Here is a 121,896-nt window from a genome sequence, read left to right as displayed (position 1 = left end):
GAAACTGTGTACCAAAATTAGTTGTGATCAGTCATCAGTCGTGTTCATAAAAATGGGCAAGTGTAATTATGCGCAAATACATCTTCGATACCTTTCCACAAAGACCCCTCTGCATCAGTTATTTTCATGTTAATACTCATTTGGTTTAGTATAGCTATATATACATGTATATATACATTAAATAGCGCCAATCCGGCTTGAAGTGGGGGGTTCAGCCTGAATTGTCAAAAAGTGGCTGAAATTTGCCAAAAGGTGGGGACAATCATGTCCCTCTGTCCCACCCTCTTGGGATTGACGCCCATAGCTATGTACAGTACTAAGGTTTTATTCTGTGATTATACATCTTCTCATAAAGCGGCATACTGGCGTCAGCCATATGGCTAACATCTTCCTCAATGTTGCCCTAGAGGCGTCTCTCTAGGAGGACCGAAGCAGGTGCTCTGTAATGCAACATCATAGAACCCTCCTTCATTGCCAAGTTTATTTCCTTGAATCAAGCCATCTGGTGCCATCCATGTATGAAGAATATCATCCCCACTAGGCCATTGGAGTAAATCTTCTGTAAACGGTATGCCAACGACAGCACAATACTTGCGCATTATGGACTCTGGGTGGCGCTGTAGATCGTCTGCATCGATGACGATCGGATTCATTCCTTGGTTCATGAGGTACTGGTACAACTCATAATGTTCTTCCAAGCCATACTTTGGTTGACAGACTGGTTCTGGTAACTCATGGAAATTGAATGGCTCTTGTAGTTGAAGAAATCGCTGTACTAATATTCTCCACGATTTGTATAACTTGTGAAAGGAAAGTGAGAAGAGAGAGGAAATAAATAGGAAATAAATAATGATCAACAACGATGCAAGTGTTCTTGTTTTTGCAGGAATTCTTGCTTTCTTGAAGTCCATCCCACACTTTTCTTTATTTTCAGCCCATTTTGGAGGCTTTTGGCCGAGATTCCCACACAAAACAAAACTGGGAAGAAGAGCAAAAAAATAGGGAAGGGGAAAAGGGAAGAAGGAGAGAAAAAGAAGGAAGAAAAAACTAGGGAAGGGAGAAGAGAAAAAAGGGAAAGAAAGAGGGAAGAAGAGAAAGGGAACGGGAGAAGAAAAAAGGAAAGGAAAGGGGAAGGAAGGATGCAGCTTCAAACAAATCTATACTACTTTCATTGTGAAATTTGCACTCTGAAACAGGCTGATTGTTTAGCTTAAATATGCCAAAAACCAGGAGCTTCTGGGGGCTCCGCCCCCTTCACCCCACCAAGGCCCCTGGACCCCACCCGTTTAACGCTTTACTACAACATTCATAACCGTTACTATCATCTCTTCACATTACCCTTTTATACCCTTATTATGTACCTTTATATAACCTGACATGTAAAAGTTTTTGTAAATGTTTTGTGTTTGCTGGACATGTACTTTGGTGTAAAGCGCTCCCGGGAAAGCGCTGTGTGCCCGGGTATAAATAAGCATTTGTTTGTTGTCGGTGTTGTCCCTACCACCCCTGCCCCCTGGGTGTTTTAATGCTCTTTATAAAGCCTACCTTATATGGATGCCTGATAATGAAGGTATGTTGGTATCCCTGTGGAAGCCTATCATATTGGCCATCCAATGTATAAGAAGCATCTTTACAGAATACTATCTTCTTGCCTGGATAGTCTGCCTCTAAGGTTTGTTTCACCCAGTCATAGGTGCAGGTGTCTGGTACGAAACCTGAAAAGACATTGTTTATTTTATAAGGGTCACTGACAACACTATTAATTAAAGGCCCATTCAGTGATTTGCGCATCCAGACAATCATAAAAATCATCAAAATTCAGATTTTTGTACCTTTGTCATTGTTAAAGATGTGCTAACATAGCCTGCTAGTGGTTCAGCCGAAAGCTGTGTGTTTAAGACAAAAATAAGGAATTTACACAAAGCTGTAATTTATATAGGCCTACTCACAGTATATAAGTTAGCTACTTGTATTTGAATGAGGCTTCAATTTCGTCAATACTGTTGTTTTCTTTGTTTTTTGCCAAAGTTTTCATTTCAAAAATACAAAATAACAATTTGAATGACTTATCCTTCACTTTTAAGCAATTTATAAACAATTTTAATTTTTTTACATTTCGCTAGGATCACTGAATGGGTCTTTAAGGATCACTGGCTCCTGGGACTAGCACGAATCCCGGCTCAAATATGATACCTTCTCCTTTTGTTTTAATAAGAGCTTTCCTCATCTCTCCTCCTCATCTCATCTCACATCCCCTCATCTCATCTTTTCTCATCTCATCTCATCCAGGTATGGCAACTTTTTGGAATTAAAGGGGCATTTCGTGATCCACAGCCTCATCCCCCCACTTTTCCCCAAAAAAGTTGAGATTTTTACACCACTGGATACCTCTGGCTACATAATGTTTATGTACCAATGGTGCACCAGAACGAAATTACATTATTACAACACATTGTCTATGGAGCAGTGTAATACACATAATCATGCATAACTCATAAGCGCAAAATCGGAATCAACTGAAATTTTGGAAATAAGCTTTTTCATGGATATCTACTGAAAAATGTCATAAAAAGAGGATGCTAGGATCACGAAATCCTCCTTTAAGACTGGAAGTATTATTTGCAGACTAATATTTCTGTTGATTTTTTTTAGCCCGGGTTCTCAAGATTCTAAAAAGTGACAGGGGTTATCGGATTTTGATGGTATGTGTGACTACCATGGGAACGGTTGATGATGTATGAGATACTCATGATGCGGCATATTACCTGTGTTTGATATTACTACCTTGGAGTTGGCAAACCCTGCTCCAGTTTCCTCTCCACTCCTCCCCTCATCTCTTGTGTTTTGCTATATCCAATTTCAAGCCCGTCGAATGAGGTGCTGCTGAAAGTGGGTGTCTGGGGTGGGGTTTGAAGGGGCAGGCTCCTCATGGGGTTTAAGGGGGCAAAGCCCCTTTAAAGCAAGTGTACTTAGTAAAATTAATGTACAATTTTTGTAAATTTCTTTATTTTGTTTATTGTCATTTTTATTTTTCAAGGCTGAAACGTGGTGCGACCATGTCCGCACGTACCTGTCACAGTGGTTCTAACAATTAGCCACTCCAATTTAACTGCTACATTATTATTACTTTATCAGGAATGATTACGGTTGGTCAGCATTAGGCGCGTGAAAGTCGATACCGAGCTTATCGTCCCCCGCCCGCGTCACTTTTTGGAGACCAAAAATACCCGCGTCCAATTTTCAGGAATGCCAAAATAATTCATTATTTTCAAAGTATCAGTGTTTTTAGCAGTTATAGCAATTGGAAACATATATTTTTGTTTGTAAAACATATAAATTCATAACTTGGAAGCAAACCCAGGCTCTTTTCTATTTTTTCTAGTCCCTACCTTTCGTGAAAATTTCTTTGTCGCATTTATTTCCATTTTGCTTTAAATCAACACGCATTTTAGGTCAATAATGAAATCTGATAAAAAAATAAAAAATGAAAAATGAAAAAGTCACCTCACCAACCTGGAAAAAAAAGTGACGATAAACTCGGAATTGACTTTCATTGGCCTTATGAGATATATATTTACACTGCAGCTAGCTTTAAACATGTGAGCCAAGAACATTTGACATTATTATGTTCTCAGAATCTTCCTTCCTATACTTTGTACAGAGTTGAAGAGTCCAATATAACCTAATATAATCAACACTTGGACTCAAAACTTGGACTGTGTTGGATAGGCTCATTTTCCCCAAAAAAATTTAGTTTTCTACAATTTTTGACCAAAACTCATTTTTGATTTGCACATTTTTGACCAAAAATTACATATTTTACCAAAAGTCATGTTTTTGACCAAGAAAAGATTCTGAAAACATAATAATGATAAAATTGGATGGTTTTTTCACCCAATACAAAATTTATTGGTCTCACTATGAGTTTAAAAATATTGGACTTCGTCTCGTCCAATATTTTAAAACTCATAGCTCGACCAATAAATTTGTGTATTGGGTTCAAACCATCCAATTTTATATCAAAAATCAACCCATATCCCCCTATAGACACTCTATTTGATTCTAACCTTTAGCAAGATCCACTTTGTCGGTACCTACATCATTGGTTTTCTCCAAGAAGTTATCATATATTTTACTCATTCTAGCATCTGTTGTCTTCTTGCCTTCTGGACCAAAATAATATGCATATACATATGGCTCAAATATGATCTGAATACCATCCACAAAGCTGAGGCATTTGGTAACGGCTGTGGACAAAGTTCGCGGGATGTACCATAGCATGACACGGACTTGATCCTGAGATGATTGGCTTCCTTCCTGGCTTTCTAGTGCTTTCGCTTCCATTGTGAACTATCCTGCAAATAGACGAGGCAAATAGAGAACACAAAACATAATTGCTTTAGTCAAGGAATATGGTATAGGTCCCTGGCCCTAGGCCCCAATGGGCCCTAGGCTATAGACTTTAGGGTTAATGCTTGGCCAGGGGGTACGGTGGCTGTAAATGTGTATACTCACATGTGTGCACTTTTGAAGATAAGGCCTTAATAGATCGACAAGCGATTTTACAACAGCACTATACCATGCATGCAGAATCAAGTTACAAGTTCAGGCCCAAGTTCAAGATCACATAACATCCTGGCTCAGTGCCTTCCTAACATGCATGCCTCATCTAGTGTCTCTATTTGAGCACAAACACATTGAATTATCACCAGGCAATCAAGACAATTGAGGTTGGCAATTTATAACAGCTAGCAGCCTCAGACCCGTTCCCTAGTACTGTTGGCCAGTAGCGTAGCCAGCGGGGGGGCAGGTGGGGCAGAGTGCCCCCCCCTGACAAAAAATGAAAGAAAAGTGCCCCTCTGACAAAAAAAAAAAAAATGATAGAGAAAATCAGGAGGGCAAAGGAAAAAAAAAAGGGCAAGGAGCCCCCCTTTCTAGCAAAATTCAGGGCCAAAATAGTGTAAAATACAAAAATTTTCCAGCGCTACGCGCATGCAAATTTATAACAATAAAGCCCTTTTTAGCGGATAATGGGCGAAAATAGTGTAAAATACCATTTTTTTTCAAGGCGCACGCTAGCACATCATCCCAATAAGGCCCTTTTCGGGAAGCTCAAGACATACAGTCTCTATGTATTGTATGATGCAACTGCAATTTTTTAGTCTGTGCCCCCAAAATTTTATTTTGCCCCCCCTGACCAAGAAAGCTGGCTACGCCCCTGCTGTTGGCCCGTTTTTTTGAGGGGGGTGCCGGGGGGTGGATCTTGAAATTAATAGTCAAAGGTGCCAGCCGAGTTAACAATTAACCATAAGAGTCACATCTTTTTTATTTACCCGGCTGGCATTTCTGAAAAATGGCGTGAACTGAGATATTTGGGTTGAAAAATGCAGTTTTTGTGATTTTTTCCCATTTTTCACCAAAAATGCCAACAAATAACTTTGAAAGAAATATAATATGAACTTCATATTTGCTGTGGAGAATACATGTTACATGTGTATTCAATATTTGTTAACAAAAAAATTCCATCTTCATATCTTGATGCTATTATTTTGGGTGAAATGCATTATTTTGATGATTTTGTTCAATTTTGACCCAAAAAGGTTAATTTTACATGGTAAAATGGAATTTTTTTCAAATTTAAAAATTTTGAATTAAAAAGTATACCAATGCATTAATATGAATGTGCACATCAAAAGAGTCTATCACGACAACTTCCTGAAACCAAAAGGTTTTGACCTATGACCTCTTGAAAATCGAAGGTCAACATAAAATTATCATTTTTTGCAGTTTTCCTATCAAAATGGACTGAAAATGTCGGGAAATGGGGTTGCTATGCACTATGGTAAATGACCAACCTGGTACTCTTGCAACTATCCCGAAATTGTGGTACTAGTTCATATAAATAATTTTAGTTGCAATAAAAACTTTTAGTAAACAATAAAAATTGCATTTTTAGCTCAAAATTGCAGCATTTTATACTGTTTGATTTTCAAGAGGTCATAGGTCATCGAAGCTGCCATCGATTCACTTTTTTAATGTACACATTCATATCAATAGGCCTACGTTAAATTTTTTCCCATGCTTTATGTGCATGTACAATTCACATTTTTTGGTCAAAATTGAACAAAATCACCGAAATAATGCATTTTTTGGTCAAAATAGATGCAATTTTTTTAGTTAACAAAATTGAATATACATGTGACATGTATTCTCCACAGCAAGTATGAAATTCATTCTAATATGCAGTTTCAAGCTGTTTCAAAGTAATAGCTGTTTTAATAATTGACCTGTAAAAAATCATAAAAACTGCATTTTCAACCCAAATATCTTATCCCACGTCACTTTAACACCATAAGAAAAATTCAAAACAAACAAAAAAGCTACCTGGTACTAGTTTAGTAGAGCTTACTATTTTCCACAGCAGAACACAGAACCATTGACCATTGTTGACTTAGTTGTAGCAATGACCAAGGTCCAACCTCAGGTCTCACTAGTTCTCAAGTCAAGTGTGAAGTCCAATAGCTTTGAACCTTTGAAACCTGATTTTCAGACTATTTGTAACTTTTGTTAAGGGTTAGAATGGGGGGGGGGGCAGTCATGAATATAGGCCTAAATATAGGCCTACTGGGGCCAAATTTTTATACCAAAATAGGGGGGGGGGGTCATATTTTTTACACCAACATTTGAAATATCCTTTGCGTATAGCCTTTATACTAGGCCTATTGATCAAAATTGTTGCATAATTCAATTTTTACAGAAGGCCTACAATCAAAATTGTTTGTGCACTGTGTGCGAGCGAATTTGTTACAATAAAAATCGCACTCCACAAATATTTCTTGACCTTTTCAGGAAAATTTGTTTTGGGTTTCCAAGGTGTGGAATTTAGTGGTCTGGCATTTTCTTTGGAGGGGGTCCCAAATATACTTGGGGGGTCATACATTTTTGGAAAGAAAAATGGGGGGGGGGGTCATAAAATTTTTGATGACCAAAATGTAGGGAGTCACAAGATGACCACAGACACTGTATTGTAGACAAAAATATGAATCAAATACTGGACTCACCAACGATTTTTTCAGTAACGTTGCGACCTGTTCACCGGGTCTTCATCAGACTGCGCAGAGACTTGACTGATGGTTTGGTCACGTGATGGTAATCGGCGAGGAAGTAGTTTCACGGTGGGGTCCCAGGCGTGTGATAGCAGGAAATGGAGGCCCCCTTCTTGTTGAGTGCTGGCTGCTCAGCTCTTTCCCGGATGGATTCTTTCACTCCTCTCTCAAACCACCTCTCCTCCTTGTCGAAGATTATGATGTCGTCGGCATTGAATTGGTGGCCAGAGAGTTTTGAATGGGTGAAGACTGCGGAGTCCTGGTTTTCGTTGGAACTTCCTCTCCGGTGTTGATTGAAGCGAGCTTTAATAGACTGTTTTGTCTCTCCTACATAAGACTGGGCACAGCTAGTTTCAGAGCATGTGAGTCCATAAACTAGGTTAGACTGTTTATCTTTTGGAATTTTGTCTTTTACGTGCACCAGTTTGCTCCGTAAATTATTAGAGGGCTTGTAGGAGGTAGCAATGCCGAATGCCTTGAAAGTGTTTTGATTCTCTCTGAAAGGCCTGTGGAGTAAGGTATAGTAACTCTGGCTTTGCTAGCAATGACATCTCCCGTGTTATTTTGTTGTGGGGTGTCTTTGGTTGTGGCGGCTTTCTCGAAAGCCCAGTCTGGGTAGCCACACTGTTGAAGGGCACTGCGGACGTGATCTTTTTCTTTCCTCCGTTTCCTGCTATCACACGCCTGGGACCCCACCGTGAAACTACTTCCTCGCCGATTACCATCACGTGACCAAACCATCAGTCAAGTCTCTGCGCAGTCTGATGAAGACCCGGTGAACGGGTCGCAACGTTACTGAAAAAATCGTTGGTGAGTCCAGTATTTGATTCATATTTTTGTCTATTTTATACTACTGGATGACTCAAAACATTCATAATCTTGACACTGTATTGTGTTTATCTTATACAAAAAGACTGATTTCAATACAATTTTAGCCTGGTTAGGGGTAAGGTGTCTGGTGTATCGGTGGTGGTGGGGGGTCATAAAATTTTGTTGCTGAAATAGGGGGTCGCAATTTTATTGACATTGACTTTTGTAAATCCCCCAGCCCCATTTAAGCCCCATTAGGTCAGAATAAAAAGTCAGCCTGCAATAGGCGGGTCATAAAAAAATGACTTTGGTCACTGACACCGACTGGTCTACTGCCCTCTGTAAATACCACCACTCCAAACAACCGGAAGCATTCACATTGAAACTAGTCAAAAACTAATCTTGACACCAGGAAATCTGAGAGTGAAAGTGGTGCAATTTGCTGCCAGAAATGTTGCCGAATTCGATAGTTTTACCGAGTTGATATTGATTTGTTAGCCATCAACATGTCGAATGATAATGTCCAAGTGCATAAGATTGTTGTGGTTGGAGGAGGAGGTGTGGGCAAAAGCGCTATAACCATTCAATTTATACAGGTCAGTGCAATGTAAACATGGTTACTTTGGTAAGCTTACTCTAAGCTTCCTGAATGATATCAGTTTGTATTTAAAACACATGAACATATATGCATTCATGTAGCTTCTAATACTGCAACTGCAGTTCATGAAGTGATCTTGATGGCTTGATCACTGAAACTTAGTGAATGAGCAGATTATTTCTAATTTTCTTATAAATCAAAGTTCTACAAAAAGTATTGATTTTAACAAATTAAATACACCACATGAAAATTGAAATTTTTTAATTATTGATTTTAATTTAGTAAATTATCTGCCCAGCCCCCAACCAAGGATTATTAAATCAGGATGTGACACTTCGTAATTTGCATGTGTCCAATTCATATGTTAATAGCATATTGTTATTAAAATGATGGTCTGACCTGGACAGAGGGCGTTCATATAAGGCTAAGTAAAAAATAAAACATGTTTCACGTCCGGGTTTTCAAAAAAAGGAGGAAGAGGGGCTTTTTATTTTCTATTTTTTATCGCAAAATTGGTGTAAATACCCATACTTAGAGCTGGTTTTAGCGTACAATCTGTACATACAATAATGCCTGGAAAAAGGAGGAGGCCCTTTTTTATTTGTTGTTCTGAGAGTTAGACCGCCTCTAATGATCACAAAACCTTCCTAAAATGTTTCTTGTATCTTAACAAGGCTATAGAAAGCATCCCAACTTCTTAGACATATTTTTTGAAAAGTTATAACTGAATTTCAAAAAAAAAAAATTAATTTGAGAAAACCTCAAAAAAGGAAGCGGGAGGGGACGTGAAACATGTTTATTTTTTTATTTGGCCTAATAGACGTTTGATCAAGGGACAGAGTAGTTTCCGTTTGTATCGGCTACCGAACGAAACATAATTATTAATTATGCACATTCCGACAAGACTAGCTTTGTCAGGCAGCGTGAGGCCATGACGCGTGAGGCCTATGTGCGAACGTACATTTTAACAAAAACAATATTATTTGAAGTTTTAATTTAAAAAATTACCCTATTTTACTAAATTACCATGTAAATTAACCGTAATTTACCGACTCACAACACTGACATGAATACAAGTTTTAGTATTATTTAATAATATTATTTCCTCTATCGTTTGATGTACAATGGTAAAGGTTGGGGGGGGGGGCAAAATAGTTTTGTACTTTTAAATATTAAATTAGAGGGGGGGCCATAACAGTTTTAGGTCCATTAACTTGTGAGACCGGGGGTCAACAAAGTTTTTGGTTCACGAAGAGGGGATGGGGGGTTAAAAAATTTGTAACACGAAAAAATATATTGTCACCTAACCAAAGTATTTCTGAACACTCCCTAAACTTAGTTGATTCTTCAGCAAATGTTATTTTTCAGTGAATTTTGCTTTTATTCTGTGTTAAATTATGGCAAACGGAAACAATCAAAATATGATGTAGCTAGGAAACAAATACTATAATCGCTCCTGGGTGTCACCACCCATGCATACTTTTAATGTAGGCCTACCGGTATAGGGGCTTATTGCCAATCACAAAGTTTGAAATTGTTTAATGTAGGCTACTCCCTTACAGAATACGTTTATAGGCATGCTGGCGAAGTGACGTACTTAAATCGGATTAACTATACCATAACAATAGATGAATACAATTTTGACTATATCGCCCGCACTCACGTTCATGCAGTAGGACCTACCGATGCATTGAACCATAGATGTCAAAGAAATGCTAATCACTTGCACCTGTAAGATTAGTAACTAAAGAACGGCATTGTATTCAATCTATTATATGATTGAAGACAGGTGCACAGACGGCTTGACGTGAGCCTATGATTTTTTTTCTGGGGTCTTGTGGTGTACGCTGGTTATCATCGATGTTGAAGTGCCTATAATAGTTCAATGTAAGAAAATGAGCCAATAGCGTGATGAATAAAGATCGGATTTTTGGATTATTAGTGGCGGTATACAATTAAATGTCAAAATTACGGTGCTATTCTACTTTTCAACAACAATTCATACTGGCAGGCTGCACCAATAAGTGTATTAGTGCAGATTGATATTTTTCGGGATACTTTTCCACAGGGAGGAAGCACATGGCAAATACTATTGCCGCGGGTGCCATTTTGGAAGGTCACGTGAAGTGTTAATGATTTTTTTAATTCAAATACTCACTGTATTTCATATCTTATGCTTGTCGTATATTTCCTTTCTATTATCGATAGTTAGTTTCAATTTCGACATTACTATATCAACAAGACATTCCCTTATCAAATTAAAAGACTTTCTTGCAGAAACAAATCACTGTGGCCTGATGGGATCATAGTAGTTGACCCACTTCCGCCCGGTCTAACCTTGCTTGGGGGCTTTTTACTATCTTCAACAGGTTCGATTCCCTCAACTTACGACACCTTTATGTGGTGACCTCAATCACATGGGCTGAGTAAGAGTTGATGTGAATTATTCATAACCGATCGATACCTTGCCTCACTTTGTTGAGAGCAAGCCAACAAAATTTGCCATAGGTTTGCGTGGCTAAACAAAAGCCGTGAATTTAGTGTCACCCCCCTGCCCCAACTCAACACAAAAGTTGGTAACCATGTGGGTTACCAAATAGCGCCGAAGAGGTAATTTTTTGGTAATTCAATTACAACACTCGGCGAGGACCGTGGAATTGGCAAAATAGGGGCCCTATTTTGTTACAAATTGGCCATTCATTTCTGTGTAAAATTGCAATTGCAAAGGCTTTTTTTGTTTTTGTCAACGTTATCATAGTTTTCTGTTCTCCCGAAGCCATACCCCTACATTAGGCACGTGAAAGTCGATTCCGAGTTTATCGTCCCCCGTCCACGTCACTTTTTGGACACCAAAAACACCCGCGTCAAATTGTCAAAAATGCCAAAATAATTCATTATTTTCAAAGTATCAGGGTTTTCACCAGTGTTAGCAATTGGAAACATATATTTTTGTTTGTAAAACATATAAATTTATAACTTGGAACCAAAACCAGGCTCTTTTCTAACTTTTCTAGTCCCTACCCATATAAAAACATGTTTATAAATAACATGTATATGACTATGAGTGTGGCTTTAAATCAACACGCACTTTAGGTCAATAATGAAATCTGATGAAATAATGAAAAATGAAAAAGTCACCTCACCAACCTGGGAAAAAAAGGGACGATAAACTCGGAATTGACTTTCATGGGCCTTATACATCGAACAACCGAATACAAGCCCAACGTACGGACCAATATATTTTTGTAAACATTTTAGGCCTATAACAAAATGTATAATTTGTACAAATTGTACAACTAAAGTTTCTACCCTATGACCTATAAAAGTTACCTGTTATCAAAGTGTCCGCAAAAAACTGGTCATCGCAAGTATCTTTGATGCTGAAAACTATTCACGCAGGGACAGGCCAAAAACCTTACCTCGATCGTAAAATCCAGCCGATGCATGTCATAAATAATTCATTATTCCATTGTTGATTGTGTCCATGTATTGTTATTGCACCTGCGATCTCGCGCGAGAGCAGTTGTCAAGCTGAATTTATACTCGATCGCTGGATCACCATGTGAATTCGCCTCTCAAAAACCTCTACGAGGTTGTTGCATCGAGCACGCTGACTGGCTTAGCAATTATCAAAGTAGTTTTGTAAACCAATCAGGTTAGACGTACTTTACTGGCGAGTCACATTAATTAATACCGTAAAAGGCCGTCACGTTCATTGGTTGGCTTACGATTTCAAAGAATGGCTTTTGCAACCAATCTGTACGGGTTATATGCGCCCGTCGGAAATTTTGCATAAGTCCACGATGACGTCATGCCCCAGCGCCACGAGGCTGGCTTTTCTGCGAGTGGTATAAAGTCAATTTCACACAGGTCTGTGATTTAATGGAGCACATCCACAGCGCATTTGACAGATAAAAATGAAATGGGCAATTCTGAGCAACGGGATTCCATGAAATGGACGATTTATGTTTACAAGTTATTCTACAGGATCGGTAATAATTAATTAACAGCTGGTCTGCTGTATTTGAAGTGCATATTGAAGTTTGTAAGTTTGTGACTTCGTATGTTATGTGTAATTGATATTATAGGAAGCTTAAATTGGCAGGCTCTCATGCAATGTATCCGTCTCTTCCGAACATATATGGGCGTTCAGGGCAAGTCATACTGAAGTATGACTTGCCCACACAGGGTATACCCCTACATATATGTAGCTTGAAGAAAGTGTTTGCAATTTGTAAATGATAACCTATACCAAGAACTTCTGTACCGTATCATGTTTTTGCTTCACAACAATTTCAATTTTCATAACAATTAAAGTAAGGTGAGCTGGGATAAGAAAAATATATTATAACTTCTTAATAAAAATATTTGAAAATTTCCAAAAATTAGTAAAGGTGGGACGATATACATACATTTGCCTTAGAAAGTATTGAGAGCTCGGAAGTACAAGCAAATAGAAGCAGACTTGGGGTCCATTTCACAAAACATTACGAAGCTTCGTACTCGAAATCGTTCGTAACGTACCACGAGTCGTAAGTTTCATTTCACTAAACTTACTTATGAACAGTGCCCTTCGTAAAATGGAGTTACTACAGGGATCCTTCGTAAAGTTACGTCTAGTATTGGGTATTCATATCTGTACGAACAGTTAACTTTAAAACAAAGGGTTAAAAGTTTATTGAAATACACACCTGTTTTATGTTTGAGATTCAGCTGAGCATGTCTTTTTTTGTATTATTGTTTTATTATCAAAATGCATTATATTTGAATGCATTTTATGCATACTTTTAACATAATAATAATATTGTGTGCAGATAATGTGAGGTGTGTCACCATTGGTGGGCAAACAGAAGTGAACACTCCTAATTAGTTTATAGACAGTGTTCGAAATAAGCACTTATCCTCTTGTCCTCTTGTCCAAAAATCACTGGGGACAACCATATTGAGCTATGTACTTATCCCCTGGACAACCACTATTTGGATTCTTTGCACTGATATATATTTTGGGGACAACCAAAATGTTTTGAGGACAAGCAGAATTCATGCTTTAGTTGTCCTCGGGACAACCTCCATATTTTCCTTATTTCGGACACTGTTTATATAGAAATTATGGAGTTTAAAATCAGCCTGACTGGTTGCTATTTTTGTTGGATATGAAAGGTACACGTAACACGTCTAACTAGATCCTCAGATCAGTAATACCGATTACATATTTTTAGATTCCAAAATTGGCCCGATCAGATTCCGATTTTTTTTTTCAAATTTTTTAAAAAGCTAACTAGTGCCCTTGTGGAATTCGCCTATTTACATGTAGATGGTCACAAAGTTTTATTTTATTTTGTATAAAAAAGCTAACTGTAACATGCATGTCAGATATTAAGCAGCAGGCCTTGATAAAATGTCAAAACATGCTTGAAGTGCATTGTATAAGCCGCACACAGTAAAGGGTGACAAATTTGAACCTTAAAATGACATGGATCCATTACCTGTGAATATGAGAACTCATCCATTGAATTGGACATCTCCTGAACCTAATTATTATTGAATAATATTTTCATTCTTGATTTTGGAGATTTATTTTCAATTACAAAGTAACCATTTGGCAATGACCGATCAAATTGATAAACAAAGCGACAATGACATGTGATGTGAGATTAAGGGGAAACCCTGTGATGACATTCGATTGACGGGCCTACAATGTATGAGGAGAGATTTTAAGAAACCCCACCCCCCCCCCCACTTCAGGAATGTATGATGTTAACTACATGTATATGTACATTGTACTGTATGCACAACTTGAAGAAGAAAAAAAACAATCATGCTGTAGACTCTACAGTGTAGACTTTACAGTGTAGAGCAAAAGCAATTAATACTGGGCAGCCAGTCCAAGCTTCTGTGCAGTACAAATGTATGCACTGACACAATGTCAAGCATGTACATTGTACACCTGTGTCAGATAATTAAATAGCAACATAACAGGAATTGTGTTAATTAGAATACTGAGGTCATGAAAAACAAGTTGGCTAAACTCATAAGCTTCCTGTACATGTAAGGGGCTGTGCAATAATTACGAGCCCCTGGGGGTAAAATTTGTGAACAGCTCGCCAAAAATCGCTTGCTCGCCAAAAATCGCTTGCCCCCCTCTCGACCCAACAAAAAATCGCCCCTCCCCTCGGCCCGCCAAAAATGTTTGCCCCCCCCCCTTGTGCATGCCAAATTTTTGGAATCCCAATTTACAAACCTTAAAAGGGCATTTCGTGATCCACAGCCTCATCCCCCACTTTTCTCAAAAAAAGTTGAGATTTTTATACCACTGGAAACATCTGGCCACATAATGTGTATGTACCAAAACTTGCAGATTAATTCGTTTAGCAAAAATATCGTCAAATTTGAATTTTGTTGTGGTATAACAGAAAGAAATTACAATAGTGGCCTATGGAACAGTGTAATACACATAATCATGCATAACTCGCAAACGCAAAATCGGAATCAACTGAAATTTTGGGAATAAGCTTTTTTCGTGGATGGGTTCGTGGATATCTACTGAAAAATGTCATAAAAAGAGGATGCTAGGATCACGAAATCCTCCTTTAAATGGTCTAGATACAATGTACACGCAGCGAGCAGGAAAATTTGAATATTTAAGCGTTTCCGTACTGTTTTGCTAAGCCTTTTTAGAGCGTTTTATTTAAAAGGTGCCCCATGAATGTGTGCCAAAAATCGCTTGCCCCCCTCTCGGCTTGACAAAAATTGCTTGCCCCCCCTTTCGGCTCGCCCAAAATTTCTTGCTCCCCCCCCCCCACAATTTTACCCTCCCCAGGGCTCATAATTATTGCACAGCCCTAAGTACTAGGTGACCTGAAAAAAGCATTATACGCATTTGTTGCAAGTCTTAGCATGTGTCTGGATTCTGGAAGTGTTTGCCTAGAATAAAGTGGCAAGTTCTCTGTGTCACGGAAAAACAGAAAAATCCACAGAATTTAAGAAAAAACGGAAAACACAGACATTTGTGAAAAACATGTTTTTCCTTGAGAAAAATTAAAAATAATGAGAATGTGAGGTAAAAATAATGAAAATGAAGTCTTCAAAGATATCAACCTTAGTATTTTCTTCTTTTACCATTTCACTAACCTTTACGAAGTTTCGTTAGTCTCAAAATCGTTCGGAACTTACGCCTCGCCATAAGTTCCATTTCACTAAGCTTACTTACGAACGGTACCCTTCGTAAGTAATAATAATTTACTACAGGGACCCTTCGTAAAGTTAGGTCTAGTTAGTATTGGGTATTTGTAACTTTACAAACGATTACCAGTACTAGAGTTACATGTTTGTACAAAGGATTAAAAGTTGAGTGAAATGGACCCCAGATCCAACAACTGTCACAAAACTTTGCTATTTTGTCTTGAATATGTTTTTGCAACTTCCATTTCATATTTGGTATTAAATTAAGAATGTATAAATGCCAGGACATCCTTTGTCAAAATAACCTTGGACATTCTGAAAAATGCTGTCATCCACCCCCACAAAATTCATGTGAAATGTCATCAAAGTGTTAAAAATCAGAGGTTCAGGAAGATTTTTAATAGGGGGAATATCGATATGAGGCTTTCTCTGAGGTGCAGACTGCTGAGGGGGGTTGGTGTGGAAGGAATCATGTCCCTCTCCCACATAGAAGCTTTTGAAATTAATGCATGCATGTATGAATTGTTATCAAATTTACCTTTGAATCTAAAATTATGAATTTTACCCTAAAATTATTTTACCCACTAAAATGCCCGGTTCCGGAGCCACTGATTATGGCATCATGAAATTGTTTTGAATTGTCATCATACAACCAGAGTGAACCAGTACATATTTGCCATTTGAGGGGGTTTTAATGCTACCTATTTCGAAACTGGACATAGATATGAATCATGTGACATGTTTTGCAGGCGTGGGAATTTTCAGGCTTTTTTTTTTCAGCCTGTTTTGGACCTTTTAAGGCCGAATTCACACGCTTTCTCAGATCTTATGTCTGGTTTTGTGACATTGTTTGATTCATTTTGAAAATTGGTGATCCCAGCAAAAGTGTCATTGTAAAAAAAAATATTGTAAGAATCGCTTCTGACTGAAGGATAAGCAAATTGTCGTTATGTATGTAATTTATTTTATTTATGAAAAAAAAATGGCAAAATGGAAGTTATTTTCTGATAATGAAGTAGCAAAGTTTTGGTGATAATTTTAAGTTCAGTTTTCTAATTTATTTATCTGACTGTCAGGACATCATAATACATAAACTAGTCTTTTTAATTCGGTCTTCAATTATAACTTTACCTGTCGAAAGGTAGAAAAACCAACTCAGTCATAATGATTTTAAAATGTATGCTTTGGACCATAAAACTTTGACCATTTTTGACAGGCAAGGCTTGAAGTGGACAGTAGTCTAGGGGTAATCATCTCAAATCCCGGAGGGGCACTCGACTTTGGAAGTGATGGGAATGTGCGGATCAGCAGTCTATCTATGTTCTAAACAAGGGATCTTTTGGTGAGAGCCTAGACACCAAAAAAAGGGGGTCTTTCTGTGAGAAGGTCCCCCAAAAGGTGGTCTTTGCATGTATGAATTGTTATCAAATTTACCTTTGAATCTAAAATTATGAATTTTACCCTAAAATTATTTTACCCACTAAAATGCCCGGTTCGGAGCCACTGATTATGGCATCATGAAATTGTTTTGAATTGTCATCATACAACCAGAGTGAACCAGTACATATTTGCCATTTGAGGGGGTTTTAATGCTACCTATTTCGAAACTGGACATAGATATGAATCATGTGACATGTTTTGCAGGCGTGGGAATTTTCAGGCTTTTTTTTTCAGCCTGTTTTGGACCTTTAAGGCCGAATTCACACGCTTTCTCAGATCTTATGTCTGGTTTTGTGACATTGTTTGATTCATTTTGAAAATTGGTGATCCCAGCAAAAGTGTCATTGTAAAAAAAATATTGTAAGAATCGCTTCTGACTGAAGGATAAGCAAATTGTCGTTATGTATGTAATTTATTTTATTTATGAAAAAAAATGGCAAAATGGAAGTTATTTTCTGATAATGAAGTAGCAAAGTTTTGGTGATAATTTTAAGTTCAGTTTTCTAATTTATTTATCTGACTGTCAGGACATCATAATACATAAACTAGTCTTTTTAATTCGGTCTTCAATTATAACTTTACCTGTCGAAAGGTAGAAAAACCAACTCAGTCATAATGATTTTAAAATGTATGCTTTGGACCATAAAAATTTGACCATTTTTGACAGGCAAGGCTTGAAGTGGACAGTAGTCTAGGGGTAATCATCTCAAGTCCCGGAGGGCACTCGACTTTGGAAGTGATGGGAATGTGCGGATCAGCAGTCTATCTATGTTCTAAACAAGGGATCTTTTGGTGAGAGCCTAGACACCAAAAAAAGGGGGGCTTTCTGTGAGAAGGTCCCCCAAAAGGTGGTCTTTCTGTGAGATTGGGGGAAATCTGATCAAAAAAGGGTGTCATTTAGTGAGACTGGGAAAAATTTTAGGTCAAGATATAAAAGTTGATACATAATTTTCAAATATTTAAATCAAATTTTAAAAAAGAAAGAAAAACAATGAAAAAATGGAGTCAGTTAGTGAGAGATTATCAGAAATTTTCCCAAAATTTGTGAAAAAAGGGGGTCTTTTGTTGACAGGAAAACAAAAACGGGGGTCATTGGGTGAGAGGGAGTTCAGTAAAACAAAAAAGGTGGTCATTGGGTGAGAGGTACTAGTTGAAAAAATAGGGGTCAATGTGGCGCACATCCCCGTCACCAGGGTTCAATTCGTTTAAAATTTTGCCTAGCAGTTTTTGGCTAATTCATCATAATCAGGATGCAAAATCATACAAATGCAAAATTGGGTAGCAGTTACTTAAAAATGTGGAGCAAACTGCTATGCGATACAGCTGAATTCGAACCCTGCCCCATACATGTACATGGAAACCTTTTTAGTGAAAAGGGCCCTATCAAAATTGGCCTGAACGCACAGGTCACGCATTGTGAACACAGATCGATACTGTCAACGAAGCACTGAAACCTATGATACTATCGGTCGAATTATTTTATTTTGACATACGACTCGTTTATCGCTATTTTAACCACTTTATCATTGTGTTTTATTGCAATCAAATACACACCTTTATTCTGTATTACTTATTTTACAATACTGTGGTTACACTTACAGAATAATAAAAAAATTCAAAATTTAATTACAATTTGGCCACAAATACGATAGAATATACACGAACTTTGCGAAGAAGCTTGTCCACGTTATGCACAATAGCTCACTTAACCTCTTCAGCGGGTTGTTTGTTTACTTTCTGATCGACTGGCTTTGCGCATTCAGTGTGTCGAAATGTTTATGTCTGTGCAAAAGACTAGGATATGATGGCCTGATGACTAGATTTCAGTCAGACTTCGAATTCACAATGTTTTCTTTCTTGAACACACACAAGTCTTAATCTGAAGCCACCAAAATGAATGTTACATCAATGGAAAGCGGTCACTTTGAAGAAATTTTACTCAAGAGATCCAAGTGATTAGATGGCACTGTTTATTTTTCTGGTGAATAGAAGCTGACTAGAAGCTCCCGGTTTTTCAAGAAATTTTTGACTAGAAAAATAAAAAGTTTACCCCTATACGCGAGTCTAAACAAGTTTTGTGCATGTTTATTTTTGAAAAAATCAAACGATCACAGTATAGCTCCATGTAACTAGCAGATCCAGGTTATATCACTACAAATTATGATTCGGTGGCAAGAGATGTCAAAAAAGACCAGATTTTAGCCCGTGTTTCTATAGGAGTTCAAGCGTGGAATAGCTCGGAAAATCTTAGTTCCCTAAAGGTTTCGATATGGTCACCCATTTTAGTGAGTGCCCCCCCCCCCGGGTCTCAAGTAACTGTGAAAGAAGGCATTTTTACATGATTTAAGATTCATTTTCATGCAACAATTAAAATAAAAACTATTGTTAATTATTTCCTGATTTGGGTACCAGTACGCAGTGTCCGAAATAAGAAAAATATGGAGGTTGTCCCGAGGACAACTAAATTATGAATTCTGCTTGTCCTCAAAACATTTTGGTTGTCCCCAAAATATATATCATGTTTTTGAGTGCAAAGAATCCAAATAGTGGTTGTCCAGGGGATAGCTCAATATGATTGTCCCCAGTGATTTTTGGACAAGAGGATAAGTGCTTATTTTGAACACTGCTAGTATGGTAATTTCAAATTTATGCAAAGGATTTAGACCTACACAGTACATATTTACATGTAAAACACATTTTGCCCAAACTTAAGAGGAATGTGAATTATGTGAAAACAAATGTACCATGAAAACAATCCCCTCTTACAGAATTAAAATTTCAATTCAATCAGGTGGTGTTATTATTAAGCTAGTTGATTTGTTGTGATTTTCAGTCATTTCTCTTGAGTGCAAACCAAGTCTATAGGAAAATAATTGCACAATTATGTTTGTCTTTTAATGCCTCCATTTTCGTACCCACATGAAACTTTTTTTACCCACATGAACTAAATTTCTTCTAATTTGAGTACGGCCATGTTTTGTACCATATTAAAACTGTCATGAAAAAACTCATGATTTTGAATTTTGTCAAATGCACTTCAATGTTAATTTCTTGATAATCTTCTGTCAAATTGTCACGGTTGATTGATAACATGCAGAACTGTATTCATTTTTAAGCAAAGGTGAACACTGATGGCGCTATTTATCATTCAAGATTTAAAAATCTTGTTTGCATCTTTAGAAGGGTAAGACTCTTCTATAATTGCATTAAATATCAAGTGAGTAACATATACAGTGCAGGGAATTTTCAAACTACTTTTTTTCATGAAATAAAAAGAATAACTCATATTATTTGGGCTAATTAAATTTAAAATATATGTAAATAATGCCCTCAATTTGCACACAATACAGTCTCTAAAATAAAAATCACAAAAAGGGGAAAAGATGAAAAATTTGATAAAGAAAGTTTTAAAATAGCAAAAAATATTATGTGTGTATTAAAATTGAATTGAATTTAAAATATACCGTATATATCCGTCACTTCAAAAGTTGAGTCCCCCGCCCTGCCCCCGCTACATGTATTAATTTTGTATACATCCATGCACTGTATTTTGATCAAAGTATTACTTTGTTTTGATGAATGCCTAAAATGGGCCAACCTGATTAGTTGTAGAGTTCATTGGGACTCCATGAACTAATTAGTATTGACATTGACAGATAAATTGCATCAATATATCACCAGCCTGCCTGATCTATTCATGACAAATTGTTATATTTACACTACGTGGATTGCCATGGTGATAGAGTACAGAGTTCTAGAATGGCATTTTTCGCCAGCCCATCGGGCTGGTACCTATTTCTGGGATGGGGTCAGTTTGCTCAAGAGATTATTTTTATTGGTATTGGAATGACTTTTGTTTAAAACTTTTTGTGGTTGAATTTTTTAAAAATATTTTAATTGATTTGTAAGGAAAAGTAAGTATGTTTTGCCGTTTCAACTAACGAAAACGAGTGAGTATTACCAAAGTTATGTTTGAACTAATTATGACTTTAAAAGTTCTAGGTATAGGCCTAAATGTAACAATAATAGTTAATATATGGTCATTTTCACGGTAAAGGGTGTAACTTTTGATTTTTAGGGTCAAAATTTCAAACCACTTAAATATGTTTCTGTTTACTGAAATCATGCATAGAAGCAACTTAAATTCAAGTAAAATAATGTTTCAAGGCTTAAACCTTTTGATTTCTAATAAAAATTTGACATTTGCATAACATTTTGGTTAAAATCTAAGAAAAATGTATTTTACATAACCTCAGAAAATTTTGACATGAAAGCTGGAATACATGTGAAATTCCATTCCAAAGTAAGTCAACAGATATAAGTTAAATTTTATACCATGTTTTGCTATGTTTGTAATTGCAGTTTTGAAAATTTTTAACATCAAGTGTCATTTACAATGGAAATTTCCAAACCTTAAACATATTTTTAAGTTTTAATTGGGTTCCTAAAATAATTTGAATGTCTAACTTCATGTACAAATACTACTTGATGAAAGGAACCTCCCAGCCAAGTTTCACAGAAATTGGAGTTATTTTTTAGAATTGGCAATTCAAGCGATTTGTGTTTCGGAGGCTTCAGTTAACAACACAGGTGATCATAAAAGTAAAATATTTAGCTAACTACTACAAGTTGACATAAAAATAGGTAAAAATATCACAATTACCAATTTTCATGCTTTGCTTCTAAGTATTGAATTTCAGTTGTGACAAAAATTAAATTATCACAGCAAGTCATTTTTTTTGTTTCGAGGCTTCATGTTAACAATTGTTAAACATTGCAGAAGTAGTTTTTTGAAAACAACAGTGTTGGGATCATCTAAGCTGTTATTTTCTTGTGTGTATTGAATCAATGATTCTATGCGGCAGATATTGTAGATTTATCACACATTAATTTTTTCACCCATTTGTTAAGTATGGTGTTTTTTGCATGTGAAGCCTCCGAAACAGGCTTTTTAAGGTATCAGTATATTTTTCAAACATTAACCATAATGTCAATTTTTTTTAAATTTATGACATTCTGCACATATCAAGTAATAATTACAATGCAGATATCAGTATGAAACACACCAATTTAGATATGCATAGATGATAATTAAGTTTACTGTTGTTTCGGAGGCTTCATTTGTTTCGGAGGCTTCAATTGTTAACGGAAAGTTTGTATTGGGTCCCATTTTCAAACGGTGATATATATCTCCACGATTTAAAAACATGTGACTTGAGGATCTACTTTGCTACATTTTGATAAATAGATTGGATGAGCTCTTTTATTTATATTTGCACAAGCTTGCTGAACAGTTTGTTTCGGAGGCTTCAAAAAGTTAACGGAAAAACGGCTATTTGAAGTCAAGATTTTATAAAAATTTTAAAAGCTTGCAAATCGGCTAATTTTTGTTACCCATTTCAAGTTAAGATAACAACTCAGGGACGGATTTAAGCAGTGGCCCGGTGGCCCGGGGCCAGTTGATTTTGCCTCGGGCCAGTAAACTTCCAACAATACTGGTTCTGGGCGGGCTACTAGATTTTGATCCTGATAATTCATATGAGGCAAGATATAATCAGCGATGGACACAATTGGACACAGTTTCTGCTCCACTTGTCACCTGTTTGTAATTTATATTTTTATTTAATGATTTTTTGTCCATTTATTCTTATCCTTGCATTGTAAGCAAATTGGAAATATACGGCCGCTTTTATGGTGATGTAGGCCTACATACTATTTCCAAGCTCTTTCATGCTCTATCTGATGATGATAGCGATATCGCAAATACCACATACTTGAACCTTTTCTTCTGTGAACTTTTGAAACTATTAATTAAGGAAGGACTACTGACTGAATTTGTGTTGTTAGTGACTAGTCTCTCTATATTGCGTACGCTCAGTACAAAACAATTTAAAATGTTCAGGTTTGCTTGAATTAAAGTGGCACCATACATATTGATCCAAAAAAAGATTTTTAGGGTCCATTGCATGGTGGCACAGAATAAAATAATGTTAACACACAAGTAATATGTGTCAAGATTGGTAACTGGTACAAAAATGTAGTCTCTAACTTTAAAAGTCGCATTGGAACGTGCAGGTCCGTAACCAGGATTTTTAAAAAGTGGACTTTTGTTAAAAATTTGGACCTTTTTTGACCGACAAGGACTGAAAACCTCTATTTTTTCACTTGCTACGCATGTGAATGGGACTTTTGGGTCAAAATAGGGACTTTTTTTGGCATTTGGCGAGGGGTGTTCACCACCTGCCCCTGGTTACTGGGCATGGGAATGCTTCTTTATTGCACTTTTTGCAGTAGAACATATTGAAAAAGTTGGGCCAGTAAATTTATTGCAGGGCCAGTAGATTTGCCGTTTCACTGGCCCGGAGGGCCAGTAGAAAACTGAAACCTAAGTCTGTCCCTGTAACAACTGTTATAAATCAAGAAGAAGTGAAGAAATAACCAAGAATTATGAACCAAAGGTACACCCACAAAGTTTGTTAACAATTGTTAACGGAAAATGAAGCCTCCGAAACGACAAATATCGAAGTCCGGTTCTCAAAAATACAGGGCCGTTCACAATTAAATCTAATGTGGCAGTGTTTACTGAACATATGACTGTACTTACAGGATAAGAAAAATTATCCATGAACTAACTGAAGAAAACACAGGGTTTTACAAAAATGTTACTGTTTTTTATAGTTTTTCCAAATGGCAATATTAAGTACATTTAAGCCTGCTAAAACTGAACGCAGTAACTCCCAAAGCTGATTATGCTACCCAAGGTAGCTGCTAACTAGATGACTTATGTGGCCAAAATTATGGAATTCTGTGGCTTTATTAGAACACTACGGATTAAAATGTTAAAATCCAAAGTTACACCTTTATCGTGAAAATGACCATATAGCATCATATGGTCAGCAGAAGAAAATCTGACATCACCTATGATGTCATATCAGTGTCCTTGACCGGGGTCCTTAAGCGCTTCAGACTCCGAGTATTTGTACGTACAATATTGTATGTACAATATTATAACGTGACTGGGCAGCGGTGGTGAATACTGAGAATCCGGAACCTGGAACGACTGGACAAAAAGACAAACTGTACGAAATGCCATCTAAAATGGTGAACTACTGTTATTGCTAATTTCACTGGTTCTTAAAAATATTACTCATGGCGGGAGCTTTCGACTGATGCCAGCTTGTCTATCAGTTTGGCAATTGAGCAATTTAGGCCAATCAGAAGTCAAATTTCTTTGTGATATAAAAATCAATAAATAAATTCAGAAAATAATAGGCTTCAGCCTATTTAATTACTTTTGAAGTCACTGGCAGATTTTCCACGTACTTTCCTTGATTCTGAAGTATAGAACTGCACAATTAATAGAATAAACAGGAAGTTCCTTTTTTAATTCATAACCACGAGTGTGCCTTTAATTCATAACACCTAAATTCAGAGCCACCATCTGCATGGCATGCATGCACATCATAAAGCAAGGCTAAGCTTAGCCTTTCTTGAAGACTAGGAACTTCCCCTTTTATATTCTATCGTAATTAAAAATGATTAAAATGAAGCTTTATCAGTCACGTTGAACCATGATATCCAAGAGCCTAGGTAAGCTTAAACTTTCCAGGCCACCTACAGGCGCTAAAAGTCGCAAGGCAGCAGCCTAGGCCACCTAAGCTTACCGATTTATGACGATTTGTGACTGTAAAGATGCTGAAAATGGTGCAGTTCTATAGGCCTATCTTCGAGGGAGACAATTAAGCATTCATGGGAACCAAAACTTATTAAACTACGAAGCGGAGAAAGCTAGGCTAGCCTTGAAAAAGGCTCGATGATGACAACCCACTTTACACTGCTGACATGGCTGCATGTCGTCTGCTACATTTTGACCATCATTTTTGGCTGAAAGTTCCCATAAATTGCATTAAATGTCTTCCACATCGAAGCTGAAGTTTACTGAACCAATGTCAAGGAAAGGGAGGCTACGGCAGTGAGTGGCAATCACTTCCAATGCCCGATGAGTCTCATTTCAAATCTGCTGTGATAGAGCTGACCAGGGGCGTGACTGCCCCTGGCAGCGTCAAACCAAAAAGTGAGCAATTTTGGCAAGCAGCCGCTTTTATAGTGAGCAATTTATCGCGAAAACACGCACAAAACGAGAGTTGAGTGAGCAGAAAAATCACTTTCCTTGCTCGCGAGCAATTCATCGTCTTTTCTCGTGAGCAATAAACAGCACACTCTGCTCACGAGAACTCACTCACCGAAAAGGTTTCTGATTGACTGAAAAACATGAAAAACGAACGCGGCACAAACCCAGACAAGCGAGAATCCGACCATAGACATCCCCAGATGGGGTCGATCTCCAGAATGAAAAGCGAGTTGCCAGGGCCGCAAATTTGACAGAATCTTTACTAGATTCAGAGAATTAAGCCCAAAATTGACAAAGAACTGGCAACATGTAAACAAATCAAAACTTTCCCAGATCGAAAATATGCACGAAACACATCATTTTAAATCAATTAATTTGAGCTGAAATTCATTTCAGATTTCAATAAAAGTAATTTTGATAGTATTTCCACCTGTGCTTTTTTACAATAAACTTTTATTAATTTGCACAATAAAATAATTTGGATCATAAAAATTTGGCGACAAAATCAGTGACTGGTGAGTAATACAATACTCTTCATTCAGTAAGCTTATAAAAATGCATGACCAGAACATCGAAATCGAGGACTCATCAAAATTGATCAAATTTGGTTATAAAAATCATGATAACTAGTCCAAGAGAGATAGGTACGTGTAACAATACAAAAATAAGACCATAAGCCTCACACGAGCTCAAATAACCAATTTTTAGAGAATGAACGAAAATCCATTTTCGTTACACTACCCCCACCTCTGAAAAGAATTTCGTCCTCGAAATTTAATTTAATTTCTGAATTAAGTGAACAATCTAAATTGTGAACTATTATCAAATTCGAAACATTCAAAAGAGAATCAAATTTGCAAAAATTTGAATAAAAGCCAAAATTTCATTAAAAAATTGCACAGGATTTAAACTGGTTAGATCGACCAATGCCATACCTAAGTCATTTTAGTGCACTCATATCATTGCCAAAAATTATTAGTCTGGTGACACGTGAACATTTCCACCAGGTCTCTACCATTTTGCTTTAAGAAGCATTTTAAAGAAAACTTGACACCATGCAGGAAGACCTTTCAAGACAATCTCTGCCAACATTGAGTACACAATACATTACATATTATAAAATCTTACTCTACAATTTGGTTTAATTTGGTTTTGATTTTTTAAGAAAATTTTATTATTATTAATTAAATTTTGCAAATTTATTTCAAATTTAACTGAAGTTGAGTATAAAAAGTTATTCCAGAAATATAATCAAAAGTTTTCAAAACATATCAAATTCCCAACTATTTTCAAAAATCTAAATTTATTTCAAAATCATCAAAATGTAAACAAAGGTTATTTTTATCTTCCAAAATTTCAAGTTACAAAATTTTAATCAATTTTCAAATTTCCAATTATCCAAAATAAAATAAAATCTTGGCATGTTTCCATTCATCACACAATTTTGATATCAGAAATAATAGTATTTCACTTTCTGAGCTTTTCAAAATAACCAAAATCATATAAATTTCATTTTCCAAAAATCCAATTTTCAAAATTCAAAGATAAATTATTTATCAATTCAAATTTGGGTTCAAAATTATTGCAAGATTTTTGATGTGTGAATTACTGAATTTACAAATTTTACATGCTGAATTAATTGAATCTTCATATAGTCTTCCTCTGCAGGTTATCACAGATGATCATCAGCTTGTACACCATCACACAGGTAGCCTGTCATCTGACATCATGCTGAACCAGGTTCCAGATGGCAGTGAGAGTCACCTTGTCAAGACTCAAGTTGGGAAATGTTGCTTTGAAAAGATATAACACTGGTATTGTTGGAAGAACCATCAAAGTTTCACCATACACACTCGGTAGCGCAGTCATCCCATCACACCATGTAGCTAGCACAGGGCTCTCATCAGAACAGGTTCAGACCATCACTCACATGACATCCCACATAGAGCCCAAGGTAGAGAATAAATAATACCAGTGTCAAACTTCTCATTGCAACATGTCCCAGGTGCGTGCCATCTCCAGGTTGAATACCAGAACCATCGAAGACTGAAGAACCACCGTCACCACATGCTGACTGATGAACCATTGCTGAAAAGATACAACTAGTAAAGATGGTTGTTTACACAAACAAAGCAATGGTACATTCTGTAATTCACATCAACACAGTCAAGTTGATAGTACATGTATCATACGTGTATTGTACATATACAATGTGTAGTACCAAATCATCAGAATTAATAAAGTTGGTTGAACAATAAAATATCATAAAACATGACATTCTTGCAGTTATTTTGTAAAGTTGAAGGTATATGTTAGACTTTTCTTCTCCATCAAATAAAGTTGATCAACAAGGTAGACCAGGTTGATTGTAGCCAAATCATCTCTCTCTGAAAGGTAGGTGGAAGAAATATTGGTAAGGAATTTTGCAGTGTGATCAGTACCACAAAAATCAATGTCAACATTGTATCATTGTAGAACTTTCTGATGCTGTGATCAGCAACACCAGGAAGGCATACAGATGAAAGATTGGTATGTATGTTTCAACATCACCCCAGGTGAGATCTATTTGAAGAAATCAATAAAGATGCCAAATCTAATAAAATTGGTGAAAACAGTTGTTGGTTGGTAGCCACTCAATTCTTAATTTCCAGTCAGCAGCACTGTACAATTAGTACAGCACAGCTGATACAGCCACATCTTACCTCTCTCGGTTTATGTAAATAAAGTATTCAAACTTAACTCTCCTCACTGTCTCCCTGTAATCATCCTAAGGTTCCACCCATTTTGTAGTAGTCGTCTCAAGGCGTAGTACCAGATCAAGCAATGGCGCTTACTCAACCATTGTGATCAAAAACCTCCACTGGCTGCTGAGCTTACCCTGCTCGTCCTAGCTACAGTGAAGTAAAAGCGGACCGGTCCTTTCCAACAATTTCACATGTCTAAATAAATACATCTTCCAGGCATGGCGCTATATCTCCCTCTTCCTCACTCCTTTAATCGAGCACCTTCTCTGGGAACGACGGGTGGTTACTACGTGACTACTACCAGTTCAATACTACTGTATCCATATCCTTGCAGCCCCTGCTACTGCACCTGCAGCCCTTGCTACAGCGCCTGGAGCCCTGCTGCTGCGCCTGCAGCCCTTGCTACAGCGCTTGGATCACATGCTACTGCGCCTGCAGCCCCTGCTACAGCGCCTGCCTCACCTGCATCTACACAGGATTTTCTATTTAATTTGTAGTTGGGTTGTCTACCAGCCTTAGGATTGCTATACCACCAGATAATGTAAGATGAGGCTGTGACTGTAGGCCATCTGGCAACACTAAAAGTATAAAAACTTTGATAAAAGTTAACATATGAAGAACATTTAGTTGTAAACTTGCAATTACATTGTTGCATATATAATTAAAAGATGATAGACTGGTCATTTGGTACTGCTCAATTCTGAAGCTGCATTTGTAGGCCATAATTACATCAAGGAATACGGGCACTCACATGCTCAAAAGGTTTTGAAGCATTTCAGACTCAGGTTCTGACATCACAAACACACAAACATCACCATAGCATTGGTAGCGTAGACTTGGCATGGGTAGCGTAGAACCGTAGCGGCGAAGAAACAGTATACACACAACACCATAGGCTAAATAGAGCTGCGAAGCCACAGGTAAGCTTACCATCCATGGAATGTTGAAATTCATGTCCAGGCTGTTCCGGACGTTCTCAGTACTCAGGACTATCATCGATGAAGAAGGTCAACTCTCCTAAGAAGCAAAGTTCATCCCACCGCTGCCACCAAAAATTTGTAACGCGGCTGGGCGCGTGGTGAATACTGAGAACCGGAACCTGGAACGACTGGACAAAAAGACAAACTGTATGAAATGCCATCTAAAATGGTGAACTACTGTTATTGCTAATTTCACTGGTTCTTAAAAATATTACTCATGGCGGAGCTTTCGACTGATGCCAGCTTGTCTATCAGTTTGGCAATTGAGCAATTTAGGCCAATCAGAAGTCAAATTTCTTTGTGATATAAAAATCAATAAATAAATTCAGAAAATAATAGGCTTCAGCCTATTTAATTACTTTTGAAGTCACTGGCAGATTTTCCACGCACTTTCCTTGATTCTGAAGTATAGAACTGCACAATTAATAGAATAAACAGGAAGTTCCTTTTTTTAATTTTTAAACGACGAGTGTGCCTTTAATTCATAACACCTAAATTCAGAGCCACCATCTGCATGGCATGCATGCACATCATAAAGCAAGGCTAAGCTTAGCCTTTCTTGAAGACTAGGAACTTCCCCTTTTATATTCTATCGTAATTAAAAATGATTAAAATGAAGCTTTATCAGTCACGTTGAACCATGATATCCAAGAGCCTAGGTAAGCTTAAACTTTCCAGGCCACCTACAGGCGCTAAAAGTCGCAAAGGCAGCAGCCTAGGCCACCTAAGCTACCGATTTATGACGATTTGTGACTGTAAAGATGCTGAAAATGGTGCAGTTCTATAGGCCTATCTTGAGGGAGACAATTAAGCATTCATGGGAACCAAAACTTATTAAACTACTAAGCGGAGAAAGCTAGGCTAGCCTTGAAAAAGGCTCGATGATGACAACCCACTTTACACTGCTGACATGGCTGCATGTCGCCTGCTACATTTTGACCATCATTTTTGGCTGAAAGTTCCCATAAATTGCATTAAATGTCTTCCACATCGAAGCTGAAGTTTACTGAACCAATGTCAAGGAAAGGGAGGCTACGGCAGTGAGTGGCAATCACTTCCAATGCCCGATGAGTCTCATTTCAAATCTGCTGTGACAGAGCTGACCAGGGCGTGACTGCCCCTGGCAGCGTCAAACCAAAAGTGAGCAATTTTGGCAAGCAGCCGCTTTTATAGTGAGCAATTTATCGCGAAAACACGCACAAAACGAGAGTTGAGTGAGCAGAAAAATCACTTTCCTTGCTCGCGAGCAATTTATCGTCTTTTCTCGTGAGCAATAAACAGCACACTCTGCTCACGAGAACTCACTCACCGAAAAGGTTTCTGATTGACTGAAAAACATGAAAAACGAACGCGGCACAAACCCAGACAAGCGAGAATCCGACCATAGACATCCCCAGATGGGGTCGATCTCCAGAATGAAACGCGAGTTGCCAGGGCCGCAACTTTGACAGAATCTTTACTAGATTCAGAGAATTAAGCCCAAAATTGACAAAGAACTAGCAACATGTAAACAAATCAAAACTTTCCCAGATCGAAAATATGCACGAAACACATCATTTTAAATCAATTAATTTGAGCTGAAATTCATTTCAGATTTCAATAAAAGTAATTTTGATAGTATTTCCACCTGTGCTTTACAATAAACTTTTATTAATTTGCACAATAAAATAATTTGGATCATAAAAATTTGGCGACAAAATCAGTGACTGGTGAGTAATACAATACTCTTCATTCAGTAAGCTTATAAAAATGCATGACCAGAACATCGAAATCGAGGACTCATCAAAATTGATCAAATTTGGTTATAAAAATCATGATAACTAGTCCAAGAGAGATAGGTACGTGTAACAATAAAAAAATAAGACTATAAGTCTCCCACGAGCTCAAATAACCAATTTTAGAGAATGAACGAAAATCCATTTTCGTTTATATATATCGTTATTTAATCTATTGCCATTCTATTTCAGTAATGTTTAAGTTCTAACGAATGTTTGATGACGAAAAATCGATAATATGTTACATACAATATCTAGCAGAAATATATTATCGATTTTACATCATCAAACATTCGTTTAAGAACTTAAACATTACTGGAAATAGAATGGCAATATATTAAATAACGTACATATTGTACATACAATATTGTATGTACAATAAAAAGTCTGTATACTGCTTTACTCCTTGACCACTGAACAGCGTGATATCATGTTGATAACAGATCTATAGAATCAAAATCTTCATCATATCCTCGGATCATATCACAGATTCTCAACAATCTGTGATCATATGGACCATATTGATGTGAAAGTAGTTATCTATCATATCCTGTGTCGCTTTATGGATAAAAATGACTCAAAATGTTATTGATGAAATGGTTGCTATCATAAACATCAGTTTTGTCTTTTCAACGGGAAAAATCCGATGCAAAATAAAGTTTTTAGGGCCTAGCTATAATATGGGCATAATTTATGCATGTAGGCCTATAGTATTGAACAATGTACCCCATTTGACATGCACTTATAGATAAATAAATTGTCTTACTTTATTAATTTAATAACTTCTTTATTATAAATAAAATGACACATAACTATTTGATTCATAAAATTACATTCAACAAAATGATTGAAGAGAAAACACACAAGGCACTAGGCAGACTGTTATAGAATGGAGTATGTAAGATGCCATGTCCATAGCTTCAGAGGAGTTTCCGACTAGCAATCAACATGATCAGCACATTCAGAAAAACACAGTTTAAGAGTGAAGATTGTAGTGAGTAACCAGTCCTTTATAAATGTGCTGGCCACTATCTATTATAATATAGTAGGCTTAAACTATACATTGCGAATTAATTAAGTTATTTTAAAATAAAATGTACATGTATGTAAGTTAACTCAAACCGCAGTGTAGGCCTATATATCGAAAAGCAGTGAAATCGGACATTCCTAAGCGAAGATATTGAGTTCGTAAGTTCTGGTATTACAAAATTGGAAATTGACATATCGTGGGTAAAAAGCTGAAAAGACAAAAAAAACCAACAACAACAACAACAACAAAACAAACAGACCAGAACAATTTGGAGTACATGTAATGAATTAAAAGAGTTGACATGAGATTAGGAATTAATGTTTTCTGCTGTTTCAGTGTGCATGTTCTCATCGTTGATGGCTTGGTGGACTGTCATGTAGATGTAAGCGTGATCCTAAAAATGCCTTTCACATTGACCAAAACTAATTACAAGGACTCTTCTACATTGAGGCTGGCTTTCCCTTTTAAAGGGAATTTTTATTTATGCTTTGAACATTGAATTGATTTCTGGTTTGCATGCGTCCATTGCAAGGCTGAGAATACTTTTTTGATTGCAAGCAGTGGCGGCGCCATGGGGGGCATGAGGGGGAAAATGCCCCCCAGTCAGAACTCTTTTCCCCCTGCTGCTCCCCCAGTAAAAACCCTAAATTACAAAAATTTCTATATTTTTGCAGCAATTTTGCGCAAATGTTGATTCCCCCCCCCTGAAATTCACTTTGCCCCTCAATGCCCCCCCTTCTGAAAAGAATTCCTGGCGCCGGCACTGATTGCAAGGTTTAGGCTCTGGTATGAACGTTTCAACAATATTTTTGTGGGACATGAGCGCACAAAATATATTTTGCCAGCAACAGAATCAGATTAATTATTAACTACGGTAACATACAAATTTAACCACTACAGTGCGTTTTGGATTAAGAAAAGTGAAAATTTGAATTCAATTTTAAATTTTGAACAGAATCAATGATATTCATGGTATCAAAAGTTTTCTTGAATTTAAACTATTGACTCGGTCCAACATCCGGGCTATCTCTAGTCTCGGGCCCAAACTGCATGTGGCTCATGGTTTGTTATGAACAACAGAAACCGGCTGTGAAGGAGGCTACCATAGCGATGTTGTTGGAGTGACATTCAATTTCGGAAAAAACGACACTCGACCATGGAATTTAATTTTAAGTTTGTCAGTATATAAACGGTAAATCAAGTAAGTTTCTTCCACTCAGAAGACTTAGAAACGGTTGTTTGATTCCACTGACTATTTGCGATCGAAATTTACATAACACCAATGACAGAAATCATCAACAAAAATCGAATGTTTTCACTCGACCGTGAGTCGCATCATCAACCGGAAGTGACGTGGCACGGACCGACAGAATAGGCCTATTGGAATTTAATAAAAATCTCACTTTTGTCCAGTTGTGACAAGTGCTGCTCAGGGTCACAGTTTAGGAATCCCAACTAGTTGACACCAGTTATAATACACAAGACAGCATCTATTTTTGTCCAACATTATAGAATTTGTACCCATAAGGTATATGCTGGAATCCCACGTGAGTAAATTAAACTGCCTCTTGTCCTGAGAGAAATTCTGGACTCCCATGAGATACTGTCTCACAATTAAAGCCATAATGTGTGATTTGATCCATAGCAACACCCTCAATTTTCCTTGAATTCCTACTTTTGGCATGATTGTAATGCCCTGTGGTGTACTAAAATACCATGTGAAAGACTAAGCCTGAGTGCTTTTATTACATTAAAATTTAAGTTTTTAAATTAAATCCGGACATCTCTGGTTTTATTACGAGTTCATGCATTGAGTGATGGCGAAACATATCGCGTGCATTTTCATGCAAAGAGTATCATTGACTTGTTGAATCAGTGATAGATTGTGTGGTGTGGATATCGCTGTTTGTCTTACGTCTTGACGTATAAACTGTCACGCATATCGCTATTTGTCTTACGTTTTGTTTGTACATCCCAGCTGCGTGAAGCTCCGCCAATCATCATGACAATATGGTGGGTGGCGTTTAATAGAAGGAGTAAACTTTTCGAGGATATACATGTATGGTATACCATTTTGTGTACAAATGTGTGTGCGCTAAACTGCCAACCCTATTGACTGTCACTTATAAATGAACCCTATTAAAACTAAATGCATGTACTTTTGCCAATTGTATGGCATTTTGGGTACATAGTGGTGTGCTCAACTGTGAACCCATTGACTATCACCCCTAATTGGGCAAGGAGTACTTACAGGGATTATACCAGTGATCTGCTGAACCAGAACCGTACCCCAAGATTCAATGTTTTGTATTTTTGGAACAAGCATATAGCTGTGTTACTGAAGCGGACAGTGTCTGAAAACAATCCGATGAAAACAAAATCTGAAAAGAGTATTCATAGTTTTTTTTATGTGCGCTATTTGCGGTCAGGCTGATTTCCAGTCATTTGCCCTCTGCAAAGATACCATATAAAAAAATAAAAATTGATGACATAAATGAATGACAAATTTACAACATGTTACTGGTTGTACATTTTAATCCAAGGAGTAAATTTGCAATCTCTCAATTTGACATACAGTGATTAAACATCAGAATGCAATGGTTGTGTTTATATGGAGACCATTGATGCATGAATTTGTAGGTCAGAATTAATCAGATTACTATATGTAGCTGTAATAATACCATTCATTTTATGTGTAAATTTTTTTTCACTTCTGTGTATTGCCATTTTAAAGGCTGTTTAGGCGACCAAAAAATCCTGTTCTAAGGGCCCCAACCGACTCGGATTTTGCCTTTTGGGGATTTTTTTGTTTAGCTGTATGAAATAAAGCAGACGTTTTTAGCCAGAAGTGGATTGATTTTACTGAAATTTTTAATTAATTCAAAATTATTTCAATTTAAAAATATGGTTTCCAACAATTCTTAGATTTGTTAAGCTTTTGATGATTGTTAACCCGCCAGGGGCTTTTTGGCGATGGGAAGGAAAAGAAGGAAGGAATAAAGAGAGAAAACAAAGAAAGAAGTTGTTTGCTCCGGGTGGGATTGGAACCCGAGACCCCTCGCATGCCAACCACTGGCTCGACGACACTTTGCCACGGGTCTTGGGCTGCGCTGGCCAGCGAAACCTTGCCTATATATCACTTAGGGCGATTGTATCATCACACCACGTGGGATGCACGCACGAACAGCGCGTATCAAGTAGTTTTTTGTAGTACTCGGGCGTGTTAAGGGGCATTTAGATAAATACAGCACTAATTTTTGGGGATTAAAAAAATATGATCAAGTTCTGCAAAATAAAACATAGCTAAATCCTAATCCTTTAGTTAGTCCTAACTGGCAATAAAAGTTAAATTTTAATATTAGGCCAATTTCTTGAAAAAAGAGCCAAAAACATGCATTTTTGTCATGTTTTCTGACAATCGAGTCACAAAAATCAAAGACTTGGAACAAGTATTCAAAATCTTGAGTAGATGCCGCAATTTTGCTCTAATTCCCACTTTTTTGTGTTACTATAATTAAATAATTAATTAAATAATGGGTTATAAAAATGAAATATGTCTTTTCCAATAACGAGAATGCATAAACCGAAATTAGTCTTAGTACAAGTCTTTGAGCTTGATTGTCACAGCGTACGAAAAACGCATGTTTTTGGCCCTTATTTCCAAAAATTGGCCAAATATTAAAATTTTACTTTTATTGCCAGTTAGGACATTAACTAAAGGATTAGGATTTAGCTATGTTTCATTTGGCAAAACAGGATAATATTTTTTTATCCCAAAACATTAGTGCTGTATTTTTCTGGAATAGGGAGTAGAACTTGTTTTTTGTCCCCTTACTATATACCTCGAGTTTGGAAAATAACAGGCGTGAGTTTGGAAAATAACAGGTGTGCTACAAATTGCACTGGGCTGTCAGGTGTGCTATTATTGCACTGGGTAATAAGTTTAGGAATTGAGGTAATCACACTCGGACAGGCGAGGATGGTGTGCAATCGCACTCCCGCACCTTAAAACGCTACCTGATACTACATGTATTTTCAAAAAATCAGTGAATTTTTTTGTCTTTTATGCAGAGTTCCAGGCAAAGATAAACTTGATCAATTGATAAACTTCATAAAAATGAAGCTCTGCAAAAATATATCTAAACCATGCACTGTTTGACAGATTAGTGTTGACAGTCAAATCTGATTAGGTGTGTTTTGTACACTGATTAGACTAGAACTTGAAATTGAATCTGAAACATACTCATCTACCAGGGCATGGTTAACTTGAAGTCTTTAACCAGAGGCATAGCCAGCTTTTTTGGTCAGGGGTGGCAAAATAAAAAAAATTGGGGGCACTGACGAAAAAAAATACCCGGAATTGCATTAATTTGACCTGGTATTATCAGGCAGTGGAAACTGTAGTGTAAAATCTTTGGGTTTCCGAAAAAGGCTTTATTGGGACAATGTGCGCGCGTAGCGCGCCAACATTTTACACAATTTTGGCCCGTGATCGGGGTGAAAATGGTTGTTTTTGTGACAATGTGTGCGCGTAACGCGCAAAATTTTTTACACTATTGGCTATTGCCCCTTCTCTTTTCCTTTGCCTTCCCGATTTTCTCTTTCATTTTTCGTCAGAGGGGCACATCGGGGGCACTCTGCCCCACACCACTCACTTGACCAAGTAGCTCAAATTTAAGGCAAGAAGTTGTGACAGGAATTTGGAACAATGGCAAGCATGTTCTCTCATTCTTGGCGTAATTCTTAAGTCACGAACATCACAGCTAGAGACTGTTGTGCTGCAGTTGGATTGGGAGGACAACTTAGAAATTACTGGTACTTTGTAAATTGGAAATTACCAGTGTAGAAAATCCAATCAATAACACAGAATCATGGCAAGGCCAAGGTTAGCAGGAAAGAGTGTTGCCATTGAAGACAAAACCAGTACAAATTGTACAATTGGGCTCACTTATAAACCATGCTGTAAACAGGAGGTTCCTACAGATTCAGTGAGAAGGCAATCCGGGGTACTCAAGTTTGGTTTTGGTAGGGACGTGCCGCTGAGAATTTGAAAGTGGACCCATAAATATACCAATTTTTCAAGAAATTTGGACCCATTGATATACCAAAAGTCCAAATATTCGGCCGAATTTAACCCAAATTGTCTTAGTTTTTACAAATTTTAGACAATTTTGGCTAGATTATGGAAAAATTGGGCTATTTTCCAAAACGATTGAGAAAATTTTGAAAAAAGGACCCATTCATATACCAAAATAGGCTTTGAAAAAGGGGTCATTGATATACCAAAAGGCTGAAAATGCTACCCATATTTGCGGCACGTCCCCGTATGGTCATTTGTACTGAGTACCCCCCCCCCTCGGGAAGGCAATCTACTGTCTATCTGTCTATTCTGAGACCTGTTGGTGCTATGTGCCTCTTTTCGACTTGGTACTGTGCATCTTGGTATCGGTGCTATGCGGTGCACAGTGCACACTAATGTGCTTGCTGTTTGGACACCGGGGGCACTCACATGTTAAGGCTCTCCGGCAGTTCCTTAAGCCCCACATTTGGATCTGCTCCAGTTCTTTGAGCCTCAAACTCTGACAATTGTAGCTCTTTAAGCTCAAATCTGGAAATAATTTAGACATTTTTAGCTCAACAGCCTATAATTTGGCCCTAATTTCAGTTCTTCAAGCCCCTATTTTGCCCGAAAATCAGTTCTTAGTTCCCAAAGTTTGGCGCTCCGCGCCGCACACCCTTACCAAAATTTAAGTTGAGTGCCCCCCCCCCCGGGTTTGGACATCGCGATCGAAGGGGACTGAATCAACTGATGATCACGTTCTAGCAGCACTCCCAGTGCTAATATTTGGGCTAAAAATATGCAGCAACTCAAGCAGGAAATCATCAATGGCTGGGCAATTGTTGATATTAGGCGCTCAGTCTCATGACCTATATCATGTGCTTTTTCAGTCTGTGGTAGACTTAGACTGAAGGGGCCAGCTCCGCCAGCCTGGTCGGCAGGCTGGCAGAGCTCAAGACTGGCACTGGCGGGGCTCCATTCCAGGACAGACACCAGTGACTTAAGTTCTGAGTTGTATGATTTGGTTGAAGCAATCTTAACTCATCTGAATCCTGACCCATTTCCTTATCTGAACACCAAACGTGTGTAACCAGTGGCATGCGCAGCACTTTGAAAGTGGGGGGGGGCCAGGTTGTTCAGTTCCCCAGAATGTAGTTTGATTAGGAGTGTAAGGTGCGGGCGTATGATTGATTTCCCGAATGACCAACAAGCGTGGGGGCTATGCCCCTGCCCCCCCTTTGTGCACGCCCACTGTGTATAATCCTCGGAACCCTCATCTTAACCCTGTGATTCTAATCCAGAATTGTAACCCTATGAAGGCATTGGATTGGTGACCTTCTATTCAGTCTCATTCTGAAAGGCCTTGTTGAACTTGGCAGCTTCATTTTAATTATTGTAGCCAGTACCTCAGGTTCAGAATGATGGTGCAAAATATGCACAATTTCTCTTCGTTTCCTTTCATTTTTCTTTCTTGATTTACTCCTCAAAAATTGATAAGGCAACTAAAATGCCTTGATTACAGCAGTTTACTATCACTTGTTTGCAGGGCCGTAGCATGGTTGAAAAATGTGGGGCAATCATCACAAAGGTGGGGTGGCCAAAATACAAATATATGCCCAAATAAAAGATAAATAAAGATATAAAGAAAAACATAACAAATTTCTTTTTCTGCAGCCCTGCTCAGTGACGTGCGCAGCACATTGAAAGTGGGGGGCCAGGTTGTTCAGTTCCCCCGAATGGAGTCTGATTAGGAGCAAATTTTGATCTTTTTAACGTTTTTCCCCCAAATCCCCCGAATGACCAACAAAAGTGGGGGGCCATGGCCGCCCTGCCCCCCCCCCCCCTTTGCGCACGCAACTGGCCCTGCTTGTTTGTGGATGTTTGTATGCAGCTGAATTGTGATGTGAACTTGATGAGCATCAACTTGAGAAAATAATGCACTTGAGAAATTTGTGCAAGAAACACATGTTGTGGGCCACCACCCAGTTGCACCTTTATATGTGACCATCCTCCACAACTGAGCCCAGATGTCGCCAGTGCCACTATTGAGATATGCTCCATCAAACTTAACAATAAACAATAGGAAACAAAGGATTTATTGACTGTTTTATTGATTTTTCACTACTTAAATGTCAAGTTCTATAGACATGATATGCATCATTTTAAAGCTAATTTCAAGCAGAATATTTTGGTTGAATATCTCAAAAATGATGATTGGCGACTTCAGGGCTCAGTTGTGCTGAGGGGTCACATATATTTCAACTGAAAATGTTGTGCTGCATCAAAAAGGCTTGAAAAGTTTCCTCTAAATTTAAAATATATAGGAAGTGGACCTTAACCAAAGCGTGCACCATTGCTCACTAGCTCGGATCATAGATTTTTAGTGAACCAGAAAACAGTGGAAATAGCAAATACCCTACAGTGAAAATAATTCCCTGTCCATCATGTTGTGTACTTGACCTCTATGGTCAGGTCACAGCTAGTTCATCACACTGTCATCCTCTATGGACATGGTTTGTAACACCTGTCTGCTCTAGGGGCTTTGTGATGGGTGCTCAACTCAAAATGCCATCCCCAATGTTTAAGGTGGTTTTAAATGCAAATTAAAGATCTATGGATCGTTTTCATCTTTGGCACAGAAGAAGATAATAATTTTAAACATTTTCGGCAGTGTTTTCAGCACCCTACCTCCTCTGATTATTGCTCTCCAGGGACCGAGAAATTTCAGACCTTGAAATTGCACATGTCCAAATAAATAAAAAGAAAGTTACAAACAAATATTGAACATCACGAATGACCTCTGCTGATTTTCCCGTAAGTTTGTAAGTAATATATGGAATCTGTGGCCAAAAAACGAAAATTCCCCCCGAAATTCCACTGGGATTTTTTTTACGGGAAATCAGTGGAGGTGCGCAGGAACATGACTCAACATGTGACTACTTTTATTGGGACAAATGAAGTGATTTGCGAAAAAAACAATTTTCAATGTGATTGGTCAGAAGCCAATAGAGACTGCTTGGTTACCATGGCAATGGTTTTTTTACCTTCGTAACATGGCCAACATATCCCTACATAAGTACAAACTCACTTGAGATTGTATCATGAAAGGTTTTGGAGATATTTGCAAAAATGTTGGAATTCATGATTTCCCTAAACCTTGCCTTTAACACCACCTTAACAGGATACCATGCCATTATATAATTTGGTAAAACCATGCATGTAGGTAGGTCTATAAACCTACAAGACTGCAGCATGCAGAGAAACTATGTTGCTCTGGATGAGCGATGATCATGGTGATTGGTTTATTAAGAGTGGAATACATGTAGGAAGATATTTCTGGAAATTAGAAAATGTTCTGAGCATATTTTAAGGGCTTGGATAGCGATGTTTGCACAGTATGTTTTGTGGTACATGAGCTAGAGCACATCAGACACACCAAATTGCATTCTGAATATGTGACCCTTCGCCACAACTGAGCCCGGATGTCGCTAAACTTGATTTTTGCGCTACAGTGAAAATTGGTTTGAAAGGTCATTCCGATGAAAAATTAGATTTTAAAGATTTGAAATGATTAATATGTTTTCTTACACTAGTCCAAGTTTCATTGCAAAATATAGAGTCGAAACAAGTAAAAAACCTTATTTTCTGAAGCTTGTCGTTCTAAAAATATTCCTAAAATTGAGTAAAAAGTGTCCACTGCTACGAAAAAATTCTCTCGTTCGAAAGTGCCGCCATGTTTGGTATTGCGGAAAGCTGGGGATTTCAGATTCATTTTCTAACAAAACTAATGCAATGTGTGCACTTATTGAAATAGGTGCATACTTTTCTATGGATCATAACTGCCATCCTCTCAAAACTTTTTGCATCTGTAAAGATGCACTACTATTTTCACATTGACAAACCAATGTGTGCTGCACTTGTTGTGCTAGTTGGCGCTATGTGCTACATAGTTGGTGCTATTTTACTGACATTTTCATACCAGAATGCCATTTTTTATTTGTCCCATTCTAGCACAGAAGTTACATACTAAAAATGTTTAAATTATGGTAACTTGCTGTTAACATTACAAAAAGCATTATACCCAGCCTAGTGCTTTTTTCAGAGCGGGCAGTTCAATAAGTGCTGTCGAGGGTCATCATGCTAATGACACAGTTATTTGTGGTGATAATTAAGTGTTCCAATTGATACTATAATCCTGTCTTTCATGTATTTGATGATTGTAGAATTCACAGAAAAAATAAAACACTTAAAAATCGCAATGCAAAAATGGTACAAACTCGAAATGGCATCTAAATTCATAAGTTTAGTTATTTGTTCTGTTGCTATGGTGATGGTGTAAGATGTTAATTAGTATTAATTAGTGTTTATCTTTTTTAATTGTTTTAAGTGTTTCTTATTTGCTTTTATTGTATAAATTGTCTAAAAGCTTTCGTTAACACAGCTGATATCAACATTATTGGACATGGTAATGTGTGTGAATTTTTATCCGTTTATTTTTAACGATATCCGACACTGATTAATGAGTATCTAATTAATAACTCATTAAATATGCAAAAATAAGATGAAGTGTGGTTTCTTTCTCTTTTAATAATTAGGATAGGATATAATAAGTGTCTGTGCAAAGTTTGGTGGTAATAGCATGTATGAAAGGTAATGGTTGCTATGGTCAAAAGTTGTAAATCATTTAAAAATTGGCAAATTTTGAAACCCCTGACTTTAAACTGTGTTATGTCACATATGAGGATTATTCTTCTGATATCAAATAATTTAGATTTTTTTAAATTCGCTTTCAACTTTTATGACAAATTATTAAAAAATTATATTTTTGACATTTAACACTCCTTATAAATCTAGTAATGATATGTATTTAAAGTGTATGTAGCTGGGAGGAAAAGCCATTTTGACCTTTCTTATTGAAGATATAGGCCTACATTTTATCCCCAAAAGACCTAAATTTGTTATGTTCCAGCTTGTTCCCTTATTTATTTTCTAAAAATATGTGATGCGATCAAGCAAAAGGAGATTGATGTCGATCAAACCCATTAGTTTTCAATGCTTGATCACAGTGAAGAGCTTTATCTAGTGTGAAGGGCCTTATGATGGAACATTTTGAGCAAGATTCAGAGGGAGGAGGCAAGCATTTTTTGACAGATCAGATGGGGCCAAGCAATTTTTAGCACAAATATTTGGGCACTCGATATGCCTAAATGTTACAGTATACTAATAATTTTGTGTATTTCAATTTGATTTCCTTGCAGTCCTATTTTGTATCAGATTACGACCCTACCATAGAAGATTCCTACCAGAAGCAATGTGTTATAGATGATGTAGTAGCTAAACTGGACAGTAAGTATACACGCCTGGGGGACACTTAACACAAATAATAATAATAATAATAGCGACAAGGCACATATCCACTCAATTCAGAGCGCCAAGGCACTATAACAAAAACAAAAACTGAACAATAGTCAAAGAAAACACAAATGACCATATGAGTATGTACCCCCGGAAAGACCCCTTTTTGGATTTCGCAGCTCTAAATTTGACCAAAATAAAGCTCCAAAACACCTTTGATTTTCATAATTCAGCTCTAAAAGACCCCTAAATTGGTCATTCCTCACCTTTCTGGGTTTTTTTCCCCAGGCAATTTTCAACCATAATGCAGTTATTGTCCTCTTCCCGATACGTAATACACAGAGCCCACACAATACATCGTGACCTCCCAATTTACACTGCGTAGATCCATGTGTTATAGGTATGGGGGTGTTACTAGTTAGCGTCGTCAGAGGAAAACGGTATGCTCAAATTTACTGGAATTCTCACATAATCTAGGAAATATACTTTTTAAAGACACCTGTAATTTTCATAAAAAAATATTATTCAGAAGAATAGCGAAGGGTTACATGTATGAGACGATGTCAGAGCAATCTTTCTCAGAAAAGCGATCAAATTACATGTCAAATTCGTCTCAAAGTACCGCTATATTCATCAGGTCGTAGAAGCAAAACGCCTTGACCAAAAACTCTGGAATTTTTTTTCAGGCACGCCCACTATATCCTTATATGGTGTGTGAAAAAGAAATATGATTGGATGGTGGGAATATATGCGAAGGACGTCATATGTAAATGACTTTCCAGGCCGAATTACCTGAGTTATAATTAGCGGATGTCATCACCATTCATTGTACACACATAGCGTGCGTGATTATCGATCGATTTTCTCCTCACTTTTTTCGCCGTTGTCTAAATTAATGGATACAAATGCAAGAATCTGCTTCCTTTTACATTGAAAGCATATGTTATCTTCTATTTCTTGTTTTTTATTTGTTTCCTACAATCTTAAAAGGATGATACAAATTTTCTGTAATATCCCGGGTTTTTTTATTCACATTTTCCATATCAGAATATAGAAACACAAATTGATCATGCGACCTGTGTAGGCTCTGTGCTGTGACGTAGAGATGAATGGGTGTTGTTATGCAAATATATATGTTTGTTTACGGCAGGGTTTATGGTTTTAGAGCACGGCTTATGATAACGCTAATCCGGGTTAGAGAGGTAGGGGTTGTGACGAATTTTCAATGGAGGTAACTTCATTATGCCAAAAAGCCAAGAAAGACCCTTGAGTTTGACTGTCTGCAGCTCCAGAAGACCCCCCTTTTTATTTGTTTGCAGCTCCAAAAGACCCCATTTTACCAGTATGCTGTCAGCCCCAAAGACCCATCACCGCAAAATACAGGGGGAACATATACCCACCAAATATTTATGATGTGCCGCCTCCCCTGGAACCAAACTAGCTACTACTGCAGAAACACCCTGTACATAATGACACCAGAAATAAACTTTCAGGATGTATCAGTGAGCAAGCTTTTGATTTATGATCATTGTGTGTAATTAATTAAAGCTCCTATCTATTTCCTGAACAGATGAGTGGCAATCAGTCCCTCATTGTAGGTTGTAAATTATCATTTTGTTTGTACAGGCATCATGACAATAAATCAAATGGTATAGGGCTCCCAAAATACCCAAGTCTGACTTTGTTCAGCTTTTAGCAAATCACAGATTAACCCTGTCCCATATTAAATGCAGTATTCAGGCCAGGGGGGACTCAAGTTTGGTTTTGGTACATGTAGAGGTATGCCACTGAGAATTTGAAAGTGGACCCATCAATTATATCAATTTTTCAAGAAATTTGGACCCATCAATATACCAGAAGTTAAAATTTTGCCCAAATTTAACCCAAATTGTCTTTGTTTTAACAAAATTTCAAAAATTTTGGCTAGATTGAGGCAAAATTGGCTCTTTTCCAAAAAAAAAAAATTGAGGAAATTTTGAAAAAAGACCTATATACCAAAATTGGCGTAGACAAAGGGGTCATTGATATACCAAAAGGCAGTAAATGCTACCTATGTTTGCGGCACATCCCTGTATGGTCATTTGTACTGAGTACCCTCCCTGGGTATTCAGGTCTTCATTCAAAAAAAAAAAAAAAGGTAGGCCTACATGTGTATGTGATCACGCATTTGGTCAAATAGAATCCAAGTATAGATCATAATCAACTAGATTATTTGTCTCTCTGCTGAATTCATAATGATATGTACAGCTTTTTCTGCGCTTTTATAGCATTATTCAGATTTATTAATTTAGCTTTAAAAATTCTAAATGATAAATGTATATGGAGAAAGAAATGTGCTGCAAATGTGTTATAGGAATAGGATCGTAAGGAAATGTGGAAAATTTACCCTGAGCAGATATCACACTACCTGATGTAAGCTAAACTATGAGTATTGTGTGCATGTTTACATTCAAGTACAACACAAATACTATTAGGAAGTCTCGCCACTATACAAATAACGTATACAAATACAATACTTTGTCCATAATATTATCTGCTTGTATTGGGTACAAGTCCGAGTATACAATGTAAATACCTGTAGGCCTACTTTTCCTAGGGATGTGGTGTCGTCCTACAATTCAATATAATGTGAACCAATATGAGTGAGTGATCATGGTGAGAGTGTGAATGAGTTTAAAATTTGTATGTGAGTGAGTATAGATTGGCGGCGTACTGTTTTAGTCGGAATGATTTTTGGGGTGGGGTGTGTGTGTATGCTTGATGGCTCTTGTAAACATGGGCAAATGTGGTATTGGAAATCTGTGTGTAAATTTGTTTGCCCAGGAACTGCGGAAGTCCACGGTTCCCGAATGATGTTAACGGGATAGGATCAGTCCACACTTGGCTGGCGTAAACACAAAAACTATGTCCATGATGGTACATGTGTAAGGTGAAACCAATAAATTCAAATGTGTCATCTGCAAATTAAAAAAAAAGGTGGGTCGCCATCTGTGGTTGCCATTATGTGTAAATGTTAGGGTTGGTGTGTGTGTGTGTGGGGGGGGGGTGATTTTGTGTATGATATGGGTTGATTGTGTACGGGAACAGACCATTAGACAGCGGTCAGACATGCATGTTTTTACCAAGTAAAGATTGTTGTACCATTGTACGGGTAAAGTGTGACCATACGCGACCATGGTCAGACTATAGTCATACAATCTCCCCCCCCCCTGAGTTACTATGGTCGGACTATAGTTAGTACAAGCAATAGCAATCAATGACCACAGTGCATCATCCGACCATACATTTCGGCAACGCATCGACCCGTGAATGGTACCGATAGCATAATTAGCATACATGTTTATATGACTGCACTTAACCATTATCCGACTATAGCACACTGCCGTGTGACCGTTCGTTGTTTAGTTAACTATTATAGTTGGACCATGGTAAAGAAAATGATGGTCGGATGACGTATTTATGTACATCTGACCAGGGTTTTAGTCTGAAGGGTCATTAGTCCAAAAAGGGTTAAAGTTACAGCTTAGGGCATTAGTAGTGCCGTGGTCGGCACCGTTTTTTAGTGTCGACATGTCGATATAATTTGTATACCGACTTCGCCAGTGTGTAAACAAAAAAAATACTGCTACTCAAAAAAAAAAAAAAAACAAAAAAATGCCAATTTTTTTACAAGTTGGATACATTTGTATATTTTAATTACTTTTGCTTCTATTGAACAGCTAGCAATGCATACTACCGTACTGACGTTGAGTATAGTCCCACCCGCTTTTGGGTGAACATTTTTCAAAATTGGGGGTGGGACTATACTCGAATTTCAAAAAAAATTCATGGTTGACCTAAAAAAAAAAAAAAAATTTCAAGATATTTTGTATTTTTAATATGAAAATTGATCATTTGTATTCATGTCATAGTCTATTAATGATTTCAAAATGCATTGAATTTGAATGCATTTTGAAATCATTAATAGATTATGACATGAATACCAAGTATCAATTTTCATATTAAAAATACAAAATATCTTGAATTTTTTTGTTTTTTTTTTGTTAGGTCAACCATGAATGATCCTAGCATTTAGGTCTAGGTCCTGGGACACTCCAAAGCCGAAAAAATTCGAAAATCGAAAATTTGGGGGTGGGACTTTACTCGAAGGTGGGACTATACTCGCGTCAGTACGGTAATTCTATGTGTCCCTGACTGTTCAATAGAAGCAAAGGTAATCAAAATAAACAAATGTATCCAACTTTGTAAAAAAATTGGCTTTTTTTTTTTTAAGTAGCAGTATTTCTCTGGTTTCCAACCTTGAATAACAAGTAATTTTGGGCCTATAACTTGCTTTTCTGATGTCGACATGTCGGGATACGTGCCGACGTCGACATTATGTCGACATAAGGCATGTCGACCACGGCACTAGGCATTAGGTTAGGATTTGGTTTGGGATACGGTCAGGGTTAGGGTTAGCATTAGGATCAGTGTTAGGGTAAATGTTAGAATTAGAGTTTGATTTTGGGTTAGAGGTGGGTAGGGTTTAGGATTAAGGCTTAGCTTATTGGGTTTTCGGACTAATGACCCTTAGGACATTCAACCTGTACATGTATATAACCAGGGCCATATAACCATGTGTATGATGGGGGTGAGTAGGTGAGTGTGAATAGAAGAATAAAGGAGGGATGGAGGGGTGAGTGAGTAGGTGTGTGAGTGAGTAGGTTAATGGATGAATATAGGTAGATGAGTCGTTAGATGAGAGAGTGAGTGAGTCTTACTAATAAATGAGTAAGTCAGTGACAGATGATGGTGGGAGATACATTAAATTACCCAGGCGAGTTAAGATTGATTGACAGATACATTCATTGCCTCATTTCTATTTCAGTTTTAGATACAGCAGGTCAAGATGAATTCAGTGCAATGAGGGAACAGTACATGAGGACAGGAGATGGTTTCTTACTCGTCTTTGCTCTCACAAATAGAACAAGGTATATATGTAATTGTTTCCCCCTAGTAAAAACCCAAAATAACGAAAATTTTCACATTTTGCTGTAATTTTGCGCAAAATTTGTTAAAATTCCACCCCTGAAATTCACTATGCCCTCCGAAAAAAATTCCTGCCGCCGCCACTGACGATGGCTGTCATCACCATGTATATAGAACTGCTGCACAATGGACTTTCTACCGCACTCAGAGCATAAGTCACAGTTCCTTGGCTGCATGTCCAAATGGATCCTGCCAAGTATCAACATAAGTAGACTGGTGTGAGGCAAGTGAAATAGGACTGTTGTACAGATTGGCACTACGGCAACATGTTTATGCCTATTTTTTAAACAAAATGTAAGCATGGATTAAAAACAGTAGCGTAGCCAGGGGGCAGGCTGCCCCCCTGACAAAAAAAAAAAAAAAAAGTGCCCCTCTGACCAAAGGGCAAAGGATAAGAAAAGGGCAAGGAGCGCCTTTTCCATCAAAATTCACCTCGATCATGGGCCAAAATAGTGTAAAATACAAAATGTTTTATGCGCTGACCAAGAAAGCTGGCTGCACCCCTGATTAAAAACTTTGAACAAAATATTATGGTAAAACCAACTTGTGTTACAACTGTTGCAAAATTTGTTTTAGAATTATGCCAGTTTTAGTTTCAGTTTTATTTTAAAATATATTGCCAGCATATATATTTCTTTTCTAATCTAGGATGATGAAATATCCAACATTATATTAACTCTGATATCACATGACATGATTTCATGATTTCCTGGAATTAGGATGTTATGGAAATCTGTTATGAGATATCACCATAATTATTATAAACATCACACACCGCAGATAGAAGTCAATTTTGTTGTCTGTCTATCAGAGTTTGTAAAAATATCCGGACATGTGTATGGTATACATAAAGCCATCATTTGTCCATTTTCTAATTTTTTTCTGATTTAATAGATTCTGTTTCCTCAATTTGCCATTTTCGTTTGTTTGTTTTTTTCCAATTTTCTCCAAAAAAAAGCATTAACAAATCTTTAATAATCACAGTAAAAAAGGGGGGAGTAGGGGAAAGCATCAAACCCCAAACCCTAAATTATCTTTGTGGTGATTTTCCAAGCTACAGTTTTGAAAAATAATGTTTGCTTATTATTCCTGGTTTGGTAAGTTTGGTTTTCATTTGTCTTGCTAATCAACATGACACGTGAGTCTGTTTGGATGATGCCATGTTGTATCTGGGTATATATTGCATCAAGTCAATTGTTTTGGTATTCTTCCGATCTCACATTCACATGATTTCCTGGAATTAGGATGTTATTGAAATCCATAATGAGATATCACAAGCATATAATTACAAACTTCACACCCACAGATATATAGATTTCAGTTTTGTGTGCTGTCGACCAGGGTTGCTCAAACTATCTAGATCAAGGTGTGGCAGACAACACATCAGAATTGCAGCTTATGGGCTTTGAGTAGACAAATTTTCAATCATATTATTACATTTTCAGAATCTTATTCCACACTTTCTCATAACCAATCAGGGTAGGCTTAAAATAAAATGTTTAGTTTCCGGAATTTGCGAAATACAACTTCCAGTTTGAGATTCAACACGTCAGCACCCATACTGGGACATATTATCAAAAAATACTACAAAATTAGATCTATAATGTGCATTTTTATGCAAGAATGTGATTGATTTAGTAAAAATATATGAACATTCTACTTTCATGTATGTTATGCAAGTTAGAACTTAAAAGAGGGTTTGTCCATGCAATTTTGCCATTATGACATGCCAATATTTTAAGCTTACAAAAAGTGTACTTACGATGCTTACATGCTATGGCATAGAAATTTCTACATTTCGTAACTTTTTCTTAGAAAAAGATGGGGTGTTTAATGGAAGGAGGCGTTTAATGGACATGGGGCTTTTTATGGACTAGGGGGTGTCTAATAGAGTAAATATGGTAGCCTTGTAGCCAGTCAGCCTGTATAATCACTGGGTTAACTGTCATCAGAGGTATTGTAGTTGTGTGGAGGAAGTAGGTTTTGCTAAACCCTGTAGTTTATTCAGCACAAGTAATGCCTACATATTTACACAACTAATGGAGAGCAATTCTGGTTATTACATCCTGTTATTTCAATATGCACCCCCTGAGCACTACCTGCCGATTTAACATTGCCTCTGATTGGTCAATTACATGATATCTTCACTTTAATCACCAATTAGAATGGAGCTTTGAAAATAATTCACCCCAATTTTTTGTGTGGTGAAATTATTCTAACAATGTTGCTGATTGGGCCAATTGATAATGAAAACTTCTTTTTTTTTAATCGTCAGGTAGTTCTCATGGGGTTAAATAGCTCGCTCATGATGTCAAACCAGAGCGGTTATCGCACCATAGCTGAACCATGCAGCTTTCCACTGTCACACTTTTTCTTTCATGTGACAGCACCCAAAAGGGTCACAATTTTTGTTTTGTAGAAAAGACCCAAAATATGAATATTGACCCGGAGTCCCGGATCTTATGAGGAGTGGAGAAAATATTTTTTATTATATTTGTTACACTTTTCTCTTTCATTTGACACCACTCTGGGAGTCATACCTTATTGGAGATATGAAAAGGAACCAAAATACATGAAATATGAATATATAGGTCTTATAATGAATGTCTCCCCCAATATAGGCGCTAGAATGAATTTGCGATTTTCTTTGCTTTACCTCAGTTGTTCGGCTCAAAATTAAAAGGGGGCATATCTGACTGCAATAGAGTGTATGCAATAAACCAACCGGAACGGTATAACAATTCAAATGACAGCCATGATGGAGGACAGTTCTAAGATAGCTTAAGATGACAGAGAGACAGGTCTCTAGATCTATTCCATAACCATCCATACCTAACCTGTTTTATTGTATTTTCATGCGAATTGCCCCATGTTACCTTATGGAGGACAGAAATTTATTTGAATGAGGATGACTCTGTCATGAGCAGTGTTGTAGTCGAGTCCTCGTCATCCGAGTCCGAGTCCGAGTCCTTGGTGTCCGAGTCCAAGTCCGAGTCCGAGTCCCTGCCAATTTTTGATGTCCGAGTCCGAGTCCTCAATGTTCGAGTCCGAGTCCGAGTCCGAGTCCTTATGTATCAAATTTAACCCCCGGGGTTTTCACCAATACTTTATCAACGTAGGCCTATACTTAACCAGAATTTTAGTTCTATATTATTTTCTTGTAAGTACATAATTTGCTAGTCACACCTAGCGTGCCTAGTATTGGTTTGGGGCTGTGCAATAATTATGCGGAGCCCGGGAGGTGAAATTGCAAAAAAAACGCTTATCCTCTCGGCCTGCCAAAAACCGCTTGACCCCCCCTTCACGGCCTGCCAAAAATCTTTGCACCCCTTTTGCACATGCCATTTTTTTGGGATCCCAATTTACAAACTTTAAATGGTTCAGCTATATAATAATAATAATAATGGAGCGTATTTATAACGCGCAAAAATCATCAAAAAGATCTCAGGGCGCGAAAACAAAAAAGAACCAAAGGACACACAGTGAAACACAAAAAACCTTAGGAACCAGGGAAAGCATGTTGGAAAAAAATGAGTTTTTAGACTACATTTTAATTGAGCAAGAGAAGTGATATTATGCGGATGTTGTTGGGAAGGGAATTCCAAGCTACAGGGGCAGCATAACGAAAAGGAACGCATACGGCAGATGATAAATTAACACGCGGGGTCCTGAGTAGCTTTGCAGATGATGAACGGAGGGGGCGTTGAGGAACATAAGTACAGAGAACCGCGGAGAGGTAAGACGGAAGGGTACCCTCAAAGTGCCGGTATGCAAACACACATAATTTAAACTGAATCCGGAATTTTATGGGTAGCCAATGAAGCTCATAAAGTATGGGGGTGATGTGATCATATTTACGTTTTTTAACAATGAGCCGGGCGGCAGAGTTTTGGATCCTCTGGAGGCGGAGAATTTGATCAGAAGTGATACCAGCCAAAGTGGAATTACAGAAATCAAGGCGAGACGTGATAAGAGAGTTAACAAGACACGACGTCGCTTTCTCAGACAAATATGGACGGATTGTGCTAAGTTGTCTTAAAGATAAATAAAGAGAGCGACATATATCACTTATATGGTCAGACATGGACAGCGTTTGGTCCAGCCGAACACCGAGGTATTTAACAGATTGTTGGAAAGATATGTCAGAATTCAAAATCTGGATGGTATCATCTTCTTCTCTGTCAACTTGTTTTATGCGAGAGGACGTACCAACAGTTAAGATCTCAGTCTTGTCGGTATTTAACAAAAGTTTGTTGCTATTCATCCAACTCAAGATGGAACTGATACAGTTTTGAATGGACGATATGGTGAGCTCAAAGTTGATTGGGGTGTCAGATTGCGAGACTTCCGTGTCGTCGGCGTACTTGTGGAAATTACATTTGTGCATTATAATGATGTCGGATAAAGGTTGAGAATAAAGAGTGAATAAACCGCCCAAGTACGGAACCTTGAGGGACTCCGTACTGTAATGGAAATGGGTCCGAAACCACTCCATTAATATTAACAGATTGAAACCTCTCAGTCACGTATGAAGTGAACCACTCAAGTACAACTCCTTGGACACCGAAAGTGGTCGCCAGCCGCTCAATGAGAATAGAATGGTCAAGCGATCGAACGCGGGCGCTGAGGTCAAGGAGAGCCACAAGAGAAACTTTTTTCACATCGGTGTTGTTAAGAGGTCTCTACGCTATGGCCTTTTCTATACGCGGATTGGTGAACTTCAATAAGATCATTGTCAAAGAGGTGTTTTTGGAGCTGTTTAAGGACGACCTTTTCAAGAACTTTAGAAATAAAAGGTAAGTTAGAAACTGGCCGAAAGTTCTTAAGACAGTTATTATCAAGACCGGACTTTTTAAGGATGGGTACAACAATAGCACGCTTAAACTGAATAGGAACAATACCACTCATAAGGGACTTATTGATAGTATAAGTAATCAAAGGAACAAGATCAACAAAGCACTGTTTCACAAGATACGCTGGAAGTGGGTCTAATAAGCAACCCTTTGTTGGCATACTATGGACCAGCTCAGAAATCTCATCTTCAGTGACAGGATCAAAGTGATCGAAAACAGGACCCTCAAAAGCAGTAAAAGATGGTGGCAAACACTGACAAGAATCAAGTTTATCCCTTAGATGCGGATTTTGTCTGCAAAGAATTTGCAGAAGACTATGGGAGATCACTAGGAGCAACATTATTTGGAAGCACTGAGGTTTGAGATTTTCTGAGAAGGTCATTTGCAATTGTGAATAGCTGCTTTGTGGAAGATGCAGCTGAGTCAATTTTGTCCGCAAAGTATTGCCTCTTAGCATTAGTAACACACTTATTAGCATTATTCCTCGAACTTATGTACAATTCTTTATGAACAGTCAATTCAGTTTTCCTCCAGAGCCGTTCAGCACGCCTTTTCTCACGTCTTGCATCCCTCACTTCAGTCGTCAACCAAGGAGCCGATGCACGATCCCTCACCTGCCGAGTAGTCAGGGGTGCGTGTTGGTCAAGAACTAGTTGCAGACCAGTATTGTAGGCGTCAACAAGACCACATACATCCAAGTTGGGTGATCTGGAAAGAACACTGGCAGTCAGTCCAGCAACATCAGGCTTTAGATTGTCAAAGTTAACTGCTCGCAAATTACGCGAGGTCACCGAAAGCGCCTACTAGGCGTATGTCTAGAAACATCAAAGTGACCAAAAACAGCAAAATGATCGGACAAACCAGGAAACTTCAACACGCCATCGCATTTGGTAACGCATCTGTCATTCCGCACAACCACCCAGTCCAGGATACCATTGAGCTTATGAGTAGGCTTGTCGACATATTGAGAGTAGCCAAAATCAGTTAAAATCGAAATTGTGCGTCTGACTTCAGAATCAGTTGGAACTTCATAATGGAGATTGAAGTCCCCAGTAAAGGATACATCGACCTTCAAACTAGCGTAAGATGATAGAAGGTCAGTAAATTCAGACAAGAAAGTTGGAAAGTTAACTCTAGTATGTTTAACAAGATGTTCACCAGGGTGCAGTCTATACAAGCACACACATATGATGGAAACTTGGTGAATGGACAGTTTTAGTTCCACGCTTTCAAAGGAGGTGTAATCAAGGTGAGTGAGAGTGATCATATTAGATAAAGATTCTCTCACAATGATGGCAATACCACCTCCCGGCTCCACGAGGGAAAGAATGACAGTTAAATCCGTGAGGGTCATAAACTCATATATGGCTCATCGCCTTTCTCATACAGCCAAGTTTCTGTTAACATTACAAGATCCAGATTATTATCAGTTATGATTTCAGCAATGTCCGTGGCTATCTGGACGACATGACTGAGCATTAAAGCACATCCACTTTATGTGACGGGTGTTTGAAACCGGAGAAGCAGCAGGAGGGGAAACCAATGATATATCATTGCGCGTACCCCCTCTCCTACCTCTGTGGGTGCGGCGACGTCTTAAGTGAAGTGATTGAATATGGTGGAGAAGCGGGTAGAAATAGTATATGGAGGGCAGCATAGGTTTATGAGTTCGTCACGCTGGTATTTTATTGTACGATTAGTATCCAGTTCAATAGAATCAGTTTCAGGACAACTTTCAGGACCTGGGTTTGGATTTACGTCCCCAGCCACTAAAATATCTGGCTGAAAAGTTGCCGATGTATTACTGTAGTAACAAGCATGTGATCCTGAGAACTTCAAACGATGATATAATTTAGCATTGTCCTCATAATGAACAGAGCAAGGTAGGCCTATACTCTCATGCACATTAATCAGCAGCAAGGACAACAAGATAATGTATCCCATAGCTGAGTAGTTCCAGTCAATGCAAACAATTGATGAACAATTGATGAATCAAGTACTCACAGATGATGCAAACAGGAGATTATATTGATTTGATGAAAAGGTCCAATCCAATAGTGGAGTACAGTATCCTATATGCTGTGATAGGTAATGGTTAAGCTTACAGAAGTGAGTTGAGTAATGAGGTAGAATATATATGTTGCGAGCGCAGCGAGCAGGGAAATTTGCATTAAGTAAGCATTTCCGTACTGTTTTCTAAGCCTTGTTACTGTTAGAGCGTTTTATTTGAAAGGTGCCCCAAATGTGCCAAAAATTGCTTGTTCCCCCCTCTCGGCTTGCCAAAAACGAAGAGGTGTTGGGGGGGGTCACTCACATGTAAAGGTGGTACGGGTATGTGCGGTGGTCAAGGGTCCCTTTTTCAGACTCTCCGGCAGTTCTTTAACACATTTGCATCATGTTCCAGTTCATTGAGCCTAACACTCTGAAAATTGTAGCTCTTTAGCTCAAATTTGGAAACATTTTGAATTTGTTAGCTCCAAAGCCTATCATTTGGCCCAATTTTAGTTCACAGACCTCCACAAAAATGTTGAAATTTCAGTTCATCAAGCCTCTATTTTGCCCCCAAATCAGTTCTTATAGTTCCTAAAGTTCGGCGCCGCACACCCTTACCAAAATTTAACTTGAGTGCCCCAGAATATTATTATTATTCATGTACATTCTAGACTTACGTCTAACAAAACAGCCATGTCAAAACAAACGAATATGATTAAAATCCATTTAACCAATTAAAGATATAACTGAAAGCAATCTTGCTTTTTGGTTGTACTTTTATTTACTTGTAAACTGAATTTATTTGCATGCAAAATTATTTAAATTAATCATGTGATATGTGATCATTGATCAAGCATAAGAAGAAGTTTACAATGAACGAAAATAAAAGACCTAAAAAGACCCTATTTTGCGGACTCGAGGAGGACTCAAGCCGAGTCCCCGAGTCCTTGGGGTCCGAGTCCGAGTCCTTAGCTTCCGAGTCCAAGTCCGAGTCCGAGTCCTTGAAAAAAGGACTCGAGTCCGGACTCGAGTCCGAGTCCGAGTCCCGAGTCCTCCAACACTGGTCATGAGTGACGTATTATTGAATACACTCTATTGTAAAAACTAACATTTTATGGAAAAGAATTACATTTGTACAAATCTATTTTTATTGAAATGTTACAATATGGCTTTAAGTTTAGTAGTACTGGTTGAATATAAAATTACCTTTGTCATGATTGTCTGAGCTAGTGTATCGGTACTGTAAGCCTACTGAATACAAGTAGTATCTTAGATAAAATAGAAAAAAAATAACTTTTGTTTAATATTTCGAATATTTTATCATAAAAAAAGCAAATTTGAAACCATTTAGGCTAACCACAGACACAGATAACATACATTTAGCTAATAATCAATGTCATGTGAGCCTGTCTAGAATGATAGCGTACATTTATATCGCATAAAGTCACATCACGTGCATGGTATTAAAATTGGTATTAATACAAATGTATGTAATACAATCAACTTACATTACTCATTTCTTGGATGAAATCCAATTTGAGTTTTTCATTTAAATTTTGTCATTGTATCATGTTTATACTCAATGGACTTTGTAATAACCAGAAGTGATTACGACACAATGATCGGCAATTATGACAAGATTATGCTACAAACTGATCATTAGCGAATGATGACCGTGACAATTGTAGTATGCCTACGACATTGAGCGGACACACAATACTAATTTTGATAAATACAAATTATACAATTGTAACACAATCATATTGACAGGAAAGAGCACCTTGTGTAGACCTGAGACGAATTCGTCTCAGTGTAGACCAAGTTTAAAATTTTGGACAAATTACTTGCATATTTGCATTGATACTAATTTCTAATGACCTTTTGATAAATTATCAATATTTTGAAAAGTATACATTTACAAACTTAAGGGCTCGGTCACCCACGTACCTTTGCACAGTATATAGGACTGAAATGTCAATATTGTCAATTTATAATAATTTGCCATGAAATTATTTGATACCTAGAAGGACATTCCTTGTATTTAGGATGCAATTTAGTGTGTCCGATGTGCTCTCAAGTCTCCGCAAAAAATACTTTGCAAAGGTGGGTGACCAAGCCCATAAGCCTATTTTCTAACTTTACAGAAACATTCAAATCTCAAGAAAAAAGTAATGTTCCTGTATTTGTGAGAAAAGATAGGCAACAATTTATAATCTGGAAATTACGACATAATGATGAAAATATGCTAGTGTTGACTTGGTTTTCGACAGCACTGGTGAATTGATGGGATAAGCGAAAGTCTAACACAAATAATTGATTGAATAATCTTCTTTTTCATCAAGTGCTTTGGATATTTGTGATATGATCTAGGGGAATGAGTCACATGTCAGCAATTTTCAATTAGAAGTTTTTTACATCATTTTCTGGCAGTTTATAAATCAAAATCGGACATTTATGAGCAATTTATCAATGGCAGAAAACAATATAAAACAAAAGAATTTGAACACTATTTTAGCCAATATCTCAAAAAAAATACTAGCGACATCTGATTCATTCCTCTTGATCATGTCACATTTGGTTACTACATGTATCCCAAAACACTGAAAACTAAATTTCAGAAATATGATGAATATATTTTAAGAGCTTGCCAACATTTTCTGGCTCTTGTTGGAGCTGTTCTCATATCTAAACCCAAAGCTTTAAATTACAATTTACATTGCAAACTGTTACACATATACATAGTTTAATTTGTTCACTTCAGCTAATCATTGGCATAAGATGCACCAATTTAGCCACATATACCCCTCAGCCATTTGCAATTATGTTTCTAAAAATATGCATCAAATTTGATGGAGCGCCAATCTAGATGGCTGCAGGAATGGAGGTAATCTTGTTATCATTGGTGCGTAGACCAGGGCACGGAATATGTCATACTGAATTAGGCTTGCAACATAATCATGAAATTAATATTAGCCTCAGTCATACTAAATATATAGGTCTCGTCAGTCAGTGATATTACTATGTAGGTATAATTGAAAGTATTATTATGTCCATATTATAGCAGCCATGTTCAGGAGTACATGCTCTGGACTTGGGCCCCAGGATATGCAGTGCACTGATTATGTGTACCAGGGGTGGGGAAAATATTTTTATTTTAATAGGGGAAAAAATATTAATTCAACTAAATTATGACATGTATGTTGTGGTAATATTATATTTAAACATTAAAAACTTGGCAAGTAAAAATAATCCTTTATTTTAATATTGTTTATTTAGACAATTTGCTTTAGCCATGGGGAAATATTTATTGCATGGCCTAAAAGCACAGTACAACATCTAATGAGCAAAAGTAAAAATTAATTAAGAAATAGATATTAAAGGCAGTTTTTTCTTGTCCCCCCCCCCCCCCTCCACTTTCAAGGCATAAAACCCAAAATTACACAAATTTACCCGTTTTGCGGCAATTTTGGGCAACATTTGTTGATTTTGTCCCCTCCCCCCCAAAAAAAAAATTCACTTTGCCCCCTCAATGCAAGTACTTCTTTGATTCGAGGCACATTGTATGCCCGGGATTGTATGTTTCTGATTCCAACATTTACGACTAAAATTCTACATGTACTTGTGCAGGTACATTTGAAAAGTTACCTGCACAGAATCAAAGTCACCTGCATATGTGCAGGCATGCAGGTGGTAAATCGAACACTGAATAACACCAAACTACCATGTTGTTAATATTGGTGATATCGGCAGTAGCGTGGCAGTGGCGGTGCAACACAGGGGGCATAGTGTTGCCTCCCTAGTAAATCCCAAAATTATGAAAATTTGAACTTTTTACAGCAGTTTTGCGCAAAATTTGTTGATTTCACCTCCTTGAAATTTACTCTTCCACCAATGCCCCCCCCCCAAAAAAAATTCCCGGCGCTGCTACTGGATAACGGAATTGGCCTATTGTGCTTTACATTCACCCACTTTCAATTTAGTGTTTTCAAAATACATCCTAGACCTTTATTATAAAATGCAATGTTGCAAATGACTTATTTAAATATGCTTGATATGGTAATATCAGAACGGAGCTTGCCCACTCACAATTTAGTGTTGTCAAAATACATCGTAGACTGTAGTATAAATAGTAAATGCAATATTGCAGATAAGTGAATTAAAATATGCTTGATATGGTCATATTTGACTGCACAGATTAAATCAAGATGCACCATGGGCCATAATGATCTCATTCTCTGGGGCCCAATGACCCCAATTAAACAAGCAAAGCTCAAATTTGGACCTCAAGTTGAGGAATATGAGTTACTAGTACCCAACATACTCAGAGGTCATTCTGTCAATGTACAACATATTGGGGTTATAGAACGGTGTCCTTACAGATGAGCTTGATACAGATCCTCATGATGATACAGTAGTGAGTTTGGATAGCTGTACTTATATAGTTATTGAATTGGATTAATTAAATCATTATTTTACCCTCACTGCTCTTGGTTTGAATTAAATCTTCTGCTGCTACATGTTATCTGTTAAAGGCAGTTGAGCTTGCATGATGTTTTGATTAGCTTCACAGTGACGCCCGCAATTTTTCTTGCATTTCCACTTTTTACATGACTGTAATGCCCAATGCCTAAAATAGCATACATGTGAAAGACTATAAGCCTGAAGTGCTTTAATTAGAGTAAAATTGATTTATTATTAAACCGGGGATCCACGGTTTTATTCGCCAAATCCCCAGAGCTCCATGTTTCAGCAGCTAAGTGGTTTTCTTTTGAATTTTACCTCATTTATTCCAGCTTAAAATGTTCAGAAACCTTCTTGACAGTTGTAGGACATGTTATGTAATGATTTTTGGCAAAGCGTTAAGGTGCCATATACATACATAAGATTTTTTCACATATATAAGGGTAATGATGAAGTTAAATTATTTTCAAAATCATAGCATCATCTTTGGTCAGGGATTTCTGAAGCAAATGTGTGCTAAAATAGCTGTTATAGATATATCATTTAACATATGACATCATATTTTACAGCAAATTTGGTGAAGAAATTTTATTCAACATTTTGTAAGAAGCTCCATCTTTGTCTGGGTGGGAGCAAAATTATTAATCCACTCTGCACCCTGCAGGCAATGACCGATTAACTTCATTATTATGTTTTCAAAATCTTGCATACTGTACCTTTGTCACTCGGACAGTAGCTATATACACGTGTGTAGATAAGGGCACGAAACAGCAGCCTTGATGCATTGAAATCACTCACTTCAGTAGGCAAAAAACACTATATAACAGATATTTATGATCCAGGCAAAAGCTTACATTATTGTCTCTCACTGTTTAACTTTTTGCCTCTTTTGTAGTTTTGACGAGACATATAAATTCCATCGCCAGATATTGCGGGTGAAAGATAGGGATGAGTTTCCAATGGTACTAGTAGGCAACAAAGCAGATCTTGACCATGAGAGAGTGGTAAGTAACTATGGCAACCATAAAACATGTTACCTTTACTATGGATTGGTTGGAGGTACACTGTAGATGTGTTGCCTGCCACATGCATTACCCATAAAGGGGAGGCATCCAGTATTTTGTAGTATGTTATATAGAGGAGACTGGTTTTGTGCCTGTTTTGTGGGTTTGGCAAGAGGCAAAAAGAGATGGTACAAGCGGGTGGTACACACGTGGCAGGCATGTTGAGAGCCGGCTATGAGGCACTTATTTGGCCTAGGTGGCATGGGTGGGTGTTACCAAGCCCACCCCACATGCTGTAGTATCCTGTACTATGCAGTAACATTATGGTCACACACAATGATGGAGGAGTCCAAGCTTTTTGTAGTCCAACCTCTTTGGAAAGGTTCCATCATGCTGTATTAGTGATGACACTCCCTCCTCTGATAATTGTTCTCATATCGTCGTTGGTAAGGAAAAACCTATGTGTCATTGGCCCCTGAACATGTTTAAAGCAAAGCCTCCTATGTAACCCTTTTAGCAGTTTTGTTTTAGATATGTTCAAGGGCCACACGTACATAGGAGGTTTTTCCTGCCCAACAACAATAAACTATTTCTCCCTTCAGATATAGCAGTCCAGTTAGCTCAATCATGAGGTACATGATGTGTGAAGGTACACGTTCAAGCCCCACAGTGTCATACTTCTGATCTCATGGTAAAATGGAGTTTGCAGGAACTTTCCCTAGGAACTTACTGCAAATAACAGACTGTCCCAGTATACCCATATTAAACTTGGGAAGCTGATTAAGGCTGTGATGGGTATTCTATATGTAGGCTGATTAGGGTTCTGAATGATGCTTAATTGTTTATCTTGGGTCAAGGTGGTCAGTGACTTTCTGTAGAGTGCAATGATTTTACTTGTGCTACCTGCCGATCTAACATTGCCTCTGATTGGTCAATTACATGATATCTTCATTTTAATCACCAATCAGAATGGATCTTTGCAAATAATTCACCCATTTTTTTTTGTGTGGTGAAATTATTCTAACAATGTTGCTGATTGGTCCAATTGATAATGAAAACTTCTTTTTGGCCAATTGGCAGGTAGTTCTCATGGGGTTAACTTTCTATTTTTTAGATATCAGCAGAGGAAGCGCAGCAGTTAGCTAGAGAACTCAAGATTGAGTATTTGGAAGCCAGTGCCAAAACTAGAATGAATGTAGACCAGTCTTTCATGCAGCTTGTCAAAATTATAAGGTTTGTATGATACATGAACAGAGTGGATGTAATCTGCTTGTTGTCATGTGCAGAATGCACTAGTTGTACACAGGGATGTCAGTTTTCAGGCAATTGCCTGATTTCAGGCCTTTTGCTACTCCAAATTTCCGCACTTTTATTTATTTTCAGCCCGTTTTTAGGCTTTTTAGCCCAAATTTACGCGCTTTTTCAGGCTTCTTCTGCCAAGTCACTTCAGGCCACTTTCATCCCTGTGTACAGGCTGAATGAATGTGACAATCAGTGATGCCAACACTGTGATTAAGGTACTGATTTGCTACGACTCAGAAAATTATGCAGTGACTTGCCTAACATTGGGGGAAGGGGAGCATCCCTCCCCAAATATTTGATCAGTGCTGCACAACATGTGTATTCTTATATGCGTAGTCATCATACGTATCATAGGCATATCTATTGCGAGATATAACATGGCTTAGATACAAGGATATGCCCATCAGACTTATAGCTGTTTAAGAGTACATTATAAAGGACGTCATATAGTTATTTGTGGTTTGTCAATTTGCATGAATCTTAATATTTTTGAAACAAAATCATTGTATGTGATAAACTAAACTAATAACCACAGCAATTGCAATACATTTTTAAATTGCAGGAAATTTCAAGCTGAGGAGAACCCGCCAATACTGCCAACCAAACCATCAGAGAATCATAGGAGGTGTAAATGTTGTGTTATGCTCTGAAGAAGATATTTATTTCTTGCCAGAAAATACTGAACTTTAATCTAGAAACACTCGGTTACCATGGCAAAGTGCTAAGCTAGATTAAGACAAGGTGATGTTATACTCTTGTCTCACTCTTAAGGATGGACCGTATCACTATCACCATGGTAACTCCTTTGCAAAGCTGAGACAAAATCAGAGAAAGATTGAAAGTGTTTGAAGAGATTGGACTTCATCCTAGAAACACTCAATCGCCAAAGCAACACATTGAGAAGTTGAAAAGTGCATGGACATGGATGATGTAGCGCTCTTTTACTACTTAGTAGGATGGGGCAAGTACAATGTATCTACCGGTACTAATTGCAGCATTGGAGAATGTTTTGTCATATAAGACAGAAAAAAAGCATTTTAGATTTCGTAATGTAACTTGTAAGCATTATTTTCTTAATTACTCAAGTTCTGTGTATTGCAATTTTTGACTTGGGTGGATGAAGGTACATGTATTTATCGTTATCTATCATGCACCTTTCAGGGAGTTGCCGTAATTATCTTAAGTATGCGTTGGAATGTCTGCCTCACTGTTGCACAGCCATCACATTTTCAAAATTTGCAAGGGACGATTGTAGAATTAACTTTGACCAACTCAAAACTAGAATTTTATTCCAGGAAAGTTGCTTGAACCTTATAACAGTAACCATGATGTAAATAAGATGTGTAAAGTGAGAGAATCCACTTATTCTTATTGTGTCAGTGAAGAGTGTCATGACAATAATTAAGCAGTTACGGCCTTTGCATATCAACTAACAAGTTGAAAACTTGAACTAGACTGTTTTTTGCCAAGTGCTGTCAGTGACGTCAGAATGAATTTCATTGTATCCAGCTTGGCAATGTCTTGGCATGGTTAGAGGTGGTGTACTACTCCGGAAATCATGTACTGTTCTACGGGCCACTATGATGCACAGTTTTGCTACTAGACTCCAAACTGCTAGAGCAATGGGCTATTCCAGTTGAAATCCATACACCCCCTATGGAAGATGTGACCTTAATCTTCCACACAGGGGGCAATTTCAAATGGGGTTACCTGAATGGGTGACTCCATTTGAAATCAACACCCCTGTGTGGGAGATTAAGGGCATATCTTCCATAGGAGGTCTATGGATTTCAAGTGAAATAGTCCTATTTAACTCAAAACTGAGAATAAGAATGTTTGCGTGATGGGCCTCCATGCATGTGAGGTAGAAAACATTAATTGTATGCAATCGGACCACCTGCCTGTAAAGATGCTGTATAGGTGCATGCCAGTTACAGCTTTCACAAAGAGTTGAAGTCACTGACAGCAGTAGGCAAGAGGCAGTTTAGTTTAGAGTATCATTAAATCATGTTAATTTCTATGTATGTTATCACAAGTGTCCTTCCTTTGTATATGTGTATATAATCAACTATTTTATTTACCAAAAGTAGACCAATAGTGCAACTGTCAAACAGTTTTAAAGTAACTCTTCCTTATTATAGAAAACCAAAAAAATTCAGTAACTCTTCCTTGTAGTAAACCAAAGACATGGTACTTCTGGTGCATTCACAATGATTACACTAGGTGGATGGCAGAGAAGAACAGCACTCTCTTACCTGTGGTGCATGTACAATGTGTAAACACAGAAGTGGGGACTAGATTGGCTTATTCAATCATCCCACAGTCATAACATACAGGGTATATCTGATTGGCCAGGTACACACTGAAGTGAGGACCGGATTGGCTAATTCAATCATCCCACAGTCATAACATACAGGTTATCTGATTGGCCAGTTGCACACTGAAGTGAGGACCGGATTGGCTAATTCAATCATCCCACAGTCATAACAAACAGGTTATCTGATTGGCCAGGTACACACTGAAGTGGGGACTGGATTGGCTAATTCAAATGCCCAACAATCATGACAACAGACAGGTTATCTGATTGGCCAGTTACACAAAGCAAGTCATATCGATCTTCATTCGGCACTCATGAAGGGTCACAAAAGGGAACACAAAACCCCGCCTATGCCCTCATTGACCAGGCATGTGCAAGAGTGTGCTGTTCTTGTCTACCAGCTACTGTAATTGAGGTGGATGGTAAAGTGGATGGCAGAGAAGGACAGTGCACTCTTGCTCATGTACATGATTGGCTACATGTAATTCAATCATCCCACAGTCATATCAGACAGGGTATCTGATTGGCCAGGTACACACTTAAGTGGGGACTGGATTGGCTAATTCAAACGCCCAACAATCATGACAACAGACAGGTTATCTGATTGGCCAGTTACACAAAGCAAGTCATATCGATCTTCATTCGGCACTCATGAAGGGTCACAAAAGGGAACACAAAGCCCCGCCTATGCCCTAATTGACCAGGCATGTGCAAGAGTGTGCTGTTCTTGTCTACCAGCTACTGTAATTGACTATTTTGTAGAAAAGTCTGGTTTGCAACTCAAAATATGGTTCTTGATATTTTTTTTCAACTTTGATATTACTCTTTTGCTTTTATATATTGTAGTAAACCAAAGACATGGTACGTCTGGTGCATTCACAAATTATCCGTTGACTATTTTCTTGAAAAGTCTGATTTGCAACTCAAAATATAGTTCTTGATATTTTTTCCAATTTCAAAATTTGTTATTACTAAGTTTGCTTATAATTACTGTATGATGAAATGGGCAACTCTAGTTGAAAATCCACACACCTTCAGTCCTGTGGAAGACATGAGCTTAATCTCCCACACAGGGAATGTAAATTTAAAATGGAGCCACCCATTTAAGTGACCCCATTTTAAATTTGCATGTCCTGTGTGGTAGATAAAGGTCATGTCTTCCATAGGGGGTGTATGGACTTCAACTGGAATATCCCAATATGTCACATGTATATTAATCTTCAAATGAATGGCAAAGGTACAATAATTCAGAATTGAATGTATAAAAGGTGTCAAATATCATATTGACATATTGATCTGTGAAGTAATCCAAATTCAGAATCAGTTCAAGAATAGTAAAAATTTTCTTTGCTGTGTTCAAGAAATTTGCACAGTACCAAAGTATCTTGAGCCTGGTTGCAAAACTCCAATGAATTACTAGAGTAAATTTCTTATTTGTTCAGAGTTTGTGTAGTGTGGATGCAGAAGTGATAAACAAATCATGACAAGACGGTTGGCCCAGTGGTTATCGAGCGCATACAAGAGGCAAATAATTTGCCTCTTCTACACGCTCGATGATCTTTATCATGTACCCGGTACCCGTAACTCTGAATAATTAGACAATTTAATTTATAGTTTAATATGTACAAGTCAATATTTTTAATTAATCATAGTAATTAACAGTAAACAGTAACAATTAACAGTAATATTTAAATATATATATATGGCAACAGTACTTATTCATAAGGAATGTATGTGCACTAAAAGAAGTACGTGCAATAGATTGTACAAGCTGTATCAAAATGATTGGTACCCATCCAGGTCTTGGCGAGAATTTGACAAGTGTCTGTCATTTTCACCAAAACCAGACCTCTGCACCTGCTGACGATTCAGTCAGTTCAAATAGCTATTTTTATAGCCTTTATTTATTAATCATTTATTACTTATTTTAAGTTCACAGATTTATTATTTTTAAAATTTTGCATCTGCCACAAGCATTAATCTTGACTGTCCCAGGAGCAAACTGCCTGTCCAAAATACAGGGGGACAGGTGGCTGGCTAGGACACTAGCTGTACCCATCGATATGATGTTTATTGAAAAGACAGCTTCTTCCAAATGCAGCAATTTTAGTGGTATGACCATTTACGACATACATTATTCAACATATTGGTGGATATGTTGCATTTTGATGTGGCTGTCTTTAATCACTGGAAAGCGGATGGGTACCAATCATTTTGATGCAGCCTACCGTATTTAGTCAAATAAACGCCCTGGGCGTTGCATTTTCAAATGGGGGCGTTTATTCAAGGTCAATTTTAGAACGATAATTCCCGTTAAAATCATTAAGTAAACTTAAAACTCACGCTAAAATGACGAACTATGAACTAGAAACACTAACTTCTGGTTCACTTCCGGCTTTTCAATCCAGATTTTCGGCAAAAAGTGACGCTATTATCGACCATGTGTGCAACTTGGTAAGCTTACTACACAAGATAGCATGGAAATATCGGCATTTTTGAAACATCTTGGTTGAAAAAAGTGGTGGGGGCGTTTATTTGAGGGGGGCGCCTATTTGACGAAATACAGTATTATTGGAGCCAAACTTCATGGTGCCAACCAATAATTTCTCTCTGATTGACCATTTGGGTGATACTATTTTGTAAACTGAATTGACATAAACCAGATGTTCAAGACATTGACTATATTCTTCATGTTATAAGTCTGTAGTTTTCTGACAGTTTAATATTTAAAAATATGTGTAAAATTTGTAAATGTCATATTTTTATGAACAATTCCTCTTGTACTCACATTTTTTAACTTGTTTTTGTTTAAATTTGTAAGTCAGTGAGTGTGATGTACAATGTTAAAGTATTTTGACATTGGGCTGTTGCATTTGAAATCATACCTGCTATGGAAGACATGACTTAAATCTTCCACACAGTGAGTGTGAAATTCAAATGGGGTTATCAACTCCATTTGAAATTCACACTCCCTGTGTAGGAGATTAAAGTCATACCTTCCAAAGGGGTATATGGATTTCAACTGGAATAGCCCATTGTTATTTGTTGGGCCAAAATTATACCTTGCTTTGTTTATAGGAATGATATACTCAATAACTGTTTTCTCTCTAAGTCTATTTTCTTTTATGAAATTTAAATTAACTTAAAAAGTATGTGGCTGTATGCACAGATAATTCAACTACACTGAAATATTATTTTGTAACAGTTTGTTGTCAGTAAACTATTTTGCTGGCAGTAACATAGGATCATTGTGATAAGCTATGTAAACTGCTCAAATAAAGAAAGTCCGCAGTCATGTAACCCATCCTACACCGAAACCTGATCTTGTTATGACAATTTGATTGATACGGTCGTGTGCATAATCTGGTTAGCTCCAATTTGATACCAAATTTGCTACCAAACACTTAAAAGTGACAAAGATTGATACCAGTTTATGGCATTTGGTGCATTTCAAAAGTTGCAAATCAAAACGCTAACGCGCTCGAAATTGCTTAGCGTGGCCACGTCGTCAAGCTTGCTTGCCCACGATGGGCCTATGTCGACTATCCCAAGTGCGCGCTTTATTCAATTGTAAATTTAAAACGCATGGATTGCTACAGTGCTTTACTGATGAATACTAGGGCATGGTGCGATCGATATGACTTAGCGGTTATTTCGGGCTATGTCAATGGTCGTGCTCTGCCATTCACCTCTACAGTTCCGCGTGGTCCGTTTTTAATTTGCAACTTTTGAAAATGCACCAAATTTCATATACCGGTATCAATCTCTGTGAATTTAGAGTTTTGGGTAGCAAATTTGGTATCAAATTGCAGCTAACACGATTCTACACACGACCTTTTCAATCAAATTGTCATAACAAGATCAGGTTTTGGTATAGGACGGGTTATAGGACTGCAGACTTTCTTTATTTGAGGTGTTTAGTTAACACCATGGGCACATCTGCCTCTACAAAACCCCTGATTGATTAATTACATGATATATTAATCTGAGTAACCAATCAGAATAGAGCTTTTAAATCTCTTAGCAATTTTAACTATCCCCTTCAGCTCTACTGACTATTCTTACCATATCTCTGATTGGCTCAATACATGATATAGCCCTCTTTGTAACCAATGAAAATAGTTCTTAGAGGCTTGTAATTCGTTCAGGAGTGCCCATGCGGTTAATGTACATGAGGGAATATGCAAATTTGTACTCGCAGAATAATGCTTTGGTATAAATATAAATAACAAAAAGCTTAAGGTAGTGCAGTATCATTTGCAGTGAAAACATTCCATGTATGTCATGCAGTGCCTGGGCAGGTATTTCTGAAATGTTTAACCCCGACAGCAAATTAAAGTTGCCTGCTCACACAAAATGAATTTTCCAATTGACATTAAACTCTCTTGTCAATTTATTAATTATAAGGGACAAAATATGCTGAAAATTTCATAGAATTTGGGAGTTCCTGTTTCTGTGATATAAAGAACTTGACCATTTCCTGGGACCAATACTCTAAATATGCTACTGATACGGTTTTATACCGGACACAACACAGCTGTGTAAATACTGTACAACAGGTTTATTTTCACAGGGTTAATTTTTCGTGATTTTGACTGTTCTGAAAAATTCTGTGGTTTTCGCATAATTCTAGTTTATATTTATGGTTTGAAATAGCTAAATATTGAAGTTAATGGGTTACAAATATTTTCACAGAGTTTTAAATTCACAGTTGCCTGTGTAACCACAAAATGCACAAAAATTAAACCCCAGCAAAAGTTCCTGTTATACAGTACTTATGATAACAAAGCCTTATTCAGTTGATAAATGATGAATGCAAGTATTTAATTGTATAATTATAATAGTTATAGTGTGCTGACTGCTTTGAAATTATTATTACGCATAATATTATTTGCTGCGCAGGTATTTATATTTCTGTACATGTAGAATATAATATTTTAGTATATATTGTTCATTATATCTCGTGTAGAACTCCATATAGGGAGTATTATTTTAAAAGGGGAGTACAAAGTTGTATGAGAGAACTGTATCACAAAAGGTTTATTTTCCTGCATGTGCAACTGGTATCAAAATGATTGGTGCTCTTAAGTTTCCAGTCATTGTTGGGCAGGAAAAACTTCCTTGTGTTTAAGCCCCTGAACAGGTTTTAAAAAACGACCAACTATAGGAGGGTTTCCTGCCCAATGATGCAGTGCAAAGAGAAAAAAAGAGACTCAAAATGCATCAATGATCCACTTTGGAAGGTCTTTTTTGTTTGTTTTATGTCAAACATATCTAGAGTGATAATGCTACAAAACTTCAACCAGGCAAGTGACCTGGTGAATAGGTGTTGCTGTAGATAGCGGGTCAGCACATTTTACAGGACGGGCAAGTGTAGCCGACAATTAGACATTACCCTAATTGTAACAGACTGTAACAAGGTTTTTATCATGGTCGTCTGTACTGCCTTTTCCAGATGAGCCATGGGAGAGCAGATTTTTTTAATATTGACCATGGGCAGGAAAAACCTCATATGTGTCTTTGGCCCTTGAACATGTTTAAAACAAAACTGCAAATAGGTTACATAGGAGGTTGTTTTGCTTTAAACATGTTCAGGGGCCAAAGACACATAGGAGGTTTTTCCTGCCCATGGACATAGCTGAGATTTTGAACTGGGGACCTCTCACACCACAGACAAAGACCTTATCAAGTGTGCCACACTGCTCCCTTGTTTAACCTTGAAACCAACAATGCAATTTGAAACTGTGAACAGCGAAATATGCACCAACGTGACTACCGAACTTGAGGTGAAACTGTATACAGACGTTTCTATTGCAGGGGTTTCCAGCGAAATATGCACCAACGTGACTACCAAACTTGAGGTGAAACTGTATACAGACGTTTCTATTGCAGGGTTTCCAGCGAAATATGCACCAACGTGACTACCAAACTTGAGGTGAAACTGTATACAGACGTTTCTATTGCAGGGGTTTCCAGCGAAATATGCACCAATGTGACTACCGAACTTGAGGTGAAACTGTATACAGACGTTTCTATTGCAGGGGTTTCCAGCGAAATATGCACCAACGTGACTACCAAACTTGAGGTGAAACTGTATACAGACGTTTCTATTGCAGGGGTTTCCAGCGAAATATGCACCAACGTGACTACCAAACTTGAGGTGAAACTGTATACAGACGTTTCTATTGCAGGGGTTTCCAGACGCTCTTCCTGTGATAGCCTCATGTTTGTGTTTAACAAACTGTTTGATTTCATGTTAAACATTTAATGTACAAAAGTATATTGCCTTTGGGAATGACCCCCTGAATCTATTGTGGAATATGAAGAAAAATGTTCAGAATAATGACTTCTCATTACAAAAGATTAACCCTAACACCCAACCCTGCTTTTTGCTATCTGAAGATAAAGAAGAGAAAATGAACAAAGAAATCACTTGGCACCCCTGGGATTCGAACCTTAGACCCCCCCGCATGCCAAGCACACGATCACAGACCGGTAGCTACACAGGTTACACTGCCCCGGGCAGCGATTCCGTGAGCATATAACACTTAGGGTGATTGCGTCATCGCAGACTGTGGAATTCACGCATGCGCAGTGGTTTTCATTGTGGTATTTTATGGTATTTATGTGTGTTAGGTTTAAAACATAGGTTTCAATCTGGAAAAATACATGTTACCTAAACCTAACACCCAACCCTGCTTTTTGCTATCGGAAGTTAAAGAAGAAATGAAAATGGAGAGAAGAAGAACAAAGAAGTCACTTGACACCCCCGAACCTTAGACCCCCCTGCAAGCCAAGCACACGATCCCGGACTGGTACATGTAGTTACACGGGTTATGCTGCCCCGAGCAGTGATTCTGTGAGCTTAGGGTGATCGCGTCATCGCAGACCCTGGGATTCACGCATGCACAGTGGTTTTCATCATGGTATTTTGTGGTATTTATGGTTGTTGGGGTTAAAGTGTTTCACTTTGAGTCAAATAGGCCCTAACATAGTAAACTGTTGGTACCAATCATTCTGCTGCAAGTTGAAAATATGAAATGTTGATAAGTACATGCAAAGTACATGCAATATCATTATCATAATTTATTAATTTTGCTTATTATGTATCTCAAAAATGTGAAACTGCTATAATAACACTCAATAATGTGCACAAAATGCTATACATAGCATACTATATATTCCATATGCTTTAACCGTTCATTACATGTGATTAGTATATTTTTGTCTTGCCTGAACATGTTCAGAAAAGAGACTGCAGCTATTGCTGTCTATATGTATGATTTGTGTATTTGCTCAATTTTAAGGTCAAAGGTTACCCAGGGTGATATACACAATTTTTATGAAACTTATCAGAAAATGACTTGATTGGGCAAATACATGCTGGAAATAAATGGAGGTGTCAGAGATACATGTTAAAAAGCAACCAGAGGTCATCCAATGGCAAGAGGTCAAATTGTAAATTATTCCAATTTGACTGAAACTTCATTGAAATTTGAAGTTGTCATGATTATTTTTAGGCTTCCATAAATGTTGCAAGAAAGGGACCAACCAAGCCAAAAGGGCTCTAACAAAGTTTGAAGTGAACCAGACTGCATAAATTTTTCACTTGTGAATGCTGAATTCTGGCAAGGCTTTTGCACCATCGGTGCTCAAATTTCCAATATACATTGGACCAAGAATGCAGGGTTGCCAAGTTGTCTGCATTTTTGCATGCACCAAAAGTCCCAATTAAGGGGTTAAAAAATTGTTTGTTTGCTGTAACCGGACTGACCTTGTAAAAAAACACCTACCAACCACTCCTTTATTACAAATGCAGAAGAACTTCCTTGATAATTGTCAAATATTCATCTTTTGTGTAATTTTGACAATGTTCTTTATTGAATTAATAGCACCAACTTTTAATTTAGAGAAGAAGGTTTTAAAAAAACCCAGAAATTCTGACAAACGGACCCTCTGTAGTCTGTTACAGCAAATTAAACTTTTAATATATTTTATGCTTAAATATTCCAATATTATTGTCACATTATTTGATAGAATTCCAGTGTTGCTTGTAATTTATTCTTTTTACCATGAGTTTGGTAGTGACGTGAGTGGTTTTACACAGTCATACTAGCAGCAGGCTAACAAACTGCTCTTGTATGCATGTATATTCTGCGGTATTAAGTTAGCACATGTTCAATATTGCGACCAGTGAAATACATCTACTGCACTACTGAATTCACTCCAGGTGAAATGAAGCTTTATGCTATTATTTTGTAAATAAGTTGAAACATAATATTTTAGGATATAATCTATCCAATTATAACATGATAATAATAATGATCAAAATCAGTCATTGTCAAGCATTATAGGAAATCTCAAGAATTGTGAACTATATCATCTGAATGACTACTTTTACCAAGTTGTTCCCACTGAGTTATATAGTGAAATAGCAAGTAACTTGGGATTTCATGAAAATCTATTGCTTGGATGGAACTTGCTCTGATCTTACTGAAATTTAAACTTTCAACACAATAGTAATATGTACCCAAGTAAATTTCTCTGAACTTTCCAAGTCAATCTGAAAAAAATGTGTTTTTTATTCCATGCTAATGTGCATGGATCATGTTTTGTTGACGACCTGTGCTTTTAATCAGATCAGATATGGGGCAATAATGCTATTGAGCAATGCAGTGACTGTGAATTGGCCGCATGCGGTTCCCCCAAGCATTATTAATAGACCAGATGCCTGTCTTTGTTTATAAATGTTACTGTCACGGTATGGCATATAATATGCAACATTTGATGCAAAGTATTTGATTGCAAAGTTGTGTTGTAATAGATACCAAAAGTCCTAATATTTTCCTTCTATATGTACAATGTACCCTGTTCCAGAGTATGTTTGCAGAAGCCACTTGCAAATCTATATAGGTCTATTCTATATATGTAGTATGAGTCAAACAATTGTCCGAAGACATTATGCAGTAAGAATACAATGTAGTTTGTAGGACTTGTGCATGATTTAGTATACATAAAATCCCACCTCTGAATTCTACCAATTCTCTTAACTTGTTCTTGCAATATGGGCTTGTCCACTTGAAATCCATACACCCCTTATGGAAGACATAACCTTAATCTTCCACACAGATAGTGTGAATTTCAAATGGGGTCACCAGAATGGGTGACTCCCTGTGTGGGGGATTAAGGCAATGTCTTCCATAGGAGGTGTATGGATTTTAGGAATAGCACAATATGACACTTTCTGGAGAGCTGCAAATCAGCTTGGAAAGTTTAACCCCATGAGAACTACCTGCCGATTGGTCAAAAAGAAGTTTTCATTATCAACCAGAATCATTGTTTGAATAATTTCACCACACAAAAATTGGGGTGAATTATTTGCAAAGCTCCATTCTGATTGGTGATTAAAATGAAGATATCATGTAATTGACCAATCAGAGCCAATGTTAGATCAGCAGGTAGTGCTCAGGGGGTTAAGGCAATCATTGTTCATGTATGTAGGACCAGTTGTGCATGATTTAGAATACACACAATCCCACCTCAGAATTCTATCAATTCTCTTGTAGTTGCAATAGCATTGTGTGCCTTACAATGTAACAGTCTTCTATTTTTCTTCATAAATTGTCGTCTGCAGCACATATGTGACGTGTCATGTCAAAAGGAGACACTTTTGGGCAGGTTATGAATTTTGAGGTTTTTACATATCTTAAATATAGGGATATTTTATGGCATTATAAAATTGGAAATTGAGATATCGGCCTTTAAAAATATTATTGACAATGTTAAGAGTAGGAATTAACTTGAAAAATGTCTCAAAAAATACAAGATATCAGTTACATTTTGGTCTGAAACTATCGGACAATATTTTTAACATTACTAGCATCACAAATTTGCAACAAACCCAAATTGTGAAAAAATCACACACAGGCAGATTTTTGGCTATATCTCCATTTACGATCCTGCCCAAAAGTGTCTCCTTTTGACATGACACGTCACATATATACTATCGTATCTCAAAAGGCTACCCAGTTTGATTTTTTGATGTACACTATAAAATCATCTTTATATGTTAACTTTATGAATTATCACAATATTACAATCTAATGTCCATTCATAAAAGAGAGAAGCATGCTGAAATGTGACACGATCAAGGGAAATGAGTCGGATGTCGCTAATATTGATTTTGAGATATTGGCAAAGAAAGTGTTAAAATTCTTTTGTTTTATATTGTTTTCAGTGATTGATAAATTGACATAACTTCGCAAAGAAAAGCCGTATCAACATGGGGTTTTCAGTTTCTGAAAGCTCTAAATGTCCCCTTTAGAAACAAACGTAAAACTCATTTTCGACCAGGGTCGACATGCGACTCATTCCTCTTGATCATGTCACAAATATGAAATGACAATATGAAATACAACAATGATGATAAAATTCACACAAGGTAGCCTTTTCAGATATGACAGTATGTGATGCAGATGACGAAATGTTATTTATAACCACATCAAGCGTACATTTTCTTTTATATTTAGTTTCAACTTTTTGAAAGTAAATTAGAAATACCTTGAATGAAATGGTAATACATTCATGCTTTTTTTAGGAAACAAACCAAATGACTTAATTATTACCATTTTTCAAAATAAAAAAACAGCATTAACATATTATTTGGACAAAAACATGAGTGTTAAAGTTTTCAAGTTTTCTTTGATGTCTACTACCAACACGCACATATAAATCCACACTCTCAAGCATTGACATAAGAGTGTTATGTCATTCTGTAATGTTCAGGCGACAGAATATTTGCACTGAACTTCCAGTGTTTACTCTCTATTGGGTCACCAAATGAAGCATTTTTCCAAATTTGAGATCACCTTGGGCCTATAATTTTAACCATGCCCCTCATAGCAGTCAATATTTGTATACTATCCCCTCCCTCTCTACATGTATCTGTAAAGGAAAAGCTGGGCAATAAACATTTGTATAAATTGTTTTCAACAGTATACAAAACTGCAATCAACAGTAACCCTTCCTCCCTAACAAAACCAGTTGGTGGGAGGCCAAACAGCTGAGCTTGAATATTTTTGGCCAGCTTGTACAAGAAGTTAAATATTCAATGTTCAATGTCTGTTGCATGGTACTGTTCTATATTTTCAAAGTATGGAGAAGAATTTGAAATGGCCATTAATATTTGTGTAAATGAACGTGCACAAGAAAATGATTTATTATTAGAATTTACTACGCAATGAAATAATATACTCCCTAATAATTATATGGTAATCTGTGCTGTGGACTGTGGTTTAAAATTCACATTGATATTTTTTATCAGCAAACAGCATTGTATTGTTTTGCAGAAAAAATATTCTATTTTGATTTATTTTGGCTGTATCTTTGAATACGGTCAATTTCACCAGGTTTAGGTATATTTGCTCTGATCCAAAATGGTCAAATGAATAAATACATTGTGATACCGATTGTGCATAGTGATCAACATTAAACATAGCCTTTCAGGGGGTGAATATACCAAACTTTTGCTAAATTTCAACATTGTTCATTTTTAACCAATCAAGTGATTCTCATGCAGTGCTGAGAATTTGAGAGCACACTTAAATCATGAGAAGAATGTTTTCAGCAAAACCAAAATACTGTTTTATTGACATAATTTGTTTCATGGTATTGACCCTACTGATAACATGACTCACTATGTTTGCAAATAATGGGCATATGATGCAAGGTGAAATGTTAAGAAGATTTGTAATTTAAGTATTTTTTTAACTAATAGGTAGTGCTTCCAAAGAAATTTTTCATGCCCATTTATTTCTTTTAATTATGACCTTTGACCCTATAAAACCAATGCCTAGTTTGGATTTGGACAGAAACTTGTGACAAGATGTATTATGTGACAGATTTGTTCCTCAAGGCATGCTCCAGTTGAAATGCATGTCCCCTATAGAAAACATGACCTTAATTTCCCACACTGGTGTAGATTTCAAATGGAATCACCCATTCAAGAAATTGAAGATTAAAGCCATATTATAACATTTGCTGAGGAGGACGTCCTCACTGAATTTTTTTAATTCATTTTTTTACACAATTAAATTGTACTTTATTAAACCAGTATAGCCTGCAAAAATCAAGACTCTAGGTGCTGTAGTTTTGTCAAAATCCGAGATTTTGAATAAAACATGGAACCGGCGTTTTATTATTACGATGGAATTATTAGTCTAACGCATACACGATGTTCATAACACACAGTACGTACACGGCGTATGGGACGGTGATATACACAACAAAGGGTCGTACCACAACATGACCGAAGGAGTGGTATACGTATTGGCAACATTTGCTTTGCCGTAGTTGTTCGGCTCAAAAATAAAAGGGGATATATCTGACAGTAAAAGCTAACAGTTTATGGCAAAGAAATGCTAATCTATTTTGTTTGAAAATGTTATAATATGGCTTTAAGGTCATGTGTTCCATAGGGGATATATGTCAAATTTTGAAGAAATTTGAATTGTCAATTTATCAAAATAAAATAATATATGAATGAATTTTATAACTTATGATTATAATAATTTGGATGTTATAAAATTCTCTGGCCAGAACTTCATGTGGAGCAAATTAAATATCTTTTTATTTGGTATATAAATTGTTTATGACTCAACTCCTGTATATTGATATAATAAATGCTATGAAATACTGAAGAATTTGTGCTGTGTAGTATCTATCTATGATCAAGGCAAAGCTGTCTCAACTTGGGAGTGCTTATGGAGTTTTAACATTGCCCCACCCCCTGCAATTCCCCTAACCCTAATAAGTACTGCAGTCACTCTCAATAAAGAAAGATTATTATTATTATTATTATAAAGTAACGCTCTATCACATACGAGAAGGCATGCAACACTGGTGTGATTGTTAGAACATGTACGATCGAACGATCAGCCTCTATGAATATGCAAGAATTCACAGCATACAAAGCACAGGAACTTTGACTCTTGAAACAAATTCATCAGGATCGTTCATAGTTCATTAAAGTAAAAAGGTTCTTTTTCAGATCCAAATAAACTGGTACTCACTCAGAAATATTTTAATTTCTATCAGGAATCTAGAAAACATCTAGAAACACCACAACAGAGTGATCAAGATTCCTGATAGGAATTGAAATATTTCTGAGTGAGTACCAGATTATTTGGATCTGAAAAAGAACTTTTCCTACTTTAAGGAACTTTGGCTGTTTCCAAATATACAACAGGGCAAGAAACAGGACCCTAAAATTAGCCCCATACAGTTAAAAAGAGACCACCAGAAATATGTTCAAAAAACAAAAATGGGATATGTGTACAAGATTTTTGGTGTGTTTTTTTTAAAACACTAGTTTGATGATCCCATAGGTATATTTAAACAGAGAAGTGACATGGGACCGTTGGTTGCCTGCTCATGCAAATCGCCATAGTAGTGTGATGTCAAAATTGATCTTACTGTGTTTGGATCAAAAATGATCACAATGGGTTGCTGACAGGTGTGCAAACCAAGTGTGAAGCACTAAGATGTGACATACATGTATTCACTACAACAAAGAATGACTGGCAACCCTGCCCTGGCCCAAAGTGCGTCTCAATGGCCCCTTCAACACGGTTGTTGTGTGCCCGTACGTCCTCTCTTTTTGCTCCTTGCCATGCCCATGACGCATGCGCACCAACCACCCCCCCTCTCCAGCTTGTGCTCAACATCAGGTGTTACAAAATGCTATGGCCTGGGCGCCTTCCCTTCAGGAGGGTGCTTATACACCTTTTCCGTAATTGCCCACCTTTCACCTTAGATGGGGTAAACATCAATGTCACATGACAAAAAATATCGAAGGCGAGGGCAAATTCCATGTTTACCCCATCCACTGCGAAAGGTGGGCAATTACGGAAAAGGTCTATACCTACCAACATTGAAAACCTAGAAAACACGAGTCCAATTCGCTACTTGCATGGTTCCGCCACTATGCACTGTGGGGGGAGAGCCTCAAATTGTTGGCAGCATACATTGAACCAGTCATATAATATTCTGTGTAAGGTTACGTAATTCTTCCTTTCATGTATGCTGCCAGTTCAAGGCTCTCTCGCACATAGTGCATAATGACAGAACCATGCAAGTAGCGAATAATATGGACTGATCAATAGCAGGGGTTTTAAGCCATTAAAGTCATAATGTACGATCTTATAATATAAATTTGGTTAATTTTTTTCAAACCTGATTTTTTCGCATATTTGTAATGTTTACACATGTCACAACTTGCACCTAAATGGAATCAGCCAAATTTGCTGTGATTGTAGGTAAAACAGAGCTATAGAACTGCGTGTTAAACGGCCAAAATAACAAGCAGTGTTTACCTCGTTATTTCAGCTGAAAATGGACAGAAACCATTCCTGATTATTATTACTAGTGTTATTTCAGCATTTTGAGTATATAATGACAAATTTAAAATTTGAAGGAAATCGTACATTAAAGGCCCTTTCAGTGATTTCACAGGAACATTAAAAAAATGGAAATTTGTCAGAGTTGCTTAGAAATAAAGAATAAGTCTACAGAATTTCATTAAACCACTTTTCCCTGAATACATCGACAAATTAGTCAAAAACAGAAGTTTTAGAAAGGTTTTCTACTTCAACTCAGATCGACTCGAGAAAATCGAGATTTTTAGTACAGTCGCCACCAATCGACTGGAAAAACTTCCAGTGTTTCTAACACGGGGGAAGTAGAGTCTAAATTGATTTAAAACAGTCGTTTAATTTTTGTAGTAGAAAACAAAATAAGCAATTAAAGGTCAGTTAGGTCACCGATGCAAACTAACGGTCAATTCAAATATGAAAAACAGTTAAAATTGTGTATTTTGTTTAAAATAGTAGGTACAGATGAAATAACTAGTAGAAACAAAACGCAACGCGTGTAGGTAAGTGGAGAGTGAGCTTCTTTCGATCTCGAGTCGGACTTTTTGTACTGTCAGTATCAAAAGTCCAGAATCATGCAAATGCTTTATTTTGTCTAAAATACACGGCTTTCGACCGAACCACTAGCAGGCTATGTTAGCACATCTATGCCAATTACAAAGGTACCAAAATCTGAATTTTGATGATTTTTACGATCGTCCGGATGAGCAAATCACTGAATGGGCCTTTAAGCCTTTAAAGGAAGTGTCCGGTAATCACAACATTAAGCCTTATATGTTAGAAAAATAATTATCAAGCACGAATCACATGGTTTTATTTCAAACAAACTCATATTAATCATAAAAGCGAATAAAACAGCCATCTCTCAACACGCGATATTCAAAATTCGCCGAAATTGTCTCGAGCAGTGGCGTCCACATAGTTCAATGAAGCCTGTCGACAAATGAGCACAAATAACCACGGCGTCACTGCTCTAGAACATTTCGGGCGCTGAATTTTGAATATCGCGTGTTGAGAGACGGCTGTTTTATTAGTTTTATGGTTAATATGAGTTTGATTGAAATAAAACCATGCGATTCGTGCTTGATAATTATTTTTCTAACATATAAGACCTAATGTTGTGATTGCCGGACACTTCCTTTAAGTGCCCAAAACAAGCTATTTTGATAGGGTTTTTCCAATGTACCAAAATAAAATACAAAACTTACAAAAAAAAATTGTTTTTAATATGCAAAGTGATCATTTGCGTTCATGTCGTACTGTACCAATGATTTCAAAATGGATACAAATTCAATGCATTTTGAAATCATTAATAGAGTATGACATGAACACAAATGATCACTTTGCATATTAAAAACAATTTTTTTTGTTAAGTCAACCATGAATAATCCTGGGCAGGGACACTCCAAAACCTAAAAAATATATATTTTGGGGTTTAAAACCACCTTTAAAACCACCCTTAGGCCATTGGGTTTACCTTTGACACTTTATGCACTAGACTGACCGTGCCTGGAAAAATTAGGGTCTTCACTACACTTCAGGGTTGGCGATGTTTTTGATTTTTTTTTTAAATCAAAAAAATCGATTTATTTGATTTAAATCAGATTTTTTTGATTTAAATCGATTTTTTTAATTCCAAGAACTGCTATACCCCATGATAAAGTCAAAAGAGACCAGTGGAATGCTAGACATTTGCACAATCCTATCATGTATTACAAAAAGTCAAAACACATTTTCAGATGTGAAAATTTCACAGAAAAAATTTGGTAAAATCATGGGAAAAAACCCATTCTGCACCTTGAAAATGATTTTTTTAGCAATAGATAAAATGACATCATATGTATTTAATTGTACCCACAAGGTGTAGAAGCATTACAAATGAAGTAAAACAGTCAATTCAAGGAAGAAATTAACTTAAATTTATCAAAAATGGTAAAAATTGAACAAGTTGATTTAAATCAGTGATTTTTTCAAAAAAATCATTTGATTTAAATCGCGCGCCAACTCTGCTACACTTATTACAAATCACACTGACAAGGCAAATTTGATATCGTATTAGCCATGATTTATTAGGGACTTTTCTAAAGCATACATCAATTATGAGTAACTTAAGAACCCAGCAAACATAACATTTTCAAAAGGGCACAAAGGTTCCTAGAATGGGCTATAAATTCAAATTGAGTCACCCATTCAGGTAAACCCATTTGAAATTTGCACTGTGAGGAAGATTAAAGTGTGTCTCCCATTGGAGTGTATGGATTTCAACTGTAATAGCCCAATCATACATAGCAAGTATGTATGAATCTCTGATTCCATTCACACATAGTAACCAAAAGAGTGTACCTCCTACATTTATCGGCAAGCCCAAAATCAAACAATAATTTGCGTCTTGGGTGCTACAAAGGTTTGCATGTGTAACATTTAGCTTGCATTATTGGCACGAACAAATTAATTACATTAATTAATTACATTAATTAATTAATTAATTAATTCAATTACTTTAATTGAAGTATACCATGCGCAATTGCGCATGGTAAAATGATCCGCAGACTCACTATTTTTGCCCTCCATGAGTGACACACAAATGACAGAGTGTTGGCTATCTTTGTACAAAACAGGCAAGAACCCAGATAACCATGCCCTGTTTGAGTTTGATCACGAGGGTGTATTGTAATATTGATTTTCATAAGGAAAGTGGCAAAATAACAGGCCACAAGCAAAGCTGACCCTTAAGCTGCATTCTAATGTATATTATACTTAAGATTTATTTTATTGGTCAACACCCTACAATACAAGACATATAGCATACTATGATTTATAATTGTTCAGTACAACAAGCTATATTGAAGAAGAGTTGTCTTCAGCAGGGGTGTGATTCAAAGCTTGTGAAATATCCTGAAAGTAGTAGAAAATGCTGAAAAACAGTGTGACATTGGGCTAAAATGCCCCCCAAACAGGCTGAAAATCAATAAAATGATGTTCAATTTGGCCAAACAAATTCCAGTAAATCAGGAACAATGCTGAAGAATCACACCCCTGCTTCAGTAATACATTTTTAACTATTCTTTGCTTTGGCTACATTGTCCTGGCTCATTAATATTCCAGCATAAGTATTATGTCTCTGGGGTAAACAGTCACCACAATAGTAATAACAATTCACTGCAGAATAGTTAATATTTTACCTTTCTATTTCACTGTTTTTCTTTTCTCTATTATTACAATATGAGAATGAGAAACTAGAAGCAAGAGTCTTTTATAGTATCATCCCTTTGCTAACCTATATCAAATTTAAAGGTACCAGATACCTTTCACGCTTCCCATTATTCAAATTCCCCTTTTTCCTTACATGCCACAATGTCGTAAGGATCCCCTTCTGCAAGAGAAATGTTGTGATTTACGACAAGTCGGGATCCATCGCCAGTATAGCCCTAGTTCCCGTTCAAACACCTGTTGTACTGATGTTGAGACGGTGCGTTTCAAATCTGTGATCATGGATGACAATTATGCAATGGGTTGTGTTATAGTATGGCATTGTGTTCTATATAGTGTGCAGTGGACCTTTATATTTGGAGTCACTTTGATCGTATTTATAATAAATTTGCTGAATTCTCAGCACATCATTTATGACATATATATATATATATATTACCACAATGGTTACTGTTTTTAGTGAACCAAAATTACCGCCAATAACATTCCCTGAAATGTCAAATGACCTTGGCCATATACTGCAAAGCAGTGTTGTATATATACCCAATTACAGGATATTATACGGTTTTGTGTTTATAGTGCATTCCTCTTAAGAATAAAAAAATCAAGAATAGCAACAAAATTCATGCGCCAGAGGTCGTGTTGTTCTTAAGTTTAAGCTAAGGTCAAAAATATACTTTTATTACTTGGAAACCACACAACCAATACAGTAAAATAATACTTTTCACCCTGCTAAGCTGTGATTAAGGGCTGGGGTATGAGCGTTTGGACAGTATTTATTTTGGGACATTAGAGCACATCAGACATATCGAATTGCATTCTGAATACGAAGAATGTCATTCTGATATCAAATAATTTTGATTTTTGAAATTCGCAATTTAATACACATTTTATGGCAAATCATTAAAATTGATATTTTGATATTTAACAGTACTTGAAGTAAACTTTATAAATCTGATGATTTATACTTAAAGTGTATTTAAGGGGGATGAAAAGCCGACGATCAATTGAAAATTTTGACCTTTGGTATTGAAGATATGGATTTTTTCCCAAAACACCAACAAAAATTAGGTCTTTTGGGAAAAAATCCATATCTTCAATATGAAAGGTCAAAATTTTCAATTGACCGTCGACTTTTCCTCCCTGCTACATACACTTTAAGAATATATCATTAGATTTATATAATTTACCGAGGACTGTATTATATCAAAAATTTGAAAATATCAAATTTTTATAATTTGTCATAAAATTTGTATTATATTGTGATTTTCAAAAATGAAAATTATTTGATATCAGAAAGACATGCTTCAGTATTCAGAATGCAATTCGACAGGTCTGGGGTGCTCTCAGGTCCCACAAAAAATACTGTCGAAACGCCATAAACGCTCATTTTAGATCCCTTAAATAAAATGTAAACTTTTAAAACCTAATATCTCCCTCGTGGTCACCATGTTGTAGGTTTTTACGAATCAACCACTAAGTATATTTTTCATTTAATTTCTTTTGATAATTTAGCAATATTTATACTACTTAGTATATTCTTTCTAATAATTCTATGTGGATATATTGGCGGTCTTAGATGTAATTCAGTGTTTACTTTGGACCAGAAGTGTCCTTCTTCTGACTAACGTTGATCTTATCTCCAAGACTCAGTGCCATACCCTGTAAAATGAAAATAAAACAAATAAATACATTTTAGTAGAAGACAACACACTTTAGTAAGATAATTATGTCAGTGATTGAGTTTCAAGGCGCGTGAGTGCAATCACACACCATCGCATACCTTAAATCGCCTGTCTTATTTAGTTCAATTTATAGCACACCTGTCCGAGTGCAATTTAATAGCACACCTGACAAGCCCGCCTTGTCATTTTCAAGTGTGATTTTTGTAGCACGCCTGTTAGCTTCAAAACTCATCCCTATGTGGCAAGTCTCTTATCTAAACTGATTATTCACTCTGTGTTGGAGAATTTAGTATTCTTCTTCCGATTAGCACTGATCTTGCACACCCATATCAATCTTCTGTTATCATTTTGTTAGCACACATATTGACACCCACATGTGAGTCAACAAAATTTTCTGAGAGATGATGGAAAGACATGTGGTTGTCAAGTTTTCCATTTTCTAAAGCGGCAAATTCTGTATTCTTTTGTGATGAAAATGGTCAACTTTCTATTTTCTTTCAAGGCCATGAAACAGATGAAAAACTGTTACGTTTGTACACTACATCAGTCATATGAATCAACAACTTGTCTCCATCATGTTGAGAATCTTCCCGAAATTTTTCTTTTAAAACTTTTTTCATAATTTTTCAGTTGTATTTTTTTCAATAGCAAAAAGGCTGTTTCTATTCTTTTTCCGTTAATTTTTTCCATTTTCTGTGATACGGAAAACTTGCCACTCTAACATATGGGGTACCCCATGGTTCTATCCTAGGTCCCACTTACTCACCTGACTCTTGGCTCTTATACGTATGTGTCCTGTCACAGGTGCATCAGGGGCTGCACTCGCTGGCTTCTCAACGCTCACATTGGCCAATGCGTCTTCACCAAAGATGGATCTGGCATACAGATTGGCTGCCATGAACCCACACTCACCAGACAAAGCCTGCAAAATTGAACAAGAAATTCATTTAAAAGTCAAGTGTCTGGTATAGATAGATGGCTGAATGAAATTCTGTATATTTTTTGGACTTAAACCTGAAGAGGTGCGTCAAAAAGGCAAATAAAAATGCACATTGAAGTTTGCAGTAATACTCCATTATCCACTGATATAGGAGAATATACTGGATGTATGTGTAATCTGACATGTCAACTGGATCATGCCTTCATGAGTCCTTAACCACATTCAAAATGATCGCAATAAATGGGATATCAAAATGATTGGTACCCCTTAATTTTGATGTTTATTGAAAAGCCTGCATCTTTCAAATACAACACTGGATACTCTTGAAATGTCCAGAATGTATAGTTTATGACTTGTTTTACAATTAATCTACAAATTATTTTCATCTTATGGTGAATTTCGATGTGTCAGGCTCATCAATTATCAATGAAAACTGATGGGTATCAATCATTTTGATACAGCTTGTACAAAGTCTATGGCATACAATATCATTCACAAAGGTGCCAGTTGCCAGCCAGAGCATAGGTTAAACACAATACACCATAGAGCTTTGTAATTCAGATGATGCATTGTGGCTTATACCGGTGCTCGCACAAATTTGAAGTACATTGTTCAGAGTTGTGAACATAAGATAAATAATGATGCTTTCAAAATCACTACTCTTAACATTTACATTTTGTAACTTAAAATAAAATAATACTAATAGCATACCACTCACCTTTTCTGGGGTAAGACATCTCATATTAGTGGCTTGCAAGATATGCTTCAGGTAGGCATGTAACTCATGGATATTGGTATTAACAGTCACCTACAAAGAAGTAAATATAATGAGATATTGAACATATTAATTATGTGTGCTTCACTTTTCATTACCAGCACATTTTAAAAATCTATTCTCAAATTAACGTGGCTGTGTACTCTAGACATCGTTTCTTTTGCGAAATTGAGCTTTTTTGAAATGTATTTACTTTGTTATGTTTTTTATAAATACAAGGAAAGAAAATCCAGATTTGTTAACTCCAACTGCTCTATTTTATGGATTTTATTTCACTATTTCACTCGTTTCCGCAATTCAAAAGGAAAGAAAATCTTTGTTGTACCATCGGGGTACACGCGCGCAACAACGCATTGCGTTTTGTAGTCGCGCAATTTGTTAACGCACAGATACGCTACGCACACGCATAGCGCTTATCTGCATGCGTGGCGCATCTTATGGAAGCACCACGGAAGCACTGATTTCATAAAAACCTAGCGGTCAAATGGCTCCGTTTTAGCTGATAAAATGTGAATTTTTTCAAGTTCTTTCCCCCGATTTAAACACCAAGATATGAATAGATTTCGCCCAAACTTCTCAAGGGGCTGTGGATTTACCAGATGTTCACGTAATGTAAGGTAGAAAAATGAGAACTGCCGCATTCTCCTGTGAGCTTCGATCAAAGTGCAAAATGTGACCACTTTAAACTTCAACGGCCTTTATTTAAATGTTCATTTTCTCTGTAAAATGACGATTTAGGTACACGATAACTCAATAAATACAGCATCTATAGGTAAGCAATTATGCTCATCATAAAAAGCATGATCGGCTTAAGAAACGGTTTTCTCATTTTTTTATATTTTGGTTTATTTCCGATTTTAGGCATCATTTTGTGCAAATAGGCGTTTTTGAATTCTAAAAAGTTCATTTTGATGCTTTATATGGTCAATATCTCATAAAATAAGGCTAATATCAAAAAACTATAAAAAAATGTTTTTGGCATGGTGCCTCAAGATTAAGAAAAAAAAGATTCATTGATGTCTTGCCTTTATAAAACTGTATACTTTTATATGTCTTACGTGAATAATTACAAAATTATGGCACTTTTACTACATGCATGTCTGAGAGTACACAGCTACCTTAAAGGGTGGCACAAGTAGTCTGAGCATGGATTCTAGGTTCTAGCTCCCTAATTACATCTGGGTAGGGTGAGGCAAGTGATACAAAGCATCTTGGCCCAGTTAACATCAAGTAAAAACTGCACCACCATGTCATATCATAGCTTAATGGAAGCATGCATACCTGTTGCGTGTGAGCGCAAATATTTGTCATCCCTGGAACTTGTGTGCGTATACATATTTACATGTTAAATTTATTATTTTGGAGGAAGCGGCTATTGCCGTTTTATTAGAGAAATCATGTATCTTCTAATAATGTTGAGTGGCCAAGACTAACTAACATTCCTCATGAAATAATCATGTGAATTAGACTATCTTTAGCTTGTTTTCATTGTTGAAGGGGATTCAATCATGTTTCACAGTTGTTCATCACCGTTTAACAATTCACGCCCCCGGCACGTCACACGCACACGACGTGACTGAATCGCTAAATGACCCATGTATCCCTATAATCTTACCTTATTTTCCCATTCAAACTCTGCCCACATGGATCTAAACTCTGCATCAGTACAGCTAGCTGGGATGATGTAATCCATAATGTCAATATGGATGTCATTTAGGACTACTACACTGCGATCATTGGCTGCACCAGACACATCATACACTGTCAACAGAAATACACACAAGTATAATGTCAATATGGATGTCATTTAAGACTACTACACTGCGATCATTGGCTGCACCAGACACATCATACACTGTCAACAGAAATACACACAAGTATAATGTCAATATGGATGTCATTTAGGACTACTACACTACGATCATTGGCTGCACCAGACACATCATACACTGTCAACAGAAATACACACAAGTATAATATCAATATGGATGTCATTTAAGACTACTACACTGCGATCATTGGCTGCACCAGACACATCATACACTGTCAACAGAAATACACACAAGTATAATATCAATATGGATGTCATTTAAGACTACTACACTGCGATCATTGGCTGCACCAGACACATCATACACTGTCAACAGAAATACACACAAGTATAATGTCAATATGGATGTCATTTAAGACTACTACACCGCGATCATTGGCTGCACCAGACACATCATACACTGTCAACAGAAATACACACAAGTATAATATCAATATGGATGTCATTTAAGACTACTACACTGCGATCATTGGCTGCACCGGATACATCATACACTGTCAACAGAAATACACACAATTAAGTATGTTAAAGTTTCCGGCGTACAGCCAAAATGGTTCACTGAAGGTTCGCCTTTGCTAGAGCCTTCAATATTAAGTGTGTTAGTGTAAAGTGGTGTAATAAATAGGTGTCAAGGGGTGGTCAATTCAGGCATGGTTGTAAAATAGATTAAATCAATTTTTGGTGTCAAAGCAGTGTGTATAAGCTACAGACTTTTATGGGTCTTAACTGAGAAAGATGCATGAAATGAGAGAAACAAGCAAAATCTTACCTATATTTCCAAAGATGATTCCATTCTCAGTAGATGCTACTTTGACATTGGCCTTGATGTTACAGAAGTCATGTGGAGCAAGTGTCATTGGTTGGGGCTTCTCAACAAGTTTCAAGTCACCTAGAAAAGGGAGAAATAATTAGTATTTTACAAATATGGTCGGTAAAAAACAATGAAATAAACAAGCTTGGGGTTACAACAGTGGATATTCATTAATAATAATAATAAACTGATTGAAGAGTTAAAACTCTTTTGCATAATAGAGTAGATAAGGGCATGGATAATTTTAACCTTTCACTTGCATCTTAAAACATACGCTGTTACCGTAACCACCCGGGTATAAGCCCACCTTCAGGTATAAGCCCACCCCCTATTTTTCAAAACATTCTGGGAACAAGGGTGCACTCGGCTATAAGCCCAGTACTAAATTGTGGCTAAGTTCTTAAATCCAATCAATGCTTTTCTCTCAGTTATATCAGTTGATAATAAACATTCCCCACTTAGAATTTTAAGAAATTGACATAGATGATAGAAATTACTGGTACATTGGGCATACTAGCCCCTCCCCGGTTATAAGCCCACCCCCATTTTTGAAGTGAAATCTGCCATCTAGGGGGGTGGGCTTATACCCGAGTGGTTACGGTATTTTCATGATTTTGAGGTTTTGGGAAAGTATAATGTAATTTCATTTAAATAAATGTTTTTGCATGTTGATATTTCTGTGTCTACACATCCATTCACAAAATTCATGGAAAAAAAATCCTTCATGTAATTAAGTGTAATTGCCATTGCATTCAGTTAAAGTTACCACAGAGAAGATTATCTTACAGTTCCCACAATGCATTTCTTCCATTTCAATTTTCTGTACTGATTTGCTATCCAGTGCAACATGGGTGACAAAAAGTATCTAAATGAACAGAGCACATTCAGATCTTGCAAAAATTTGTTTATTTTTGACCATCAACCCATGTTTAGCCAATCTATTCTCAACATGAAAACAAAGGTAACCTGTACAAAGCAGGGACATACTTAGGTTTCAGTTTTCTACTGGCCCTCCGGGCCAGTGAAACAGCAAATCTACTGGCCCTGCAATAAATTTACTGGCCCAACTTTTTCAATATGTTCTACGCCAAAAAGTGCAAATAAAGATATATAATATGTTCCCATGCCCGTAAACAGAGGGCAGGTGGTGAACACCTCCTCGACAAATGCAAAAAAAAAGCCCCCTATTTTGACCCAAAAGTCCCATTCACGAGTGTAGAAAACAAAAAAATAGAGATTTTCAGTCCTTGTCGGTCAAAAAAGGTCCTAATTTTGAACAAAAGTCCACTTTTAAAAATCCTGGTTACGGACCTGCACGTTCGAATGCGACTTTTAAAGTTAGAGACTACCAGTTACCAAACTTGATACATGTTACTTGTGTGTTAACATTATTTTATTCTGTGCCACCATGGACCCTAAAAATCTTTTTCCAGGATCTATGGTGCCACTTTAATTCAAGCAAACCTGAACATTTTTAATTGTTTTGTACCCGGTACTGAACGTATTCAATATAGAGAGACTATAGTCACTAACACAAGTTCAGTCAGTAGTCCTTCCTTAATTAATAAATCTATAGTTCCAAAAGTTCACAAAAGAAAAGGTTCAAGTATGCGGTATTTGCAATATCGCTATCATCATCAGATAGAGCATGAAAGAGCTTGGAAATGGTATGTAGGCCTACATCACCGTAAAAAGCGGCCGAATATTTCCAACTTGCTTGCAACACAAGGATAAGAATAAATGGACAAAAAATCATTAAATAAAAATATAAATTACACACAGGTGACATGTGGAGCAGAAACTGTGTCCAATTATGTCCATCGCTGATTATATCTTGCCTCATATGAGTTATCAGGATCAAAAATCTAGTGGCCCACTGGGCCAGTATTGTTGGAAGTTTACTGGCCCGAGGCAAAATCAACTGGCCCCGGGCCACCGGGCCACTGCTTAAATCCGTCCCTGGTACAAAGTAATAGGAGTGACATTTGATATGAGGTGATGTATCATGTTGCAAAGGATTCTGGGAAGGGCAAGATATCTTCTCTGTGGCTACCCTATCAACTAAGCTTTTCAGTAAAACCCACAATACCTTGCGGTTAGACCCAAGATGTAGTCATTTGACGTCACGCCAGCTTGTAATGCGCCCAGTAACAATGTTCGTTAAACGATGTGCGCATCAGCGTGCCGTCAATTGACGACATCTTGGGTCTAACCGCAAGTGATTATGGGATTTACCGAAAAGGTCAATTGGCAATGTTCTAAGATCTGTCATACTGTTAGCCTGTACAAGTATATTAGTTATCAGGAGTATCCAATGTTTGCTCATATACTAACCTAAAGTAGCCAGTTCAAGAGAACAGTTCTGCAGCGTATCCGATGTCTGATTGACAATGAGTACATCTAGCACTATGTCATACTGGTTGATGTTGATGTAAGCTTCTGCGTACACTGGGTCAGAAAAGCCTGTCAACTGGGTTACCTAAAAATGGAAGGAAATATAACAGGCAAATGTGAGTGGGAATCTCAACAGGTGTGCTCTATCCATCTCTTCATCTATGTCTGGAACTATCTTCATGAGGAAATTAGGGTTTTTCATGTTGCGATATTGCAGCAAAATTGATTGCGATATCGATCATATCCCTATAAATTTTAAGACTTGGAATTGATTTGCAAGTATTCATCATAAGTGTAGTGCATTTTGCGATGCGCTCGAACGCTGTGCATGTTCGGGAATTCGGTACATCACAAGTGCTTCATTATATTTTGAAAGGTAAAATCTCACTACAAATTGCTGACTTCATTCGGCTTTCATTTGGGAGTTGATGAGTCTATAGTTTATTGTGAGGTCATTGATGAAGCAGTGAGAATTATCACATCGCGATAATTAATATTAACTCACAATATTTTCGCCTAGCGCGATATCGCACACCCAAAGGTAGACTGGCCCCAGTCTCGGTTCAGTTCCATCTCTGGATAATGTAACAATAAATATTTACATAATGCCCTATTCCTGTAACCCCCCCCCTTAGTTTTCTCAATGCCAAAAAACCCATTCCTCTTCATCCACAAATCGACGCCACTGATTACACACATAGTCAGTGCAGCAATATAGAAACATACTCGTATTATTAGTCATGTTAGTGAACGCGAAAGTACATTGAGCGCTGAATCCTCGACTGGTCCAATCTGTTTCAGATCTCACTTCCAAATATTCGTTCAACGAAGCCCGGTGATTCTGATGTCAATTACGAAAGCCCCGCCCCAGTTTCAATTCAAATATGGTAGCACAAAGCTATGACGCGGGATGTGACGCAAGATCGGATGGGACACTTGTCAACAACTGAGAGGTATTGAGCTCAAGTGGCACGCGTCTGATAGACCCATGGTACGCGCAATAATAAAAGGCAACCACTCGACTCGGACTTAGGCCGATTGTCCATATTGCGTATATTATCGCGTGCGGTTTGCAAATGTTTGCACATTATTTAGCTAGGAAGCCTTTTCAAATATCCCGCGCTGCCAAGCTGCGTTGATTGGTCGGATACAATATCGTTATTTTAGTCGCTACACAAACGTTAATGTGGTGAAAACATGGACGTGGTATATAGAAAGATTGCGTGACTCCAAATCCGAAAAGTGAACTCCCAGCATTTTGTGGGAACTGGAAGTGAAATTGCTTACAGACTGGGAGGGTCCATGTATTGGGTTGATTTTTAATGCTATGTAATCTACATTACCAGTCGTTCTCCATGGACCCGAGGGAGGGTCTAACCCAAAGGCAGAAGCAATACTGTGGCTTCCTTCAGAGGAGGCTTAAAGGCATTCCTACAATGCACTATGATTGGGAAGTTTGATCAATATAACCTAATTTTAAAGGCAAAGTCCCCATTGCCACACACACAAAATGGTAATTTTAAAACTTCAGCCAACGAGTTAATAGTTGAGACTTATAACTTATATTTGACTTTCTTACAGGAAACATTCATATTGTCCCACTGCATTAATTTTATTCATAAGTCTCAATGTTTGGAATGTTAAATAAAAGGATGAAAACACCAGATATTTGCACACAATCCCAATGCAGGGTATGGTCAACCATAGTCAACTGGGCCACATGTGTACAAAAGCCAGACATACAAGGTCAGAAACCCCATTGGGTTATGGGAATGCCTTTAAACATCCTCTGGGCTTCCTTCAAATCATATGCCAGTGATCTCCTGTAGTCTACTGCATATTGGTCCACTCATTTTGTCTTGATCACTATTTGTTAGATTTTTCATTTGTATATCAGCCTTTTAGGCAATGTTTTAGCTTCTCCGGAGACCGCAAAATCTCACGAGAATATCTCAGTAGAATACCACTTTACAGTAAGTGTTAATTCAACAACACCTTGCTAAAGGGAACTGCTTTCAGTCTGTCTGTCACACACAATTTAGCAAAGGTTAAGTCCCTGCAATTACTCCATGCATATGGCACTTTTATTTCCCCCAAACTATTACATTTCTAAGTCTCTAAATTCAACAGCATGTGACCTACCTTGCTAAGCTTGGAGGAACTGATGTCAGTGTGTTCTTTCTTGGTAGCAGTCCCCATAGTGGCTAAGGTTAAACTCAAAGTCAGTTGATCCTGAAAATGTAAAGAAAATGATTTGATGAATGCTTCAAATTGTAATTACATACAAATTTAATGTCCAAATCAGTAAATGTAACATGAATGGGGAGAATAATCCAGCAGAAAACATTGCGTATTTGTGTAATCACTGTGGACCACAATGGCCTCATCCCAATGGCATAGTTCAATAACCTCAATTAAACAATCATATTGCAAAATTTGACCTCAAGTTTCTGAGTATTAGTTTTTGTACCCAAATTTTCAAAGGTCATTCAATGAATGTGCAAATGTATTGGGGTTAAAGAACTATACCTTTATAGATGAGCATGTTGTGGATCATAGTGAATGTTCCAATTGAGCTATGAAAAGATTACATTATGAAGTCTTTTACTGCCACGGACACATTATTTGGGTGTAAAGGATAATGCATTACCCTTTATTTCTTAAATAGAGGAACAGTTGGGCCTAATAATATGTACAGAAAATCTCATCTGTCAAAGAGCTTTTTAACTTGGGCTATTCCAGTTGAAATCCATGCACCCTCTGTGGAAGACATGACCTTCACCTTCCAAACAGGGAGTGCTAATTTCAAATGGGGTTACCTGATGAATGGGTGTCTCCATTTGAAGTCTACAACCCCGTGTGGGAGATTCAGGTCATGTCTTCCATAGCGGGTGAGTGGAATGCAAATAGAATATCCCATTAGCACTTACCTCAGTGCTGCCACTGTCAGCCGTAGCCAAGAGCTGCATGAAATTAATGGGATCGTCTGCTTGTACTGAGATCACTTTCTTCTCAAACAAATCCTGCAAAAAAGTAAAAGATGCTCAGTCAAATATTATCATAGATTCATATAATCTTAGATAGCAAGATCAGAGCAAACGTTAGAAAAATATGTCAGGAGTGTAAATAATTGTGTATAATGCACAGGAGCACACTCTGCAGTGTGTAGTGCTTTCAGACGTATTCAGGTTGATGCATTTATAATTATATGCTCACATTTCCAACATTTTTAAGCTTTTAATAAATGCGTTATTACATGTTGCTCGAGAATTTGTACAAAATAATACACTTGTACTGAGATGCTGATGTGTCTATAGTATCCAAACAAAAAATAAACATATCTTTGTACACTCAGAAGGAAAGGCAAGCATTCACTGGAAGGAAATATGGTATATAATATACCATAATATACAAACATACCTTGTGAACTTCTTTTTCCTCAGCTTGTTTAGCCAACAGCATGGCATGCAGAGAACTACGGCATCCATTGCTGAAGATCTCTGACATGATGGAATGTCGCTCTGCTAACACTTTGACACAGGTCGCTATACGGTCAACATCATCATCGGTAATATTCTGTGGTAAGATACAACATGATATTGTACATTAAAACCATTGCAACCAGGATGAGCTAGCTCCCCATGTTTGGTAGGTAGACCATTATAATTAACAGTAAGTGCCTTGTCCAGGGGAATTACAAGCCAACTCAATTTTTCAAAGATAACAGAAATGACACTGCAGGAGTCAAACTCATACAGTCAAGCACTCCTGCACCCGAGTCTATTCTTTGGTTCACCTCAAGTTCAATAGTGACATTAATGCTTTTCCCCGGTTGCGCTGCAAGCGTGCCTACAAACCACCCTTGTATGCGTCAGTGCACACTCTCCACGATTAATGTTACACGCATGATTCAATATTGAGACCAGCAAAATAAACACCTATGTCACTATCAAACTTGAAGCGAACCAATGTATAGCGCCTTACTGATCGAGCTAACTGGGCTGCATTTTTCCAGACATGCTGATCGTACACAGAGTAATTTTGCCTTGTGCCCGGCATCATTCAATATAAAGTTTGCGTTTGTTTGTAAACATTCAAGCTGAAATACTCAAATTATCTTTCAATGTCAAGCTTTTACTGATAAATCATCTGCCATTTGCTCCAATAAATATCCTACCTTAGTAGCAAGTCCAGACTTGCCCAGATGCAAGATAGTAGCCATAATAAGCATAGCCTCAGCAAGGAATGCATTGCGCTTCTTCTGGTCCTCTGTGATCTCTACATATCGCAGGGCCAACTTGGTGAGCACCGTCGCCAGGCAGGCACCGGAGAAGAAATCACCTTCCATCAGGAACCCACGTAATGGAGGCCTGAATAAACAAAATATATAAGAAATAAATATAGATAAATAAATACTGATAAATGAATATAGATAAATAAATATAGATAAATGAATATAGATAAATAAATATAGATAAATAAATATAGATAAATAAATATAGATAAATAAATATAGATAAATAAATATAGATAAATAAATATATAAAAAAAATTTAAAAAGTAAGCGATTTAAAACTTCCCTCACTAAAAAGATAAATAAGTAATAATAAAATTTCAGATAATTTGAGACTTTCCTTGCTTCAATGCATTTAGAACACTCACATATTCCACATGACCACATTTCTATACATATTTTATATTGAATGATTTATGGAATGTCTCCTTTATCAATTAATTCCAAAAATTGAGATGCAGGAGGAATCTTACTAAAAATAAAATAAAAACAAAAACACAATTTTTGGGAGTTTCATTTTGGCATTTGTAACCCCATGATACTACTTGCTGAATTATCAGCCTAGGAAACTATATTGATTGGTTACAAAGAGGGCTATATCATGTATTGAGCCAATCAGAGATGTTGTATGATAGTCAGTAGGGCTGAAGGGGATTAAAACTTAAAATTGCTAAGAGTTCTAAAAGTTCTATTTTGATTGGTTACAGAGATGATTATAGCTTGTCATCAACCAACCGGAACACTGTAAGAAAGGTGGCAGTGCACACATGGTTAAGTTAATAGACAACACTTAAACAAGATTTAAGATCTAGATCATCTAGTCAGCCCCATATCAAAATTACTTTTGATAAATTGATTCATAGTTCTCACCTGTTTTCTTCACTTTTCTTTGGCTTGGCTGAACTGAGGGCGCTCTGCGTTGCGTAAGTACCCATTTCAGTTACTAGTCGCTGACTGCTTGGGCCCTGCATGGTATCATCTGAAAATATTAAGTATTATGTTGAAAAGAAGGCATTAAAAACATGACCCAGTTTGGGTTGGGGTTAGGGTAAAGTGTCAAATTTGGAAGTAGTGGCATATGACAAACATGTGACACAATCTGATCCAATCAGACAACAATGAAAATGAGATAAAGTAGGCAAAAAAACAATAAAAAAACATAGTAAGAAAATGGACATATAAAAACTTTGCAACCAAGTATGCGAAGTGACTCATTTTTTTCATTTTACAGGACATGTCAGTATGTTTTACCAAACTACACAAAACAGATTTTTGCTAAACTTGAAGATGCAGTGACATAGACAACTCCATTCTTACCTTCAGTGACCTCTCCTTTAGCTTTACGAGTCTCATCATCAACGATAGGTATCTCACCCAGGGAGGAGCGCACCTCATTCATCAAGCTCTGTATGTTGTCGATAGTAGTGCAGTACTCTCCCAGAATCCACAGGGCTGCACGGTGTATCCTATTAAATGTTATAAAATAAATTTGCAGAAATCAATTGATTTGATCACAAACTTCCTCATGGATAGAATTTGAACTGAACAATTAAAAGAACCAACAGCCAAATCTATTTAACCCCATGAGCACTACCGGCTGAATAATTGGCCTCTAAGAACTATTTTGATTGGTTGGAAAGATGACTATATCATGTATTTAGCCAATCAAAGATATGATAATATTAGTCAGTAGAACTGAAGTAGATTTTGCTTAAAATTGCTGAGAGATCTAATAGCTCTATTTTGATTGGTTAATCAGATGATTATATCAGGTAATTAACCAATCAAGGGATGGGTTTAAAAACTTACTTGACTGCCTTGATGGTAGGGAATACTTCCAGGAGCTTTTCAATGATGATGGGTTTCAGTTGCTCAAATCTCTGGATGGCTTCACGCACAAACACCAGTACATCCATGGCAGCCAACTCGTTGGTATCACTCAGGAATTCCATCAGCTGAATTCAAGAAGAAAAAAATATTCATGAAGCAACTTGTAAGAAACTTGGCCATCTAGCATTACAGGGATTCTTAAAATACTAGATCCGGGCCACGGACCAATTATAGGCTAATAAATTCATATCACTTGTTGGGAGTGAAATTATACAAAATACTGAGATGTTGATGCATCTAATGCACAAGACCCGCAGCGGGGTTGCATCAGACGCATCAATATCTCGGTACTCATTCATTATTTTGTACAATTTCTCGAGTAACAATCGAGTGAACATACCGTGTCACATGTCATAAAACACACCAAATGATGCACCTCTACTGTACTAACACTTACCAGAGGAATAACCTGCGCTGCCATATCAGGGAACTTGACACTGCAAGCGTGCAGAGTACGCACTAGAAGTTGACGGTATTTGCCGGTGTCTTCATGCTCCCCTGCATTCTCGGTCTTGGTCACTTCTTTCTTCAACACTAGAACCATCTATTGAATGAAATATTGTCAATGTAGGGATTACAATGGCTAACTGAGAAAGATGAAATAACATACATATCAAATGATGAAATCAGGAGAGCACTGATGAACATGAAGAAAGGGAAGGTACCAAGTGAAGATGAAATACCATATTTTGTATACACCCCTCCCTTTTCTTTTTCATCAATTTTAAGCGTTTATTACGACAATATTTCTTCTTTGATTATTTTTTTCCTGCTACATTAATTGCAGTTTCTGTGATGACATTCACAATTTAGCCAGGCTGATGTGTCCAGTTTTATAAAATAAGTTTGGTTACCATTTCCTTAGCTACCGCCTGTAGCCAAAACCCCTTGCTCAGAACAAAACAAGTTGGCGATAGACAATTTTTTCAGTTTCCTGACCAACCCCTGTTAGAACCTCCTTTCTGCCTTTAATCTCTCTAGACCTCTGAACTATTACGAATATACTATAACGTACAATTTATTTCATGTCAAGGTTTTTTTTTAAATGGTGTCAATTTTGGATCAATCTTATGGTATTGTTTCCATTTTGAAACCAAATTTTTGATTGCAATCTATTTAAAGACCACACTCCCCCTGTGGAATAGTTTTAAAATATCTTCCACAGGGAGAGTATGAATTCAAATGGAATTAGCCCATTAAGCAACTCTCATTTGAAACTCGCCGTCCCTCAGTGGACTATCCAGGTTGAATCTTTCTCAAAGGGTGTATGCAGGGATGTAAGTAACCCTGAAGAAAAAATACGGAAAATTGGGGGAAAGCTCGTAAATTTGGCCTAAAAAACCCCAAAATGGGCTGAAAATAAAAGAAATTGCGTAAATCTGGACTACAAAATAACTGAATTCTGTAAAAATACAAAAAACTTACATCCTTGGGTGTATGAAATTAAAATGGAGAGTGTCCATCCCATTTGAAATCCATACTCCCCCTGTGAAAGATATTTCCAAAATCTTCCACAGGGGAGGGTGGACTTCAAATGGAATATTCTGTAACACATGCGATGTATGTGTGCATGCAAGTTTTGTGAATTGTGAAATTTTCATGCTCATATTTCTTTTTCCCATAGGCTTCTAAGAAAATGTATCAATTTGCTTTACAGTACCGTATACTGACTTGGCACAACAACAATGCCAGGCAGGATGCATACTCAATGTTTCCCATACATGGTATTCTCGGTATGATAATATCCCACACTAAAGCCATCTTCCTTACCTCTCCTACGTTTCTGGATGTAACCAAATCCATAGCCAAATCCAGTGTCTTGCGTCTCACTTCCAAGTCAGAGGCGGACAGGACACGTAGGATGTCCATGACAAGATCCTGTAGGACCTTCTCATGGGTGGGGTCCTCTTTGAGGCCAATGAGTCGATCCAGCACAATAAGTTTGACATTGTTGTCACTTTCCTTGATGATTAGTTCTATATAGCAGGATGCTGCAGCCTGTGGAATATGAACAAAAATCAAGATATATTACCAGCTTTTACTTTTGAAAATACAAACACTATGTGCCAAGACAGTCTCATTTTCAATGGCATAGCCATTCACCAATCACAGCTGAAAAGTTGACCTCAAAGTTGTGGAGTATGAGTTTTATTATACCCAATACAATCAAAGGTGCTTCTATGAGTGCATAAGCACATTGGGATTAAAGACACATGAGATCCTACACCCCTCTCCTGTGGAAAGTAGGAGAGCTATCACATAATTAGGGGAATTATTTAAAATGAACAAACAAAAAAAACACCTGCCAGAGCTACACATCACTCTCCTGAGGAAGTTAAGGAGAGCTTTTAGAATTTAAGTGAGTGATTGAACTTGGTTGCCTGAGCCAGAGCCAATATTTAGTTACTGGGTACATGTATCGGTAAGGACTGTAAGATTTTATTTTCCCATGTCCAAAATACCATACAAGCCCCTCTATACTTGAAATTGTGCATGTGTGTATTTTAAGGGTCAATGGCATTGTAATTATTTTGCTCTGACAAATTACCCAAAACAATCACCATTCACCAGTAAGTGGTACTAGATCATTCATGTCTACTTAAAAGCTATATACGCATTGTGCATGTTGAAGTATTGCCTACAACCGTATGCCACTTAAGTCCAAAGGTACAATTGCCTGAATTCACAAAAGGGTTTGCCACTCACACTTGGTGTACAAACAGGTACTGCACCCAACTCACTGAATGCTCATGCCCATATATATTGCATCATTAGCATTAAATGTGCTACAGTTCATAACAGGAATTATGAACTAGTTTCTTGGAGCTTACAACGTTTGCCAGGAATTTTCCTATGTAGCTTTAAATAGATAACAATATGCTAGATTCAACTGCTTGCTTTCTTACCTTGATAGCCGTTGGGGCACTAGATAGTGTGACCAGTGTGCCAGCAGCCTCATACCTCACAGCAGGACTGGATGATTGCAGAAGATTGTATATGCAACGGATGAACCGTGCCCTCTCAGATGGGTTGACATGACATACCTGAGGGTTTACGAAATGATACACAAATGACAAAGATATAAAAGACTTGCTATTTAGATACTCACAGGTTTGTCTATAAGGCAAAAAAAAATTGTTGTGTTGCCCTCAACCGCCCAACCCTAAATCATGAAAAATCAGGGTCGGCATTTTTTTTTTTTTTTTTGGATGATTTTTACAGATTTGTTTACAAAATCAATGTTTATCACTTAAAATTAATATTTTATTGAAAGACTAGTCTTTAATTGATGTCTAACAGGTATCCAGAAGTCAAAATTGACAAATGTCCCCTAATTGAAGAAGCATTATTTAATATTTGAGGGATTTTTAAAAAATGAAGGTTTGAAAAAGAAAAAAAAAAGAAATCCGACCGTCCAACCCACCTTTCCCATTTTCCCACTTGAGGGCAACACAGCAATATTTATTTTTTTGGCCTAATTATCCTTTCTCCATACAAAGTTTTATACTTCAATATAACCATAAAAAATTTACAAAAGGTAATTTTCAAAATGGGGCAAACGGAAGGATCGCAACAGTGTTTTAGGGGGCCTATAACATCACCTCCGTAGCTGGAGCCAGACCTCAACCAAGGCAATGGACAACACTGCCTGCCCAGTCTACAAATCCATCATTAATTCACATAACTCTGGTTCATCCTGTGAGCCACTTGACTAACTTTACTTGTTCAAGTCCAATGGATGTGGTGACAAAATATCAATGAAGTCAATATTTTGTCAAGAAGGCCGTCTTAAAATTCCTTTCACACATTTACACACACTTCAAGATCAGCCCGTTCAATTAGGCTGATGTTGTAATATTTAAACTCTACATTAAGGTCAACATATTATCTTTCCATACAGCTACTGCTGATTCTCACATCTTGCTCAAATTGACTTACTATCTAGCAACATACTATACACTGAAGGGGAAAACTGATGCATTTCACTAACACTTTGACGTATTGCAAGTCCTTTAAACTCCAATGCCATCATAATTCTAACATGTTACGTAAATGCTACGGAAGTGTTCCAATGGACTTGGGAGTTACAATGTATTTAGGGCTTATGATGCATCATAAGTGTAGGTGAAAGGCACCTCTGGTTTCACATCACTTTGCCTGTCATGTGACCCTACCTTGTAGACGAGCTCTACGATGACCAGCTGTAGAATATCACCAAAAGTGTTGATCTGATCTATGCAGGTACTCAAGTACTCCAATGCTCGCTCCTGAAATATATATTATAATATGCATATTAGCATTGAAACAAGATACTTTGTTAGGTCACCAAATATTAATCTGGGCTTCTAGTGGTTACAAATATGGGGCTGTGAGACTACCTTGGAACAAGGTTTTACATCTGACATGGGGTCACAGGTAGTTAGACTTTCAAAAAATGTGGTCGCGTTCCAAAAATGGTTAGGAACCCAATACATGATAACAAACCCTGACACACCTGCTGTTCTCCTCTTCCTGGCCCATGATTATATTCTTCCTGGCATATGATTATATATATTACTGTAATCATCCATCATCCATGTGTCAAATTGTTTGGGTTTACTTACACGTCGTACATGTATATGTGATGCGATCTGCTCCATGAGGGTCACAGGAGGCATTTTTGAAAATTGAATGACTATAATTATTACCTTATACGTACAAGATTCTATCATATACTGAAAAAGTCGTGCATATACTTGGTTCTAAAGTTCCTAAGTTTTGTGATGTGCATTTTCTTACATATTTTATTGTTTATTTACTGTTCCCTGAATCTTTATCGCATGACCAAATGGAATAAATCACAATTTTTTGGGGACCTGGGCAAGATCCATGTTATTGCCATGTCCCTGCTTCAGACCTACCTGATCTACATGTATGAGCATCATGAAGGCATTACGCTTGCAAGACGCATCTTGCTCACCCTCTAAGAAAGTATGGATGAGCTCAGGTGCATCTGGAATCAACTGGTCAAAATTCCTGGGGGTAAAGAGAAGCAAAAATTGTGGTCTGAGTTAGCAAGTGATGCATTTTAGGTCGCATTAAGACAAAACAAATGTTATTTACTCAAACAGATCTTCTTATATAACCCATAAAACATTCCTGCCATTTGATTGTTGGATACTATATCACATGGCACAAAATATTCCTACTAATTCTCTGACATTTCATGGCAGGGAAAAACAGTTGCTATATTAAGAGACTACGTACTGCCCTGTGGTGGCGTCAACCCAGAGCAATTGTCACTTTTCATAGCAACTTTTTTGCTTGCATCAGCACACTGTCAATTCAGTAACCTCAGTCATGCCGGGCGGTCACATTGCTTGCATTGGCAGATTAGTCTCTGCTTGCAGTTTGTTAGCATAAATCTACTTACTTGAAGATGGTGAAGATAGCCATGACAGCATTTCGTCTGACGTAACTATGCCGGTGTTCCAAGCATGCCCTTATAGCTGGCATAAGAGGCTCTAGGAGCTCAGGTTCCTTCAGCTTACACAAGAATCTAAGAGTGGATCCACGGATGAACTCATTGGGATGCTGCAAGTCCTGTTCATAATCAAAAGTGGCAAATATGTATCAAAAACATCAAACACAGAGGCTTGACTGTTCAAAACAGTGAAACTGTTGAAACATTACTTCTGATAAATAATTTTTTTATTGTCTGCCATGCCCCAAACATGCATGTACTTCCAATTGGGTTGAGCAACTGCTTTTATATTCAATTTTCCATTACCTAAATCATTAAGCTCCTGTGGCTAAGTGGTTGAGGCACAGGTCTTGCAAACCTGAGGTCCTGGGTTAAAATCCCAGACAGAATCACTTTTACTGTTCCCTCCTTTATGTCACAAGGTGAAACATTTTAAAATCTTATCAAATGAGTCAATTTCCATCGTTAAGGTTAGCAACTATTTTAAACTGTTGCGATTTGGTAGTTCACAGCATCTTGCGAATGCTAGTGAGCTTTGGCAAAAATTGCATTGATCATTTCTTAGCGAGTGTGTAGAAGAATTCAAATATCACAGATATACCCTTGTAGGTCCTGTGGTTCTTGAGTTATGTTGTAATGAGGACTGAAACAACAACACTTTTGTAAAACGTACATAACTTATTCCCAACAATAAATTAAGCAAGTTTTCAAAGTATATGATTTATAGAATGAACTTTTGCAAAACATCAAAGTATTATTTGTCACTAATATATTGATTTTTGTTAATGAAAATCGATTTTTCGGCTGCTTCGACCAACAATAGATCGTGTAGCCTTAAAGCCTCCAATTTATTTTCTGTCACGTAAAACAGATTTTAATGCAGTTCAAAGACACTACTTACAATGAACAGTTGGGAAATGTCATTTCCTTCCCGAAAAATCATAATTTTTTCACAGTCTGATTGTACTCTTACCATCAACTCTTACACACACATAATTCAATAGTAGGAATAGCATGTAAGCTAATGCTAGACATGTCCATATGCCACGCCAAAAAGCAAACCTTTGTAAGTACTGTGACCTACCTTTCTGTATGCATCGCACACAAGAATCATCTCTTGCAGGAGCTTGCCATCTGGGTGAGTCTTGGGCACTATTTCCCAGAAAATAAGCAGCAGTTTCTTCACTGTGTGATCCTGCACAACACAAAAACAAAAGAGCAATAGGCAATTCCATTTAAAATCGACACACCCCTGTGGAAGATTACACTGTCATCTCAATTCCAATTACACCTTTTATACAATCCGACTAGAAATTTGTGCCAATTTTATGTTTAAATTCTTCTAGTTGAATATTGTTGGCGTTATTTTAAAATTTAGTTGAAATTGACATACTTTGGTTATTTGGTCTCAAATGAGAAACATTCTTTGCAGAATTATTTGGAATTCCGAAGTCTTCCTCAATGGGGATTTCAATGTACTAGCCCTCATAATTAATGACCCTATCCTGTATTTATCTTTGATCAAATTTTTCATAAAGATCATCATCGTACTATCATCATGAATGCATGGCTTTTTAGAAAGCCTAATACATGTATGCCTGCCAAAAGTTAAACGATCAAATATGATTGTGTACATGCACATTGCGCCTGTCCCTATTTGAATATCCCTTGCTTTAATTTAGCTCCCTTTGTAGTATACCCTAATTACCTGCATAGGAAGAAGGAAACGGATAACCGGCATAAGCAGGCTAGGCATCTTCTCTCCATTTAAGATCATGTAGATCAGATTCTTGAGTGCTGTAGTCTTTGTCTTTGCATCGCCATTTTCTATGAGATAATGGAAGTAAAAAACAATGACATTATACTTCGCACTATATTTCTGGACATTAGCGAGTGGGATGGCAGGGTCATGGTTTTAGCCACTTAACTTAAAAACTGCAGTGTATTTCTTTCAAAAGATTGATTTTATAGGAAAATGAGCCAAGGAAGTCAATTTAATTACATTTATATTCCATAGGTCTTGCGGTTAAAGGTCTTGCGGTTAAAGGTCTTGCGGTTTAAGGTCTTGCAGTTAAGGCCAATAATATCGGAAATGACACCCCTTGAGATCTCATTTATAGAACCCATACCATTACTTTTGGGTGTCAGTTTTTGTTTTTTTTTGTCTCAATATTTGAGTGCAAATACCGCTAGGTAATGCTCCTTTTCCAACTGCTTAAATCTACACTTTTTGGTTGAACTCAAGTTCGTGATGTAGATGTGTGCATGTATTTCGCTGGTTGCAGTATTGAATCGCACATGTAAATAAATCAAGCAGACCATATACATGCAAGTACGATTTGTCAGCACGCTTGCAGCGCAATTCAGCGAAAAGCCACCTTGAGATGAACCAAAATATAAGGGGTGGTTTATTTTGGTCCCTCTTGGTTTTCCATACAGTTCTTAAACCCGACTGAACTTCTGGCTTGGAATTTAAGTGGAAATTTGGAAACCTCATTCCCGGAAAAATTGGTGTTTGGAAACAAATTGAAGGGAAATCCTGTCTTCGTGGGTGGAAATTTTAGCTTTTGTTCCCATATATTCTCATATTTTTGTTCAATTTGAATGACAACCTCCATTCAGCACTGCTTTTACTACTTATTTTTAAAAGAACAGAACAATTTGGAACAAGCTGTTCAGTTCTAGGCTTCTGTCAACTACTGATCTGCACCCAATTTTCACCTGATGACTCTGTAAGGCCTAAAAAAAATTGTTTGATTGACATAACCCGACCGACCCTAAAAATAGGCCTGACCCTAGATTTTTTTAAAACTTACATGGTATCCCTGTTCATAAAATAAACAAAGATACTCACCAATATCATTTTTAAGTTGCATTTCATTTGGTGGCTCAGAGTCCATAGACATATTGATGAGGGTATAACATGGCTGCTCCGATGCTGTCGTCATGGTGATACGTTGTTTTATTCAATAGCAAACTTCTGCAAATCTGTTGAAATATAATGTGCGGTAAGAAACTTTGATACTCACAGTCATTTGAACTCAAAGGAAGAAAGAAACACATAGTACATGTGTATACATTTAAGTTCGTCTGAAAGTAAGGGTGTCTACGTTTACACGTTTCACATTTAACCGACCGTAAAATGCACTAGTATCCGTTTAGGAAAATTACTAACCGTTTAAACGTAAAAAAAACCCCAAAAAACATTTTTCGAAATGTTTTTTTTTTCGACTGGACCTACCGTATTGTGTGTAATAAATGCCCCAGAGGCATTGTATTTTTCCAAAAGGGTTCGCTTTTATTGGAAATGAATTGAAAAAAGTGAAAAAAACTTTAAAATCGGGTTAAATTTCCTGATGGTGCTCCTGTAGAAAGGAGGGATTTATACAAGTACCTAAATAACGGCGGCGCCCACAGAATAGCGTGTTAATGATATTTTCGTGGTAAATGCAACAAATTTACTCCTGTAAGTACATCATTACACGGTTAACCGACCGGATTGTGGTCCGTTTAAACGGTTAGACAAATAACCGTTAATTTACACCCCTATCTGAAAGTCCCTGTGCGTGTTAGTAAAATCGCCCACTTTTTGAGCATTATTCAGTTTTTTCCACTGTTTTATTTTTTTTCTAAATCCACCACACAAAAATCAAAATAGCCTAAATTGTAATAGGCCTATGTCAATAAAATTCTTCATCTTGACCACAGTGTAACCTCCTTGAGAGATGAAAAGGTGGTCTATTCTTATCAAAAAGCTAGTTCCACAGATAAAAAAATTCAAGTAAAAAAAAACCTCTAAAAAACGCATTTTGTAATTGCGTTTTTAACTTGGGAAGGACTTCTGAGATGAACTATTAAATTAAGATGGCCTAACTTCTAGGCCTTTGGCCTACATGTAAATTGGCCTATCAACATTGGTACCGGGGTACCACAGTAACAGGCTGATTTGGTATGTTTAAGTTGCATCAGTCCAGAGAATCTTCTGTATCAGTCCTAACATTCCTACACACCTATTCCATAAAAAATTCTCTCAGGTTATCAAAAGACTTGATCTGCCCGTAAAATTGAATTTCGGGTACGGATTCCATTGTTTCACTGCTGTTCATCACCGTCATCACCGTTTAACAATGGTCTGTGTCACCTGCATGGCTTATTTCGCGAGGGCAGCTTTATCTGCCTGAGCGAAGTAAACCATACAGACGCACCATATCGTACACAAGTCATTAAATGGTGATGAACAATGGTGAAACATGATTGAATCCCTTTCAAAGCTGTTAATTGTGTCCGCTAGTTTTGGATTTTGGCACACATCTGTGATTGCTAAGCTTATTCTATGCATCAGCTTTTGTCCAAAGAAATATTTAAAATGACGATTCTTGAGCGAAAAGTCCACTCCACGACTATGTACATGTGAATGGTGATGAATGCACGCTAAAATCGCGGCAGCACATACACATAGCTCCTTGGAAGTTCCAATTATTGGAACTAACCTAGACTGCGGAACTCAGTCTTCAATGATAGTCAGTAATTTATCTTTTGGTCGTTACATGACTATCATTTGAAGACTGAGTTCTTATGATACATCTTCCGAGGAGCAGTTTCAGACAATAGCTCGGGATTATTGGGGCAGAGGTTATCTTTTGAATTCTTTCATGACCACTGAAGCATAGTCACGCCTGTCAAGGACACTCGGCATGAATTGAAAGACCATGTCACTCGCCACAAAAGAATGTCAAAGGCCATAAAACACCAATTTGGTGTCTTTCTGCTCCTCGGAATATGATGCCTAAGGCCTATGGCTAGAACTTACCATCCTTCTGATATACCGGTACCGGTACTTGAGTGTTTGGACTTGACCATTATTCGAGAACTCTAGCTTCGAATTTGCACACGATAGTTACGCATTCGAAGCTACAATGCTTTGTTGTGGTTTTTCGGTCTGACAGCGGTGCAATTTTTTGCACAATGAGTGCACAAGACAACCGGAACAGTTTTGACAGGACCCTGTGACAGGTTGGACTTGTTTCACTAGCCCTGTCAGTCTGCCGTTTTTCACCCCGTCCTTGTCTGTTGTCTGTAGGCGTCTTTTGTTTTTTGCACCGAGGGCAATCATGTCTTCTGAGCTCTTTATGATTGTCCTACCATCCTTTTCTTGAATATTTTGTTATTGTATATTATAGGCCGTATAAAATTAATGTTTTGGTTCTCGTCCAGAGGATTTTCATGAATTGATGAGGGAGGTGTTTTTTGTTGTTTTTTTTCAATGTAAAATTAGCATTGTCAGTAGTTTTCTCAATTTCTGGGATTTGCTCGAGGAAACGATGAGGCCCTTTTCTTTTTTTTAGACTTTGGAATGATTTATGAAATCTTCATACATATAAATAAGTTTATTAGAGAACAAGCATCACTTCCAAGTCTTTTTGTGGTAGTCTAGGGGGTTTATCCCTCACAATCTCACATTTGAAAAAAAAAAAAAGGGCCTCATCGCTTCCTCGAGCACTGTTGGAGAAGACCGAAAACTACTGACAATGCTAATTTTACATTGAAAAAAAAAAAAAAAAACCTCCCTCCCTCATCAATTCATGAAAATCCTCTGACGAGAACCAAAACATTAATTTTATACTGGCCTAATGTGTGGACAGAAGATAGAGATTGCTGGTATAACACGGTCAGTCATCGTAGCGTCTTCAGTTTTAAAACGCAGCAAAACAATTTTTTAGAGTGTCCAGTTTGGCTTCAATTTAGCTTGGCTAACATTTATTTATCTTTGCATGATAGTTTGCTTACTTTTAACCGGAAACACAGGTGCCGAAGTACAAATTATGATGATTTAAAAAACGATATAGGTCCTATAATTCTGCGATCTTGCTTGCTCATCAAAGTTGTTTTGACAACTAACTGGTTCGCCGGTCCCCCAGGACTTTTTTCTCACACGCTTCATGGAGCCTCAAGCTTGCAAGGTACCATACGTCACATGTTAATTAATTGAATGGCTGGAATAGCTTATAAGTCTCTCGGCCCCTATCTCGAAAAAATTATCATGGTGGAACAAAATGATCGTGCTTAGTAGAATTGCAGGACTTGATTAAGCCTGGGTTTTTTTAACGAAAAAAAAACTTATAATAAAATAATTTTTTGTAATTTTATGCAAAGAAAGGGAAAATACCAATGCTATTTTATTTTAATCACATTATTCGTAATATTTATAATCAATTACCTCAGAAAACTTGCAAAAGATAGTGAAAAATAATAGATAACACAATTTGGCTGCGCGTCATCAATTTGGCAGTGTTGCAAGTATGTATTTAATTACAATATGGCGGCTGCCATATGTTGTTGATGTCTGGCGATCACTCCAGAAAAATTTACACAAAATGACGATTTTAGTAAGTACAATAATGACGAACTGATGCAGGAGTATCCGAGTATAGCACAGTGTGTCAGAACAATATCCTCATATTTTTGAGACAATAAGAAACAATAAGAAACGGCATTTCCATCGCAGCCGAACTGACGCTTTCCATAATTCCCTCTTTGTCGCATTTCCCAGGTTATGGTCTTCCTTACCAAATGATGTCTCCAGTGAAATTGTTTTTAGTTTGTTTTCATTTTCGCGCAAAACGCGTAGTTGTATGTACCTTTATCAGTAAGGCCGTGTAAAATTAATATTTTGGTTCTCGTCCCCTCCCTCCTCAATTTCTGGGATTTGTCCGATTTTTTTTTTTTTTTTTTTTTTAGATTTTTCAATTTTTTAGACTTTGGAATGATTTATGAAATCTTCATGTACATATAAATAAGTTTATTAGAGAACAAGCATCACTTCCAAGTCTTTTTGTGGTACTCTAGGGGTTTATCCTCAGAATCTCACATTTGAAAAAAAAAAAAAAGGGCCTCATCATTTCCTCGAGCACTGTTGGAGAAGACCGAAAACTACTGACAATGCTAATTTTACATTGAAAAAAAAAAAAAAAAAAAAAAAAAAAACCTCCCTCCCTCATCAATTCATGAAAATCCTCTGGACGAGAACCAAAACATTAATTTTATACGGCCTAATGTGTTGTGTGTGCGGTTTTTTTTAATCGCTTTTTTTATATATATTATCTTTCGTCAACGGGGGTTATCGGAGACCCACTTCAAAGTGATTTAGTTCGCTATTAGGGAATCCGCCAGGGACCCCGTTGACTATTGTATTTGTGTTTATTGTTTTAAGGCCTTTTTTCTGCTATTGTATGTATGTTTACCTGGATTATCAATAAATCAAATCAAATCAAATCAAATCAAATCAGGAAGAAGTTTTTATTCATATGCAATATGCATGATATTGGGACCTGTATGCCAACCGTGTACATGTACCAAACAAGGTACATTACATGAGCGCAAATCCTTCCATGTTCTAACTTCGTATCACAAGCTATCGGTTGTTCATACAAAAGTTAGACATTTTCGAACAATAGTCCAGTTGTCTAGCATGCTAGTTCATGAGTTCTAGCGCCCTAGCTTAGCCTTAGCCTTAGGTTGGTGCTTTTTGTTTTAAATTGTAACACTAACACATGACACACGCATAAAGACAACTGCTTCAAAATGGTATATATAATGTACACAGTCATGACAGTGCATGAGTGATAGCATGATAGTCATACAAGCATGCTGCCTATTAAAGCTAAGACAGTAAAAAAGTATAAAGTCTTATTCAGATTCCCCAATTAAGCGTACTGCTAGCCATCCAGCGCGTAATATTTGCACAAGGTCCAATGCACACGCTTGACGTCGCGCGCGTATACGCGATGGTTAAGCTGTCAAATGAAATCTGAATAAGACTTTATCATGAATATACAAAATGTATAGTACCACCATGATACAGTGTCATGACTGTGTGATACACCTTTTTTGAAAAGGGGTATAATCCTTCTTGTCTTCCATGAGCAACCGCGTCACATCGGGTATAATCTTCCTTCCAGGAGCAACCACTGTGCATGATTGACGGGCTATTCCATTGCTCGTAATAGGGTAGTGTATTTTAGCGGGACAATGCTGGATGGTGCACGCACACGCGTGCACGATGTGCAAGGACAAGGTAGACTTTCGCCAAGACTTGGCATGTGGTTGTTGGTGTAGGGGTGTGGGGGTGTGTGTATTGGGGGAGGGGGGGCGTGTTGTCCGAGATGTTAGGAATTATTTAATAATAGTTATTAATATTGGAAGAACGTTTTAAACTTTAATTTAAGGCATCATATACGATTTTATACTATTTTAGATTTTCAATTAAAAATAACAAAATAATAAAATAGCATTTAAAAATTATATTAATAGGCCTATTTATTATCGCATACGCCATGGTAACAATTTAAAAAAATGGCACACTTTCCGATATAAAATTTGGGAAACAAATTAATTTTAAAAAAAATAAATAAAAAAAATCATTCTTAAACCAAATTTTCATGAAATAAACCAAAATGCACCCCGAATCTGTCGCACATCGCCGTAGTAGGCCTACCCTCCTTTCCACCCCCGTTGCCCTAAACTAGACGTGTAATATAACCGCCACGAGTATTTTTTTACCTGTGTAGGCAAGCTCACCCCTACAGTCGCAATAGTTCTAGCCCAGATAGCTTTTAACTCACGCCTACTAATAACGTACTTTCATCAAGTGATGGCGCTATAAGGTTTACCACGGAAGCTGTTTGGTTTACCCAGGAATAATAGACAAAGGGATAGGCATCCTAGTCTGCTGCCCTCATTCGAAATATGTATCCTAGGTCTAGACAATAGGCGGATTAGCGGCCATTTTGTCTTCGACATGATTTATTTATTTATTTATACTTTAGTACACAAATATATAAGTTAACAGGTTTACAATATTAAAATTATATTCTAAATATACATTCTGTAGTAAATCGATCAAATGACGGTGATTGTTCAGGTATTATATGCTTGATAAAATTAAACTGTCTGACCAGCTAGTATTCTCCTCCGCCGTCAGTGTGATTCCGAATTCCAGACACTCCACGTACCGTGTTGCGAAGGTGGAGGAGACTAAAGCTGTATTGACAAACACGCATGCGTTAAAAAATATGTAGCCTAGGTCGAACAATAGCGTGACGTAGTTTCCGGCATTGTTCCTATGCACTTTCACCCTCCTGGTTTACCGTGGAAGAAGATTATACCCTATCCCTATGCCTTTTTTACACGTCACATATTGATGATATTCAACATTCATTTCTACCTCAAATGTAGATACAGACTTTAAGGTACATATTTCGAGGTGCATAACAGACACAAAATTTGTGTCATAACAAACACCAAATTGGTGTCGATGACCTGACATGCATGCATTCTTTTGTGATGGTCTTTCAATTTGTGCCGAGTGTCCTTGGGAGACTTGACTATGCTTCAGTGGTCATGAAAGGATTCAATAGATAACCTCTGCCCCACTAATCCCCAGCTATTGTCTGAAATTGCACCTCGGAAGATATATTATAACAACTCAGTCCCTCAAATGATAGTCATATAACGACCAAAAGATAAATGACTGACTATCATTGAGGACTGAGTTCCGCAGTCTAATTCATTTCATTGGTATGATATTGCCATGAAATCATGCTTAAATGTTATATGATCACGACAGATGACCACGAGAACATTGATTGAAATGTAAACCACAAACCTAGAGATGTTATCAGTCTATTCCTGACAATACAACATGCTTTTATATGCTGAAAATTCGAAGTTCCTTACCTAAAATATCAAGCCACATTCATCAGCAGTCACATAAATTTTGATCGATCAGTCTGAATCGCCGACTCCGATTTAGGATTTTTTCTTCTTTCACTTGGAATCCAATACTGACTGCGTGTGTTTGTGTTTGCTGCAGAGACTATAGTTCCTCCAACGTGGATTTTATTCCCGACAGGCTTGTATTACACATTATTTGAACGCCGAAGTGGCTATTACAATTTTAAAACCAGCCAAATTCTGCTGTGCATGGCCAATTGCAGACTGGACCCGCTCAATTTGTGTCCTCCAATCAAAGCTAATCAAGGCACCATCATGTAGGCTGAGACTAGTCTCAGTAAAACCTGATTTTTGGCATATTTGTATTTAAATGTTTTAAAGATTTCCCACCTCATTGGATTCGTTATGTTTAATAGTAGGCCTACAACTGCTACAACAAAGCCACGTTCCCCGTAACTCAAATAGGCCCTACTAGCAGCCTATGAAGCAAGTGAATTTAAGTAAACGATATAATGAAAATTCAATTCGGGGAAAAATAGGCCTTTTATATTGATATGCCAGTCGTCGTCGTCGTCGTGGTCCCATGGGTCATGACTCAGGGAGGTAAATAACATGTTAACTATTAATTAAACAGTTAATTATTTTACCCACCCAGTTGAACATGAATTCGACTTGCCCATTGCCCAAAAGTCCGGGCCAAAAGTGCCCACCCAGTAAATTATTTTGCCCACAAAAAATTGGCACATTATAATAATTATCATAAAACTAGTACCATCATGGTGCATCTCTTAAAATCAATTAACTTAATGAAAGTGATGTTGAATAATGAAAGTGATGGATCTTTTCTTGACATCTGCCAATTTATTCATTTGCCATGCATGTTTACAACTTCGGAGTAGGAACACATATTACACAGTACACAATGGGTTCCCACAATGGTATAGGAAACTAAAAAAAATAAAAATTGATATTATTTTGAGCAATTTTCCCCATAAACCTGAAAGAATTCAATGAGCCCATAAATTTTGGTTCTTGAATTTATTTGAATCTTAATCCATACATTGCTCATTCAAGTCTTTGAGCTTGCACAAATAGGTAGGCTATAGTATCATATACCGGGGTAATTAGGAAAACAAATTCATGCAATAAACTTTTTAAAGTTTAGATTGAGAAATTATTAAAAATGTTGAAAGAATGCGTGTTATTTTTTGTTCATTAATACTTTTTACACCTTTCGATTGTGATTCTAATTGGGACTTTATTCTTTTGTACATTGGGCCTATGTTATTTACTTTAATAAGAATTGGCAAAATAAACATTTTAATATTATAGTTGTGAAATAGGTCAATACCCAATTCTAGTAAATTCATTTACCGGCTTGGGTGAAAAAGACAGGGAATAACATCATATACCGCAGATGCCACTTAGGGACACTAAAAAAATCCCTAAAACTTTGTGAAAAAAAAAACCGCTTGAAATAATGTGTAAATTTGAATAAAAAGTCTAAAAATGGGCTGAAGATAATTAAAAGTGCAGATATTTTGACTTTATAAAAGAAGAAATTCAGGCAAAAGAAGGAAATGTGGCATCTCTGATACCAGAAATACTAGGTCAAATAGGCCAACTTTGCAGATTTTCATAATTTCTTATCAAACAATTTCAACACATTTTAGAAAATACCTCTCATCTAAAACAGGTATAATTAAATGTATATTTCTTTAATTTTGTGAGTAATGTGTGTCTGTGACAAAGAGGATACACAGTAAAAGTCAACAAATTATTTCACTATAATACCAAATAAAAATATTATACTTAACTCCCATCTAATTTTACTGCCTTTTCTACCAATAGGAGTAATGGTGAGTGTAAATTAATTTGCATAAGATTTTAAATATCCAAAGTGAAATATAATATTGTATATATTTCTTCTTGAAAGTTGCTAATATGCTAATATTGGCATAAGATGCATGGGGGGGTGGTTACTTTTTCCTTTTTACATCAAAGCCAATTTTTACGCAAAAACAGGTCTGAACGCCATTAATTACCGCTGTCCACCCAGTAAATTATTTTTCTTAATTTGAGGGCAAAAATAAATTAAATTGCCCATTATCATTATTTATAGGCCCTACAAGGAACTTACGATGTCCTCATTATATCTTTTCGAATGGCAAGCGGTCCGAATTTTGAGCCATACAAGTTTACGTGGTGAACTACGGTATAAGAGATGGTGCAATAATTATGTGTACCCCCGGGGTGGCGAATTCTCAACTTGATGGTCTGCCAAAATCGCTTGACCACCACCCCCTTTGGTATGATGACAAAAAAATCTTTTGCCCCCCTTTCGACGTGCCAAAAACCTTTGCCCCCCCTTTTGACGTGCCAAAAATATCTTTACCCCCCCCCTTACACATGTAAGATTTTGGGGAACACGAACATGATGCAGTCATGTCTACAGTAGAATTCATCTCGACCTTTGCAGGACTTAAACCCCATTAAAAGCTTTTAAACCAAGATAACACTCATTGAAACAGCTCAACTGATTAAATCGGATCTTCTCTGGTTGTGCACATGTGTCTGTTTTACATGTGCGATATCGCAATAAAGCTGGTATTATAGCTTCAGTTGGGTAACCGATTATAAAGGAAACGGAAGGAAACAATGGTATGTGGACCTTTGTTCACAAAATGAATGTTTTTATCTATGTTATGACACAAATGGCCTGCCATACTTTATTATGACGCAAATGGCTTGCCATACTTTGTATTATGACCCAAATGGCCTGCCATACCTTGTTATGATTAAATGCATTACATCATTTTACATAAAGTTTCACAATTAACATTACAAAGAATACTTCTTATTTGAGTTTCATCAAAGCATCTTACACAAGTAAATACATAAACAAAGGTCACGTACTGCACTATTAACTTCATGCACAAACTATTTCAAATGCCAAACTTCACAACCATTGATTTTTACCTTACTCCTATACCCAATATGGCTTCTACTACAACTGTACTTCTCGTTTCCCAATGTTCTTGCCCGAAACCCTTGTTTCGAAACTTCATCGCCTTCTTTCCTTTAATAATTTTACCCGCAACACCTCGGCCTAAACTATTTTAATCATAGTGGTCTCACCCGGAAGTTGGCAAAAATGCGTGGGTCGAACCATGTTTAATGTCACACCTGAAAGTTAATTAAAACACGTAGGTTAAATCATTTTAATGGTCACATGACCCGAAAGTTTGCCGAACACATGAATCAAACCATTTTTCACTATTAAATCCGTACCCGCGATAACTGTTTTAATCCACAATCCCATGCAATACATTTACATTACGACTCTTTCACGTACATGTAAAATCTTTTAATACCATACAATCCATTACGACTCTAACACTGTACACAATGTTAACTCGCAATTTGAGCGCCTCAAACTCTCACTAAAGCTCTCTCACAACTCGCCTAATCTGCAACTCCTAAATGCATAAATCACAAAAGTGCAATTGCCAACATTAATATTACATTTTACAATTATTTCACAAAAATGACATGAATGTACACTGCAAGCATTATTTTTGAAACCATATTACGCCTACACACTGAACATGTTTAACGAATGTCCTCATGGAAATCTATGTTGCGCACAACCTTCGGGAGTTGATGCTGGGAGCCACATCAACACATTCTGCACCACTGCGCAGATTTCCACTTGAAAGACAATCTTTTTATATAAAAACAAGCTTTTTATACAATGACACATTATGGCCACCACAGACTTCAAAGTGCACGAGGAGTCTGCATGGGCTTAAATAGAAGATAGAAGCCAGTGAAACTTCCGGTATAGCAGTAATACGCCGTAGCCACTCGTCAGTAGTCCTTCAAGGAGGACCACGCTCCATTTAGTACGATAGTCCACGCCGTCAGGCGTGGGTCCTTCTACATTCGACAAATCCTTCCCGGAAAGTCGGGGGAAATGTCAAACTGATTAACCACGCCTACTGACAGCTACTAATGATATTCAGCCAATCCGATCGACTGAATATCATCAATAGCTGTCAGTAGGTGTGGCTTGCCTACCTGCTACCAGAACACTAGCTTCTAGCTTGGGATTGACACCAGTATTGCGTAACAAAATTGATTATTAATCCTCTTCAGTTGCATATGTGTTAATGCTATTATTCGCTACTTGCACGGTTCCGCCATTATGCACTATGTGCAGGAGAGCCTCGAACTGGCAGCATACATGAAAGGAAGAATTATGTAACCTTACACAGAACGTTATGACTAGTTCAATTCCCATTCATGTATGCTGCCAGTTCGAGGCTCTCCCGCACATAGTGCATAATGGCGGAACCGTGCAAGTAGCGAATAATACTCGGTTTTACCCTCAGTTCTGTAATGAAGCTACTTTTGGCCATTATGTTAAATGTATTTAAATTATCGTAGGCGTATTATATTACTATATAATGTGTGGTATAAATGTGCTGGTTAACTAAATAATGCTTTAATAGAAATGTAGACCTTAAAATTCAGCATGATCAGATAATTAATACAAGTAGGCCTTAAATTTCAGCATAATCAACTACAATGATGTCCGCGCTGCCCTGGCACGATCATACGCCCTCTATATTATTGTGGGCGGAGTCAACCTGGCTAGAAGTTGCCGCGCTAAACCAATCAGCTAATTCTGAGGAGTTGCGCATGAGCAATGAGACAGACTTTTGGCGTCGCTTTTTAAAACAAGTAGCGTCATTCCGACAGCAGACTTGATTCGTGAGAGACATAGTTTTTATTTAGCTCAATTATTTAGATTTACAGTTGATTTCTATTTCAACAGACAGAAGATCTGCAGGTGAGATGTAAAAAGGGTTAGGAAAGCCACTGCCATGCCGGCAGTGGCCCATGCCAAATCCGGTATTTGGTACTAAATTTTAGGCCTAATTAATGACTAAATCAAATCTGGACATGTAACTTTTTATGTATTGTAAGCCGGCTCGCTGATGATATGGAGGCTGATAGGCCTCCTGCAGGTTCCTGATGGAGATGTGGTTACTACAATGGCTGTGCAAAAGGTTGAGTCTTTGCTGTATAATATCTGGTATCTTCAGCCGTGCGACCCATTTATGAGAGCTTCTTTGCTCCAAGGTGTCAATGCACATTTAAGATGACTGATACTGCCGGATGAAGCAAAGGTTAACCAGGGTTTTTAATATTTGGTTTAAGCTTAGCATAGACCGTTTGGCCTATGCAGTGTGCGTGCATCGGTTAAGCTTTAACCACAGCCATTGTAGTGAACCATATCTCTGTCATAGAACCGAGCCATGTACTTTTAAGCTAAATCACATCCCCCTCATTATTATAAATCAAAATCTTCCTGTGTCAACATTTGAACATCTAAAATAATAAACAACCCGCATGAACGCAAATGGAGTCTTGCCAAATTATCATTATTTCAATACTGTATGCACGCATGTCTAAGGCATGAAGAAGCCTAGGCATAAGCCGCGTGATATTTAATGCGTGTTTTCGAATAGGTATTTAATGCTTGAGGTCTGCTGGCCTGGTGCTCGTAATTTGGTGTTAAATATAACACTTTGCTCTTTTAAAGACTCACTTCTGTATCTTGCTAGGTTGCACTAAACTTTAGGCCTATAACAGGTAGGCATTTGTCCTTTGTAAGCTTATGTATAAATGCCTTGTCATTTCTATCCCTCATTATGCATTACAGCACGTAAATCCACACCAAAAACATTGTATTAACTTACGGCATTGACTTCGACTATGTATAGACAGCTATTGCTGTTGATGAAATCCAGTGACAAAAGAGAAATATGACTGTGAACATTCTACATCTTGTGTTTCGTCTGCTTTACTATATAATTAGGCCGTCCATTTACATGTCATTGTGACCCCAGCACGGGTCCGTCCCGTCCGTAAAAATGGTCTATCGCCCTCATATTATTCTCATTATCCCCTCCCGGTTCTCCTGTTACACTGGCGTAGGCGGCAGGATAAATTTTCTTTTCTATCAGGAAAATTGACCTCAAATTTTATTTTAAAAATCAGGTAAATGGAGAGTTTTATGAGAGCGTACCGAACCAGGATAGTAACTTTCCAATCTGGTGAAAATGGTTACAAAAGGGTGAAAAAAAAAAAAAAAATGTGATGCCCTGTCAAAGCTTACGTTCAGATCCGATTTTGGATAAAAGAAATCAGGATGTTCCGTTAAAAATGGATTTATAATAGACATGGGGCATCAGTCTCCATAATTAGTGAGCCTAATCATGTTTTTGAGCAAATCACTGTAGAAACGGGTCGTATTAGAGCCTATTGATTAATTAAAAAGGTTTTGATCCAAATGTGTTATGAAATTAAATGAAGGCATTAGGCTAGGCTATGAGCAAGAAATGTGAGTAGCAAACACTCCTATAGGCCGAGGTGGTATCGTAGGACAAAATTTCCTGCATGATCACAACTGTCAAGTAAATTTTCAAAATTGGTTAACGGAAAGTATACATCAGAGTCTGATGAGGTATTCAAAGATATTGTGGTGCAGTGCATGTCTTGTTATAAATATATAAATAAACAAACACTTCCTGGCCCTAAGAAGCGTGAACATAGATGAAATTTGTTTAAATTGGAGAAAATTTAAATTGACGTTGAAACTGAAATTAAGCAAATATAATTAAGGAGGGTCTATTTTATATCTGCAGGAAAATCAGCGTTAAAATTTGGAAAGATGGAAACCCAAGAAAGTAACGTGATTTTACGATCGGGGAAGCAAATAGGATCAGCGAGTAATCAGCCCTCAAATGAGCAAATTTCAGTGCAAGAAGGTGCGAGCGCTAGCTCTGCAAATGGAACGACAAATCAAACCCCAGTCCATGTCAGAGAGGCCCCTGGTCCTTCTAATAACCAAGAAAATAGAGATGGTCTATCTGATGGTTCTGTGCGTAGAAAGAACACAGAGACTGTGGGCCATTCCATTCCTCAGGTTCAAGAGGAGGAAGAGGAAGTTCCTTTTGAAGATGCGAGTGCCTTTCATGAATGGGCTGGTGGTGATCAAGGTAACGATCTTGCTGGTATGGTCAAAGAAATTCGAGAAAGTCTATCTCAGTTAGAGCTCGTCTCCAAAAGAGATCAAAATACCCAGCAGATCTCTAGTAACCCAACTCCACTCAGGCCTTCTGAATCTAGACCAAATCGCAGAAAAACTGAAAGTAAGCCACGAACTTACGATGGTACTTCTTCCTGGCCTGATTACCTGATACAGTTCAGAATGATTGCGAAATTAAATGGGTGGGCTGAGGAGGAAAAATTGTTGCACTTAGGAGGATCTTTGGACGGTGTTGCTCGTGAGATTTTGGGGATATAGATGTTAGTAAGCGAGATACCTTTGAAGGCCTAGTCCAATGTATGGAAGATCGTTTTGGGCCTAGTAGGAAAGAGGAGATCTTTAAGACACTGTTGTGGAGCAAAGTTCAGAAACCAAACGAAGATTTCCCAGATTTGGCTTATGGTATTCGTCGCATGGTGCGAAATGCTTACCCCAATGCTTCATTTGACATGTTGGAGCTAATGTCCAAAGATCACTTCATGAAAGCAATTAGAGATCCTCATATTCAGTATATGGTACAGTTCAAAGAACCTGACACCCTTGATGAAGCCATTCGCACTGCAATTAAACTAGCTGCTCGCGAAGAAAACGGAAATTCAACAACTGGGGGTACAAAGGTAGTATCGGTTTGCCGATCTATCCGATCAGAAAACCCGGATGAAACTGTTGCCCGTAGCCTAGTTAGCCTTGATAAGAGGGTGAGCAACCTTCAGGGTCAACTTGAGCAACTGTTAAACATGATGAAAAATATGAAATTTTCTGAGCAAACCCGTCATGTCAGAGAACCATTCCCAAGCTCCAACACCATTAGGCCTACATGTTACTTCTGCAATAAGAAGGGTCATGTCCAAAGAGACTGCCCACGTAGAAATCAGAGAGCAAATTATCACTAAAAATTAGATCAAGTTGATCTCAAGGGTCGGAGTTAAACACCGGAAAGACCCTTTGCAGCGAATGAAAACATTAAACTGAGAAAGGATGGTGCGTATATTTCAAAAAGGTTCAAGATGTAGATTTATCTTGATATTGATTCTGGCTCATTTGTCACTGAATTCTAATATTTATGAATAAACTCCTGTCACATTTAAACCTCCGTTTCTTTGACATTTCATCATGTTCATGATGACCGCTAGCGGTGTAAATTGAAGTTAAAAGAAAAAGGCATTTTCAAATTAGATATACGGTAGATAATAAAACAACTTGATTGAGCATGGGTAGCCGTAATAGATGATAGCTTGGGCTACGATTTCTGTGCGCATCATTATGGTTGTTTAGATCTATAGTCAGTGGTGAGTTACCATTTGGGGAGTTACCCAAGTCACCATGCTATTGACGAGTTCATTGAATCGCAATGTTGTAGAATATTATAGCTAGCAATCAAGATGTGATATTGCCGCCTGATGTGAGTGAATTAATGCTTATTCCTGCATTCTTCATAGATATGCCCTATTTTTATGTGGAGTTGTTGAGCCTATACCTTTGAGATTACTGAGAAATGTGATTAAGTGTAACCAAAGGAGTTGGTAATCCAAGTGATGAAATTCAGAAAATTGATAAAGAGACCGTTTTGCTACTTGAGCCGATTTTAAAGTCGGAAATAGTGATTCAGTTATTCAGAGTTTTAATAAAGAAGAACTTAAACGACGTCAATAAGACCCCGAAATTGGGTAGGTTATAGATGTTACGCCGATAGTACTCAGAAACCGAAATGGGAAGAAGTGAGTACTCGTAATCTAACATTCTGTAGAAATTGGGAATGTTGGCGATGACTTGGTATAACAGAAGGGGTGTTCTGCCTTGTACGGTTGATTAGGGATCCCTTGAAATATGCCAGGGTAGTGTTTCCTAAAAAATTGCGTAAAAGTGCACATTACGACAATTGCACGATGCGAGATGTTCTGGGCATTTGGGTCAAGACAAAATTTTCGAACGTGTTAAGGAACACTACTTGTGGGTGGGGCAGCATCGGGAGGTCGTTGAATGGGTACAAAAATGTCCCAAATGCATACAAAAGCTGAAACCCACGACTACGTAAAACCCTCCATAACAAGCCACAATGTTGATGCCCCCGATGGAGCGATTATAGATGGATGTATACTGCCCTTGCCAGTAACAGACCAGTAATGCGTTTCATGTTGTGTATTGGAGAAAAGTTCTCCAAATGTGTAACTTCTATACCCTTGCCAAATCAAGATGCTGGTAAACCATTGCTTAAGTTCTGATTTACCATATTATAAGTATTTTTTGTTTTTAAAAAAAGTATACATTCAGATCTATAGGTAAATGTTGAAACTAATGAAAGTAAACTTGTTAGTCAATGATGGTACTCATGCTCATAGTAGACGTGTTAGGAGTACGTAAGAGTAGAACCACTAGAAAATAAAAACAGGACCTTATAACAGGTGCTCAAATTAAATACTCAACAAAATCAGAAAGACTGGGATTTTATCTCCCGTATGTAAATATGGCCTACAGATCGTCTGTGCAGAGCATAGCACTGGGTTTACACCCTGAGGTATTTCCAGGTAGAAATGTGAAGTTGCCCGTAGAATCTGGTATTTTAGGCCTGCTAAGAAAAAGGGAGCGTGCCAAAATTAAAATCTTTCTGGGACGGTCATATAGGCCTACACCAGCGTTGAACAAACAAATCGTAGGCCTATTTTAGACCGTATGGTGGTAACGTAAGAAAACTAGAGCTGGACATATCTGAATCTATATAAGCGAAGAAATCGATGATTTTTATGAGTCATAAGACGTTAGGCCTATGACTGCTGATATCCCAGAAACCCGAAAAAAAGGGGACGAATACTAAAGAAACCCATGTGGTATGGGATCAGTAGATAAATAGCAGATAACAAGGCCTACTAAAATAATACATCGTAGGAAATATATGCATGACACGTCTATCAGTCTGAACAGGAAGTGGCAAAAATAAAACTTTTGTGATTAAAAACGTTCGAGAAATACGTTTGTTTTGTTTTATCAGATTTCAAAATAAGTCCCTTGGTAAATAAATAATAAAAGAAAATTTATAAAAATAGAAATATGAGGGTTTATCCTCATCTAAATAGAAATATGAGGGTGTATCCTCATCTAAATAGAAATATGAGGTTTATCCTCATCTATGAGGGTTATCCTCATGACGTCAACTCTGGAAGCAGTGTTTTCGGAACAAGAATTCACCTCCAACTTTAGCGGACGGTAAAACGCGTACGTACAGATACGGCCAATCGGAAACGTGGCTAATCTTAGTTGTCAAGCAAACCATAGATGTTAAATGAGCAAACGGAGCTGTATGTGCTACTCCTGGCGACCACGACACGGTGTCTCAACCAAACAGGAAGCTAAATGGCATTGGATTTTGAATTCGGAGATATACCAAAAAGAAAATAATATTCAAGAATGTGTATTTCATGATGCGTTCTCTTTGTAACAAAATATATATTTGATGGTTGTTTATGACAACCGGACAAGGGAAATAAATTTTATTATTAAATGCTAACAGTAAAGGTTGTGAGGAAAGCCTATGGTAATCCGAATACGTGCTGCTCTGGCATGTTCGACCACCACTGTTTGGGGCATTTAAATACTGGTTTAATAGCTTTTAATCATTTTTTGTGCTGAGAAAGGTCCTGATGTTTTAACATCAGGTGACTTTCGAATACTTGCTACTTGGGCAGGTGCACTGGAAGTTGACCAGTTTTTGTTCATAAAAAAAAATTATGGCTGAGAGGCGTGATGATTCCAAATTGTTTCAATTACTGCATTGTTTTAACTTTAAATCTGATGTCAGAGTTGCGCGAATTTTCAAGCAAGAATTTAACATGCTTTAGCATGGCTTAAGAATGTTTTTTTTAAAGGTACGAGACCTGTTTGAGCTCCCAGTATGGGCTGGTAGTTGGTTTTTAAAACACGCGGGTATCAACCAAAACTTTTTGATAAAAGTTTCTGCGCACGCGTATTGTCATCAAATGTTTTCTTTGACACTCGCGAAATCTCAGTGCAAATTGTTTCTCTAAAATTGTTTGATCGTGATTCCTCAGCCATAATTTGTGACATTGTTATATGTTTGAATTCTTCTGAGAACCCTTGAAATAATTCAAGTGTATTGTTTAATTGTTGGTTTCAGAAGCAATAATAAAAATTTAGAATGT

The 121,896-nt window shown here is 37.3% G+C and overlaps 3 protein-coding genes across 5 annotated transcripts; 1 reads left to right on the top strand and 2 right to left on the bottom strand.

Annotated features, from left to right (window-relative positions):
• Positions 1-392: 392 nt before the first annotated feature.
• Positions 393-4,585, bottom strand: LOC140139282 (uncharacterized). Its single transcript, XM_072161062.1, has 4 exons — positions 4,516-4,585; positions 4,068-4,355; positions 1,546-1,715; positions 393-800 (listed from the first exon to the last, which is right to left on the bottom strand). Exons 2-4 carry the CDS (start codon positions 4,342-4,344, stop codon positions 393-395), a joined length of 855 nt encoding a protein of 284 aa, XP_072017163.1. The 5' UTR covers positions 4,345-4,355; positions 4,516-4,585.
• Positions 4,586-8,289: 3,704 nt separating this feature from the next.
• Positions 8,290-65,416, top strand: LOC140138903 (ras-related protein R-Ras2-like). The gene is made up of 6 exons (XM_072160688.1): positions 8,290-8,512; positions 42,114-42,201; positions 47,078-47,180; positions 59,440-59,548; positions 60,663-60,781; positions 61,413-65,416. The coding sequence occupies exons 1-6, from the start codon at positions 8,423-8,425 to the stop codon at positions 61,498-61,500; spliced, it is 597 nt and encodes a 198-aa protein (XP_072016789.1). The 5' UTR covers positions 8,290-8,422; the 3' UTR covers positions 61,501-65,416.
• Positions 65,417-80,343: 14,927 nt separating this feature from the next.
• LOC140138900 (coatomer subunit beta-like) lies at positions 80,344-110,772 on the bottom strand. 3 transcript variants are annotated; one of them, XM_072160683.1, is made up of 24 exons: positions 110,626-110,772; positions 103,745-103,878; positions 102,599-102,717; positions 101,975-102,085; positions 100,840-101,009; positions 100,328-100,442; positions 99,602-99,694; positions 98,333-98,470; positions 97,197-97,424; positions 95,824-95,970; positions 95,346-95,491; positions 94,854-95,002; positions 94,407-94,515; positions 93,420-93,612; positions 92,663-92,818; positions 92,173-92,265; positions 91,385-91,474; positions 89,183-89,327; positions 86,807-86,926; positions 85,822-85,967; positions 84,150-84,239; positions 83,258-83,413; positions 82,404-82,468; positions 80,344-81,078 (listed from the first exon to the last, which is right to left on the bottom strand). In XM_072160683.1, exons 2-24 carry the CDS (start codon positions 103,836-103,838, stop codon positions 81,036-81,038), a joined length of 2,916 nt encoding a protein of 971 aa, XP_072016784.1. In that variant the 5' UTR covers positions 103,839-103,878; positions 110,626-110,772; the 3' UTR covers positions 80,344-81,035. The 3 variants fall into 3 exon arrangements, with proteins under 3 accessions (XP_072016784.1, XP_072016785.1, XP_072016786.1); XM_072160684.1 differs by having other exon boundaries at positions 110,555-110,645; XM_072160685.1 differs by lacking the exons at positions 80,344-81,078; positions 82,404-82,468; positions 83,258-83,413; positions 84,150-84,239; positions 85,822-85,967 and adding an exon at positions 86,040-86,155.
• Positions 110,773-121,896: the final 11,124 nt, after the last annotated feature.

Source organism: Amphiura filiformis, chromosome 18 (genome assembly GCF_039555335.1).
Source record: "Amphiura filiformis chromosome 18, Afil_fr2py, whole genome shotgun sequence".
Taxonomy (NCBI): Eukaryota; Metazoa; Echinodermata; class Ophiuroidea; order Amphilepidida; family Amphiuridae; genus Amphiura; species Amphiura filiformis.
This window is presented reverse-complemented; position numbering and strand designations above follow the sequence as displayed.

What these genes read in the sequence shown, in the direction of transcription:
- LOC140138903 (XM_072160688.1), top strand. Translation starts at nt 8,423, where the DNA reads ATGTCGAATGATAATGTCCAAGTGCATAAGATTGTTGTGGTTGGAGGA. An exon ending in TGTAGTAGCTAAACTGGACA is followed by an intron (nt 42,202 to 47,077) that starts GTAAGTATACAC and finishes TTTCTATTTCAG; the next exon opens with TTTTAGATACAGCAGGTCAA. An exon ending in GCTCTCACAAATAGAACAAG is followed by an intron (nt 47,181 to 59,439) that starts GTATATATGTAA and finishes CCTCTTTTGTAG; the next exon opens with TTTTGACGAGACATATAAAT.
- LOC140139282 (XM_072161062.1), bottom strand. Translation starts at nt 4,344, where the DNA reads ATGGAAGCGAAAGCACTAGAAAGCCAGGAAGGAAGCCAATCATCTCAG. An exon ending in CAAAGTGGATCTTGCTAAAG is followed by an intron (nt 1,716 to 4,067) that starts GTTAGAATCAAA and finishes ATGTCTTTTCAG; the next exon opens with GTTTCGTACCAGACACCTGC. An exon ending in TTATCAGGCATCCATATAAG is followed by an intron (nt 801 to 1,545) that starts GTAGGCTTTATA and finishes TCCTTTCACAAG; the next exon opens with TTATACAAATCGTGGAGAAT.
- LOC140138900 (XM_072160683.1), bottom strand. Translation starts at nt 103,838, where the DNA reads ATGACGACAGCATCGGAGCAGCCATGTTATACCCTCATCAATATGTCT. An exon ending in TGCTCATACATGTAGATCAG is followed by an intron (nt 99,695 to 100,327) that starts GTAGGTCTGAAG and finishes TATATATTTCAG; the next exon opens with GAGCGAGCATTGGAGTACTT. An exon ending in GTTCCTCCAAGCTTAGCAAG is followed by an intron (nt 89,328 to 91,384) that starts GTAGGTCACATG and finishes TTCCATTTTTAG; the next exon opens with GTAACCCAGTTGACAGGCTT.